The sequence below is a fragment of the Ictidomys tridecemlineatus genome, chromosome 3, assembly GCF_052094955.1.
Source record: "Ictidomys tridecemlineatus isolate mIctTri1 chromosome 3, mIctTri1.hap1, whole genome shotgun sequence".
NCBI lineage: Eukaryota > Metazoa > Chordata > Mammalia > Rodentia > Sciuridae > Ictidomys > Ictidomys tridecemlineatus.
In genome coordinates, this window is record NC_135479.1 from 157,537,856 (window position 1) to 157,650,961 (window position 113,106).

General features: G+C 35.6%; 2 protein-coding genes across 8 annotated transcripts; one reads left to right on the forward strand and one right to left on the reverse strand.

The window, feature by feature from the left end:
- Positions 1–2,402: 2,402 nt before the first annotated feature.
- On the reverse strand, positions 2,403–34,761 carry Trat1 (T cell receptor associated transmembrane adaptor 1). The gene is made up of 7 exons (XM_078041179.1): positions 34,710–34,761; positions 29,642–29,752; positions 23,472–23,486; positions 20,800–20,818; positions 11,059–11,120; positions 8,243–8,331; positions 2,403–3,565 (listed from the first exon to the last, which is right to left on the reverse strand). The coding sequence occupies exons 1-7, from the start codon at positions 34,759–34,761 to the stop codon at positions 3,284–3,286; spliced, it is 630 nt and encodes a 209-aa protein (XP_077897305.1). The 3' UTR covers positions 2,403–3,283.
- On the forward strand, positions 3,408–93,880 carry Retnlb (resistin like beta). Of its 7 annotated transcripts, none has more exons than XM_021733458.3 (12): positions 3,408–3,577; positions 58,936–59,079; positions 66,976–67,066; positions 78,268–78,408; positions 81,371–81,499; positions 84,669–84,778; positions 85,293–86,946; positions 87,513–88,138; positions 90,886–91,025; positions 91,698–91,840; positions 92,283–92,363; positions 93,124–93,880. In XM_021733458.3, the coding sequence occupies exons 9-12, from the start codon at positions 91,018–91,020 to the stop codon at positions 93,249–93,251; spliced, it is 360 nt and encodes a 119-aa protein (XP_021589133.2). In that variant the 5' UTR covers positions 3,408–3,577; positions 58,936–59,079; positions 66,976–67,066; positions 78,268–78,408; positions 81,371–81,499; positions 84,669–84,778; positions 85,293–86,946; positions 87,513–88,138; positions 90,886–91,017; the 3' UTR covers positions 93,252–93,880. The 7 variants fall into 7 exon arrangements, with proteins under 7 accessions (XP_021589133.2, XP_077900396.1, XP_077900393.1 ...); XM_078044270.1 differs by having other exon boundaries at positions 85,293–85,426; positions 86,140–86,946; positions 87,513–91,025; XM_078044267.1 differs by having other exon boundaries at positions 87,513–91,025.
- Positions 93,881–113,106: the final 19,226 nt, after the last annotated feature.

A 113,106-nucleotide genomic window follows, 5' to 3' on the forward strand; every position in this document is an offset into this window, starting at 1 on the left:
AGTAAAATTCAGACAAAATAAATGAAACAATAGAACTCAAGACACTGAACATCAAGTAATGTAGGACAATCAATGGTTCCTGAAAGATGGATAAAAAATGAGACCAATCCTCCCCTTGCCCTATTGTATTGCCTGCAGAAAGTTTGCAGGCCCTGGCACAGGTAAAGGGAAACTAGGTTTGCAGAACGGAGAAAATGGAGTCATAGGAGAAGAGAAGTCAAAAAACAAGAAGAGTACTATAGAGGAGAGTGCTTGCATAAAGAAGAAAACAAGATGTTTTCTTGTTTTGAGGGTCTCCCTCAAGCATTCAGTTTAATACTGAGTGTGTGCTAGTGATACTATCCAAACTTGGGGAAAGATCCATCTGAGAGAGAGAGAGAGAGAGAGAGAGAGAGAGAGAGAGAGAGAGAGAGAGAGAGGGAGGGAGGGAGGGAGGGAGGGAGGGAGGGAGGGAGAGAGAGAGAGAGAGAGAAATAGTGCCCATTACTCATAGAAGGCTGGGAATAGCATCTGTTTTTCAACAGCTGAAATGGAAAACCTTCTCATTCATTGGGGTTGGGGTTGGTACTAAGTACTAAAGAAGTTCTCATCTCAGTAGTAGATTTAACTAGGTCTACAAGCTGCTCTGGTCCTGTCAGAGTTTGAAAGCAAGACTCTGAAAGATCATTTGTGTCTAATTAATTCAACACTTTACAAAACAGAGTTCAAAAATATTTATAAGAATGCAAAATTAGCTGTCACTAAAGTAAAATTCACAATATATTCTGCCTAATAAAAAATGACATTTAAAGGAAGCAGAAAAATACAACTCATAATAGAAAATCAGTTGACTCAGACTGACAGAAATGATAGAATTTATATATAAAAAGATTAAAACAGTTATCATAACTATCCCATGTATTTAAGAAGTTAGAAGAAAGATTAAGTATTTTTTATAAAAGACTTGAAAGGTGAGGATGTGAGTCCCAAACTGAGTTTTCAAAGATAAAAACCAATTATATGAAATTACATAGATATATCTTATCCGAAACTATCACAGATTAGATATTTTACAAGAAAAGATTCATGAACTTGAAGAAACAGAAAGAAAAGCCATCCAAAATTAGAAAAAAGACTGAAATAAAATGAATACATCAGTGCAATATGGGATAATTTGCAAATAATGGACTAACCTGAAAAGGAAGGGGGTGGTTACAGAAAAAAATATTTAATGAACCACCTGTCACTTTTTTCTAAGTTTGATGTAAATTGTAAACACATATTTTGAAGATGCTCACCAAATTCCTGTGTAAGGCACATTAAAAAAAACCACCAAGGCATATTATAATCAAATTAGAACCAGTAATAAAAAAATCTTAAAACAAACACCAGCAAACAGTACATAAAACACAGAGGGGCAGAGACAAGTGTGATCATAGATTTTTCATCAGAAGCAATGCAAGTGAGAAGATAGCAGAGCAGCATCTGCAGATAAGTAAAAAAAATATATCATCAGCCAAAACATGAAATTTTTTTTAACTCAGAGAAAATATCTTTCAAAAATGAAAACAAATACTTTTTCAGATACACAAAAATTGGTGTACTTCATCACCTGATGTACAAAAAATATATTTGATCAAATTATGCTATGTGCATGGACAAATCTGGTATCATGAATATTATGTTATGAATAATTATAATGCAACAATTCAAATAAATCTATAAATAGTCCTTAAAGCTAAAAGATACTGATACTAAACAGAATCCCAAAACTGTAAAAAGGACTGAAGAGTTACAGAAATTCAAACAGCATGGATAAGTATGAAAACACTTTTTATTATTATATAATTTTTTAAGAAGATAATCAATCATTTAGAGGGAAAATCACAATATGTAAAATATAAAATCTGTAATACTGGCCAGAAAGAAAGAAATTGAAGTATCTTATTCTACAGTTCTATACCAAAGTGACACATCATTTGCACGTAGACTGGGATAAATTGAAGATGTTTATTATAAGCCTGTTAAATTCCCTTTTCTCAATGGGTAAAGATAACAGGAGGTTTTTGTTTTTTAAATAACTGTATAGAGGACAATTTAGGAGTATTTTTCAGAATTTTAATGGCATGAATAGTTTGATCCAACTCTTCACCCTTCATAAATCTATCTTACAGAGATTTGCAATATGAACACCTTTTAAATAAAGCAATTCCTCTGCAAGCATTTAATCTAATAAGAAATTAGACAATTACCCAGACATGTAGAGAAGATTCTCATTCTAATGTTATTTGTAAAAGAAAAAAAAATAAGCTAAATATCCTTCAAAATATTTAAATAAATTTGATTTAGCCATCAACAGAATACCTGCAGACATTAAAATTATGGTATATAACTATATTTTGATATAGTTAAATACAGCAGTGTGAATAAATCCACAATATATCCTTAAATGAAGAGAGTTTAAATAATATATATATACGTATAAAATAATCCTCTTTTTAGTGAAAAATAATAAAGAAACAAGTGATGTGTTTTCATGGGTATGCTCAATGATAAAATATCTAGAAGGATATATAGACAGTTTTCCATAGTAATTTTCTCTAGTTAGTGGAATTTCTAAATTTATTTTGGTATTAGTTTATTGTTGCAAGAAAGATACATTAATTTCCTAATAATTGTTAAACTAATGAAGCTATTCCATTTGGGAAAATACCTCTTAAGAGGATTATCCCACTTCTCTTACATATGAATTTTAATTTCTCCTACATCTTTCAATCAAAAATTTCTTCTAATTACAGAGTGTTTCACTTTGGTGAATGAGGAAAACTTTGTTCTTGTTCTTGTTGTTGTTGTTGAATTATTGGTTTTTATGATTCTTTTAACATGTTTCAGAACACATTTATGCTTTAAAACTTTTTTGTTTATTTCTCTCTTTGGTATTTTTGTAAAGTTTTGACTTTGCTATCAGGCTTAATTTGCAAGCTGAATTTTGTTGTACTTTTACTACTTAGGCAATTTTTAGGGGAATTCATATCACTAATTTTTATTTTACATTTGCATTTTATTTTTTCTCTATTTGTTCTTTTTAGATATACATGACAGTAGAGTGCATTTTGACATATTCTATGTACATGGACATATCACTAATTTTAATAGCACTACATTTAGTGCTTATGGATATAGTCTCTGAATAAGACGTAAACCACCATCCCATCAACAAATGATCAGACTGTCACTCTGACAGGTCATTCTGTGCTAGGTGGGGATCTTGTTTTCTTCAAAACCATCTCCAACAGGAGCATTATCATTGACTTGGATCATAATCTGCCTGGTTTATAGGTTCTCTCTTGGCACGAATCAGACCAAACAGTCTAATGGGGTCATCATGAATGTTTTCCTCTATTGCCTGGCTTTCTGGTGAGAAACTCTCTGCCAAGTTGGTCGTAGAAATGCTGGCACCCACTGCATGCAATTGCTTGTCTTTTTCCTCCTCTGACAAGTGAGCATTCTGTTTCTTGGGCTTCCTGCGCTTCCCCTTGAAGCTGTGATCAAGGGAGGCGTAGCACATCTGTGTTTCAGCAGGCACCTAAAGAGAACGGTACGTTGATTCTTCATTGTTAGTCTGTTCATTCACTTTCATAAATTCTGAAATTTGTATGTCTTATGAAAAACAAGTAACTTGGTTTTGGCTTCAGCTACCTAACCCATCAATTAGGATAACAGAACAAAAATCAATAACCAACTCAAGGCTTTTGAGTTGAAAAAGGTGCAAAGTTAACAACTATTCACCAAAAGAAAACTGTCTTTGATATTTTATGCACTCATACTTTTTATAAAAGCTGTCAAGTTTTGAAGAATGTTTCCATGAATGTTTTACTTGGATTTTTATTTCTTTCTTATGTCCACTTAAAGTGGACATAACTGTTTTAGATTGACGCTCACCAGTCCCTGTCTCCACCTTAACCTCAGGTGATTCTTACCCTTACGTTGTTCTTACCAAGTAAAAATACCTCAGTTTGTTGGGAATAATCATGGTAGAAAGGGATTAAACATATGGCAAGTTCTACTTTACATGTGCTTACAAGGTCATTTAATGGTACCCACAAAAGTCCCCATTTTTTCCCCTACACTTTAAGATTCATAAGTATCAAGATAACAACATCCATTTAAGTGACTGATAGTTGACAAAGAATTAAATTTCCCATCCTTCCCTGTTATTTCCTTCTTGTGTATCTGTGCCCAAATCCCCTTTGAGTTCATTTTAAGTTGGCCTTGGAGATGTCCATTCACATCTGAGATGTAAGACAGTCTAGTAATCTCTCTGGCCTAGAGCTAGGTCAGAACTATGACAAAAAGGATAAAATGCTAGAGCAACTTGGAGAAGCAACAAAGCTGAGGCCAGGACCTTTAATTTGGTGTTAGAAAACCTAGAATTGAATTTCAACACTACAATATGCTAATCATGGAACCTCAAGCAACTTTTAAAAAGTCAGTTTTAAAACCTCAGCTTTCTTGCCTTAAAAATAAAAGTAGTAATGTCTGCCTCACAGTTATCAGTTATGATCAGTAGATAAAGATGATATGTATGGAAGCTGTAATTATTGTCCAAAAGTACAATGATATCATAATTATTAGAAGTTCCAGACTAAAATTTAAGGATAGCCATTGAACCAACCAAAGATTTCTGTATTCAGGGTTTACTTGTAAGAATAGGCCAAAATTATATCTATTTGTGGATGCAGGAGTGAGGAAGTAACATTTGGATTAACAAATGTTAATTTTTGAGTAGATATCTTCCTATTTGTACTCATCTTCATGCTAAGAGTAGGATGTCTTATATTTTCTGTCAGGCAGAAGAGATGGTTCTGCTTACAAACTCTCTGGTTTCTTTGTAAAACTTTCTATTCTTAAAATAAATGATTTCTAAAAAAATAATTGCAACAATTGCCTAAGTGGTATCCTTGCTTTAATCTTTCCCTTCTGCCATTAATCCCATGTACTTTGTTTAAAGTATCTTTGTAAGGCACAACTTTCATTTTATCATCCCATCCCCCAAAATCTTAGCATAAAGACTAAAGTCTGAAATTCATATCCTGCCCTTTAAGGTTTTCTATTTCTATTCCCACTATGCCCCAACATAAATTCTGTATTCCAGGAAAACTGGACAATTTACAGTTTCCTGCCATACCTTGTACTGTTATCTGCTTTGTCTTTGCCCAGACAGAAAAGCTATCAGTGAAGTTTGAAAGATATTAGGTAACACAAAAGGATGCCTATCTTTTTTTTTGTCTATCTGTCACTTTGTTCTATTGTTCTTTCTTTGATAATTTTCTCCCTCTTCTTTTGGTAAAGTCTTCATATCTAGTTTTGGACAGGCTGTCAATTATAGCACTATACCGCGAGTTCAGCAAAAGACTAAGCATGTAACCAAGGCTGGACCAATCATCAGTTGCCTCCAATCTCACTAGCTATAGAGGGTAGCTCAGGATGGGCATGTGATTTCACCAGATCCAATTAGATAAAATTTTTCGGATTGATATATACATTCAAGGATTGAAAGATGTCTTTTTCCTAGGGTTTAGAAAAACAAATCTGAGCTTTCCAATTACTTGCTCACCCTCAGTCAAAGAGTCTGTTGATAGGAGAAGATAATGAAGCTAGTAATTTCATGAGGAGATATGGAGGTCACCTCCATATTTAATCATCTCAAAACCAAAATACACCCTTAGATCTCTTAGTCATAGAGAGCAATGGTATTCCTTTTATGCCAAAGTGGTTTGAATTTGACTTCTGCACTTCTAATAATTTCACATTTCAAATAATAAATGCATTTCAAATAATACATGTCTGGTCAACACTTGGTCAACTTTATCAAATGCTGTAGAGTTCATAGAATGTGAGTCCTGAGAAAGAACCAAAAATTATATATTTAATAATCACTTGAGGCTTCCATAAGTACTGTTTCAGTTGAGTGTATGGATGGATGACAGGGGTAAAGGAATGTGTATCTACAGAGAAAAATGGAAACAAAAGAGGATGTTAAGAGCCAGTTGAGAAATTAGAGAGAAAACTGGTTAAAACAAGTTTTGTTGTTCTGTTTTCATTTTAAATATTGAGAATATTTATGCATATTACTAGATAATTAGTGATAATTTATTTTTAAAATGTAAGATGGAGAAGAGTTAAGTACTTGCAGGTATAGAATCCTGAAAGAAAAATGAGAAATGGTCAAGAGCATAAGTATGAGTATTGAATTTGACAAGGAGAGAGGGTGCCTGACATAGGAAGGAAAGCAGAGGTTGGTTAGAGATGGACATGAAGGCAAAAGGAAAAAGCTCACACTTGTATCCCTCAAATTTTATATGATATGGGACTCCTGTGGATTCATTTTATTACTAGGTTTCCTGATCAACTCTTTCTAGTTATTGGAGATTGAGGTATTGGAATTATAATCTCTAAACCACATACATCACTTTCTAAGCTAAGAAGATTATTTACATTTTTTTCTAACAAAGAAATATTCTCCCTCAAGTTTTACAATATAAAATTGAAGACTTTTTATACTTCTGTGGTTGACCAAAGTAACAAAGCATGATAATGGCAAGCTGAGTAGATCATGATTTTTCTAATAAAATGGAATTGAACAAATATAAATATATTACTTCTAATGTGTGAAACTAAATTTGTAAGAAGAATGTGATAGAAAAGAGATTAATTTTGTGAGTGGTATATTTAAATATGCAATTTATAAAAGAGCACACTTAACAATGTTATATGGCTTTGTGTAATTTCCACTTGAGTGAAAACCAGATGTAGCTAAAAAATGCTAACTTATATAATTCCTGTGTCATAACTTCTATTCATAATTCTCAGTACTTTACAACCAAAGTCCTGCAAAATCCCTAAATTTCAGATGGGATGGTTATATTTTAATCTTCTATGAGAGGTGTCCTCTTATTATCATGGATTTAGCAGATCATATAATATCATACATATTTTATCTAAAAAATTATTTTACAATTATCTGAACATCAGATGATAGATTTGAAGCCTTTATATTTTTGCCCAACCTCATCACATCTTGATTTCTTAATAAAAATTTCAAGAAATCTGATTTCTTAGGGAATTCACATAAATAACAAAGAGAGAAATTCTACCTTAATGGGAAGTTTCTGAGATGTGACCCATTTGGGGGACAGAATGTTTTCCATTAGACAGGATAGGTTGGATTCTGTTTCCATCCTTAGTACCTAGGTGCCCCAGGACAAGATTTCCACCTTCACAAGCATTGGTAAAGTGGGAATAATAATGCTGCTTTTCTCATAGTCATCTAAAGAGATAGTACATATAAAGCACAGGATATCAGGCCTGACACCTAACAATTGCTTAGGAAATGCTTTCCTTTATGCTATTTCAAGGTAGTAAGGAGAAATTATATAATTGAAGAGAACTATTTTAACTGAAATTTATGGCACTTTGGGAGCAAGAAAGCTAAGACTTCTGAATGATTTTTAATAAGGGTTAGTGTGATGTTTGATGAGGTTGAACTGATTGTGGCAGGAAAAGGAGAAACTATATATTTTTCCTGAGTTTTTTTTCTGCTTAAGTTTCTGTCCTGCCTGTCCACACAAACTGTGTGTATATTTCACAATTTCATGCCATAAAGAGTACAGTCAGAGGGCTGAGGATGTAGCTCAGTTAGTAGAGTGCTTGCCTCCCATGCACAAGGCCCTGGGTTCAATCCCTGGCATCACACACACAAAAAAAAGTACAATCAGAGAATTATATTACAATGTACACTCATTTGCCTTTTAAAATAGAGGTATGCTGTTTCATATCCAGCTAAGTTATACTATAGCTTATGTTATTCTCTCTCTTTCTCATGGATTTCTGAGGTCTGATTCTTGTGAGTTTGTGTATATGTCAGCTTTTACATTTATCTTTGTGCTGCACATGAACTTTTTATTTTGAAAGGAAAATCATAATGCATTCTTTAGGAATAATCCAGCTTTTACCTTCAAATCTTGCCTTCGTATCTATACATAAGTTTGACTCTTTGAGTGTGCTTCAGATGTTGTTTACTTGCCTCTGATTGCTCTGTAGAGCTCAGGTCCCAGAACTTGATATTTGATTCATGCTACAAAATTTCCAGCAGGTTACTTTCAGCACATATCAGAATGCAATTCTCTTATGCTCTTGAAACATGCCCATGTGCTTTGACCTAGACTGAACTTGGTTTTTGGTACAGAAAAACAAAACTCACGTGTGCAGATGGAGCAGCTTCTTGCATATTATTTACAGGTCTCTCTGGTCGGGCTTTCATTTGTTCATAGCAATTTTCATTCATTTCTTCTGGAGAGTTGAAAAGATTGTGATGTACAACAGAAAAGAAATAAAGAATGTGAGCACAAATAAAAACACACTATTCAGGAGAACATCATGCTAAATGAAATAAACCAGACTCAGAAAAGCAAAGATCAAATGTTTTCTCTCATATGCAGAGGTAAGAATAAAGTAAGTGGAAAAGATGGGGACTTTGGATATCATAAAGATAAAGGGAAAATCAGTGAAGTGGAAGAAGGAGATTGAAAGGGAGGAAGGAGGGACAGAAAAGGGGAGAAAATGCAAAATGAATCTGACAAAATTATATTATGTATAATTATATCACAGTGAATTCTACCTTTGTGTATACCTATAAAGCTTCCATTAAAAATAAATAAATAAATGAAAGGAAAACCAGTAGAGTCGAGAAATGGGAAACAGAGGAGGGGAGAGAAAGGGGCGGGGGGCACCAGGGACTGAAATGGAGTAAATTAAATTTCATGCATGTATGATTTTGTCAAAATGAACCCAACTATTATGTATAACTATAATGCACTAGTGAAAGGAAAAATACATGACCAAAAAAACATTCAAATGTAAATAAGAAACCCCAAAGAATTATTAACAATCTTTTTGGTGGAGTTGCAAAGAGGTTAAGGAAACACAAACTGCTACCTGCAGATCAGATAGTAAAGTCTTTTCTTTTCTTTTTATTTATTTTTAATTTTTTTTTTTTGTACTAGGGATTGAACCCAGGGATGCTTAACCACTGAACCACATCCCCTACCTTTCTTTATTTTTTATTTTTTGAGACAGGGTCTCACTAAGTTGCTCAGGGCCTTGCCAAGTTGCTGACACTGTCTTTAAACTTGTGATCCTCCTGCCTCAGCCTCCAAAGCTGCTGGGATGACAGGTGTTCACCACCATGCCAGGCTGACAGTGAAGTCTTTTGCTTCACAGCATTAATAATGAGACAAATAAAAGTCCTTGGGATAAAAAATGTTTACCATTATAGGATATGACAGTCTCATCTTAAGCTACCATTTAGATGTTATAAAAACCCCATGTGTAAAGGATTACCTGTATTCCTTGTTACTTAGATATAATTGCAAATGATACATGGTAGCATAAAGTACAAGTTCATATATATATATATAATATATTAGTAATTACAATTTTATAATTCTACAAGTAAGAATTTTTATTCATAGTCATGACTCAAACATTCTGATTTTGAAAAGAAGCCTTACATTAAGATTTTTATCTCAATAGTCAGTGACAAGTTAGCACAGGCACAACCTAAAAGTCCAAGTCTGTACAATGCTGTTCCTATATATTTGGTACTTTTATTCAGTGTCTAAAAGCCAGCAGACTTGTACTTATTTCATCCTATGAGAATGAGTTTTTTTAATCAATCCATATCTTTCTTCTTCCAAATATGTCACTAGATACCCCCACTTAGGATGCACAGTTACCTAAAAAAATATATAGACTGTACCAATTTGCCCTCAGAGCAAAAAGATACATTACTATGGTAAAAGATACCTAATAATCTTTCAACCCTTTCTGAAAAAGCAACACAGACAAATAGTCCAGGGTTCTCAAAACATAGTCGATAAAAAAATCTGCATCAGAATCACCTGTGGTTAAATAGCAGATCATAAACCCAATCCAGTACACACTTAACTCAGATTCTGGGGAAATGACATCTGAGCTCACTTGTGTATGGAAATTACAGGTATGGCCAGTAGAATACATGAGAATTTAAATTCTCAAATATTACTAGTGGGCACAACAATTCTGCAAAGGGAGACAAGAGGGCAAATTATTTTTAAAAATGTATTTCTGAGAAATAGTTTCTGATTCCTTAGAATTCAGTGCTTAGAGGACACTTTGCAATTAAAGATATAATTAAGAAAATTCTTGGATCTGATAAAAACCTCACATTTCTAATTTTGGGAGGATTATATATTGTTTTGAATATAGATATTCAGCTACATCTAGTACATTACAGGAAATCTCTGTGTTTGGTCCTTAGAGATGAACAGGAGTTATAACCCCAGAGTCTTCTCTCTTGAATTGAGTGGAGATTGATAGGGAAAGGGCAGTAGCTTTTCTCACTAGTTCTGAGACTAGACCAAGGCTTTCTATTTCAAGGAATTAAGGGTGCTTTGTTTTTTAGGTGGTTATTCAAGGAATAAGGGATGCTGGTAACTGAAGAGCACTTTTTTTATATAAGAACAAAAATGTGTAAATCACCTAGTGATGATTTAACTGTTATTTCCTTATCTACCATCCATCCAGCCCCAAGTCCTCTATTTTAAAAGAACCAGTTAGAACCCAGGAATCCAGAGGAAGTATTTATTGTTCCATATTATTTACAGCAGATTTGCTTTTGTTTATAGAGCACAAAGCACTGTTTCTGTGAATCATTTTCTTTTCTAGAAATAACTTTATTTCATGAATTCTCTGTGTGTCAAAATGCATGGTAATAGGATCTTCCTGTATTCTCATAACTACTAGAGTGAAAGAAAGAGAATCTAGAAAGGTAGGATGATGATTTACTCTTAATATCAATGCAGTTTATAATATACACCATTGGAAGCATATCCTAAATGATATACTAAATATATTTGAATTTATCGTTACTCCAAGGATTTTTTAAATGTGATTGTGTTTGAAAAGTGAGTTTTGTCAAATTCTTTGTAGAATTATGTGGGTCTACTTATTGATAGGTTATGAAAGAATAAAACTTACCTGGGATCATGTTATCTAAATTACCGTAAATTGGTGTGTCTTCAATATAATATTCATCAACCCTATAACAGGGAAAAAATTTACATGATTAAAGTCCATTTTATGAATAATTCACTACTAACGTTCCTAACTTAGCCAAAGTCAGTACTGAGTTAAATACTGCATGTTCTTATTCAGCCTCAACCAACCAAGGTAAATGTGTTTATCTGTGAGTGAGCACATCCATGTATGAATGTATGCATGTAAATTTAAATAGTTGAGAATGAGATTTTCTTTTAGGGAATGATTATTTAGTATTCATTGTGTGTCAGGTGCTACTTGAAGTGCATTTCATTTTTTGTTCATTTTATTCTCACAAAAATTCCAAAAGATAAGAACTGTGTCCTTCCCATTTTACAGATAAGATATCCTAGGCACAGAGAGGTTATAGAACTTGTCCAAGGTCATAAGTCTAATAAATAGAAGAGTTGAGATTAGAACCTATCTGTACTAACTGTATAACCATACTGTCTAATGATATTCTTTCACCTTGAATATCACTCTTAATAGTCCTTTAAGATTATATTTACTAAGTATGTATTGCAGACTAATTAGATTAGCAGCTGTAATAAAATGATTGATTAGCTATTGCATCTAGATGCTAGGTTAAAAGTTTTACATACATCATGTTAAAAACCTATAGAAATTCTGCAAAGACAGTGTTATTATTCCCCACTTTATAGAAGAGAAGCCTGAGATTCAAATAAATGAATTTGTTTTTCTTAGTCCTATGTGTAATGTCATCAACAATGACCAATTATGAAAACGTTCCACTATGCCAGTGCTCATTCAATCCTCGGGACAATCCTACAATATGCATATATTTACTTTTATTGTACATATAAGGAAATTGAAACTCATAGTGGGTAGATAAATTTCTCAAAGACACACAGTAACTGGCAGTGCTAGGATAGCAATGCAAATTTGATCCTAAAGCCTGTTCTCTGTCCTCATCATGAGGAAGACTTGCAGAAGGTGGCACTACTAAACAGCTATAGGAAAACAGTCTAGGAAGTCATACCAGGACCATAGCTTTGTGCCCCTCTAGTCAAGAAAATTGACAAGAACACATGAGTATGTCAATATGTAAATCGATGGAAGTGTAACTGATGTGATTCTGCAAGCTGTATACGGGGTAAAATGGGAGTTCATAATCCACTTGAATCAAAATGTGAAATATGATATATCAAGAACTATGTAATGTTTTGAACAACCAACAATAAAAAATAAAAATAAATAAAAATAAAATAAAATAAAGCTCAATAAAAAGAACACATGACTATTTGTTCTTGTTCCTTGATTAAGTTTCCTGCCAGCCTCATGTGAGTGATGCTATTATTACAATAGACATCCTACTATTGTCATCAGACTGTCACTGTACCTATGACATCCTCCCATTGACAACACCCCTAGTAACCAGCTTTCACAATGGCAGGCTGGGAACAGAGGAACGTATCAGGTGGTGAAAGTGGCATTTCATAAAATAGTACCAAGCGCTTTAACTTGGAGATGACATGCCACTGAGAGCTGGAAGGAATTGCATCAAAAGAAAAAGGAACTCTTATCTCAAGGCCTGACACCTGCATTACTCCCCATGCTTCTGAAAGAAGACACAGTATGTATAAATTGTCAGTATCTTTAAAAAATAACAGTTCGAAGAATGCCTGCGTGAAATGGTTTCACAGTCCAGGTGCTAGCATGTCTTTCACTTAGCTTATAACAGAGGAACTCATCTGTAACCTTTCTTTCCAGCCAGTAATTCAACACATCTTAATATTAAGATACAGAGTGGTTTCTGCTCAGGTTTTTCAAATTTTTAATAAGATGACCCATCCATTTTCCTAGCCCATAACGATAGCAGACACAACCTGCAAATGATAAATCATGTCCAAAAAATGAATATTGTTTCATTCCCTATGAATGAAAATAAGATGTGATTTATAATGTGGTGCCCTATGTCTACAGGCAGGTCTCAAATGATTAATCATCTCAAATAAACTATTATTCAGGAGCAGTGCCTAACGAACAAATTTTAAAAATGTATTTTTACTTAGAAATGCCAACTAGCTCCAGCTTATTGCAGACATGTAAAAAACTTCAACATGTGTTTGGCAGTATTTTATGTGGCAGATTACAGTAATTGCTTTTTAAAATAAATTAATATATCAGCCCATAGCGGAGAAGCTAGTGTACCTCTGTCTGAGTTTGGGCCTGAGTTTGAGACTCTCCATTGCTCTGAGAATGACTCAAGTGGCCCTTTCGCCAATAAATACATTTACTCGCACACCAAAATTTAAAGATGAATTAATTATATCTTTTACTGTAGCCCAAATTTTGTGTTTTAACAGATTTTTCTCTTTATCTTGTTTTTTAAATTCTTATTTTTAATTTTGTTGTGAAATATCTTTTAATTAGTCAAATACTTTATGATCTATGGGGATTTAAATAATTCATTCAATTTTTTTTTTAAAAAAAAGATCATTACTTCTTTCTAAATGCCCTTGGGCTTCAATTCCTTAAGTTTTAACTCTCTTATTTATAAATCAAGATTATTAAACTAGTTAATCTCTATTCTTTTCAGTTCCAAAATTCTATTATATAAACATAGGCTTCCAAAATCCAAATAAAAATTAAAGACAATTCTACAAAACTAAATGAAATTGGGGCTGGGGATAGAGTTTATTTGGTAGAGTGCTTGCCTTGCATGCACAAGGCCCTGGGTTCAATCCCCAGCACCAAAAAAAAAAAAAAAACAAACAAACAAACAAAAAAAAAACAGTAAAATTGTTTTAAAGAACTGAGAAATTGTCAAATTGAGAAAAAAAAAGTGAGCTTAAGAATCTAGCAGAAAAAATGCTCACCATCTCTAGCAGTCAGAGAAATGCAAATCAAAACCACCTTAAGATACCATCTCATTCCAGTAAGATTGGCAGCCATTATGAAGTCAAACAACAACAAGTGCTGGCGAGGATGTGGGGAAAAGGGTACACTTGTACATTGCTGGTAGGACTGCAAATTGGTGCGGCCAATTTGGAAAGCAGTATGGAGATTCCTGGGAAAGCCGGGAATGGAATCACCATTTGACCCAGCTATTCCCCTTCTCAGACTATTCCCTGAAGACCTTAAAACAGAGTACTATAGGGATACTGCTACATCGATGTTCATAGCAGCACAATTCACAATGGCTAGACTGTGGAACCAACCTAGATGCCCTTCAATAGATGAATGGATAAAAAAAATGTGGCATTTATACACAATGGACTATTACTCAGCACTAAAAAACGACAAAATCATGGAATTTGCAGGGAAATGGATGGCATTAGAACAGATTATGCTAAGTGAAGCTAGCCAATCCCTAAAAAGCAAATGTCAAATGTCTTCTTTGATATAATGAGAGCAACTAAGAACAGAGCAGGGAGGAAGAGCATGAGAAAAAGATTAACATTAAACAGGGATGAGAGGTGGGAGGGAAAGGGAGAGAGAAGGGAAATTGCATGGAAATGGAAGGAGACCCTCATTGTTATACAAAATTACATATAAGAGGAAGTGAGGGGAAAGGGGAAAAAAACAAGGAGGAGAAATGAATTACAGTAGATGGGGTAGAGAGAGAAGATGGGAAGGGAGGGGAGGGGAGGGGGATAGTAGAGGATAGGAAAGGCAGCAGAATACAACAGACACTAGTATGGCAGTATGTAAAAACGTGGATGTGTAACCGATGTGATTCTGCAATCTGTATACGGGGGAAAAATGGGAGTTCCTAACCCACTTGAATCAAATGTACGAAATATGATATGTCAAGAGCTTTGTAATGTTTTGAACAATTAACAATAAAAAAAGAAAATTTAAAAAAAGAATCTATCAGAAATTTTGGCAAATATTAACTTGATTTTCTTGACAGACATTTCTTTGAATAGGCAGAGATGTAAGTTTGGGTTCTATTGGCATATGTTTTTGGGAGCCTTGGAGTAGGAAATCATTTATGGAATGAGTATGGGTAGGGAAGACATTCACTAGAGGAGTTCAGGAATGTTCTGTTATTTAAGGTCCAGGAACCATAGAAGAAAAAGGAGCTGCCAGAAAGAGAAGAGGAAAATCCAGAGGGCATAGGGTACAATGGCTCAAAATCCAGAAAAGCAAATGTTTCAAGAGAATGTTAGAGTGCCAGATGCTCCTGAGGGGTCCAGTAAGATGAGCTTCCAAACAATGGAATTCACTGATGTCCTTTGACAGGGGCTGTAGGTTAGAGAGGTCCAAAGACTGAATAGAGTAAATTCAAGACAGAAGAGGAAAAGAGGAGGAGGAACTAGAAAAATGTGTGACAGCACGGAGAAGGAAACTTCAAGGTTTATGTAAATGGTACCAAACAATGGAGAGGTATCTGTGGGACAATCTAGTATAGAGGGAGCATTTTCTATTTGTCTTAAGGTATGGACAATACAGTCATTTATTTATTGAGGGGAATGATACAAGAGGGAAAGAAAAAATATGGATGCAGGAGAGAAAAGGGGAGTTTAGAGTGATGTGTTCCTGAGCATGTGACTACTGAAGTTTTGTTTTTCCTGGCCGGAACTGTGCCATGGGTGTGTGCATCTTGAATTTAGAGTAAAAGGGCACCAGTGATGAAATCCTGATCCAGGAGAACAGTGTCAACTGCAGCAATGTTTTGTGTTGCTGGAGGTTGAGAAGTGAATCCCCTGTGAAGAGACCATTGGACTCTCAGCCTCCATATCTTATACTAAGTTTTCATTCTCTTGATTGGGATTCAAGTTCCTCTCCAAAATGGCCGATTCTTTGGAAGTCCTTCAAACAAAAAAAGAGCTTGCTAGTGCATTAGGGTACTTAGAAAAGAAGGGTCTCTTGCCAGATCTGTGGGGAAAGCAGACTAAAAAGAACTACCAGAATGAAGACTTATAAAGAGACCCTGGAGCAGTGATATGGAGCTGGGCAAAGGGACAAAGCAGAATAATATTTTTTAGAGCACCTAAGGACTTCTTAGGGATTTCCAAAAATACTTATGAATGGGGGGGGATCCAAGATGGCAGGCCAGAGGGAGGCGGCTTTCTGTGTTGCTCTGTGCCCTGGGAATACTGCTTCTCTGAGAGTGATTGAGCTGCTCCCTCTCAGGAACGACAGTACCAGTGCCCCCGTAGGGCTGCAGACTCCAGTCTATTCGCCCATGCAGGTCTCTCGGGTGCCTTAGCAGGACCACTAGCATCAGCACCAGTGCAAAATCCCCAGACGCCACTCCCATTCAGGACACTCAGCCACTCTCCACACACAGGAACTCCAGCTGCCACTCCCGTGTGGACCCCCATCTACCAACATGGGGCTCCCCTCGTCACCTCCATATTGGGACTTGGCAGCTACTGCCATAGTCCCCTATGCACATAGTAGCCTGCCTGCACCTGCGGACATCGCCAAGGCTCTGAAGACAGCCAACAGCTACAACTCTACGTGCCACAGAGCCCATCTCTGAACAGGTCGCACAATGCCATCAAGCAGCTCCCGCCCACCTGACCTGACACCCCTTCACTGAAAGCAGCTGCCTCCATCTTGGGTCACCAACATCTCCATCTTTAGTTGGGGCAACTACCAGTTTGGAACACGGGATAGCCAGGTACCCATAGTTTCTAACTCCTCCCTCTCCCCAGCATCTGCTAACCTGGCACCGTGATTGCCCAGTACAAAACTGCTGTCCTCAAAGGATGCACAGCAGTCAAAGGGCAATTCATAAGACCTCCAGAGAGCAAGGTCCCTTATTAGGAAGTGGAAAGGAGAGGGTAAATGAGACACATTTTAGAGACTAACATAGAGACCAGGAACTGTGAGGTCTACAGGCATGATGAGGAGATAAGACCAGGCGCCCACATCACAAAAGCAGGCCCCAAAGGAGATCCTTGAGGTGCAGCCTCCCATCGGGACCTGTGAGTGCCATACCCTACCTCCAGGTGCCCTGCACCCAAGTCAACCCTCACACTCTGGTAACCACCATCCTGAGGGCAGAGATACCAGCTAAGAACAGACAACTCCATCTATTGGATGAGAAGCGAAGCAAAAAAGATGCAGATCACCAACCCAAACAGTCCTTGTTTCTTCCTTCAAGTTTTTGTTTGTTTCCTTCTCCTTCTCTATTCTTCTGTCCTCACATTCCCAACATATGTGAAACCAAGTACTGTGCAAAGAAACTCTTAGCAAATACAAAAAAGTAAAGAGACTATCCTGCATTCTATCAGATCCTAATGGAATAAAATTAGAAATCAATGATAAAATTTAAAAAATTACTCCAATACATGGAGATTAAATAATATGCTACTGAATGAACAATGGGTTGCAGAAGACATCAAGGAGGAGATTTAAAAAATTTTAGAGGTGAATGAGAACACAGATACAACATATCGAAATCTCTGTGACAATATGAAAGCAGTTCTAAAAGGAAAGTTCATTTCATGGGATTCATTCCTTAAAAGAAGAAAAAGCCAACAAATAAATAACCTAACATTACATCTCAAAGCCCTAGAAAAAGAAGAACAAAGCAACATCAAAATTAGTAGAAGATAGGAAATAATTAAAATCAGAGCTGAAATCTATGAAATTGAAACAAGAAATAATTGAAAAAAACCAAAAAGTTGTTTCTTTGAAAAAATAAATAAAATTCATAAATCCTTAGCCATGCTAATGAAGAGAAGGAAAGAGAAAACTCAAACTGCTAACCTACATGATGAAAAAGTTAATATCACAACAGACACTACAAAAGTATAGAAGATAATTAGAAATTATTTTGAAAACTTATACTCCAATAAAATAGAAAATACCAAAGGCATTGACAAATTTTTAGAGTCATATGATTTGCACAAATTGAATCATGATTTAAACAGATCAATTTCAAGCAATGAAATAGAAGATGCCATCAGAAACCTACCAACCAAGAAAAGCCCAGGACCAGATAAATACACAGCCAAGTTCTACAAAACCTTTAAAGAAGAACTAATACCAATACTCTTCAATTTATTTCAGGAAATAGAAAAAGGGGGAGGACTTCCATACTCATTATATGAGGCCAATGTCACTCTGATTTCCAAACAAGTTAAAGACATATCAAAAAAAATTCAGGCCAATATCTCTAATGAACATAGATTCAAAAATTCTCAATAAAATTCTGGCAAATCAAATACAAAAACATATCAAAAAGATCATGCACCATGATCAAGTGGGATTCATCTGAGGAATACAAGGTTAGTTCAACATACAGAAATCAATAAATGTAATTTATCACATCAATAGACTTAAAGATAAGAATCATATGATCATCTCAATAGATGCAGAAAAAGCATTTGACAAAATACAGACCCCTTCATGTTCAAAAAACTATGAATTACAGGAACATTTCTCAACATTTAAAAGCTATCTATTCTAAGCCCCAGGCCAACATCATTCTAAATGGAGAAAAAAATGAAGGCATTCCCTCTAAAAACTGGAACAAGACAGGGATGCCTTCTTTCTCCACTTCTATTTAACATAGTTTTTGAAACACTGACCAGAGCAATTAGATAGATGAAAGAAATTAAAGGGATATGGATAGGAAAAGAAGAATTCAAATTAGCATTATTTGCTGACAACACAATTCTATACCTAGAAGACCCAAAATATTCCACCAGAAAACTTCTAGAACTAGTAAATGAATTCAGCAAAGTAGCAGGATACAAAATCAACACACATAAATCAAAGGCATTTCTGTATATCAGTGACAAAACCTCTGAAAGAGAAACAAGGAAAATTACCACATTTACAATAGCCATTGGCATTCCTCATGAAAATAGAAAGAGCAGTCATGAAATTCATCTGGAAAAATAAGAGGCCCAGAATAGCTAAAGCAATCCTTAGCAGGAAGAGTAAAGCAGGTGGCATCACTATACCAGACCTTAAACTATACTACAGGGCAATAGTAACAAAAACAGCATGGAATTGGAACCAAAATAGACTGGTAGACCAATGGTACAAAACAGAGGACACAGAGACTAACCCACATAATTATAGTCATCTTATATTAGACAAAGGCACCAAAAACATACATTGGAGAAAAGATAGCCTCCTCAACAAATGGTGCTGGGAAATCCATAGGCAACAAAATGAAATTAAGCCCCTATTTCTCACCATGCACAAAACTCAACTCAAAGTGGATCAAGGACCTAGGAATTAAACCAGAGACTCTGTATCTAATAGAAGAAAAAGTAGGCCTAAATCTCTATCTTGTCAGATTAGGCCCTGACTTCCTTAATAAGACTCCTATAGTTCAAGATTTAAAATCAAAAATAAATAAATGGGATGGATTCAAACTAAAAAGCTTCTTCTCAGCAAAAGAAACAATCAATGAGGTGCATAAAGAGCCTATGTTTGGGGAGCCAATTTTTACCACATGCACTTCAGATAGAGCACTAATCTCTAGGGTATATAAAGAACTCAAAAATATGTGTAATATGAATTGTAATGCATTCTGCTGTCATATATAACAAATTAAAATTCTAAAAAATGGGAAAAAAAGAAATTCGCACCGTTTTGCAAGAATAAGAATCATAAAGGTTTACTCTTGAAAAAAATCCTAAACAATTAAAATGGTTTTATACTATCTTCAGCTGGAAAACTTTTTATATTCTTTATCTTCTTACTTTATGGGTTGATATATTATCATCAATTTATCAAGTCGTTTCTATCATCATAAAATGTCCTCATTAGAACTGCAAAAAAATACTTATGAAGGGACTAGACTTCTGCAGTTACACACGGGTAAGGCTGGGGTTATGGTTATTTGTACATTAAAACAGGAGGCTGGAAAGCTCAGAGACACTTGAGCAGCAGTCAGAGAAGGGGCTCATTTGCATACCCCACTGGGAGTGTGTTATATCAGGAAAACACAATCCAGGAGTTCCACTGTCTTCAGCATTCTCAACCCAGAGAAGGGGTCAAGAAGACAGTGGAGACTAGTTATATTTAGGGCACTAAATATATTTGATGAGTGTATTTAGCACCGAGGGGAAATAAAAAGGGTCCCAACCTGCAGAGCTCTAACCATCCAGGAAATAGCCCTAAGGTTGAAGAGTAGCTGAGCAGAGATGTTTTGTAATGCTGGTGGGAACATGCCCCAAGCTTTCTGAGAGAAACTGAAAACTGAGGAGTCATGATAAACTTGAAGTAATTGTGATCCAGGACTGCTTTCCTAGAGTAGGCTGAACAAGCTGCAAATGGGTATGAGTAGTCTTAGATTTTAATTCTCAACCAATAAAAGTAGCACCTTTTTTTTTTCAACTAACCTCTGTAAAATTCACCAATGCTTATGTTTCCAAAACTACAAAACTACCATTCAGAGAATTTGATTAAAATTCAGAGTAGTCTGGATCCTAGACCCACGGTATTCCCACTACACTAACTTTCTTACACAAATAAAAAGCCAAGAATTGTGTAGAATCACAGTTAAAATGAAAACCAAAGTGGCCCCAGGGTAAATATCAGAAAGCGAGTATTTGACTTTCTGTTAGATTTCTGCTGTTCTTAAATTGATCATGTGTCTGACCTACAAGTACAGGAAGAGCAGGGATTTGGGGAAGCAGGACAATGAAGATGAGAGAAGAAAAACTTTTCCCCTTTTGGCCTAGCTTCCCACCTAGACAGATGCTGGGCAGGGGCAGGGAAGAAGCACAATGGGAATACCCAGTATGATGGGAGCTAACTACCTTCTTTCTTGCTATAAGCCACTTTGGAACTGAAAAGGCATAACTAATTCTAGACCTACCTTTAAAAGATGGTCTTGTTTCCACTTACTCTGTTTTAACATTTTTAATTTTAGTAGCTGTAGATTTTTTTTTTTCCCGGAGCTTTAAAGCTCCCATACAAAAGTGATTTTGTTTTCGAACTCCATAATCAAGAGAAATAGAGAAGTTATGAAGTTTATACCTGGACGCTGTGAATTAGCATGCTTTTCTATAGATAAACGTCTGCATTGCATATTCAGATTTTGCCTAAGTGGAGATTTATTACACAAGACAAGAGATGATTGAATCCTTGAAGGAAGGATCTGTGTCTTTTCATCTTTGTATTTCTATTGTTGCAGGACAGTTCTCCAGGTGGCCTTGAAACAATCAAGTTCTCCTCCTCTGTCATTTGTAATTATCAAGAACAAGTAAAAAATGTTCTAAAGAACAACCTCCAGGGATGAAGAGTAACTGGCTTCAGCAGAACAGACTCTAGTCCCCCATAGAGACAGGAGGTCCTTCATCATTAGCCCACCACAGCATTTTGCTCCAGGGTATAAAACCCAATGTGGAGCCAGCTCAGAAGGCTAAGGCAGGAAGCTCTTATTCAAACCCAGCCTCAGCAATTTAGCAAGGCCCTATGCAACTCAGTGAGACCCTGTCTCTAAAGGAAAAAATAAATAAATAAATAATTTGAAAAGGGCTGGAGATGTGGCTCAGTGGTTAAGTGCCCCTGGGTTCATTCCCTAGTACCAAAAATAACAAGGTGGGCTGCTTTCTGAGGTCTCTTAATTCCAGGGTAAGGGAGTCACAAGCAAATGAGATACTATTCCTGGACAATTTTCTCGAGCACTGAAAAACTAACTCACAATGATTTCTAGACTTTTGTTTTCCATTGCTTCATATTTGTGAGTAATAGATCTTCCACATGTAGCTCATTATGTGTGTTGTGTGTCTTGTCACACAAGACACAAGCAAGTAAAAACCACGCAGCCAAAGATGCAGCAGACTGAAGTGATAGAACTCTGTCTCCGGGTGGTTGCCATAGTGATGATCTTTGTTTTCCTCCATGTGGTGTGGATCTTCCCTTGGGTTTGGTCATTAGTGAGCTGGTTTTGCAATTGTCTAAAACAATGCTTATTGTTGAGTGAATATTTACGAAATGAATGAATGTTATAAAGAACCAGGCACTATGGGGCATGCCTGTAATCCCAGTTACTCAGAAGGCTGAAGCAGGAAGATCACAAGTTTGAGGTTAGCCTGGGCATCTTAGTGAAATTCTGATTCAAAATAAAAAGTAAAAAAGCCTGGGAACATAGATCAGTGGTAAAATAACCCTGAGTTCAATCCCCAGTACCACCACAAACAAACAATCAAAACCAGCTTCTTTTTCACATTTGCCCTGCAGGAAAGAGCCTGTTTGCATGGAGATGGGTATTTTATCAAATTTCCCTTCCAACTCCTCCCATTCTAATTCACAAACCATTCTTTAGTTAAATGATCTAGTCATAGATTTCTATCACACTGCATCTTAATTACCCTTCAGATGAAAATCAGTCACCAAGGAGATAGCCTCTACTACATGGTTATTAGGATTATTTTTGTCATATTTTTGGTAATAAACAAAAGAGTAATGAGCAAATCACTCCTGATATGAACTAATGACTTGAAAATTATCTCATGCTTTATAGGAACTCCAATGCAAAAAATAAATAGTCATAAAACTAAAAATTTTGTGTGTGAGTAGGTCTGCCTGCAGCCCAGATCTTCCATCTGTTAGACATTTTACATAGAGAACAACTAAAACCATTAGAACCCCAAAGGCTTATGATTTTTATGCTATGCAGTTAGAAAGTTCTCTGTTTTTCAAAGGCCTGTCAGTCCACCGTTTCAGAGCCTTGAAGAGGCCTTGAAGGCCTCTAAGAAATTCTCTTTATTTAGATTGTTTTTACTCCTATAATGGAATCTCCACTAAAATGACACATTAGGGTTAGAAATACTGTCTGAAAAATGAAATTTCTTTATTATGATTTATGCTATAAACATTTTTAAAAGTATTAAACTATACAAATTTCTCTGTAACTAGATCAATAAATATTAAAGGGAATAAATATTAAAGAATAACTGTAACTGGATGCTCTATTAGATAATTGATTCATTCCACTTACCTATTGATTCACATGACCCTTATAAACAAACAGCGTGCCACTAGGCTTATTGGTATATGAGATATTGCCAGATTTTTCTCTATTCCAGATTCTGAAGTGCAGCATAATTCTATATAAAATTCACCCATGCTTTTAAAATTTTAGTTGAATCATAATCTAGTATATCTGCTTTGGGAATTAATGAGAACTATAGATGCGAGGTTAGAGTTTCATTTCATTCTTCACTCGGCTGTTTGATTGACTCAGGATTTGTTAATAACTAGAGTGGATAATAATGTTAGAGCATCCAATCTTCAGATGAGAGTAAAAATAATTAAAATTCACTTTCATTTTACTTTAACCCAGGTGCAACATCCCTGAATCAAATCTATAAGCAATATAGCCTTTGTTACTTTCCCTCAATAATTGGGAATCATAAAAGATGATTCAATTTCAACATACCTGGGAATGAAGTCATCAGAGCATCTGTACATTTTATCTGAAAAATATCCAAAATATACAAATTAAAAGAAACTTTGGCATACATTTGCTAAATCTTCTACAGAGTGTTCTGAGGGGAGTTTAGCCTCCGTGTAATTTAACATATTTGATCATGCCATTCAGGCCACCACTAATTGAACTTGAGATGCTATGGTTTGAATATGGCTTGATTGTTCCCCGAGGGTCCATGTTTTAAATGCTTCTTCTTCAGAATGACAGTATTGGAAAGTGCTGTGGAACCTTTAAGAACTGGTGCCTGGGGTGAGGTGGGGGTCCTTGGACATTAAGTATATTACCCTCAGAAGGGATTAGGTATTTTCTCAGGAACTCCTAAGTAGTTCTCAGCAGAGGGTTAATATAATAGAAGTAAGACTGGTCACTCCCTCTCTGCCTTCTGGCTGGAGCAGCAATGACGTACTTCAACCCAGGCTCCTGCCATTGTTATCTGCAATGAGGTGATTTGATCAAGGGACAGCAATATAGAGCTTGCATTATGCTGTTTGCATTTTGAATCATCAAGACCATGAGCTAAACAAACCTGTTTTCTGTATAAAGTTAGCTGCCTCAGGCATTTCATTGTAGTGATTGAAGCTGACTAATACAAGAGATGAAGACATTCTGCTATTTGGGCCAATCAGATTCTATCATGGTAATATGAGATGATACAGAAGCCAGAGGCAAGGCCATTTTATGCAGAGGAAACACTAGGCAGAGAAAGCTGGAACTTCTATTCCTGCCTTCCTTGTGGCTCCTGTCCATTGTGGAACATGGACACATTTTCTGCCTTTGAATTCCATCAACACTTCTGCATCCTTTTGTTAGCTTTCTTCTTTGCCATATTGGTTTGAGTAGGCTTTTATTTGTTACCCCTCAAAAAATAATAATAATAATCCTAAGAGAAAGTCCTTTTATTATCTATCTATCTATCTATCTATTTTTAAAGTGTTAACATTTCTTGGCATCTGAACAACAACATAAAAGTGATGCTAAGAAAGTAGTTCCAATCATAAATCCTTCTTATCTACATGCAAATAGTGGTAAGTAAAGGTGACAGTTCTAGGGAGAAGACACTGGTGAAAAGGTGAAACTTAACCTCTAAAATTAATCAAAACAGTAAAATAGCTTCTAAAAGAAATAGTTTTCTTTAGTCTGAAAATACAAGACTGACCAGGAATATAATATTGGACAATGAAACCATAAAAACAATTATGTGCCAAATCTCAGGAAGTAACCCACTGTTGAACCTTGAAACTTGCACATCAAAGGTAAATAATTTCTAGTTAAATATATATTCAAAAGATATTGGAAATACAGTTTTAAGAAATTTATTTGGTGAAGGCAATCAATTCATAATGAATTGTTGGAGTATGTTAAGAAATATTCAGGGAACATTTTTGGTAATTAAGATCAATATTGTGATTTTCATTATCCATCCATCAATGAATTTTCTTTGATTTTGAACTAGATATATAGCATGATATTTATTATATTTTAATTTCTTATTTTTTAACCTGACATTAAATAAAAGCTAAACCCTTTCAGAAGCTATTCTATAAAAATAGAGACCAATATTATCTAAGTCTATGGCAATGACCCAGAGACAGCAGTAACTTTATCTTTTAGTTTTAATATAGGAAACACAGTGAGAGTAAAGAACTAGCAATAACATTTTCAAATAATTGAGTTAGTCACCAAGCATCTGTGAAGATTATTTTTAGCTAGATTTAGTGCAACAATGTTGTTATCCTTCAGAGGAGTTATATACTGGTAAGGTAATATTAGGGGAACAATATATGAAAACAGTCAAATTGCCAGATGAAATGAACATGTTACATTGTGATGCATTTGGAAGAATTCTGTGAAGGACCAAAGGAGGAAAGGTTTTGCACAGCATACATACTAAGCTGCTATGGAACTCAAAATAATGAATGTAACCCATTGGGACCTGTCAGAAATACACTTCTTCCAACCCACAGGAAATGCCCTACCATGAACTGCATATAATAGAGACAGTTATTTTCAACTACTTTCAGATTAGACTTGTGAATGTAAAAACACACAAATGCCAGTGAAAGCCAAAGGTGATCTGAAAGATGCTACACAATAGTTACAAGTTAATGAGCACCCAGCAAAATCAGGAAGCCTGAGAAATATAAATTAATATGTCAAATTATTAGAAGGATAATAATTATACAATAACCAACAATAATAACTAATTAGTTATTATGGACCATAAAATTGTAATGTGGAAAATAAAATATATATATATATATATATATATATAGTATGTGTTGATTCCTTTCTGTGAGAAAGAAATGTTCATACTCATGCCATAAATATTATTCAGATTTACCTATAATTAAAATGATGTACAATAACTTAGTAAAACTGTTGTCTGATGTATCATAGAACAAATTTAGGGTTAGGAATCAGAAGATACTGGATATGATACGATCTCAGCCAATACATTTGTTATGTGACAACATGCAAATTATTTAAAAATTCTGATTCTCAGCTTATTCACAAGGTAGGAATAAATCTACTCCTGTATCATGCAGTATATTTAAAAAACAAATGAAATGATTTCTGTGAAAAAAATTTTACAAAATGACAAAGTTACTTGTTCATGTTACATATTCTAAATACATACCACATAATAAGCCACAATTTAATTGTGTTCAGTTGAATTGGAACATTTCCTTATTAAATGAGCTAGCTGAAAATAGACTGATATTATTAAGATGGTATTTCAACATTGAAGTTAAAAATATTTAAAGGTCAAGTAAAGCTTGACCTGCAATAAAATTGTTGAAATCTCCACTTTGATAAGAAGACAGTCACCAGATGAACATTAATATGAAAGAATATATATATATATATATATATATATATATAATTTGAAAATAAAATGTGAATGAAAAATATTTGAAAATAAAATAATATCCTTGCTTAATAAGGATAGGGAAAAAAGATAAGTAGATAGTGGAGTAAGTAAAAGTATTTCCCCAAACTAATATTTTTAAAAGATAATATGGGCTCTCCAAGGAGAAGTACTTGAGTATGAATATTGGAAAGTATACTCATATAATGAGTCCCCTTGTGTCACCATGTAAAAGGGAAATATATCATAAGGAGTAAAAGGCACAAAAGGAGGAGGAGTCGGAAAAGGAGAAAGAGAAGGTGGAGGAGGTGGAGCAGGGGAGCAAAATCCACCACAAGAAAGTATGAGCAAAAAGCTTTGTGGGGAAAAGGGCACAGAGGTAGCTGTATAAAGAACACAATAGAATAATATGTGAGGCTTCTATGAGAGGAAAGGGGACTGAATCAATGTGAAGGAGAAGAAAATAAGTGATGGAACCATTATCCATCAAGATCAACTCCACTGAAGCAGCACACTGAGAGAGCTCAAGGACACCACATTCTGGGCTGTTCTTAGAATTTAAATGTGTAATCTGGAGTGTGGACCATCAATATTTGGATGATTTTAGTTTTACAGTCCTTCCTAAAGGAAAGTGAACAACTATAATCTCTTTAAATGGGAAGTAGTAATGGAAAATGGAGGGGTGACAGCTAAGTGTGGAGGTCAGCAAGCTCAGGCTTCTGAAAAGAGCTGGCTCTGGCATGAGAGCTGGTGAGTTTATTTAAAAATAGATGGTATGACTTAAAGGCTGCCTAGTCATTTCAATCATATTTAGCAAAATTACAGAGTGTCTGCTTTGTGATAAAGTGGTGAAGGGTGCAAGATGGTGTGTGAGAAGAGCTGGGTGAGTTTTCATGATCCTCTCCTGTGATTCAGATGCAGACTCTTGCGGTTGGGTACACAGAAGAGAGGATGAGAAGCAAACGTATTTGCTTTTATGTTTTCTTCTTTAAAAGGTACACCCTTCTAAGCACTATACACTACAACAAGAAACAATAGCTCATAGTTTAATCCCCACAATAGAATCTTTCTGATTAATTTTCCATGAGAAATGTGAAAAATGTGTATTATTTTCTAGAGAAGAGGAGATACACTGACAGGACTTTGATATATGTGCAAACCGTGCACTTGTTTATCCTTCTCGAAAGAATTGGAGAAGTAATGTTCCTTGGATTTAAAGAAGGAAAAAGCTAATGCATTCCTATCGGGAAAATGAATAAATATAATCCTCCTAAAAGAACAGGTTTGGACAAAGAATCACATAAAAATGAAAGATTTGTTTGGGGAGGAAAAGAGAACTCTATTTCAAAGCTTCTACCCAGCTGCTACAGAAAACATCAAGGAAAGGCTTATCTTGTCTATCTGATTGAATGTGCAGATATTATATTGTCACAAGGATGGAGATTTTCTTTTGTAAGCTATTTAATACACCAGCAAAACTTATTCACCCACTGTTTGCCAAGGTGGAGTCAGACCTTGCAAGTTTCTTAGCCACAAAGATTAGCACAGAAATGCAAACACAAAAAGTTGCATGAGGTCAGATGCAAGAGCATTGCATTTACAGACCAAGTTTTAGAAAAGCTGACTGAGAGGGCAGAATCTCTTGTCTATGCAGGACAAACAGGTCAGAGGGGAGTCTCCAGGGAGACCTGGGCTCGAGTTAGACATGTCAGTCCACTGATTATCTTGTCCCACAAAAATCTTAAAAGGATACCACCTGGATCAACAGAAAAATGAGGCACTAGCTTAGATGATGGCTCTCGTCATACTTACCACCTTAAATTACTTCACCTCTCTAGCTCTCAAATTGTCTTTCTCTAATTCAGGTAATATCATCATCTGCCTTCATAAAAGGTCTCAAATAAGAAATTAAACTATCCTTTACTACTTTTAGCTTGTATTTTTCTATAAAAGAAATAAACTTTGTAAAAAAAAAGTCTGATGATGAGTCATTTATACATCTGCCTTATAAAATGTGGTTGTTTGAAGATACATTTGTTTTTAACAATAATTATGGAAAGCTTGTAAGTGAAAAAGCATTGCTTGCCTGGCATTTCACCTTAGACACAGATCTGATGTATAGAGGTCCTAAAAGAATGTTAGGTTTCCAGGTGAGGACATTTCATCAACACAAAAGCATATGTACTGGTAGAAACATTCTTTGCACAGAGAATTAGAAAAATGAGGCACTTAACTCAGATTTTGCTATTGAATCAATGCATGACCTCACTATGTCACTTCATTTTCTAGTACCTCTAATCTTTTTTTAAAATCTGTATGACAATGCCTTCTCCATATTTCACATTATCATTTCCAGCACTTAAGAAGCTACTCCTGAGAGGGCCAAGGACACTCCCTGCAATGTGACCATTGCTCTCAATTGATTCAAGTTTTCTTGGACATATGTGTCTACCTTACCTTTGTTAGCTTAGTTTTATTTCTTTTCATCTGTTAGAAAACAATGCTTTTATCTTTTCTTGTCTTTATTTTTGGCCCATGTAGGATCTGTCCCTCAAAAGTTTCTTAGACCTAGAATATTGATATCTCCCAGAAATGGTTCAACTTTCATTCTTCCATCCCATGAATCCATGTACTCAGCATGCCTGTGTTGAATGCCTACAGCATGCTGTGCTAGTTACTGACCTTTACACTACTTTAATCATGGTATATGCAGGTAAAACACGTGGTTAAAACTGCTGTCCAGCCTGTTGAAAAAGAAGCACTGACAGTAGCAGATCCTCTTGGTCTGTTCTCCTAGTCCCTGGGATGGGCTGATTATAAGCCCATGGTTCAATCAATGCCCTTTCCACTTCTCTTCTGAAGCCACCTCACTCTGTGGATCTGCAGAGGGCCCGCTGACCTCGAGAGGATTTGAATAGGCTTGAACCTTAAAGAGATACTCTTCTCCTCTTCCTGTATCAGAGAGAATTTTTGTGGCCGCATTTTGATGAGTTGTCCAATTGGAAGGGAAAAAGTTTTTTACCAGGATAATCCCTTGCAAGTCTATACCCTAAGGCAAAGGTAAAGTTAAATTTAGTGGTTTTTTTTTCACATTTCTAATATGATTGCATTGTTAAATTAAGAAAACACTTGGAATTAAAAAAAATCAAATAGATTTTCTGCAGAGAAAATATTCTATTGGATGACATTTCATGAAATTGTCTACTTCTGTAGGCTTTCCACTGACTACACTCTCCATTCAAGCAGGTACCATATATGTCAAAATGTCTTACCTTGTCGTTGCTTTTCTACATAGTGAGAGATATTGAAGATCAACGAAATAACCAGAGCCAAACCCAAGAAGGCTAGAAGTCCCCAGAGAAAAAAGGGGCATTCAGAGTTTCCTGGAAACAAAAGGAAATACACCCATGATATAGTAGTTAACTCCTCATTTTTTTGATCTGGTTGGTCTCACAATGAAAATGGCTGCATTCATTTGTAATAAAGGAAAAGTCCTCCAACAAGAAATTAATCATCATTGACCGACCAAAAGCTTATTACAGATTTCAAAGTGGGTGTAGGCAGTAAGTCCTTGAATTCAGCATGGGCAAAAGGAAACAAATTTCCCAAATTCCTACTGTTGATGACATGGAAGATATTTTTAGACTGGCTGTTAAAAGGTGACTAGTGGTCACTGATTATAAAAGCCTTCATTCAAAAAAAGAATATCCTAATGATCAAGAATCATAATTTGCCATCTTTTCCCTTTCTCTAATATTCAGACAAAAATCATGTGTGCTTTCCCTGCTTACAGAAAACCACTGGTTCTCTTCCATCAAGCCTTGCAGTGTCGAACATCAGGTACTGAAAAACAACGATAATTCTGGAATCAAAGCAACTCAGGTCTGTTAGGACTGGCCCCAAGGAGCTCTCCTCAGACTATTTAGAACTCCATGAATGAACAGCAGGGAATTCATTAAGACACTCTTTCCCCTCTGTGAAGAGAAGCACAAACTCTCTTTGTTTCATTTCTGAGTTATGAAAGACATTTTATGGGATATTATGTAAGATGCACTTGATAGTTTATGACTATCTCTACACCTATATGAAGGACCGTCAGATGATTAACCTAATTTGACATATCTTAGTAGTCATATCCCTGTAGAGCCCACATCATTTGCTGACCCCAGAAAAGTAATTTGTAATTCTGCATTACAACATATATATTTATTCAACAAATATCAATGAGAAATCACTTCTGTAGCAAGAACTATGTCCTATACTAGGGATCAATGATTTAAAAATGAACAGAATGCTTATGCTCAAGAACCTCTACTTAAGTTGTGAATGTAGACGTTAAACACTTAATTAGAAATACAAGGTGAATATAGCTATAATAGAGATTACATTCCTCCATGGTCCCAAACCTTATGCTATGAGACATCTAAAATCAGAGCCCGTTTTAGACCTCTTCAAAGAAATGAAAATACTACCATGTTAAACCCAGTAAAGACTATACAAAGTCGTAACAGAGGGAAAATTAGTTTTGCTTCCCTACTCTTTTTAAAGTACAACAAAGACTTTCTAAACCAAAATAACTTTTATGCTGCTCAATACTCCTTATTTTCTGAATCTCACTCTTGACATTTGAATTGTGTACTTGAGTTGGCATCATTGATTTTTAAATGAGCATAGTTAGGCATATGAGTGATTAAATACAGAAAATGGGTATGCGTATTATGATATAAATATGTCTATACATATATGCATCTAATTTACATGTCACCTGTTTGTACATATGTACATTGTTTTCATTCAAATTTGTTCAAATCTCTTTTAATGCCTGAAAAATTGTCACCTGCTCAAACTTCCTCTTTAATTTAGTACCATGTTATTTCTATATGTTGGAAATATAATAATCTTTACTGAGAATTAAGCTATTCTATCTTTTATTCTGTGATGCCATTATGTGTGCTTTAAAATATTTTTTCAAGAATAACTAATAAATAGAAAAAAATAACTAATGATGATGATAAAATGTGTGGTTTTATTTCATTTAAGGGAATGTTTGCATTTCATAAATATAAGAAAATTTAAAGACTCAAAAAGTCTTTTTACCTCTGCAAGAGACCTGCCAATTCATTAATACCAGATTTTTCTGGAGAGAAGAGGCCAATTTATTTCTCATAAACATGACTTCATTAAGTATTTTTGAGGATTTGACAACACAATTAACTACATTAAACATACAGAAATTCTGGGTATTGCATGCTATTGTATGTATTTCTAGAATTATTTATTTGATTTTTTTACAGTTTTACCTATTTGTTTAAAAAAATTGCTCTGTGATAGTAAATTTTTAAAATTTCAGCAATGCCAATATAGAGTAACCTGGAAGATCTACCAAAACATAAATGGAGACTATTATACTAATTAGCCTTTCTTATTATAGTGTGTTTATGTTATTTTTAGTGGCTGCCTAGATTTTTTCAGTGTTGCTGTAATGTCTAGTCATTTCCCTAAATGGGCATTTCCCATTAAATGGGCATTCTAATTTTTAAAAACATTTTCTCTTACACACAATGCAGAAAACACCATTGAACATTTTTGTGGATATGTGAGCTTATTGTACAAGAGTTCCTGGGTGTGGAATTGCTGGGTCAAAGGGTACTTTGGGAATTATTAAGAAAGCTTTCAGAGAGAGATTGCTCCTCACCTGCTCATCCTGCCCCGACCTTCAGTCCCACCCCACATTGATGACTGTCATTTTCAGGTGGTTGATCCAACTATAACTATGCAGAGGAGGCCAGCTAGTGGTCTCGTTTCCCAGACAGGTCTGAGTTTCCCTCTTTCCTATCACAATACAGGGGTAAAGGGGGTGATTTCTGTCATTAAAGACCCTTGCTCTTTTCCTCTTCTTGCAAATGTCATTGAAGCACCCATAGTCTAGGTGTAGGTCTAAATCCTTCCCCCATGTTAAAGAAATCTGAGGGCACACACTACATATTCCATTGAATTATATTACAACTCTCATTTCAAATTATTCAGTCAAGTTCACCCTCTACGGTCTCTGTATCGGTGACACTTAACAAATTTTACTTGCTACAGAAAGGCCAAATGTATTACACACATCATTCGTGTTCGAAACAAAAAATAATTAGTAAATTAATAAGTCCAGATAAGCAAAAACAAAAAGATAAAACAGGCTTAACCATATTATCAAGAGACAATCAGTGTGAACACTTCGGTTACTATATAGACCCTTTAACAACAGCCTTGAACTGCAAGGTCCACTTGTACCTGGATATCATTTTTTGGAGATTTGCAACAATTAGAAAAAATTTACAGATGAACCCCATGGTCCAGATACTGGAAAAAAATTAGGAAAAAGATATGTCATAAATGTATAAAATATATGTAGGTGATAGTCTATTCTACCAACTGCTTCCATGAAATATATACACAACTCTATTACAAAGAGTTGAAATTTATTAAAACTTTATTCACTAAACATAGACTATCCATAGAGCCATTCTCAATTGAGAAAAAAGTAAGCAAACATAAAGATGAAATATTAAATCATAACTGCATGAAATTAATTATAGTAATACTATACTACTGTAATTATTTCATAGCCACCTCCAGTTACTATTGCTATGAGCTCAGTGTCTGCTTAAAATATCCCATGACACTAATCATCCCTGTATAAGAAATTTGTTCTTCTCGCCAGCAAATTGCAGATGGCAGTGAGCTTCTCACATATTTTTCACCATCAATATTACACATGATATTTTTAAAATGTCTTCATCAACTCTTTATGTTATTGCTCATGGTCAACAGCAAGCTATAAGTAGTTACATTCGGAGGAGCCAAAAGTTATATGCAAACTTTCAACTGAGTAAGGGGGTGCACCTAACCTCAGAGTTATACTTCCAAACCTATTTTTCTTTGTGTAGAAATTATTAAGAATGCAGACATAAGATTCCATTAAACCCTAGATTGTTATCTATTCCCCCCCCCAAATAATTTTACTATGTCTTTCTTTTCCTATGAACAAAATGTGCTTCCATTTCTTTGGGCAGCCTAATATTCCATTTTATGAATATTCCATAATTTATTTAAGCAATCTTTATCATTTAACACTTAAGTTGCTTCTTTTTTTTAGTTATAAACAAATTTCGACAAATGTTTTTATAGCTAAAATAGATACATAGCTTCATATTTCAGGTTAAAAAATTTTGAAGATGAATGTTTGGACCACAGTATATACTTAAATTAAAGAACTTTGATATCTTGATATCCAAGTTTTTAAAATACCATGGTATGTGGACTTGTTTAGGCCAGTCTGACCTTTGTTCCCATTAGGTCATGGGGCTTATGCTTATTTGCTCTTTCGGATGATCCATACCACATTAACCACCGCTCCTGACCAAGCTGTCTTCCTGTACACTATATCCCTATACTCCCCTCTCCAATGGACTCTGGAGAAAACTGTCCCTTTAAAAATTTTTCTGTGGATTGTGACATCGATTTTTTAGGAAAAGGTACCTGTTCCTACCTCTGCTTTAGACACAGAGGACATCACCTCTTTTATTCCTCATCAAAAACTATTTCCACAAAATGATACTTCAGATTTCCAGCATATCTTTGGGATTTACTTCACAAACTCCCAATTATATCCCATTATTATTATTATTCTGAAGCACTTGCAATTTTGAATAGATGTGTGCTTTCTACTTCATGTGCTTATATCTCTGTATATTCACTCCTTTGCCTAAAATGCCTTTCCTCTTAGTCATCTAAAACATAACTAGGCACCCTACAAGGTTACCTTCTCTTTGAAACTTTCCCTCAGTGCTGCCTGTCCTCTACCAGGTGACATCTCACAGACCCCTCTACATTTAAACAAATATTAAGGTAATAATTTTGTGTATCAATCAATTTCCCCTAGTAAACTGTGAACTCCGCAAAGGGAAGAAACTGCCTATTCATCTTTGTTTTCATGCCCCAATTTCCTCATTGGTAAAAAGAAAAAATAGTGATAATAATAGTGCCTGTTGTGGAACTAAGTGAAGTAAGATGTAATAAGATTTTTTAGAATAATGTTGCTCACTAGTAAGATGCTTAATAATCAATAACTTTGATTAATAACTTACTGGTAAGACTCCTACTATTGTATCTGCAACAAAGTCAACAAAATGTAACTGCTCACTACACATGTGTCAGCTCCCTGAAGAAATGAAGATGAAATAAAAAGGGGTAATGTAATGAGTAACGGCCAACAGAAAGGTTCTGACCAGATATGTTCTAGTCATATCTACAACCCAGAAAAGGAGTGTTTGAAGATTCCCTTCCACTTACCTCCAGCATTATTGAGAAGAAAAGATCTAACCCCAGCAGCTGGGAAATCCATGCTTGTGAATAGAAGAGTAACCTATTAAATCACTGTGGCTTTGGCAAAAGTACTTATCAACAATGCCTTAATTCTGTCTTCCCTGAATCTATATTTACCAAGAAAACTTAAGCTATTCATTTCTTTTCCAGGAAACTTGAAATAAGGAAGTTGGTGTTAACAGCTGGCCATCAGAATAGACTAGAAGAGGTGTCCATCACTATAAATGTAAACATTTATTTTCTTTTGAGAGTTTGCTTAGTGTCACTAAATTATGTGGGAAAAGCTATTTGGAAACTACTACTGGGCTCTGTGAGCTCTGTGAGAGAGCCCTGGGAAATACATGGCTGCATAAAACCAGGATGTCAATCACAAGAGTCAGCGTGAGCAGAAATACTCTTCTGACAGAATACACAATAATTTGAGAAGCATAAAATGGGCATATGTTTTCACTTTCTTCTCAATTTTTTACCTTAAGATCCAAAATGTTTACCTGTACTAGTTAAATTCTACCGTCCTACTAACAAGAATGTTGTCCTATATGCTAGTAACATGGATCTTTCTTCAGAAACCAGAGTAGCTTCCCAAATATTTACTCTGTCTTGCTATTGTCAGAGAAAGAAGGATTAAAGTACCAATTAAATCCCAATTATTTTTTGGCAGATGTCCATCTTTCTTTTTTAAATTTTAAATCTATCAATTAAGTAGGATAAGGATGATTATTGAGTATATATAGTATAGAATATCTTTCCTAAGAACACATATTACAACTAACTTATTATAAAGTTGAGCAGAACACTACATTGCTTAAAATTAAGCATTTAATTGATGTATTAATAATTTACCTTTGGCAATGTGGACTTGTAACTCTGCTTTGGAAATAATCCAGCATGGAAATGATATATCAAATCCCTACATCATATAATTTGGGAACATGCTCTTTTGCTTGTCATGTGTGAAAAGGATGTAGAATTGATTTTGGATAGTAATTTTGACCCTGCCTGAATGAAGCTATCTGAACATTCCCCCAAAAGGAAGTTAAATGGGCTTGCTTTGATGGCTTCCTATTCTACAACATGTTCCAGTTATGTTCCCAAAATTCCTTTAAGAGGAGGATATCAACACCACATCCATCTGTTAGATCACTAAAGCACACAATCTACCCCAAGGTGGCAACAGAGAGTTGAACTTCAGGTTGTATTCAGAAAATAGAAGCTAAAACTCTCTTTTGCTCTCTTTTACTCTTTTAATTTCCATATTATCTACCTTTGTTATCAGGGGGAAATAATATATGTTTTAAGAAAAAGAAGCAACCTAAGAAACTTGCCATAAAATTCATTAATTATAGTGTACTAAGGACTAGAAGGCATTGCTTAATATATCACTTGGTGTCTCAAGTTTAAGGACCCATGTGTCTCCTTAGGATCTGGTACATTTTTATGTTTAGATCCCATGTGAATATTTTAATTGATCACCATCTCTGACTTTACAGTTTTCCTTAAGTAAATCTCTAGTATTACATGACTCTCACTTTCATGGCCCAATTGTGTCCCTTTACCCTGACTCATTTGGTTATCTTTTACACTATTATTATCCATTTCTAACACCCCTCTTTCTAGGGGAGGAGAAAATAAATACATAGAAAATAATAACAAATCTTTAGCACTTATGATACTTGGGAAAAGTAATAAAATCAATCTCTTTTCTAGTTAGGGGTTTTTATCCATTTCCTAATTTATCTAGTATTTTGCATACTCTCAATAAATAGTTACAGTTTGGGTAAATAAAATATAGTCCAATATAAAAAGTCATACTTCAAGGATGTAAGCAGAAAGCCCTAATCTTATTTTTAAAATTACACTAAATCTAGCTATAAATCATCCTATCACTTGGAAAAAATTATATTTCAAATAGAAGTTTTAGTTTCTGTCTTCCACTAAAGGGAAGCTTGGAAAAGTCATAATAGTCCATTAATTGCTACAAGGAGATAATTTTGCTCTCAGTTACAAAGAAACAACTAAATCAATATCATAAACCTACATTTTACACTAAAAATTTTAGGAAATTTTTTAATAAATTTCATGGAATATGTCAACAATATTAAATCAAGAACTAGGACCACAGTGTGCAGTACTTAAGGATTGCATTTTTTCATTTATTGAAACAGCAAATCTGTTCCAAATAAGTAAATGGAGGCCTTTTAAAACCCACGCTAAATCATAATAGGCAGAGTGTGACTAGCCATGTGCAGAAGGTAGCATAGCAGGGTCTCCAGTTCTCCCTTGATTTTAGGAGTCCCTAGTTCTGTTTCCCAAGATTTTTTTTTTTCACTAGTAATGTGAACTGAGTTTTCAATGGAAGGATTTTCATTTATAAGCTTTGTATTTCATGACATTTTTGATACCTTCCACACATTTTTGATTACCAAAAATAAACACTCCAACTTTGAAGAACAAAACAATACACATAAAAACACACAAGAGCAGATATAGAGTAGCTAAATGGTGGACATTTTCAACAAGTCTGTAGAAATACACACACACACACTCCCTTGTCCTCTTATTCAAGAACTCTCCATATGTAGAATTAATGTCTCCCATAGCCTGTAGGAATCTACTTGGGATGGGACAGTGCCTCTGAAAACACTGTATGCACAAAGTACTTAAAACTTCTTGCCCCACAAGTGCAATCTTTAGATTATTTTTTTATTTAATTATTCATTAACTGTAGCTACTTTCAATTATATAGCTTTTATCAATTTCAAAAGAACATCCACACAATTTGAATTCAACAATTTACACTGTTAACAAGCCAAAGGCCTTGAAAAATTATTAGTAAGCAAATGACAGCTAGGAAAATCATGATTTAAGTTTCTACCTAGCTTTCAAATGCCAGGGGCTAATAGTTTGAGTCTTTTAAGCAACTAACACACTGTTTTTAAGGCAAGATTGGAAACCCACCAAGTTTAATGAATGTCTGTTAATGAACGGAGGATTTTTGAGATGTACGTGTGGGTTGTGGAGTAGGCTGTACTGGGGAGGGAAAAATAGCAAATACTGGCTTTGAAATGTCTTCCAACAGTACAAGAAAGAGAATGAGAGTAGTCAATTCACTAGCCGTATGACTGGTTGTGTGCCAATCACTGAAGCTCACTAAACTGACTATAAAACAGGAATTCATGTCTTCATCTGTGTGACATCAGGCCACCCCTTTCTAACACATCATGATTCTTCTCTGTCAGTACTTATGGAATTTAATTAAGAAAGTGTACACATGGGAGTGAGGTAGTGGGCAGATTTTAAGAGAGTGTGTTAAGATTTCTCCAGTGCTAGTGTCCTTGCTGCTTTCACAATTAAATTTTAATTGAGATTAGTAAACTTCAGAAATCCTGTTGGGCTTAAAGAGCTGCCAAAAGCCCTTTTGTCAATGAACTTTTCTTTATCTGTAGTTAGCTACTTCATTTTATATATGTACTTATTGTTTTCTTATTAGAGAAATACCTTGGAGAGACTCTGAAGGCAGCATGATTGCATGAAACCTTTAATCCCACAAAATACTTACCTACTATGTTTTAATGTTTCGAGTAAGTTCTGTTAATTTTATTTTACTTTTAATTTAGGAATGCCAAGAAATTTTAAATGTTTAAATGTTTAGAGAATTACACATTAATGAGATCTATTACCCACCAGCAATTTCTGCACACATTTCTCAGAGTCATGGCCTTCAAATGTCAATCTTTCCTGGATTGACTTTTCTTAACATCACAGCCAAATATGACTTAAATTACCTGGTGGAACTTTCTTTTTTGATCCATCTTTAGTTTAAGAACATCTGCATTTATGGCAGTATGTATAAATGTGGATGTGTAACCAATGTGATTCTGCAATCTGTACACGTGGTAAAAATGGGATTTCATAACCCACTTGAATCAAATGTATGAAATATGATATGTCAAAAGCATTGTAATGTTTTGAACAACCAAAAAGAAGAAGATTCGGAGTCTGTAGCTCAGTGGAGGAGCCCTTGCCTAACACATGTGAGGCACTGGGTTCGATCCTCAGCACCACATAAAAATAAATAAATAAAATAAAGGTATTGTGTCTATCTACATCTAAATATATACATGTGTGTGTATATATACATATATAGATGATGATTCATACATTAATCTTACTTAGTCTTTAAAAGAAAGGATTTGTTCTTCTCAAAGAGGTGATTGAGGCTTATGGAAAGAAAATTAGTAAACACAATGAGAATCCTATTTTAAAAACAATAATGTGTAAACTAAATTGTAAATCATTGTTTAAATTAAATTATCAATAACCAAACAGTTTTTTACCATTTGTTCAGCTAATGCTGATTTTTTTGTGTGAATGTAGAAGTATAGCATGAGTTGTGACAGCAGCAGGTTTATTGATGATGTAATAACTACAAAGAAAAGGAAAAAAGTTTGCATCTTTCATTTCAGACTCTTTTTTTTACTTAATTAAGGATAATTGTGTTTTTGTGTCTGTGTTCGAATGTATTTTTTATCTTGCTTATCTGAATTTGAAAAAGTCTGGTTTTTTCTTTCATATTATTTTGTTTTGGCTTTTAAGGTCTCTGAGGCATTCAGGGCAAATACTAAATTTGTATCTCTTCTGTGAAATTGTGAAAGGTATCAAATGACATGAAGGAGCTCCCTATCGCACCTGAAGGGACACTCTGAACTACAAAATACTATGGAGAAAACTTCATCATATTCCTTCTTCATTTAGAGTCGTTAGTCCTGGAAATAGTGAAAGGTCATGTTCAGCCTTTGGCCTTCTCACCCTCCCACGCTCCCCATCATCAGCTCATGGCAGTGACAGTACTACTGCTCTGTCAATTTCCTACGGTGCACTAGCAAATTGGAGCAATCACTTTTGTTCTTTGCTAAGCTAAGAAGGAGAAGGAGGAGAACTGTGAAAATCACATGCTAGCTATGTTCCCTGGGTGATTATCCAATCCATTGATTTTAAGATCCATCAAACAAAACACTGGGAAGCAAATTCACAGAAATTAAAACATATGATACCTTCACTCTGTGACTGCCCCTTATGCACAACAGTGAAGCAAAAGATACAATCAGACAATGCACAGATGATAAAATTATAAGCTGTGAAAAATCTATGCAGGGGCTGCAGTTGTGGCTTAGTGTAGAGCACTTGCCTAGCATGTTTGAGGCACTGGATTCAATCCTCAGCACCACATAAAAATAAATAAATAAAATAAAAGTATTGTGTCCATCTACAACTAAAACTATAGAAACTAAATCCATGCAATATATCCAATGTTCAACCTCATTATAATCAAAGTAATGCATATATTCAAAGTAATATAATGGTCTACCATGTCGTACTTACGAAAATTTTTAAATGAGACCAGCCTGTTAAGGAGGAACACTGCTAGGATAAGAGGGGATTTGCATGATCCTTGGAGAAGAAATTTGGCAATAATGAGACTTAAGATGCTCATAATCTCTTATTCAGTAATTCCAATTCTACTTATCTTTCCTTAAAAAAAAAATGTTCCTTAATATAGGAGAAACTATTGAGTTGGTCATTTTTCTGTCTTTTAAAATATTTAAGAACTGGATACAACATAAATGTCTAAACATAATTGAATGACAAGAAAATTGTAATTAACAAAATACATGTATCTTGTGAATTCATTTAAAATGATTAGGCTTATAATAAAAAGGAAGTAGTTAGGTTTGTTAGTGAAAAAAGCTGGATACATGATTTTATGCACATTATTATTTCAGTTATAAAATGCAAATTACATAGAATGTATAAAAATAAAAATTACAAGGAACTATACAACATAATATTGGTAGTTTTTAAGATGATGAAAAATATCTAAGATTTTTTAATTTCTTTTTTACAAATATATTTCACAATTTTCCAACTTTACATGGTAAGCAATTTTTTTCTCTTAAGCAAAAAGATGTTTGTTAAAGAAATGAAATGTACATAAAGACTGCAGAAGGAACGAAGGATCAAATCTACATTGATTCAAACTTTATGATGCATTGCACGAGAGACTGAATTTTCACTGACTGTTTTAAAATTGTCTCTCTGAATGTTGACAATTGAATTGATTACTAAGAAGACACTGTAGTGCCTGATTTCTAAAAAATTAGAATGTAGTTACTCCTCTCCTGCTTTATATCTAAACCAAAAAGTAATATGCATGCTCAAAATAAAATAGTTTCTTGAAAAATAACAAATACTTCAGATGGCATGATTATCAATGAATACTTATTGAACAGCTACAACAAACTTTTTATTATAAAACAGTGCCCACTGTGTTTTCATTCAAGAGACAATGGTCAATTTATACTCAATTTATGCTCAGTAATGTATTTCAAAATATTTTCTAACTATAATAAAGTTTAATGCACATTTTAAAAATAATTGTGCTAACTAGTTTACTTTCCAAATATTAAGAATCTTTTAGTGAGGACTTGGCAATTAAGTGAAATTTTGACATGAAAAGGAACAAAAGAATTGAAAATGCCACTTACCTGACATGCTTCTTTTTTTCAGAGAACTCCTGATGTAGCCATAAAGCAAATGGATGGATTAAAAATGCTCCCACAAACTTTTTTTTTCTAAGTAATGTTGATCGGTTATGTTAGAAGCAGCATGACACTAAAACTTATCTTTATCAGTGTCTCAGGTTATTTTTCTTCTCTTCTGTTTCTTAAAGTCTTTTGTGTGTACTTTGTTCAGTTACAAACAGGAAATGTGGTGATGGAGGCTTCTAGAGTTTAGATCTGAAACCACTAGACTTAATTGTTAAATAACGTGGGAAGAAAAAATCCCTCAGGCCTCTATACTCTGGTATTTGAATTTTTGTCAATACCTGAGTCTAATTTTAAAATGAATAAATAAATCAAAGTTTGAGTTAATCTAGGAGGACTCTTTCTTATCTCTGAAATCCAGGTATTTCCTCACAAGGGAATTCACATGAAAATAAAGTAAAGAATGCAAAACTAATGATGAATTGTAAGCAGCCCCAGGTGTGCTCAGCTATTTGTTCGGTTTTCTTTGAGACAATAATGGAGAAGAGAATTAAAACCTTTGAATATTTATTATGCACCATATGACTACTGTACAGTAACCCACTGGAAGACTAAGAGCCTGACTTATTTTCTGCTAGTCTCACATCAGCCAGCATAAATCTAAGTTGGAGCCACCTGTTAAACAAGCTCAACTGCCATCCCTGAGTCTCAATGTTACAATTTCTTAATTGTACAGTAGACATATGGTGCATTATTTCACTCAGTATGATATCCTCTAGTTTCATCTATGTTGCTATAAATAACAGGATTTCATTTCTTTTAGTGGCTGAAAAATATTACATTGTATACATATTACACTAATACCAAAAAAAAAAAAAAAACCAATAGCAAAGTCTTCTGCTTTCTCTTTGCTCCTTTATAGAAAACAACATTCTGGTAATGAATACGTGGTGCTTTTTCAGTCTTTGGAGGAGTTGGCTAAACACTAACAGATTTTACACTTTTCTCCAGAATATTCCCTGTGAATCACAGAATCGGTCTATAAAACTGAAAGAGATTCTGAGATTTCCTAATCTAATCTTCTTTTAAAAGCATTTTCAAAAATAATAGGCCTTTAAGAAACTCATAGAAAACAAATGCTTACAAAACAAATATATTGGCTGGGCACAGTGGTACATGCTTATAATCCCAGCAGCTCAGGAGGTTGAGGCAGGAAGATCACATGTTCCAAGCCAGCCTTAGCAATCTAGCAAGGCTGTAAGCAACCTAATGAGACCTTGTCTCAAAATAAAAAACAAAAAGGGATGGGGATGTGGCTCAGTGGTACAGTGCCCCTGGGTTTGAGGTTTGATCCTTGGTACAATATATATATTATATATATATATATATATATATATATATATATATATATATATATATATAGAGAGAGAGAGAGAGAGAGAGAGAGAGAGAGAGAGAGAGAGAGAGACTATATATCATTTTCACTTGTATTGATGCATATTAATGTTTAAAAGCTATATTCTGCAAAAAGGAAAACTAAATAATCTTTTTATTGGAGCCTTTTCTAGACTTATTTGGCCAGAGAACTTTGTTCAGCAGCCATCTATTAGCAGTGTAACAGGTTCAATGAAGCAGGCCTGAATGCTCACAGACCAAGACTTCAAGGGAAAAGTAGTCATGCAGGGACCAGAGGAAAACAAGAATCAGAAGTTGCCATCCTAGAATTAGGTGGAACACAGAGATGGAGATTGCTGAAGAGCTGAATTCCAAATATCCAGGCAGGTTTGGATAACTAGGACATAAGTTCAAAAGCAGAGGGTCTATTTGTATGGGGGCCTTGAGGAGTTGAGCTCTGATCCTAAAAGATGGTAACTGGAAAAGAGGGTATAAGCCCAAGGGGAGATTGTACAGGTTACCAAAGCAAGAATTTGTAACATGGGCGAAGAAGGTATCACTTATCACCTGGAACATGCAGAGGACACTGGAGAGAGAAAGGGTGTCAGGACCAGAAATTCAGGTGTAAGCATCCTGTTGTTAGAACACAACAGGAAGAATGGAGAAAGATGCTTACATTTTGCAGAGAATGGAGAAAGATGCTTACATTTTGGCTGGTTCATAAAGTGCAATTCCAGAAATAGTAACAGTGTTTAGTAGTTGGCCTTGAATGTAGAGAAGGTCAAACTCAGCCAAGAATGACACAGACAAAATGGTAGAATTCTATGGCTGGCCCAGGAGGTGTATCTCTCAGAACAGCCCAGCCAATGCAGACCCAGACCAAGCCCAGTGTCCCAGGGCTTCTCTGCCTAATGCTTGTGATTTTACATATACAAGTCTGTAAGGATCTGCAAAGACAAGAGCAGAATAGACAGGCAGAGACCAAGGAAGGGCGTGTCCTGCTTCAGTTCAATAAGGGAATTAACCTATTAGCTTTAAAAAGTTAATCAAGGTCTCCAAAACAGTAAAATTTAGTCTAAGAAATCCAAACCGCTTCGTGATGTCAATTATTATTATGTTTTTGAAAAGTGATCTTCATTACAATGTGCCCCCTTTCCATAGACATGTAATTAGGATATATAATAAGACTGTCTAAGGTCACACAGAAAGTCTGTGCCTCAGTATTAGACAGCTCCACAGATGTTTAAAATTTGCCAAGGGGGAGAAAAGATAGTTTTTAAATAAAATATAGATGTCTGAGCACATGGAGAATATAAAAAGGCTTATGGATATATGTTTGTTGTGGAATATATTAGTGAGTACATTCAGAGATTTGAATAATAGTTTCATGAGCCATGTTCAAATAATAAATAAACTAGAGGCCACTGTAGTACTTTTTAATGAGATGGGTTATTAAAATGAAGTTTAAAAGATAGCTAGACTAATGCTCTGACAAATGTGAATAGTTGAAAATAAAGGAAATTTGGCAGGAGGAGGTTTTAATGGGTACCTGTCAAGAAATTAGAATTTTAAAGTCAACAAAATTGAAGTTTTTGTTGCCAAAAGGAGATTAAAAACCTATCAACAAGGCAGCTGCCATTCAAAGTTCCACACTCAAAAAATGGGTCACAGAGTGTTAAAAGACACCCAGTTTTTCAAACCTCATTTTTTATGACCATCTATCGTTTTTATAATTATTCTTTATCAATGTAGTATATTTATGCTTTTATCTGTATGTGGTTCGAAGTGTTCCAAACTGTTAAGAGTACATATTACAATGTATTTATAGCTGTACTTTTTTGTTGCTTAAAGTGTTTACAATAACACATACTACTGTTATAATTGAATAAAAGATGTTCCCTTATTTTAAAGGCTGTTTAGAATACCTTCATTTTATGGAAATAGAACTTTTCTCTCTGTAATTTTTCTTCATTCTGATGAATCATTCTTTAATCATACTGAAGCTACTGCAAAGTAAGCAAACAACTTTTTGAGAAGAAGAAAGGGAGCAATCTCTGTTCTTCCAATTATTCTGTTTTAAAATGTGAAAATATTCAAAATTAGTGAATACACAATTGCATATGATTAGACTGTATTTATAATTCACATTTCCAGTAAGTCTAGACTAAGAACCTCCAGAAAAATATAATTATTCAGATGGAAAAGAAAAAAACAACTGAAAATCAATAGAAAATGCATGGACTTGGTAAAATATTCTTGGGTATTTTTTCTACATTTATTGTGCCTTACAGAAATAGAATTATTGGAAAATCAAACATTAAAATAAAAGAACAGATAACAAAAATTCAGAAGCAGTACAGAACATTTCTAATAGCAAATATAGTCTATTTTCCTACACATGAGAGGCATAAGCATCCATGTTTTCTGGAAAACAAAAATTTGGCCTATTATGCAGATTTCTATGAAATGCCCTAGAGGAAGGACTATCAATAAAGCTAAAGTATCGTAGGAAGTTTTGCTCTTATCTGAAATATAATTGGTTCAAACAAAGTAAATCAGTTTATTTACTGTAAGACTTCTCATAGCTTTAGTTGGCTAAATACTCAATTTCTGGAAAGGAATATAGACAGTGCAGCATTTCAAAAAAAATATTGCTTCAAAGTAACATCCCTTTATTTGTAAAGATTTTTGCAGGATTACTGTTGTTAAGTATGTATTTTAACACTAGATTAAACAAGTTTTTCTTCCTGTTGAACTAGCTCTTACTTCCTGGTCTCCTCCTACATGCAGGGCCTGGCATATTGGAGAGATACTACGACAATATCAAATTTACCACCTAAAAATGAAGTTGCATCATTAGAAATTATTTTCTTAAGATTATACTTCAAATGCCCTAGGGCAGGTAACAATTAGAAGTCTCAGAATAATTTACAGAGTGAATCTACTTCTAGTTGTTCATTCATGTAGCTGATTAAATTTTGATCAAAATCAGAGAGAATCTAGCTGGAGAACCACTAGAACTAGGAACACCATGGAGAACTGATGCACCACTCCGGGTCCTGGCTGGAAACAACACAAAGGGTCAAATAGGTGGTAGATGGAATTAAATGTAGGGGCTGTTTACAAAGGTGTGAGCAGCATGACAGAGCACAAGGGAGAGTGAAGCACTTCAGGTTAACCACAGAGGGAGCTGATGACCACCAGGCTTGACAGTTTCAGAGAAGTAACAGTGACTGGAACCCAGGGAGATCATAACTGTAAGAAGGGGCTGACGCCAGGTGTGGTTACTCACACCTGTAAATACCTGATACTTGTGGGTCTGAGGCAGGACCTAAATACTGTTTAACTGGTCTGCATAGAAGAACAAAATCAAGGGTAAAATTTAACTGCAGATTGTAATAAAAATGATGGACAGAAAGACATAGTAAACTACAAATGAAAATTTCCCAGAGCTTAACAAAAAGATATGAATCTTTAAAATGAAAAACCTCAGAGACAGAGAGATAATGAGGAAATAATAGGTGAGTGTGGTTGATGGGTAATATTTGAGGCAACTGAATTAAAAGTATATAAGAATATTTTTGTACTATTCTTGCAATTGTTTATAATGTCAAAACTCATGTCAAAACAAAAATTTGAAAATAAATGCAAATTACTTAGGATAGTCTGTTAAATGTGAAATGCTAATTAAGCATTTGGTATTGATGTTGTTAGTAATTCTCTCATAACAAAATCAGATCCTGGCATTACAAGAGAAGAAAACTATAAGCAAATTGTTTCTCATAAAAATAGAAAAAATTCCTAGCAAAACTTTAACAAGTAATCCAGTAATATATTAAAGGAATAATATATCATGACCAATGGGGTTTATTCCAGGAATACAAAAATGGCTTAGAATCCAAAATAGGTGATGCTAATTATCAGATTAACACACTAAAAATCAACAAGAAAACAAACAAAAACGTAATCATCTCATAGAGGCAGAAAAGGGATTTGGCAAAATATCAACATGTATCCTGACTTAAAAAATAAATAAACAAAAAAAGAAATAAGTGAAAATACATATTAAAATAAATAAACAAAACTGAGGAAAGTAGAAAAACAAGGGAACTTCCTCAAAATAATTAAGAGTACTTACAAAAAAAAAAAAACACAAACACCTTTCATTCAATTCACATCACCCTTAATCGTGAATGTTTCTAGCATTTCAACATTGAACATGATGCTAATTTGGCTTTAAATAGAGGTCAGGTATAGGTATATAGTTAGGTAAAGATTTTTTTATGTATATATGACAGCAAAATGTATTACAATTCTTATTACACATATAGAGCACAATTTTTCATATCTCTGGTTGTATACAAAGTATACTCACACCAGTTCATGTCTTCATAAATATACTTTGGATAATAATGTCCATCACATTCCACCATCATTTATAACCCCATGCCCCTTCCCTTTCCCTCCAACCCCTCTGCCCTATCTAGAGCTCATCTATTCCTCCCACGCTTCTGCTCCTTATCTCTTTATGAATCAGTCTCCTTATATCAAGGAAAACATTCAGTATTTGATTTTGGGGGATTGGCTAATTTCACTTAGCATTATCTTCTAACTCCATCCATTTACCTGCAAATGCCATGATTTTATTCTCTTTTATTGCTGACTGCTGAGAGCCATTGCCAAGTAGAAATGACGACCCAGGTCATTTGCAGTGACATTGCATGTAAGGTGACATTGCATGTAAGGTGACCTTGCTCAAGGACCAGGGCGGATCCGGATTTAGGGCGGATCAGGATTTAGGGCACTCCTTGGGTTTAGGGCGGTTCCAGGTTTAAGGTGTATTCTGCTGGGAATAGGGTGTATCCTGCTGCCTCAGGCACATCCGATCCTGAGTTCCCGTTGAGTTCTCGCTGGATTCAGAGAGTTTTGGGGATTCAGAGCCCGGTGGAGAGTGTGGATTTTGCCCAGAACGTGGATTTTGCCCAGAACCTGTGTGTAGAGTGCCGGTGTGAATTCGGGAATTAAGAGTTGTTGTTTGTATCTACAAGGTGTGTGGTGGCTCATGATTTTGTGCCCAGCGAGACTGCAGCAGCTGACTAATATTCCATTGTGTATATATGCCACATTTTAAAAAATCCATTAACCCATTGAAGGGCATCTAGGTTGGTTCCACAGTTTAGCAATTGTGGATTGTGCTACTATAAACATTGATGTGGCTGTGTCTCTGTAGTATGCTGTTTTTAAGTCCTTTGGGTATAGTCTGAGGAGAGGGATAGCTGAGTCAAATGGCAGTTCCATTCCCAATTTTCCAAGAATCTCCATACTGCTTTTCATATTGGCTGCACCAATTTGTAGTCCCACCAACAGTGTATGAGTGTACCTTTTCCCCCACATCTTCACCAACACTTATTGTTATTTGTATGCATAATAGCTGCCATTCTAACTGGAGTGAGATGAAATCTTAGAGTAGTTTTGATTTGCATTTCTCTGATTGCTAGTGATGATGAACATTCTTTCATATGTTTGTTGACTGATTGTATATCATCTTCTGAGAAGTGTCTGTTCAGGTCCTTGGCCCATTTATTGATTGGGTTATTTGTTTTTTCGGTGCTTAGCTTTTTGAGTTCTTTATATACCCTAGAGATTAGTGCTCTATCTGATGTGTGAGGGGTAAAGATTTTCTCCCAAGATGTAGGCTCTTTATTCACCTCACAGATTGTTTCTTTTGCTGAGAAGAAACTTTTTAGTTTGAGTTCATCCCATTTATTGATTCTTGATTGCAGAGAGAATAGTTAGGTTAAAAAAAAATACAGCTATCCTATCACGTTGAAGAAATACCATCAAATCCTCGGATACAGATATCTATCCACAGCCCTTTTTTATTTGAGACAAGTTTTCAAGTTTTTGCTCTGGCTGACCTCAAACTTGCAATCCTCTAGCCTCCACCTATCTAATAGCTGGTATAATAGGTATGAGCCGTGGCACCTGGCTGATTGTGCTTTTTCTCAAAATTATACAAATGTACTATTTTAAAAGTCAAAAGGAAGGAGGTACTCTGGTAGTGTAGCATAAAAAGATCATAGAATTCCCCTTTGTAGAAAATAATTATAAAACTAGGGGAGAAGAGGTTTTATTTTGTTTTGTTTATTTGTTCTAATCAGTTATACATGACAGCGAAATGATTTTCAAATCATTATATACAAATGGAGCACAAGTTTTCACTTCTCTGCTTATACATGAAGTAGGTTCACACCATTTGTGCAATCATACATGTACTTAGGGTAATGATGTCCATCTCATTCCATCATCTTACCTACCTCCCTCCCCTCTCCCCTCAGCTCCCTCCCCCTTGCCCAATCCAGAGTTCCTCCACTAGTTTCATGCCCCCCACCCCCATAATGGATTAGCATCCACTTATCAGAGAAAACATTCAGCCTTTGGTATTTGGGGATTGGCTTAGGAGAAGAGGTTTTTGTCTAAAACAACTCTCTGGAAATTGAGCAAAGCAAAACCACTGATAAATGTTTATTCTTTGAAAATTGCTGCAGCTTGGAGTAAGAATACACAGTCCATGGCCTTCTGATCTGCCCTACTCTAGCCCTCCTTCTGCTCTTTCTCCTTCACCCTTCATTGCTTTGTATATTTGATTTGAAGTCTGATGGGGGTAACTTATGAAAACCTACATGTTGCTGGTTAAAATTAGTTTTAATTCACAATAATGGGTAAATACTACAATTTTGCAAGTTCAAAGTGCCAGTCTGGTTTGGGAGGAATGGACCACTAGACACGAATGTAAAAGTAAGAGACAGAGTAGAGCTGACGTAAGTTCTCCACACACACATCCTTACCTGTTTGCTAAACTATGCCTGTTGTGGTAGGAATCCAACAGGGTCCATTGGAAGCTAAGGTAGACTTGAGAACAAGCTGAGAATGTGTTCTTCAGTCCACATACAGCTCAGTAGGATGTGGCTGGGGAAGTCAGAGGTAATCGAGATGCCAATCACTAAATTATACAGACATAGGGGTGGCACTAAAGAAGCAGGACTGAGTTTTTTAAAAGAGTTTTTTAAATCATTGGATTCACACTGTGGGGAACAGAGATTATGTAGCTAAGTCCAAGCAAGTTACTAAGCAAACAAACAAACAATAACAAGAATGGAGCCTTAGAAAAATAAAATAGAATTCAGAGGTATAAAAATATATTCCCCTCAAATTTTTGCTTTCACACACACATTATGTGGACATGCAAAGAAACAGAAGACTATGACCCATCATAGTGGGGGAGGGGACAGTTAGCAACCAACAGAAACCAACTCTGAGGAACCCAAATATTGAATTTAGCAGACAATTCAAAGCAGCTATATGAATATGTTGAAAAAATTAAAAGAAAATATATCCAAAGAATTTAACAATGTGAAATCAATGAGTTAACTAATGAAAGTCTCAACACAAAAAAAGAAACTATAGAAAAGAGTTGAATGGAAATTCCAAGAGAGTTGAAAGGAATAAGAACAAAAATAAAGATTCACAAAGTAAACTCAACAGCAGAGTTGAGATAGTAGAAGATTTGGTGATTTAAAAGATAAATCAATAGAAATTGCCTAATTCAATGAATAGGGACAAAAATGATTCAAAAGAAAAAAAATGGGACCTCAAAGAACTATGACACAATTTCAAAAATTCTAGCACATGTTTATTAGAGAGTCATGGAAGAGGGGAAAGAAAGGGGCAGAAAATAATTTCAAAATATAATCACTGAAAGCTTGCATTTTGGTTTAGTTCCAGACCTAATGAACTCAAAGAACATACACACAAAGGAAGAAGAGCGCAGGCACATCCTACTCAAACATCTAAGAGCCAAACAAAAGGGAACATCATGAAAGTGACAAGAATAAAACAGCTCATTGTATACATGGAAGCAACCATATGATCAATGGGTGACTTCTCACCCAAAACAATGCATGTCATAAGCCAGAGGAATGACAAAGTCAAAATGCTGAAAGAGAGAACCCAGTAAAACAAGGTTTTGATACCATGGGGAAAATATACCTAAAAAAAAAAAAGGTAAAATAAAAACATTCCCAGATTAACAAAAATTGAGAGAATTCATTGCTAGCAGACTTTAGTTACAAGGAAAAACACGGGAAGAGCTTCAGACTGATGAAAACACTATCAGATTGTATTTCAGATCTACTGGAAGAAATGGAGATCACAAAAAACTATGTAAGGGAAAAGACTCTGTCTATGTATGTTATGGTTTAGATACAAGGCATCCGCTAAAAGGTCCTAAGGTTCTGTGTTAATGCAGGAATATTTGGAGGTAAAATGATTAGATGACAACAAGTGTAACCTAATTGGTCCATCCTAGTTTGAATGAACTAACTATAGGGAGTTGGGATGTGGCTGGAAAGGATAGATCACTGAAGGTGTGCCCCAGAATGGTTTGCCTTTCCTGTGGCCCCTCCGTATCTCCTCTCTTACCCTCCTCTTTCTCTTTCTCTCTGCTTTCTGGCTTCTGCCAATGGTAAAGTGCTCTTCTGCCACATTCTTCTGCCATGCCTTATTATTGCATAAAATAAAAACAGAGAAATGGAAAGATGAAATAAAGTTTTACTGGTACAAATTTGCTATATTTCCCTGGAGTTAAGTTACTATTAGTATTAACCAAATCATGAAAGTTAGAGAGATGTTTTAATCTATCTTTAAAAAAAAAATCTTTAAAATTAGCCAAAATACTAACAGAGGAATGAAAACAGCATTCAGTAAGTACTTGTTAAAAACAAGACAGAAATGGAGAAATAAAAGAAAAAAAAAGAGAAATGAAATATACAGAAAACAAATAGCAAAAGGGCAGATACAGATTCAACCATATCAATAATTATGTTAAATGTAAATGGATTGAATATCCTAATCAAAAGGCAGAGGTAAAATGGATAAACAACCAAGACCTCACTATTTGTCTTCTATAGGCCCAAATAGGTAAGGGTAAAAACATCAAAAATGATATGCATGCATGCAGTGACAAAAGAGGTGGAATGACTATCTTAATATGAGATGAAATAGACTTCAAGACAAAGATATCACTTGAGAATAAATTTGTTAATATTTCCTAATTATAAAAAGCTGAATAAATCAGAAAGACACAATTACTAATATACATGCCTATAACATTTATAGCACCAAAAATGAAACAAAAACTGACAGAATTTAAAGAAAAATAGAAAATACAGTGGTCATAATTGGCGATTTAGGAGGTCTTATTCTCAGGAGTTAGTAGTCATAAAGAGAAAATCAGTAAGAAATGTAGTAGTCTTGAATAACACTATTAAATTCCAGGACCTACTTGACATTCAAAGAGTACTCCACATAGCAGCAGCAAAATACTCATTATTTTCAGGTGCACATAGAATAATCATCAGCATAGACTGCAAGGCAGTCCATAAAGAAAGATTTTTAAAATTAAAGGGATTAAAATAATAGTCTTTTAAAAATAATAATGACATTAAATTAGAAATCAATAACAAAAAGATTTTGGGAAAATCTCCGAATATTTTAAAGTTCAATGGCAGACTTCTAAATAAGAAGAAATCACAAGGGAAATTGCAAAATACTTTAAGCTAGAAGAAAGTGAAAATAGAAGATCAAAACTTATGGGACACAGCTCAAGCAATGCTTAGAGGGAAATATATCATGTCTCCACCATGCTGATTATAGAGCATGCACAATCAAAAGAAACGAAAATGAAAATGTGCAGACCATCTCAACTCAGGGCTCCTACATGTCTCTTCATTGGTCACACTGCTCTCCCAGCTGCTTGTAACTAGCCCCAATCCTCTGGGGGCAGCTGCATCTCATTAATGATAGTTATTCATTACTATGTCTCCACAACGAGGTGTGGTAGTTGTTCCTATATCTGCTCTTTAGCCAGATTCTTTTTGCATGTGCCTCTGCTCTAGTAAAATTCATAAAAATTCCTTCCAGTAACATTATCAATAGGATTGAATATTGGTGAAATCCTCAGGGTCTCCCAAGACTAACTGAAAAGCCAAAGAGACAACTGTTAGCTCTTTCTAAAAGTCTGGACAGACATTACTGGAAGGTTAATAATGAGCAGGTATTCAGATTATTAGTGATTTTCTTATTTAAACTTTTATTTCTTTTTGTAATGTTACAATGAGTGGGAATTAATTTTTTATTCTGAAAAATAAATTTACTTCCCCAAATAAATCTTTATAAACAAAACCAACTGTTTACTCAGTTGGGGAAATGAATAGTTGGTGCAGATGGCAAATATTTATCACACTTGCCAATGCTGAGTGACACAGAACTTCACTGGAATTTCCAGTCTCTAAAAGTTCCATTTTAACTTTAATAACTTTTAATTTCTTAAAAAATTTACTTTGAGATCCCAAATAAACTTGAAAACTAAAATAGATAGAGGAACATGTTTTGAGAACATTTAAGTTCCTATTCTAATTCTGAAGCCAGTGGATTCTCCAGAAGGAGACTCTGAGATGGATATCAGGCTGCAGGAGGTTGGATAAAGGGGTGCTATAGGGATCGACAGTTTTTATAAGCAAAGGAAAAGTAGGATTGGGCAGAGGGAGACCTCCAGTGCTGAACATGGGTAAAACAGCTCTGAAGAACAAGGAGTGAGGGGAGAGGGAATAAAAGATGGGAAGAGTGTGAAAGAAAAGAGAGGGACCAATATCCATGCTAGCGGCACTGGAAAAGGGTGTGTTCTTGGTAAGGTGATTCTCTTCCATTGAGGCAATCCCTGGAGGAAGCTGATAGCTTGAGACCTATTTTTAAGCAACCCATCTTTTAGCAACTGGGTAATCAGTCTTTTATTCCTGAAAGGGGGTCTGGATAGTACTTGCCAGTGTCCAGTACAATTTGAGAAATAACAAATGAGGTATACTCAGCTTGCCTGGTGTGGGGTCTTCAAAGCAGAGGCCATTATTTCCCTACCCAAGATCCAGCTACTCTCTGTGGTCACATTTGTTTGAAGCAATGATGTACCCAGCTCCACTGGAAGTGTCCAAACCAATTATCAGAATCCTATTCTCTGATTTTCTAGAGCCTTCCCTACCCTCTCACCCTTTGCTGTAGTTATATGTGGTCATATAACCTAATTCCAGACAATACAACCCAAGGATATGTTTGTAATAGGGATGCTGAAAAAAAATACTTTTTTTTTTCTTACTGAAAGGAGCAAATATAGATGGCAATCTCTTACCTATCCTGATTCCCTCGTCCTGATTCTTGAATACCCGTGGCTGCAGCAGACTTCTTGCAAACAAGGGAAAGGGTCAAGAGAAATTTTGATTTTGTTCTGACATTACTGAGCTATTAAATGAAGCAATAAACATAACTCTGGGGTTCTTACTCTTTAAGAAAATAAGCCCAAATGGTTTAGCTAGGTAAAATTTGGGATTCTGTTACTTTCAGCAAAGCATAATCCATACTGATTCTATAATTATAAATTGGGATGATAACTCATTAGAAGATTTTGCTAAAATATGTAATCTATATGTAGTGTTTATGGGTGTGTGTGTGTGTGTGTGTGTGTGTGTGTGTGCTTGTGTGTTTATCAAATTGTGGTGTGTTTTCAGTAAGTTCATAAGCACCAAAAGCTATACATTCATATTGCTTCATTTTATTAGTGGTGTTAGTGATTACCATTCAGATATTCTGCCATAAATAAACTGATTTAAACAAAGAGTGTGCTTCAGAAAAAAATATGCTTCTTAAATATATTTGACCAACAGACACTTTTTTCAACTTCACCTACTAACATGGAATGGAGTGGGAAACATTATTTAACATGTGTCCTAATTCATAGTTTATTAACTGATTATTTCTGAGATTGCTGAATCAGTGTTTCTAGGAGCATCCTGTTTAAATTGAATTTAATAAAAAACAACAAAATATTGCTACTCTTTTCTTATGCCAAAGAAAGATTAGTAGTTAAGCAAGCAAACTAAATCTGCAATATTGACACATTGAGCTGTGTTTTAGGATGTGGTCAAAACCCAACAGAGAAACAGGTATAGCAGTATGTTTGCAGCATTGTTTGCTGGTCACAAATAACATCCTGTGTCTCTCACACCAGTTATTTTTATCTGCAATCAAACCCCCTTTACTGCTATGCCAATTTGCTTATTGACAGTGCAGAAACAGAGACACAGAGTGGAAATGTCAACTTCCTACAATGAAGAAGGAGATCTATTCTGACAAAGAAAGTGATGGTTGTAGACACTTTAACAAAGTCCTGAGTTGCATTTTATATGTAGCTTCACAGCCTGGAATCTCTATATATCATGATCAGTTAAGAGAGGCTTTGGTATTTGCTTCAATCTTTCACCTGCTTCTTTAAAAATGTCGTTCATTTTTACTTGTAATTTTTTATTTAGGTATTCTCCATCAAGGTGATACAGGATGTCTCACAGAACTGTCAAAAACTTTCAGAAACTCAACTTTTGATGACATCTCTGGCTTCTACATCTTGATTATAGTGCTATCATTACTAGTTCAAAAGAAAGGTGGAGCCCATTTTGCTACTTGGGCATCTTTTGCCCATATTCAGAAGACACAGGGACCAATGCATTTAGGATGCCTCTCTGCTGCCCCCTCCAGGACAAACATCACCATTTCTTGTCTAGAGCACTGCAAATAGCTTCTTTGCTTCTTTTCTACATTGATGGGTTTTATGATCCTTTCCCCACATAACCTCCAGAATACATTAAAATTAAATCAGATCTAATAACTCCTTTGCTTAATGGGCTTACATTGCCCTAAAAATAAAATCCCAATTATTTACTATCCCTTAAGGCCCCATATGGTCTGGACCCTACACAGTATCCAATCTTAACACTTAATGCTTTTTCTTTTGCTCTGTACTCTAGAACAAGAGTTGGTGAACTAAATCCACCCTATCATTTGTTTTTGCAATTAAAATTTTATCATGATATAGCCACATTTATTGACTTATATACCATCTGTGGCTGCTTTTGTGCTATAATAGCAAATTAGAATAGTTGCAACAGAGAACACTTGGCCCACAAAGACTAAGCTATTAACACCAAGCCTCTTAGGACAAAAGTTGGCCAATCACTCCTTTAAAGCATCCTTTCCCCTTCGTAATTAAGATAAACTCTATTTCCTCTGGCCTTTGCATTTGTATATGCCTTCTTTTGTAACTTTGAATAAAGTAGGGAACATATTTTTCACAGTACTACACCTAGTTATATCTCACTGTTTTCTGTGATAGCATCTTAAAATAGAAATAGAAATTTTCTTGCTCAAGATTTTGTTTATTGTCTATTTTCTTCCATAGATTCTAAACTCCGGAAGTCAGGCCCCGATTTATCTTCTTCAGCACTGCTTCAGTGACATCTACCAAATATCATCAAGATCCAAAAAGTCCTCCTAAATTGCTCTTCCCTCCATGGTTGCCCAATACCTGGGAAGTGGCTGTATACAGTAAATACTTACCAAATATTTGTTGATTTAAAAAAATAATCATGATAGCCAATGACATTCAGTCGTTTAGCTTTATCTCTAATATGAATTTCCCATAGGAAACATAGTATTCTCCTTTAAAAACAACCTAGAATGCATGAGAGAATAACCAGTTCTATGACCACATCTCCTAGAGGTAGTCAAGTTGCTCATGGTATTCATTCATTCACACATTTATTCATTCGACAAATATTTATGGGATGCAATATCCAGAAGCATGGGGCAAGACATGACTTAACAGAATTGACCATTTATCAGAAGTGTGACTATTGTTTTCTTAACATAACTCAGAGATTTCTGAGATTTCTCAACTGACCACCCTACTCCCCCAGAACCAACTCAGCCAGACTTGCTACTAACCCCAAGATTTAAAAAGTCAGCATTGTTCTTACCAGCCCAAGTGGAAACTGCTCTGCAAATCAGCTAATCATGTTTAGATAGACTTAAGTATTCTGTAAGAAGAGATAAAGTAGCTGGCACTTCTAGCGATTGTGAGAGACTGGTCAACTACAGAGGGAGAAGCAGTCTAAGGAGGACTTTTTGTAGCTTGATGATATTGAGCTTAGATGTCACTCTGAAGTGGAGGGTTCTGGACAACGCAAACACTAGGGCTTTGTGAAGTTAGACAAAATATCTGAGAGCTAAGTATAGAGGTCCATTAAAAAGTGGAGAAAGAGCAAAGATATGATTTTCCTACCTTGCCTGTATACTATTCCTCTATCTACCATTCCAAACCATTTAATCAATTCTCTTATGTCTAGAACCATAACTTGGTGTGCCCTAGCCTATTTGTCTTTATAGCTCTCAGCTGCATAACTCAGAGACTTTCACATGGTATTCTATTAAAAATTTGTTGAAACACATGGCAGGTACAATTTGAGGGAGGGTATTTTCCTGATGATTTCATCTGTAATGAATGCAGTGAAAACATTTGCATGGCTTTTACCGGAATGAGAAGGAGTTTCATGCTGCTAATCATAGCAGACTAATATAATGACTTTTTGAAACTTTTCATTTTTCTATATTTAGATAATTTGCAATATCAGCATTGAGAGATGGACCTAAGCAGTTTGGGTGTTATAAGATGAAGCTGCCTGATAATTGCCATCTTGTTTAGAAATGGTAAATGATGGGTGTCAGGATGCTTAGCAAACTGTAATCTCATTAACGTGCCTTTGAAGTCAGTTTCACTACAAGCTGCAAGATGGATTTCCTGCGGGAAACCACCACTTTAACTCTAGCCCTCCTCCTCTTCCCACCTCTGGGTCTTACTTGGCATAATTTCCAAGGAAGCTCTGCAGATGAGCAACTTTTTTAAAATGACTATTTTTAAGTATCAATATTTCTAGAGAAAAGGGAAGAAGTAGAAAAAGGAGCATGTAAGTGTTACACATATGATTGGTATTTGTTTAGTTCTTACTGAAGTGCTTTGCATACATTACTACAATCCCTTTCTATTTAAGCCTGTTCTCACTATGGAGAGAATTAAGTTTATGTAAAAGATCTTTTGCCTACTTTCATTTTCATGCTAGCAGTCATTGAGTGTATAAAGAGCTTATAATCTCTCTGTTTTTCATAGAAGCAAAACTGGGTAGAAGATATCACAGCACAGGGATATCATTTTGCTCAGAAATCCAGATCCTCATAGGATACCAAAAAGCTGTCAGATTGAAGCACTTTAAACCCTATAGGCAAAAGAAAAGAGTAATAAATCACTTTGAGAATCGTGACCAAGGATAAATATTGGTATTTTACAGCTTGTTCAGGAACTGCCATGTATTTGAACATTTAATTAATTATGTCCAAAAGAAAAATGAGAATCTAGTTTTAGTCAGGTATGGAAATACAGATAAATCTATTTTTTTTAAATAGAACTATTAGCTCAGTGTCAACTGAAGTATTGTGTGGTTGAGAAGAAATCAACACTGCTTATCCCTTATAAGTAAAACATACAAATTCACTACCTAACAAAATCCCACATGGTGAAAGTCCAACTTATTTACTTACTCTGTTGTAATAAAAAAAAAAAAAAGCTGGATTTGTAGGAAAGGTAAGTGATGCAGAAATTTTGCATAAAGGCTTTAAAATTGCATTATTTGTATTTCTACCCTTTTAGGTAGAAATTATTTCTTATGCATTTGGATGAGTCTTCTCAATGTTTGAGGGGGCTCCATGAACACAGTGGGTGCTCAACTGTCTACTTAATAGCAGAATGGAATTAGTGCTAAATCAAGTTGGTAAGCCTAGACAGTTCTGTATTATACATTATTTAATTCACCATTAAATAATGTGAAGGACTTCATTTTTGTCATGCATTTTAAAAATTTTATGTTTCAGTTCATTTCTTCCATTTTCCCTTAGTACCTTTTTTAATATCAGATTTTCATCTAGGACACTACATTGCAATTAATAATCAAATTCTCTTAGACTTCTCTTAATTTTGAAAGTTTTTCTTTTTGTTTTTCCTTGTTTTTTGATGATCTTGGTAATTTCAAAGAGTTATGTTCCGGTATTTAAAAAAAAAATGTGCCTCTGTTGGGATTTGTCTGATTCGAATGGGGTGATATGTTTTGAGGAAGAAGACCACAAAGATAAAGTGTTATCAGATCATGTCAAAGGCATGGCCACATAGCCTACCCAGGGTGATGTTAACCTTGGTCACCTGGATTGAAGTAGTGCTTACCAATTTTCTCTACTGAAAATCAACTCTTTTATCTCCCTCTTTACAGTGTACGACTTGGAAGATGGCCACTATGCACAGCCCAGGCTTGAGAAGTCAGGAGTGATGCTCTGCCTTCTTCTTCTTTTTTTTTTATTTGTTCCTTTAGGTATACATGACAGTACAGTGTGTTTTGACATATTATATATACATGGTAGGTAACATTGTAATTAGGATCCCCTTTTTGCAGTTGTACATGATGTGGAGTTTCTCTGGTTGTAAAGTCATATATGAACATAGGAAAGTTATGTCCCACTCAGTCTACTGTCTTTCCTATTCCATCCTCCCTCCCTTTTCTTCATTCCCCTTTGCCTAATCCAAGGAACTTCTGTTCTGCACTCCCCCTAATTGAATGCTAGTATCCACCTATCAGAGGGAACATTTGGCCCTGGGTTTTTTGGGATTGACTTATTTCACTTCACATGATAGTCGCCGGTTCCATCTAAATTATTTGATACTGCATGGGTATTTGTCTCTTTTGCCCTATTCAGTTATTTAATAATTTACCTATGTAGTCATGGGCTCATGGATATTTATTTTATGCTTTGGATAATAATCCAATACTATTTTATTTTGTTGCTAAAACCATTTTTGTTTTGGCCAATTAGAACTTTTCCCATTGGCTCTTGATCTCTTTGACACACAACCCTCATTGTGTGTTTAGTATTTATTTCTTGGTTTTGCGCACACTTTATTTTCTGACATCACATTATGCTTCCAACTTGTCTTACATATTTCCTGCCCCAATCTCAGTCTGGGCCATTTTTTCAAGGAACCCTGGAAAATGTTCTTAGAAATCAAGATCTGAATGCTAGGTGTGCCATTTCTTCTGGGATGTCATTGCTTCTAGGTTCCAACAATGAACAGAGCAAGGAAATGTGTGTGTATATACTAACCCATGTATATATGCATATCTAAAAATATTTCTATGTGTATCTATCTAAGCCTATAGTAAACTGAACATATAGGTTCATACTATTTTCTCCATCTCCAGTTCATTACCATAGGGATGCGTTTACTCTCCTCCTCCCTTGCTTGTCTGTAAAATTCAAAAGTCAGTGAGAAACCTGACTTTTACCTTTCGCTATTTTTTTATTTAATTGTTCAATTCTAGTATACCCACTCAGTGGTTTCAGAATTGATAATCCATACCCCGTAGAGAAACAACATTATCAAATGTTGTGAAGTTTTATTGTAGTTGTTTGTTTGTTTTGACACTCATTTCCAAAGTTTTTAGGTCAGCACCTTATTCTCCTATGTCATTAAGTGAAATCATTTGAAACATTTGTAATACATTTAAATTATTTTGACACAGTCTATATTCTAAACTGGGATACTCAGGTATCATAAATTATTGAAAAATTTGCATACATAAGGTTTACTCTATGTGCTCTGAAATTCTATGAGGTTTGTTAAATGGCTAATGTGGTATATTCACCATTAGAGTATCATACAGAGGAGTTTATCATGCTAAAAAGTCTTCTGCACTTCAACTCTTCCCACTTCCAAACTCCCAAACACCACTGATCTGTTTATACCACTGATATGTCTTTATACTTTTGCTCTTCCAGCATGGCATACAATTGAAGTCATATAGTATGTAACTTTACCAGAGAGCCTTCTTTCACTTAGCAATGTGTAATTAAGACAATATGCTCACTAGTTTCTTTCTTTTCATTTCAGAGTAATAGTCCATTGTATAGACATACCACAGTTCGTTTAACCATTCACCAGTTGAAAGGCATCTTGATCACTTCCAGTTTGAGCTGAATTAAACTATTATAAACTTTCACATGCCAAAGTATTTAATTTTGGGAGCTCTATCACTTCTTTAAATTTCAAAGTTCAGTTATCCATCATTGCTATTTAGGTTTATAGATACATATAAGTACATAATATACTCAAACAATTGATTTAGGCAATTGATATCCAATTTTTTTCTTTCTTAAAAAAATATATATTTAATGTCATATATTTCCCTCTATACACTGCTTTTGTTATTTCCCCAAATTTTTGATTAATTATATTTTCATTTGATAAATTATAATTTTCTTTAATTCAATTAATTTCTAATTCCTTTTGAGACTTCTTCTTTGACCCACACTTTATTTAGAAGTTCATAATTTCATTTCCAAGTGTCTGGGGATTTCCTAATTATCTTCTTGTTATTATTCTCAACTTTTAATCCCATTGTAGACTAAGAATATATTTTGCATGATTTAAATTTTCTAAGATACTTTTTATTATCAAGAAAATAGTCTATCTTGATGAATGTTCATATACATTTGAGAATATTGATCCTCCTGTTATTGGGTGGAGTATTCCAAAAATGTCAATTAGATCAAATTTTTTGATAGGGCTAGTCAACTCGACTGAATGCTTATCAATTTTCTGCCTGCTTGATTTCTCAGTTTCTAAGAGAAGGATGTTGAAGACTCTGCCTATAATTGCACACTTGTCTTTTTATCCTGTCATTTCTGTCAACTTTTGCCTCATATTTTGATGCTCTATCGTCAGATGCATACATGTTTAGGGTTAGTATATTTTCTTAGAATTTCAACCCCTTTATTATTATGTGGTATCCATTTTCTCCCTGACAATTTTCCTAGTATGTTTTGACTAAAATTAGTATATCTACTCCAGCTTTCTTTTTATTGGCATTAGCATGATGTATCTTTCTCTACCCCTTTTCTATTAACCTATTAGTGTCTGTTTTATTTAAAACAATTTCTCTTCGATGAATAGTGTTTTATAGTCCACCTCAGCTGTCTCTTCTTTTAAATGGCATATTTAAGTCATTCCCATTTAAAGCAATTATTGGTATTTTTGAATTAATATCAACCAGTTTGAAATAGTTTTCAGTTGATTGCCAGAGGCTTCTTTTTCTGATTTCTCTGATTTCATTTGAACATTTTTTTTTCATTTGAGCATTTTATAAGACTCCAATTTATCTCTTCTCTTAGAATGTTAATATTTACTTTTCAAAAATAAAACTTTATTATTTATCCTGGGGTTTATAACATACATTTTATACTAATCTAAGTCCACCTTCCAGTAACTATTCCATTTTACTTATAGTGTAGGTGCATTATGATAGAGTGAGTATTCCTGATTTCTCCCTCATCCCCTGTGACATTCCTTTCATTCACTTATCCATATACTATCATCATGTAATACCTTACTATTATTGCTACTCTAAATAGTTACTTTTTAGAGAAAATAAAAAAATTTACCTAAATTTATTTTCCAAACTTTCCCCTTTAAAATGTAGATCCAAGTTTCTGATCTTTATCATTTTCCTTCTTCCTGAAGAAATATTTTAAGATTCACAGAATAAACATTGTTAACCATGAATTGCCTCAATTTTTATTTGTCTGAGAAATTATTCATTTGTCCTTCACTTGAAGCATAATCTCATTGAATATAAAATCTGAAGTTAAAGTTCAGAGACTTTTAAAAAATTTACTTTCTGGCTCCCTATCACATTATATGATCCCACTTTTTTGCACACATTCTCATTTGATACCATCTGCCATGATGTGATGCAGCCAGGTAGCCCTTGCCAGAGCCAGCTGCATAGTTGGATTTTCTGACTCCAAAATTGTGACTAAATAAACTACTTTTCTTTAAAATTTACTCAACCTCCAGTATTTCATTATAGTAACAAAAAACTCTTTTTTTCTTTACCTCTCAGTTTAGGAATTTTCTATTGGACTATCTTCAAATACACTGAGTCTTCTTTTAGCCATATCAAGATTTCTAAGATTTTCTATTGAAAGTCATATTCTTTTAGTGGGCATGTGTCTGTGTTGATTTTTCCTTAAAACTTCCACTTCTGTTTGTATTACTCATCTGTTCTTTAATATTTTCTATTTTTTCCAGTGAAGTCCTTAACATAGTCATCATAATTATTTTAAATTTTCTGTCTTGTAAATTCAGTACCTGTGTTATATATAAATCTGGTTCTAATAATTTGTTTCTTCAGACTTTTTTCTTAACTTCTGTTATATGTTGTTGAAAGTCAGATATGCTGTATTAAGTAATAGGAACTTAGCTCAGTAGGCCTCCAGAATCAGGATTTATGTTAATATTATTAGATTGTTGGTATCTTTGTCTAATATAAGATAATTGTAATTTTGTGGGTTAGTCTCTGTGTCCTCTATTCTGTACCATTAGTCTTCTAGTCTGTTTTGGTGCCAATACCATGCTATTTTTGTTACTATTGCTCTGTAGTATAGTTTAAGGTCTGGAAGTTGGCTCCATTTAATATTTTCTGGAGATACAGAAGACAGAAGCTTTAAGTTATCTATTTTTCTTATTTTTTGTCTCCCATCTTCACTTTGGGCATCATAAATACTCTTCCTCAAAGATAATTTGTGTTTTGCAAGTCTTTCAAAGGTTATCTATTTATACTTTCCTAGAATCCTGTTGATGTAGTATAAAGGTGTGTGCAGGGAGACATTCTTTAATCTGTCAATTAATTCATAGTCTTTTAGTGGGCCTCTGTCTCTGATCTGTGACTTTCACAAGTGATTCTTCTTGAATAGCATGCCCGCTCTCCTTGGAGAGGCAGAAGGGTAGGTGGAGTCAGTGTGCAGAACTGTCTGTCTACCATAGCTCTGGAATAGGCTTTAAATTTTTCCCATGAGAACTAGGCCTTTGTTAAGGAGATGTCTCTAAACAGGTACACTTCATGGTAATTACTCATTCTTTCTTTTTGCCAGAACCATAAGTTGTTGGACTTCTGGTTGTAAAGCTCACAAAGGGAGTACCCTCAAAAACTGAGGTACCTCGGAGTTACTCCCACACTACTCCACAGTCAGCCTTCAGCATTTCATTGAAACTACCATTTAAGTATTTCCACCAGTTTACACCTTTGTTGACTTCTATCCAAAGTAAACAAATCCTGCTGTGGCTCTTGGGATTTGCCTGCCTCTCCAGATTTCAGGGGGATTGTCCTGAAAAGTCAGTTTCCTGATGAGTCTAAAACAAGATGTTGATTTTCAGTTTTCCAACTTTTTGTTGTCAAGGGTGAGAGTGATGACCTCCAGGCTCTTTACATGTCAGAGCTAAAGTCTGAATTTAACTTTCATTAGTTGCCTTTTGCAGGTGAAAAGTTTCATACTTAAATCTCAAAAATTTCTGTGCTTTTCTTCTTGGCAATACATCAACTGCCACTGATTTAAATTTTTATCACTAGCAATAAAAAGGCCATAGAACCATTTTATATATCATACTTCATGTTTTGAATATATGGTACTTCCTTTACTTAGCTGAAAATATCTGGTTTTATGTCCATCAGCCACAAATCTTAATTATACAAATAAACATAAATTATATCAAACATACCTTTTAAATGTATGAATGTATTATTTCCTTGAGCAACATTTTTTACCATTTTATTGTGAAATATATGTTTAAAATACTATTCAAAGCACACACATACAATGTAGGGAATAATTATAAATTATTATCCCCATATAACCCACATTATGAAAGACAGCATTGCCATGTAGAAAACTCTAATATACTGTTAAATAGTAATGGAAATAGTGGTCACACTTTTCTTTTCAGTTGAGGAATTAGTTAATCTACCAAATAAAGTAATTAATGTAAGTATCAAAGTATATAATTTTTATGTTAAGGAAGCAGTTTCAGTTCTGATTTTGCTGAGTATTTTTTATCAGAAATAGATGTTCAATAATTTTCATTCACTTTCTTCATGTGTGGAGATACTTGAAAGATTTTTCTATTAGACCTATTAATTTGGTGAATTAAATTAGTTAATCCCCTAATGTTGAATGACCTTTGTGTGTTAACTTTATGAAGTTTTTACTGTATGCTATCAAGTATAAACCTAGGATTTGGCATTATACTTGTTTTATGAAAATAATTTTAAAGGATTTTTTTTCTTCTTTCTTTCTATGTCTGGGGACAATTTCAATAACTTTGAGATGATCTGGTCTTGGAAAGTTGGCACACTTCTTTCTGGGAAACTGCCTAGCACTACATATGAGTTAGATCTTCAAAAATTTCTCTATTTTGTCTAAGAAAATTGTTATGTTTAGGCATACTCTTTTCAGCAGGACAATTCTGGAAAATTGTGCTTTCCTAAGAATGTATCTATTTTGTCTGGATTTTTAAATGTATTTACACAAAATTCTGCAAAGCAGTACTTTTCATTTTTAAAATATACTCTGCTTTAATATTAAATTCCCCATGTCATTTTTGTGTGTGCATAATTATACTTATTCTCTCTCTCTCTTTCTCACCTTCTTTTTTTCTGAAGTTGGCTGGTCTATTCTAGTCGTTTTTTGTTTTTGTTTTTGTTTTAATATGTACTTTGATTTATTAGTTCTATTTTACAAAACTTTTACCTTATTAAACTTATGCTTCATTACTTATTGTTTGACATGCAATAGTTTATATTTTTCTAGTTTTGTAAATTTCTTTCTATCTTTATAAATAAATACATATGTATATATATGTAAGATTGTAATTTGTCCTTTAACTTCTGCTTTAATTGTATCTTAAAGATTTTTTATATGTAGGGCTTTTATTTTTATTTTTACAAATACTACAGTGTTGATTTATAATTCTTTTTTATCTTAGAATAGACTTTCAAAATTTCTATTTGGAAAAGGAGGGCATATTTTAGATATTTGTATTTATAATTTTCTCACTGTGCTGCACTCTAACAAGAGAATACTATTTGGTTTATTTCTCCTTATAGAAATTGTTTTCTATATCACTTAGTATGTGATCAATTTTTATTAATATTAGTGTGTGCTTGAGAAGAAAGTATAATCTTTACAATATTTAACTGGCTATGCCCCCAAGATTATTACTTATAGCTTTGATCAGACAGGCTAGTACCCACTGTCTGATTCTCCTTGCATCTTTTGTTTTGTCCCATGAAAGTCTTTTTTTAAAAATTTTAGTGTTGAGAATATGTATGCCAATCTGGCTTTCTTTCCTTTTGTACTACCTCCCTGTTTGCCCAGATTTTCACCTTTACTTTATGATCTAATTTTGTTTTTGTTTTTGTATTTTGTGCTAGATATCAAAACCAGGGGTGCTTAACCACTGAGCCATATAACTAGACTTTTCTTAAAATTTTGTATTTTGAGACAGGGTCTCACTAAGCTGCTCAGAACCTCAGTTAGTTGCTGAGGCTGGCTTTGAACCTCAGATTCTCCTGCCTCATCCTCCTGAACCAGTGGAATTACAGGCATGTGCCACCATGCCTGGCTGATCTAATGCTTGTACTGCAAAATATTTCAGAGTTAATTCTGGGTCAATTCTCCAGGGTATACAGTGAATCTTTTCATTAAGTAAATTCAGATCTTGTTTAATTAATAGTAAATGTTTTGCATTAAAGCTTTAAATATTTTGTTCCATAGTTTTATTTTTCTTTTTTATAATTTTGGTTATATGTATGGTAGATTTTTTGCCTATTATCTATATCAGTGATGATTATTTGATCTTTTTTACTTCTTTCTCTCATTTTGCTTTCATGGTGTTTTCATTTCTTCCTTTGATGTTCTGACTACTCTCTCTTTTGGACACCCTATAACTTAGCTTCTATTTCTGAGTAATCTTGTCTTTGTTCTTTATTTCTTTGCAGAATTCAGTCAACTGTCATTCCTTACTTCTTGAGTTACTTTTCCTTTAAAAACAAATTCTGGGTGTATTTTTCACATCTGCAAGTGCTTATTCAAGTATATTTAATTTAGATAATAGTATAGTGGTTTTACAAGAATTGTCTGTCTCTTTGTTATTCAGGAGAGAAATTTTAACCTACTAAAAGTCTAATGCTCATGATCTAGAATTTCCAAAGACCATTAAATTTATAATTGGAACAAATGGATTCATTTTCTACTTCCTTGGGCCTTTGGAGCAGAGCTTAAAAGGCTCATTCTAATAGTAAATTCCTTTCAAGCTCTTAGCTGCATGATATAACTCATATTTATTTTATTATATGAATTACTATTTTAAAATGAGAAAGAAGAAGACAACAGACTTTCTTGCATGTCTTCTTACTTACCAGGTAAAATGCTATTGTACTAAATGCATCAACTACAGGAAAGAACACCGTGAATTAAAGAGAGAGCCCACTGTGTACCAGGTCCAAGGTTTAGGTGAGTATTTTTCTTTGACTGATGTTGACTTAAGAAAACACATTCACATAAGTTGTGTATATACATGACAGTATTTATATCATTGCTTACAAAGAAGTTCAGCAAAACCATTCATGATGTAATGCCCCAAATTCTGAAGAACAAAATGTTCAGGCATGTGTAGAAATTTTAATTTATATACTTTTATTGAGAGATGTTCACTTGCTTGAGCCCTATAATGGACTAGCAGAGTTGCTAATTTCTGATGCATTGATGATTCTTTTTTAATTCTTCAGAGGATTCTTTTATTTTTATTTATTTATTTATTTATTTATTTATTTGGACTCAGATGCACTTGACCACATCCCCTGGTTCATTTTTATATTTATTTAGAGACAGGGTTTCATTAAATTACTTAGGGCCTTGCTAAGGTGCTGAGGCAGGTTTTGAACCAGAGAAATTTTTTTCAATGGATTTTTTAACCAGGAAAAAGAATCACTAATGGTAATATCCACCTTTATACAATACGGTAGAATGAACTTAGTCCCAAATAATCCATGTTCTCTGCTAGTAAGCATGTTACTCTTAAATGTTTTCTTAGTCTCATTTGTCTTATACCATTAAATATTCAGAGTGTATTCCTTCGGTTATGCATTGAAGTTTTATTCTGGAAAAAAAATATGGCAAATAAGCTAAACTTGTGTGAATATTTATCTTGAAAATGAAAAATAAATGTATACAATTTATACATATTTCCCATCTTCCCCTTTACTATGAGAGTTTTTCTTTTATTAATGAATAAAAAAACAGCATTTGGGGTTGGGGTTGTGGCTCAGCGATAGAGAGCCAGCCTAGCACATGTGAGGCCCTGGGTTTGATCCTCAATACCACATAAAAATAAATAAAATACAATAAAGATATTAAAAAAATTTTTAGAAAAAGAATAGCATTTAATACTCAGCTTAAAAACTCTGATCGGCAACTTTTTCTCACCAAGTACATGTATATCATTGTAGGGAAAATATCTTTTCTTTTTAAAATAAGTCATATGCAAGTCTTTTAAATTAATGATTTTTATTCCTTTGTAGACAATGCAGATTTGGAGGCCAAGTGTCCTGAGTAAAAATGAAGGAGCTCTTGCTACATTCATATTTAGTGGCCATGGGATTCTCCACTTTAGGAGTTCTGTTTCTTGTAGATTTGTCCCAAACTTTACTTACATATATATGTACCTATGTTCCATTTGATAGCATGCTCAATAAAACCATATAATTTTGAAAATCTCATCAGTTATATTACTATGAGGTATATTCTAAATTAACCTGACTTCAGATGTTTCTAGTACAAATGAAGTAAACAAAAAACCATAGAGTGACTAAATCGTTAGTGTCTTCCTTCTGCAATATAGTAAATAAAAAACTTAAACCTACTTCTCACTTATTCCAGTACAACCTTATCTATATTATCATGCTTCATTAGATTTTATCCTCTAACGTGAATTCTGCCTTTCAAAATGCCCCCAAAACTGAATGTAAAGAAAATATTAAGCAACTTTATTTTCTTATTTGACAGTGCACCTCCTATTATGATTACTAGGGTTTGTTACTATTTTTCCAGTTCAGTGATTTTATTAGCTAGAAAGTTATCAATCAAGAACCTTCTCATTTTTCATCTGGTTTTTTTTTTCTATTTCAAAGGTTTTACATTTTGAGTCACTTCCTGGGTCCTTCTTGAGTCTAAAGAAACAGGTGAGGGAGAAGGAATACTAAGAAAGAGTATTTATCATTGGTTTATCCCAAAATGATCTAAAGTAGAACTAAGGCTGTGGGCTGTGTACATTTGGGGGAAGCTCCAAAAGGAGAAGGGGTGAGGAAGGTTGGGAGAGTTGAACATGGGAAAGAGAACATTGGAGGAAGCAGATATTTGGGGATTAGGATATGGAGGGGAGGGTGATGGTAAAATAAGATCTCAAAAGGTATTTGCTCTGCTTTAAGAATCAACTCCATGCTCGAGTTGTAGCTCAGTGGTAAAGTGCTTGCATAGCACGTGTGAGGCATTGGGTTCAATTCTCAGCACTGCATATAAGTAAATAAATAAAATAAAGGTCTATCAGCAACTAAATATATATATATATATATATATATATATATATATATTTTTTTTTTTTTTTAAATAATCAACTCCTTGCTCAGTAAAATGGTAAGTTCAAGCCTCTATTTCTTCACAGAACATAAATTTAACAACTATATAAGTAACAAAATACTTTTATGAGGAGCTCAGAATCCAGTTAAGAATTTGCAATATCCCTAATGTATACCAAATGAGATGGGCCACACTGATGTGGTAAGGCCTATTTTGTTTTACCTGCATCCATTCATCCATCAGGGTAGAACAGCAGCTTGGTACCGAGATTTCAACTTCTCTGGGATAAAGGGTCTGAAAATGTGCAATATCCCTAGTGTTTCAGAAAATTCCTTAAGGGTCCAATTTCTGTCTAGCTTCCCATAGAACATGGGAAGAACTGGCATATCCTGGACACCTGGGATAGCTAGAGGAATGGGTACTTTCCTGTGACTGACACAGCTCTGTGAAGCTTGGAGAAAGGGAAAACCCCAGGTCTCTGCTGCAGGAGGGAAGAGGGAGCAGAATGTAACTCTAATGTTAGCTTCTCAGGGTGCTCCCCAAGAGGCTGGTTTCTGCCCTGCCTCGCAGAGTGATGAAAAACTGGCATATTCCAGATGCCTGAGGGGTAAAATTGAGGCCTCTTTTCTGGGAGGCAGAAAGAAAGTAGATTGTCTTCAGTGTCCCTAGCATTTCAGTATATCACATGAGGTGCCAGTGTCTATGCCATCTCACACAGAGTATTGATAGAACTAGCATAAATCATATATAAGACCTTAAGAAATTAAAGTATCCAATTTTTGCAAAATTGTAATGCATTAATTGTTTTGATTTTTCAAAGCAATGGAGTTTTTTATTTTGAATTTGGAAAACAATATATATATATATATATATATATATATATATATATATATATATATGCACACACACACACACACGTATGCAGGTAGGTAAGTAGGTGGATATGTGTATTTCTGGGTGTATTGAACTTTTTCACAATTCCAGGTTTTAAGGTTCTGAAAAACAAACTGATTCTACTAGGATTAAAATAGGAACTTCAACTTCTCATGAAAATACTCCATGAGAGAAGATGGGAGGGGAGGGGAGGGGGGATAGTAGAGGATAGGAAAGGTAACAGAATACAACAGTTACTAGTATGGCATTATGTAAAAATGTGGATGTGTAACTGATATGATTCTGCAATCTGTGTTTGGGGTAAAAATGGGAGTTCATAACTCACTTGAAGCTTATGTATGAAATATGATATGTCAAGAGCTTTGTAATGTTTTGAACAACCAATTAAAAAAAAAAAAAAAAGAAAGAAAATACTCCATCAGCAATTCCTGGCCTTGCAGGAGCAGTGTTGTGATATGGAGGAAAAAAACAACCCAACATTTCTACTGGGGATTAAGAGTGAGCCCTAAATTACCAGCACTTGGGGGAAAAAAAGCTCTTGTTGAGCTTTGAATATACCTTTGAATATACATTTTTCTTGCAGGTCTCAGTGTTAAGAGGCAGCGTCCTTATTGCCTAAAAAACCAAATGAAGACAGGCTTGGTGGCTGCAAAAGAAAAAAGAAAAAGAAAAGTAATTAAAGTCTCCTGAATTAAAAACAAAAAGAAATAAATGACAACAACACCAAAAAAAACTGAAAAACTTAAAAGCCCCAAATCTCTAACTGGGATGATTGGTAAAGTCCTTTTGGAGTCAAATCCAGTCTATAAAGAGAGTGAGGGAGATTTTTTTTTCTTTAAATGCATAGATTTCAATTAAAGCACTAGAAAACATAAATAATCAGGACAATACAACACAATCAAAAGAACAAAATAATTTCCAATAACTAACCCACCCTAAAGAAATGGAAATCTAGGCTGGGATTGTGGCTCAGTGGTAAAGCCCTTGCCTAACATGTGTGAAGCACTGGGTTCGATTCTCAGCACCACATAAAAATAAATAAACAAATAAAATAAAGATGTTGTGTCCATCTACAGCTAAAAATATATTTTAAAAAAGAGGTGGAGGAGAAGGAGAGGAAGGAAGGAAGGAAGGAAGGAAGGAAGGAAGGAAGGAAGGGAGGGAGGGAGGGAGGGAGGGAGGGAGGGAGGGAGGAAGATCTATGGACCAGTACTTTAGCTCAGTGTTAGAGTACCTAGCATAAGCCTGACAAAGAATTTAAACTAATCAGCTTAAGCTCAGCAAATTATAAGAGGACATAGGCAACTAAATTATATTAAGAAATATATATGAACAGAATGAGAATATTAAAAAAGACATAGTTAATGTTAAAAAAAATCAAATAGAAATTCTGGAACTCATATAAGCCTCAGGGTTACCACCAAGAAAACACCCATAATAGATAACCCCAAAAGTGAAAGGAATCAAAACACATCACCACCAAAATATCCACAGCTCACAAAGGAAGGCTGCAGAGAAGAGAAGCAGAACAAAAGAACTATAAAACAGACAGAAAATAATTAACATAAAAGCAACAGTAAATCTTACTTATATATCATGCAAAGAGTAACCAATCAGACAAAATAGACTTTAAGTCAAAAACTGTCACAAAAGATTTTCTATATTTTTTATATATATTTTTTAAAGAGAGAGAGAGAATTTTTAATATTTAGTTTTTAGTTTTCGGCAGACACAACATCTTTGTTTGTATGTGTTGCTGAGGATCTAACCCGGGCTGCACGCATGCCAGGTGAGCGCGCTACCACTTGAGCCACATCCGCAGCCCACAAAAGATTTCCTAAAAGGTCATTATATAACAATAAAAGGAAAAAGTTTATCATGATTATATAACAATTATAAATGTGTATATAATCAGAGCACCTAAACATATAAAGTGAGCACTGACAGACCTTCTAGAAGAAATAGAGACCAATACACTAACCGTGGAAGACTTCAATACACCTCTTTCAACAATGGCCAGACCATCCAGACAGAACCAATAATACAACAACAGATTTGAATGACACTATAGACCTGAAGCCAGAATTAGACACGCAGTCAGTATAGAGAGGGAAATTGAGTCAGGTCAAATCAAGGAGGCCAATTTGAGTCCCAGAAGTTGGAGATTGCCCATGAGGGATTAAAATGCTTTAAGAGCCCTTCCTCCACCCTATCAAGATAACCTACTAAGGTAACCTGTCCCAGGAACTGCCCCTCCCTACAGGGAGTTGTACAAGTCGCTAATTAATGTGTCCTGAGCTGCTTCATCCAGTCCTTCCCAGTCCATCTGCTTCTCACCTTTTGGCCATCCCACCAAGCATCTCCTGGGCCTACTCATATACACAGGAAGGAAAGATAAGGAGAAGAGAAAGGAGAACAAAGGAAGCCTAGGACATATAATAATGTAATATATAGGAAATACTTCTTGGGTTACCAGGATACCAGCTATAGCTTCCTTCTCCCTCCCAGGAGATGTCTATGTTACCCCTATTAAAAATAAACCTTGCCTTATATGCTTGCCTCAGCTTGCTTCTCTACTGTTATACTTCAACATGTGAGGAAGCAGGACTCATCAGAGATAACCAGCAGTATCAGACCAATGGACCTAACAGATGTACAGAACGTGCCACCAAACAATAGCAGAATATATTCTTCTCAGGCCTACCCAGAATATTCTGCAGAATAAATTCCATGTTAGGTTATAATACAAGTCCAGATAAATTTGAGAAGATTAAAACCATCATAGTGTCCTTCTTACTATGCTAGAATGAAATTAAAAATCCATAATACAAGAAAAATTGGATACCTCACAAATACATAGAAATTTAAAAATGTGCTCTTAAATAACAATTGCTTCAAAGGGGAAGTGAGAACTTAAGGAAATGGGAACAACTTACAGAAAATGGAAAAATGATATTGTAAAACTATGGAATGAAGCAAAAACAATAGTAAAGGGAAGTTGTTATCCATAAATGCATACATATACTGAGAAAAAGCAATAAAGCACCCTAAAAATAAAACTAATACACGTCAAGAAATTAGTAAAAGGATAAACTAAGCCGAAAGTTAGTAAAAGAAAATAATGATGATTAGAGTAGAAATAAGTAATATGGCTAATGGAAAGTGATAGGGGGAAAAAACATCAAAACTGTAAACAAATTCTATTCAGTTGTAGATAAAAAATCAACAAAGATTTTCAGTTGTGTTTCTACACACTAATGAAAAACCATCCCCAAAGGAAATTGAAAAAGCAATCTCATTGATAATAAAATCAACAATGATCAAATACTTAGGAATTATTTTACCCAGAGAGACTATTCACAGAAAAATGTAAGTCACTGATGAAAGAAATTAAGAAAGACATAAATGGAAACAGAGTCAATGCTCATGGACTGAAGACTTAATATTGTTCACATGTCAATACTACCCAGAGAAATCTACAGATTCAAAATCTCAATGACATTTTTCATAGAAATATAAAATTTTCTAAAATTCATATGAAACCATCCATAAATGACCCTGAAGAGCCAAAGCAATCTTAAGAGAGAACAAAACTGTCAGTGTCACGATTCCTGATTAAAAATATATTTCAAAGTTAGAGCAATGAAAATAATATGATACTGGCTTAAAAAATAGAACAATGGAACAGAATAGAGACCCCTCAAATAAACCCATGCAAAAATGGTCAACAGGTCTTTGATAAGGGTTTCCAGAATAGATAATTGGGGAAAGTCAGTCTTTTCAACAAATGGTGTTGCAAAAACTGGTTATCCACATGCAAAAAATAATAGAACTTGACCTTTACTTTATACCATACACAAAAACCAACTCAAAGTGGATTACATATTAAAACATAAGACCCATTCTAAACCTCCAAGAAGAAAACATGGGTTAAAATCTTCATGACACTGGGCTTATCAATGAATTAGATATGACCCAAGCAACAAAATCAAAATTAGGCCAGTGAAACTATGTCAAGTTAAAAGCTTTTATTCAGCAAATGAAATAACCAACAGAGGGAAAGGCAACCTACAGAGTGGGAGGAAATCTTTGCAAACCATGTATCTTATAAGGGACTAATATCCATAATATTACAAAGAATGCCTACATGGCAATAGCAAGAAACAAATAATCCCATTTAAAAATGGGTAAAGAACTTCTTCAAAGGAGAAATGCAAAGGTATACAAAGGTGTATAATTAGATGCTAATAGGCATATAAAGAGATGTTCTACATCAATATCAGGAAAATGAAAATAAAAACCATGATGAAATATCACCTTATACTTGTTAGGATGGCTGTCACCCAAAAAGCAAAAGATAAAAAGTGGTGTTAAGGCTTTGGAGAAAAGGAACCCTGGTACATTTTTGGTAGGAATGTAAAACGGCTCAGACACTATGAAACATTAAAATATGATCCAACATGATGATCTCACTTAAGAGTGAGATCACTTTCAGTTCCAAAGGAACTGAAATCAAATTTCAGATATCTGCACTCTCATGTTCACTGAAGCATTATTCATAATAGCCAAAATGTGGAGTTGGCATATGTGCAATGAGATTTTGTTTAACCTCTAAAAAGAAGGAAAATGTCCCATATATGACAACATGCATGAACCTTGAAGATATTATACTAAATGAAATAAATTGGTCACGGAAGAACTAACATTGCATGAGCCCACTTATATGAGCCATCTAAAACAGTCAAACTCATAGAAACAGAAAGTAAAATGGTGTTTGCTACAGGTCGGAGTTAGGAACGGGCAAGTAGTTATCATTCAACAGCTAACAAGTTTTACTTAGGCACTGTGAATAAGTTCTAGAGATCTTGTATATGATATGTTGCCTATAGGTAATAACACTGTATTGTGCTCCAGAAAATGTGCACAATACAGAATAAAGTAGATCTCCAATAAAAAAATTAAAAATGTAAATATAAAAATAATATAGTTTACCTTAGGTGCTCTACCGAGCAACAGATCAAATTATTAAATATGTTAAATTACATCTTAGCTGTCAAAACCAGATTATATGGGCTTCAGAATTAGAATGGTTTATGCCTGGTTGATTTTTAAATGTCACCTCAAGAGTGATTGGTTCATGCAATTATATTGCTTAGGGCTTTTTCACACAAGACTCACATTTTAGTTGCATTTGCATTTCCCAGGAAATAAATTTATGTTTTAAGATAAGAATATAAATCTCTTCTCTGCCTTTTAGATAGACTGGTGCTGCTTTACTATTTGGGTAGACCCATCATTTCCTCCCTGGTCAGATTGACAGCAGGCAACCCCAAAGGTTGTGACATGTTTGTCAGAACACTTAATGATTTTAGGTTATTCTGAATTTCTTTCATTTTGTTTACTTTTGTTGATTCTAATCTTACAAATGTGGCAAAAAGTCAAATGAATTTTTAAAAGGCAATGGTTTTTGCTATGAAAGCTTAAAACAGACACTGATTAATAAGGTAAGAAACTTGTAAAAGTTTTTTAAAACTGTGTAAAAATACAGGATCACTGAGAAATTAAATAATACCAGCTTGCTTATTCTTTTCTTGGACCACTTCTAGTCACATAAAAACACTTGCATAGGGCTGGGATATAGCTTAGTTGGTACAGTGCTTGCATAGCATGCACAAGGCCCTAGGTTCAACCCCTGGTATCACACACACACACACAAAAAGTTTGCATAATCTGGGCTCACAGCCATGGTAAACTTCTGTATTGATTGAAAATACAAATAGAATATACCTCTCCACCTCACAACATAAGAACATCAAAATTTTCATTTATTATATATAATTTGGCTTTCTTTTAAAAGAAAGGCTGGTTAACATGGAGAAGACCCTAGCCTGTTTGTTTTACTTGTGTATGTATGTAATAAAAACATTAAAGATCTCCAAAACTCTCAAATATGCCTGAGAATTCTGTAGGAGAATTTACCACAATTAATTCATGGTTTGCATATAACATTTGGGGGCCCCCATAGAAGTCTGTATATCAGTTAAGAATGGGAAATAATAAGGAACAAACTCATCCTGATGAGGTTATTTGGCTACATATGTCCTGATTCTTCAGCTGTCTTCCCTCATCAGATTGTTTCACTCTGGCTACAACAAACTACCAATTTCCTGCCTTTCCATTGAGTGCACAACACTCTCTTGCTTTTTTTTTGTAAATGCTGTACTCAGCCTAGAAAAACTGCTAGGCTGCCACCTTCCTGCTTCCCCTGATGATAATCTAAGACCCAACTCTGGTGCTACCATTCAGAAGGACCTTCCCAGAGAACCTTAGGATAAGTTTGTCACAAGTAGGCCCTCTCGAAAAAGGTACATTCATACATTGCTGGTGGAACTACAAATTGGTGCAGCCAATATGGAAAGCAGTATGGAGATTCCTTGGAAAATTGGGAATGGAACCACCATTTGACACAGCTGTCCTCAGTCTATACCCAAAGGACTTAAAAACAGCATACTATAGGGACATAGCCACATCAATGTTTATAGCAGCACAATTCACAATAGCTAAACTATGGAGCCAACCTAGATGCCCATCAGTGGATGAATGGATAAAAAAAATGTGGCAGATACACACAATGGAATTTTACTCAGCATTAAAAAAGAATAAAATCATGGCATTTGCAGGTAAATGGATAGCGTTGGAGAATATAATGCTAAGTGAAGTTAGCCAATCCCCAAAAAACAAATGCCGAATGTTTTCTCTGATATATGGAGACTGACTCATAGTGGGGTAGGGAGTGGGAGCATGGGAGGATTAGATGAATTCTAGATAGGGAAGAGGGGTGGGAGAGAAAGGGAGGGGGCAAGGAATTAACAAGGATGGTGGAATGTGATAGACATCATTATCCAAAGTACATATGTGAAGACATGAATTGGTGTCAGAATACTTTATATAACAACCAGAGATATGAAAACTTGTGCTGTATATGTGTAATAAGAATTGTAATCCAAAATAAAAAATTAAAAGAAATACCAAGTAGGGCTGGGGATGTGGCTCAAATGGTAGCGCGCTCGCCTGGCATGCGTGCGGCCCCGGTTCCATCCTCAGCACCACATACAAACAAAGATGTTGTGTCTGCCGAAAACTAAAAAATAAATAAATAAATAAATAAATAAATATTTTAAAAAATTCTCTAAAAAAAAAAAAAAGAAAGAAATACCAAGTAGGACCTCTCTGAATACTTCTTAAATGAGCCAATGAATTAGAATATGTATTTAGCTGTATATTTGCTATCTTGTTTTCCCTGTTCATTTTTCTCTTTTTTGTATCAGTTTAGTGGTAACACACTCTTCATAAAAATTCCCATCCGTCACTACCACGATATGGGGTAATCAAAGGTTTAAATGGGGTTCCCACATCCGAGAACTGATGTAGGCACTGAGCAACTGAAAGCTGAGAAGTATGTCTCCTCTTACTCACAGAGACTGCCTGCCTCTCAGAAACTCTTCTAAAGCCAGAGTGACAACCAAGACTAGCAAGTCCCAGAGACCACTCCTGCTGATGCCAGCTTCAGGGTGCTCTATTGAAAGGCCAGGATCAAAGATTAGCAAGCATACCGCACGGCCACCTGCTCTGTTTCCTCGTGGGCAGCATGCTGCTGAGCCCAGCTCTCTCTCAACTGCCACAGCACAGCTCCTTGGGAGTGGGTGTGGGCGGGTACACCTCAAACCACACTGGCATGTGAGGCCAAGGTTGTCTGTACCTCTGTGTCTGAATGGCTTATCTGGATGCTGTGTTTTAGTTGAAAGGGGGATAACACTTTGCTTTGCTGTTGGGTCTATATTTACTTTTTCCTAGACAACCTCAGTCTTTAAATAGCTTGAACCCATTACATTTTTCATTTGATTGCGTTTCTCACTGCTTTCTGTTGACATTTCCTCTGATGGGGAATGATAAAGTACTTCAGGTAATGCTGCTATTCTGAGAAGGAATTAAACCACCTCAGTGTAGATGGGCCTGCTGTTGGCTTAATGGGAAAGCCACTGAGCAGGCTGTGGCTTTTTCAGAATAAGCCTCACTTCTGCTTATAAGCCTTAACAGATGAGACAGAATCTTCTTATCACTATTCCTGCTTTATATTGATGAAGTGAGCTCCATCCTCGTTATCACACTATCTTTTCTTTTGACAGATATTCTTTGAGTACCTACAACCATCATGCAATGTGCTAAGTGTTAGAGATACAAAGATGGGAAAATGACAATTGCCCTTACACTCTACCAGAAACCAAAAGTGGAAACAACCACCTATAGTTCAAAGCACAATCAAACAAGTAAGTCTAGGACATAGGAATATGTAAAGTGCTGTGTTTACACTTCTGGGGGAGGAGGCACCACTGAGAAACTGGCATTTGAGGAAGGATTTTTTTAAAAAATAAATAAAGATGGAAGGAAAGGACTTTCTAGACAAGGGAACAAAGAATATGGCACCTAAATTTTACTTTTATTGCTCTTAAACAATTTGGGTTAACTGTTTTCAAAATTCCTTATGTAATTGTTATTGTTGTTATTTTATCATTTGAAATATCAACCTCTGTTAGAAGTGCTTTCTACTCTGTATTTATTTCAATCTTTTCCTTTTATTTCTATTCATCACTTAACTTTATGTATTTTTATATGATGTTAGTCTCTAAACATGTCTCAACCTTATCTTCTTGATGAATTGCATATTTTATAAAGATAAATTACTTGTCCTTGTCTTTATCTGGCTAGTGTTTTTGGTTCAAAAATTCCAACATTGTCTGATTTTGTAAATTACTTTCATTAAATAAAGTAGTTGAGTCTATAATATTGGACCCTAGCCTTTTGCCTGGACCTCAAGAAGAAATAAGATAATAAGCAATAAACTCAGTCTCTGACAAAATGGCTTTAATGATAGAGATTGTTGAAGATTTGAGTGAATAAGAACTAGGTAAACAGGGAAAGATGGTGAATGTGTAAATTCACATTAACTGAAACCAAATTCATGCCTCCACCTCTTCAAAAGTTAGGAAATATGAGGCCCTGTCGAGTTGAGCTTTAGTCCTAGACAAACCAGTAACACTTCCTGGATGCCCAGTCAGCTATAGGCTTCCCCCAGCAAAAGAATGAAATCATCCTGCTGCAGGACCACAGGTGGGAAAATGGGAAGGAAGACAGTTGGCCACAATTTCCTTTTGCTCTTTGCCTCTTTTTCATTTGGGTTAAACCTTGAGGGTGGGTTGGAGAGAACTGAAATAAACAGTGTAGTATTGAACCACCACACCAGCATTCTTTATTTTACTCTTGCTCAAAAGTCCTGGCGAGGAGGGCAGTGAGAAACCAAGAGAATGAGTCAGAGAGGTGTGGACAGGCCACAAACAAGAACTCCAATCAGAGGGACCCAGTAAAAGAGACTGAGAACTCCACAGAAGGCTACCTAGAGAATAAAGCAGCATTAAACGTCTGCCAGTCCTAGATCTGGATCTGGAGCTCTGGGAGTGATAGCATCTTGTATGTGAGAGGGATTTGTAATGGTGGTTCCAGATAGAAGACAGACAACTTTATTTCCCAAAGATAGCTGTAATAAAACTTGCTTTCCCACATATTCTCCCACAATCTTACCTGGCCCTTTCCATCAGTGTCCCTCCATTTGAATCTGGCCTGATCTTAATGACTTTAGTTAAAAGGAGGTGGTTGAAGTGATAGTATGCATTTTCAAGATTAGGTCATAAGAATCCTTGTAACTACCATACGCATCCTTAGAATATGTGCTCTTGAAAAACGCTTTTTATAAATCTGGCCATCATGTTGACCAAAGTCAAAGTTAATGGCATGTAGCACCTCGCCTCATGTCAGCTCCCAGCCAAATGCCAGAAATATGAGTGATCCTTCTGAAAAACCCAGATCAGTTGAGCCTTCAGATGCTACCAATTGATTACAAATATATTAGTAGCCCCAAGAGAGAACCTAGCTGAGCCCACCCAATATACTGAACCATGAGAGATAAGTAAAGGTAGTTTGCATTCCGACATAACCAAATTTAGTACTGAGTTTGTGGTCCCACAAATGAGGAAATTGTCACAAATTTAATCTACTTTTCTTCTTCCTTTCTGATATTACAGTTGCCAAAAATAAAAACGTTTGTTCTTTTTCTACCTCTTCATACCTTTGTTTCCTAGAAACTTAATTTCTGACATTCAGAGATTGTTTTCACTTTTTGTGGTTTCTAGTCAACTTTAGATTCATGCTCAATTTCTCTCTGCTTTTAGGAACTCATTGAAGAAAAATACCTGTTTCAATAAACTCTTGCATCATATAGCTTTGCAAAACTCAAGAACTGAATCCTATCAATTTACTTACTTTTCAACAGTACAAGAATGAAGAGGAGCAGTTAGATGGAATCAAAGTGATTATACCCTTAAATTTTACATCCCAAATATTAGGAAGAGAAAAAAAACAAATTATTTTATGTATATAAGCAAGTACTGGATTTTAGCATGATTTTTACAGAGAGATAAGAGATTAAAAATTTTAATTTTATAGACAGATTAAAATTTTTCAGGCAGCAAATATCCATAAAGGGCATTTTCCATTTTGTGTCAATCATGGATTTGTACAGATTCAGTTCATTCACATAATTTTTGGTAGCCTGTTATAACAGATAGGACACATGTCCAGATTGATGAGAAAGGATGTTTTTATTTTTCCTAACAGATGTATGGGTAAATTAAAATTTCCTCTCAGTTCTTTAAAAACTCATGCTGACAAAATGTTCAGAATCAGTTAGTGAGTTACATGATGGATATGTAGGATGTTTAAACAATAGATGGAAAAATTGAAATAGTTAGCTGATCTAAGATGTAATGTCAGAATAAGTGTTCTCATGAAGAAATGCAGGAAAAAGTTGGCAACCTTGACTTTCCAGGAAAAATTCTGTGCATAAAAATTATCTAAATCAATATATTGCTTTCTATCCAAGTCTACAATGCCTACTATTTTTGCCATAATAACAACAAACATAAAATTTAACCAGCTATAATGTGCAACCAGAGAAGTGGAAAATTCTGTGTACAATGACTCCAAGAGCTTTCTACTGTCATGTATAACTGACTAGAACTAATTTTTTAAAAAAACCCTTAATCATCTATTAGTAATGTTTCTATGTATACCATAAACAAACAAAGCATTTGTGGGCTTACTTTAATCAAGTGTGTTGTAGTAGTTGCCTCACTGGTCTTAGCTACTTGAAAATCCTTTCATTTTTTTTTTTTATAGCAACAAACAGAAGTTGGGCAGTTTTGAATGCTTCTTGAAGAAATGTGTTGATTGGTACTTAGGAACAGCAGTAGGAAGCACATGACTTTTGCAGCTATGAATTTGGATAAATCACAGAGACCTTTGAAAGTGAGTTTCCTTACTTGAAAAATGAGGATGAGGCCATATTTACTATGAAAAAATTAATGAATTGTAATCTCTTATTTATCTCTCTATAAAAACCATGCTAAAGTACATAGCATGCTTCAAACCTTGAACCTGAGATTCCTCTCACCCAGCTAGCTTAGGTGTCTCTCTATGCCCTTCCTCAGCACCTGATAACCTGCTCCTTCTTATCTGTTATTCTAATTGTCTAGTCACAGGTTCCTATCAGCTAGTATGTTCTTTGAGAATAGGAACTGTATCTTGTTTGTAGTTGTATCTTCAGTGCCTAGACATATCACATGGGCCAAACTAGTCTTTCAACAAATGTTCAGAACCAAGAAAGGATTTTTATAGAACCATTGCAAGAATTACATGTTCCATTTGTTTAAACTATGTGATAGTTACCTTCCTGGGAATCCATACACCCACATAAATGAGACTTATTTAAATACAATTGTATGATATACAAATACTACCTGTTTGCCACAAGGAACAATAAAACTTTTATTTTATAGTGAGGGTAGAGGGATGTTTTAGGTTTAAAAAGGCTAATTTGAGAACAAGATCTTCTAGAACAAGTTAAATTGTAGTGCAAGACTTCTGGCAACTATGTGTTGGGAATGTTCCAGCTCATCTTCTGAAAACTCTACTTGTATATAATTTTAAATCATGGAGAAGTTTGGACTAAACCCTCGAAGTGCTTCCTTTTTTCGCTGTTAGGTATTTGCCTAAGTGAGAGATGCAAAGACAGTGAAGTCTTCTCGGGGAAAGAGATAACAAAATATTTTTCTAAGAGAAGAGGCATGCTAACCTCCATGTTCAGATGTTGTTAATATTGATTTATTTTTAAAGCCATCAGAAAAATAAAAAACTGCCCCACAGCTGAAAGGATTTGAGCTCATTTGGAACTAATTTGGACACTTATTCAGTTTCTGAGGACATTGTTTACAGATGAGAGCTCCCCCCAACCCTCCATCTCTTTGTCAGTACCTATAATTCTGCACAATTGCATCTCTGGTTGAAATTTAGAGAATGCTACTTATTCAGCACAAATAGTTCATTATTTTATATTCTAAGAATTGAAATAGCAGTAAAAGGATGTTTATATCAGCAAATAAAACATTCTTCTAGTTTATTTTCTCATCCCAAGAGGTGCTATTCCCCTTTTGACATCCAAATTACCTGCTATTTTTGCTGTCCTGCTGTATTCAAAACAAATCTTTGTATATTTTTATTGAAGTGTCTCATTAAACTTTTATCACCATACATTGTGAAAAAAGATGTTTCATTCCAATATGCACTTTGAGTTCCTTGCCTGGATGCCCCATTTGATAGACAGCAACCATTAATTTTTGATAGAAGTAGATTTCCTTCAGCTTCTCCCCCGTAACAGTGTTAGGGGCTGAACTGTGTCCTTCTCAGAATCAACATGTTTTAACCCTTACTCCCAGTACCATAGTATAAGTATCTGGAAATACAGACTTTAAAATTAAGGTGATGAAAGTCTATTAGAGTGAACCCTAAGCCAATAAGATGAGTGACTTATAGGAAGATGAGGTTAGGACCCAGGTATCACACAGAGGGAAGACCATATGAAGACAGAGGGACAAGGAAGCCATGAAAAGCCTAAGCAAAAGATCTTAAATAATATCAGCCCTGCCACACCTTGCTCTGTCTTCTAATTTTCTATTGCTTAAGCTGCCCTGTCTGTGGCACTTTGCTATGGCAGCAGCCTAAGGAAATTAATACAACTGTGTATAAAGCTTCATTAAATAGAAACAGATGTCATTTCTGACCCAAAGTGAAGACCTAGAATGGAACTAAACAGCTGAACCCAAATTCAAAGAACAAATTTAAAACCTAGGAGCAGACTGAGAAGGATAGTCCATGAGCTCATCAATATTTTACCTTCTCCCATATGTGAGTGCTGTCCTTATATGAATGTAAATTGTTGCATTTTATCAATAATTTCTGAATAGAAAAAGAATGTGTTTGGTATGAGATTATTACTTGTTTCTGAGTTTGGGTATGATTTATTAAGTGTCTCAGCCTTAGAGACATACTACAGGAGATAACATGTTGTAGCTTCATCTTTCAAACCAAGTAACCACCTTCACAAAGCAGAAGAATTTGCTTCTTTATCCTAAATAAGCCAGTTAAACTCCAAAATCCTATTAACCAATGGCTGGTTTACAAAAATTTGGTTTGGAAGAGAATGATTATGCAACAATACAATTTATTAACAGATATAATAATTAACATTTACTAAATGTTATACATAAGCTACCATAATAATTTTGCACAAATTAATTCTTATCACTGTCCTTGAACTCTTACTTACTCAGACTGAGCACAGAGGGGATAACAAGGAAGACCCACTCCTGGCCTCATTTTGGGGCCAGCTGTGGTTCAAAGACCCCTTGATGCCCACACTGCATATTGGGTGTCTGCCACTCAGTCTTCCTTCACTCCAGGCCAGAAGTGCATCACAATGCCATGCTCACCCAGGCTTCCCTGTCCCTTGCTCTACTTCCTTTCCTCAAGTGTGGCCCACAATAAACATCTTTGTGTCTTTTATCCCATCTGAGCAGTTGCACCTCATAGGACCCAAACTACCACAAAATATTTGACTATTTTTCATATGCATAAAGATGCTGGTGTAATAAATGCAAGCAGGTTAACAGTATCACTGAATTCATAAGCAGTTTTTTTTTAATGTATTTCTGTGTCGAGTGTCTGCACTTCTTACAAGTGTCCTGCTATCACCCTCCTCCAGGATTATTGATCACTCCTAGGCTCTTCCAGAATGTGTTCTTGCTTCTTTCTAATCCATCCTCTACACAGTAGCTAGACCTTCAAAATGCAAATCTTCAACACACAAAATACTCCCTAACTATTTAAGTGAATGAATATGATCTGATAGAGTAGAATTCCAAGGCAATTTTATTCCTTCTCCCATCAACCTTGGAACCTGCATTTCTGGACTTACTCTTTCTCCATTCCTGGATGAAATCTCAGGCAGATCCTACATTTTTTGAGTGTTCTAGAAATAATATAATAAGCCATTAACTTGGCATGGAAAAAACCCAGTTCTGTCTAGTAGTTTCCTAATCAGTGGAGTTGTATTTAAGAGAGATGTTTCCCCTCACCCCAGGGTGACTGTTTTCTGATGGAAGTAGAACACCATGCTGTTCTACTTATCTTCACATCTTGTTAATGACACTTCTCCAGGGGAGACTCTTTCACCTAAATTCTTAACACATGGTAAGTATTTAGTTATTCTTGTGAATATTTATATAATATTTAATGTTTTTCTCTCCAACTATACCATAATCTCCACAAGAGCAGAGACTATGTGTTTTTGTTGGTGATCCAATACCTGACCCCTTAATAGTCACTTAATGAATATTTGTTTTGATAAATGAATATGAAAAATAATTAATGAGCACTGAAGAGTATGAAAGCTATCATGGAAGTGCAAGGATGTTAAAAAGGTATTCTTAAAATTTTTGGAATATCTATTTTAGTTTCTTAAGATTGTGACACCATGACCAAGAATGGGCTTTAAAATGTTATTTCCTCCCCAAAAGTAGAGATTTGGAGAAAGGATCTGGATAAAAAATAATGATAGCATGGACAGGGGAAATATCAGAAACGTCAGATGGAGGACTAGGGATGACGCTTGGTGGTAGAATACTTTGCTTGCATGTGGCAGGTCTTGGGTTCAAACTTCAGTACTTTAAAAAAATTTTGTCAGACACATTTCTCTTTTTCTCAGGAATCTTTTCACAGTTTCAGTGGAGAACCATCTCTCAGAAAGAAAACAAATGGAATGCTTATTAGGAAAATGAAAAAGAAACTGGAAATTAAATACCAAAAACTGCAAATCTGGAATGATCATTTTCCTCTGGGGTAAGCTAAATGACTGAAGAGAAAGCTCCACAAAGTATATAGTCTTCCCTTGCCTACAAGAGAAGATAGAAGTCTGGCTTTTAAATGGGAAATTCCCTCTGTTAATGCAGACAATTAAGTAACTTTTTTTCAAAATATTGTGCATGTCAAGCTCTTTAGCCAAAATTTGCAACTTTTGTTGTGTTAGACTTTCTTTCTTTGTTCCCAGCCTTGCTTTTACTCACTTTGTCTCAGAGTCTGCTCAACCCCTGATTGCTTGGGATCTTATTGTGGTCCAATTGCCATGCTTGGAACTTTACTTTAATAAATATATCTCTACAAAAGAAAGGGTTACAGCCATCCTCCAGCTTTTTAGATCTGGAACCACACATTGCCCAGACTTCCAACCCTAACACTAGACTTCCATGCCAGCCACCCAATGAAGAGCAGGTGGTCAAAGTTCCATGCAAAACAAGAGTGACAACCTCCCAAATATCCTGGGCTCTTGCCAGATTTGTGTAAGTACAGCCTATTATTTTTATGGCAGAGAACTCAGAATACCAACAAAAATTAGAGGCTGTCAGGACTAAGGAAAGCTCAGTCACCATGAAAACTTGTGCCAAACTTGATGCCAACAGAGAATGCCAAGGTCACGTGTCATTGTAGGCTTCAGTCAACTTCAGTGAGAGCAAGTGGTTTAAATTGTTCCTTACTTTTGTGTTGGAAATTCTTAGATCCAGAGAAGAAAGGCAGTAGGGAAAGGAAGAGACCTTCAAAGCAAAGATAACTCCTGGATTCTAATCTATGGACACAATTCCCAGGTCTGTGTATGCGACAAAAGATCATGGTCTATTTGATAACACGGCTTTGAAGTCTCATTCCCAGATCATGGCTTTTGGCCAGGGCTCAGCATGGGAGAGACAAAATAATAATAATGGAAACTGATTGCAGAGGAATATGTCAACAAGTGTAACACCCATGAGGAGTATGGTTGGAGGAGATGAACTGTGAAAAATTGAATATTGAAACTAGTAGTTGTTAGAATTCTTTTCCCCAAACCCGGCATGCTCCTGTTTAGTTTTATAATAAATATCAATTACCCAGTAGGAGAGAAGAGAGTCAACATCCATCACCAGACATCTGGTTTTGAAAACAACATTGTTGAGGAAGAATATGACATGTGAAACTGCATCTTCCACTCTCCAGCAGTCTTGCATCCAGAAAAAGGAATCACTTCGCTGTTTTATTGCAATTTTTATGGTATTGCATAAAACATTTTTGGCTACATGATTTACCTGACTTCACTCTTTTATGACCACAGAAATGTGAAATGTACCTAAAATCAGCCACACCCAACAGCTGAACTTAATAGACAAGTAGTACCACAATTAACCTTCTGTGACTACTGTCAAGAATATATATCTCATAAACATCATTATTAGACATTTTCCAACATTTTATTTGTTGGACAAATGAAGTCTCTCTTCAGCCACTCTGGAATGCAATCTCCTTTAAGAGATGTGTACCTGATTGAAGCCTTGGTGAGTAAGGGTCCTTTAAGCTTTTACAACAAATTGAAAGCATCTCCCCACCCCCTTGATGGTACAGAACTCTGCAGTCTTAATCAGGTTTTATACAACCCTTGAGCAGATTACAACATCATTCTGAAGGACATTTTACCGAGAGAACCAATAGCTAATTTCTATTCAAGAATGAATTAACCTCTGATTTGAATGATAATACAAATCTGGATTCCCAAATTTATATCTAACATTGCTTTCATTTATGAGGAAATAGCTAATGTATATGAGTCAACAAGGTTCATTTTGTTGAATATCAAAAATGATCAGCATGTAATGTCTCATCAGAGAGTTCCTCAACCCTAGCCTAAAACACAGCTTAGAAAGTTGTTTGTTTCTGGGTCTCATTTTTTTTTTTTTAATCTAGATGTACCGTGAGTTTTAAAAATCAAACTATCTTTAAATATAATTTATAAACATGTAATACTATTCTGTTCACTATAAAATAAATACAAATATAGAAAATGTTAGATAATGAAAAAATAAATGCAAATGAAAGATCTAATATTTACTTCTTATAACTCCAGGGATTGTCCTGCACACGTTTTGGAGTTCTACATTCCACACTGAAGACTTTTGTTCCCACACACAAGGGAAGTCATTACAAAACCATGCTGTGAAGTTACAGCTTAACCTCAGATGGATGACCCTGTCAACTCCATCCCCATCTGTTCTGCCTTTACCTTTCCAGTTGCCTAGGTTCAGATTCATGGTCCCCTTTTTGTAGTAACAACCCTATGCTTACAACTTTTTAAACTTTGTTTACATGTAAAATAAAATACAAAATAATCATTGGAGATTTGGATGAGGTAGGGAATAAAGAGTTAAAAGATAACTGCACATTTGGGTGTTTGGGAAAAGGGTGCACCTTTAGAAAGAAGGTAGCTCTAAGGAACAGAAGAATGTTTACAAAAAAAGACTACTTAGTTTATCTACAAATTATGGAAGAACAAAAACATTTCTTCTACTCTTTCTGTTTTGAACATTTATGAACATTTTTATGAACATTTTTCCAGGATTGCTGAGATTGAAGTCCTATAAACAGGATGTTCGATCCCAGGGCAATGTCCTTATATTATTAGCAGAGACTACCAAGGGTGAGCATGTTGGCAACATGTAAAGTACATCATTTTTAGAGAAATTTAAAGTAAAGGTAAGAATAAATAAATTCAATACCATTTTTATTATCACCATGCATGGCAATTCTAAATACTATCAAGAGTAAAATATTACTTTGCCCCAAATGTTGTTAATCTAAATTCTAAATAATTGTGGTGATTACTGTTGAGTTTTAGTCATATGTATTTAAAGCTTCTGATTAGCACATTTTATTATTCGTCCTTTGATAAACATTGTATTCTACATGGAAGTTAATTCAGAGAAATTTCAGTTAGCTAGGTGCCCCTGTATACTTACTCAGTTACCCACTTTCATTTCAAAAGTTAGTAACGACTCAAAATATTTCTCATATCCTGTGTTTCCAATCTCTATACTACAATATATTCCTGTATTTAAACAGCAGATTCTAAATAAATGTAGTCCAGTGACTGCAAAGACAAATTAACAGAAATTGAATCGCATTCATGTGACCATTATATATGATTACATGAATTTAATGTGTTAAAAATTAAAATTGAAACAGTGAGAACCAGGAGGTATGATGTTTTTCTTTGATAAGTACAAACTTCAGTTCACATGTAAAATATCATAATGAATTCCATTAATATTTTTAAGATTATTTTTTTCTCTGACAGTGTTTTTGTCTTAAAATCATAGGTGATTCTGAATCAAGAATAGTGATCTTAACTAATCATTATGTAATCACTACTGAAAATAATTTTGTTACATATAGGACGGGGGTGTTAAAAAGTGACCCCTTATGTGCCAAATATGCTGGACATGCCATTGACTAAAAATGTTCCCCAAAGGTGATGGTCCCATCCCTGTGGTCCAGGCTCATTATCACCTATTTGACTCTCCTACAGTCCTGTTCTCTTTCCTTGCCATTCCCAACACACTGTCTGGTCAATGTAATTCAATTCATGTACCTAAACCTATATTCTTGTAGTCATCCACTTTCAGACTATCACTTTCTTTACCTGATTCATAAATAATAAATAGAGGTTTCTTTTTTCCTGTTAGAGTATATTTTAGTAGGTCCAGTTGTGTACTGATGCTTCTTAAATTTATATCACTGACCCTTACCTATTCCGTGAACAGAAGATTTGTGTACCCAGTTCTTTATGCTACAACTGTATCTGGATGCCGAAGAGAAGAGGCAGATTAAATTGACATGATCAAATATGATTTAAGTTTCCCACCGTATCTACTCTCCCCCCAGAGAACTTCATTTCAGTGAATTCCATTATTTTTCAATGTGTTGCTCAAACACAAACACCTGGATATTTCATTTCTCTCTTTCTCCTACATCCACATCCAGTAAACCCTATAGAGGCTCAACCTTCTACACATAATCCAGTCTTCACTCCTTCCCCAACTCCTGCCTGAGACCTAGAAATCTGTAAAATCCTGCTACCGTCTGGTTTCCGGGCTTATCTGTTTACCATCCATAAACTCTTCCACCGTGGCCATTGTAAGCTTTTAAAATGATCGCCTGAACAAAATACTTCAATAATTTTGTGCCAAATTCACAAAACTCAAAGCCATGACACCAGTGCACAAGCTCTCTATAACCAAGTACAGGTGGTACCTCTGGCCTCTCCTGGCTCATCTGTCCCTTACCTAGGCTCCTCACACTTGATTTCTCCTCAGCCTGGGACACTTGTCCAGATTTCCCCAAGGCTTTCCCCTTCACTTCTTCAGGTCATGGATACCTCTTATGAGACGTCTTCCCTGAACACTCTACGCTACGTGGGAACACCACACCAACACACCCTACTGCCTTGCTTTGGTTGGTTTTCTCTCAGGGCATTTTTCAGTATCTGACATATTATACATCTACTTTGTTGTGTATTTTTAACCTCCCAAGTTAGAATGTAGTCTCAAGAGGGCAAGGATCTTGTCTGCATTGCCCACGGCTAGGTCAACCAAAGCTAGAATTGGTACAGAGAGGCTCTACAAATATTCACCCCATTAACCAATGAATTGTTTTACCCTACTTTTACACCAAAGTCCAGTCTCTGCTCTTTCTTGTTCACTCTCCCTCCTTCCCTTCCTCAACTCCTACTTGGTTGTTGAGAATGCCTGGCATCTCTGGGCCTCACTCTCATGTTTGCTTGACAGAACTTTGTAGAAAAAATTGCAGTTCATTAGCAGGCATCTCTAGGGCAGGAGGCAGAAAGCCTGGCCACATGAATAGAGTGGGCTTTTCCAGCTCTGATTGCCTCCAGTAATAGTCACCCCCAGCAGCTATTCTCTGCCTCTTCATTTTGTTTTTCTTTAAACCTCATTTATTCGCAGTGGCCACCTGCCCCAACCTGGATGATGAATTGGAGAACTTTTGCTTTTTGTGGTCACATATGACTCCTCATTCTCTCATTCACAATTCTAAAATGTAAAAAATTTCTGAAAGCCAAGAATGTTTTATCTAAACTTGATGCTAACTCACTTGTCAGGAAAACTTATGTGGCTCTTTATGACCATTATTTATTCCATGTTAATATTCACACATTTTATAAACAGATATATTAATGTGTTTGATTAACAGAGTGCTGCTATAGACTTTTCTTGCTGGTATAACATAAAATGCAGAATTTGCTCTGTCTAGCTTTCCAAAATCAGAACTCTTTTGAGTTGTGAAACATGTCTGGGCTCAGAGGTCTTAGACGATGGAGGTGGCTGAGTCTGACTCACTTTCCTAGCCACATGTGGTAGAAAGGGATATCCATATGACCCAGAACTAAAGACTAAAATGTAAGAGGGAATCTTTTTATCTTCTAGAAAAAAAGAATCCTGCTTCCAAAATGAAAAAGCCAAGCCTCAAATAGAATGGTTTTGCCTCAATTCTTGCTTTGTGCTCAGGGTCTGGACTGAGGATGTGGTACTTGCCACCTGTGTCTGTGAGGAGCCAAGATGAAAAGGTGAGTTGAATTTTGTTGCGGGGGGGGGGGGGGGGGGAAGGAGGAGAGAAAAAAATCAAACTAATAATAACAACCCTATCCCCAAAGGAGCCTGGAATCATGCCTCGTGTTCTTCTTAAGTAAATAGAAAACTCCCTTATTTTTCAGCCAAGGTTACTCAGTCTCTCTGTTAATGGCCCAGATGGGATATGACAGGTACAATATAACAATGTGTCTGAACAGGTGTCAAATAGGATCCTCACTCAGCAGACCACAAAGTAACCACTTCCTGATGAAGGACAGGCAACAGAAGACCCAGGTGCTAGCCTTATCAGTTTGCCAGTAAGTGAGGAGAGAGGAGAACAATAAGGCAGGAGCACACCCACTGGCAAAGAACCAGCACTGCAGCAGCAGTTGCTTATCATGAACACACTCAAGTTTATCACAATCCTGTGTCATGCTTATGTGGTAATGGTGCCAAAGTCAATACCACTGGGTATTAAAGCCTTGTTACTTGCCTAGTCCTTGCAAACCTTTTCTGAACTTTTTGGTGAGTGAGTCTGCACTGCCAAAATCCTCTCTGCTTCTCCAAAGAGCTTAAAGAGATCCAGTACTGGTAATGCTCTTCTTGGATCCTTGCTCCCTTGAGACTGTCCCTCAGCGATCTCAGCTTCTTTCCATTTTCCCTCGCAGCTCCAGGACACTGACTTCCTGCAAGATGAAGCATACTTCTTGCCTCCTCATCTTCATCTCCCTTCTTCAGCTGATGACTCCGGGGAGTTCTCAGTGTTCCTTAGACTCTGTAGTGAATAAAAGAATTCAGGAAGCTCTCAAAGGTACAGGGAACTGCCAGGAATTGGGAGAAATGGGAAGTTCACCCTTACTCATGCCTCCTGTTTTAAACTCTAATTTCACCCCTAGCGCATCCTAAGTCAGTCCTGGTCAGCCCACCAGAGCCCAATCTTTCTGCCCAGGGCTTCCTTAACTCTTCTACCCACTTTGGGCTCTTGACTCAAGTTTTCCTGATGATGATGAGGAGGAGGAGAAGAGGGATGGTTATAAAACGTTCAAATGTCATACATAGATTTATGTTGATTAGTTTAATTTCCACAGCCACTTTATGAGGTAAGTACAGCTATAACTTCCACTTTACAAATGAGGAAGCTAAACCTTAAAAGTTATGATTGTGGACACAGTGATACCTCCAAGGTAGAAGAAGATCTGGAAGGGGATTATGACAAAGCATCATGATGGGCAATATGTCTCTCTCCTACTCAGAGTATAAACCCTCCATCCCAACCAAGACATTCTCGTGTGTCAGCATCACAAGCTCAGGAAGACTGTCCTCCTGCCCCACTGGTGAGTAACACCATGTGGAAGACTTGAGGGTAACATGCCCCTGTTTTCCCTGCCCATCCCCTAATACATATACGTTCCCCAAGTTCAGGTTTGTGTTACCTTGAAGCCAAGCCATAATTTCTACTTCTCAGAGATAACTTCCCATCCCGTTTTCCTTAGGATGCTATTGAGAGATCTTGAGTTTCTATTACTCCCCACTGTTCTGCCCCCACACACCAGCCCATTCACGTCAACTGCCTTGTCATAGTGATAGGATTAGTTTCCCTCTAGTTCTATGTCTCTGTGTTGGTGGTGGTGATGGGGCATTCACAGAGGCAAATTTATCATCAGTTTAAAGAAACTGAGCTGGACGTGGTGGCACACGCCTGCAATCCCAGCAGCTTGGGAGGCTGAAGCAGGAGGATCACAATCACAAGGTCAAAGCCAGCCTCACCAAAAGCAAGGCACTAAGCAACTCAGTGAGACCCTGTCTCTAAATAAAACATAAAACAGAGCTGGGGATGAGGCTCAGTGGTTGAGTACCCCTGAGTTCAATCCCTGGTAACCTCAAGAAAAAAAAGAAAGAAACTGTTGTTGCTTCTGTAATTTAGGGATTTTTTTTTTAATTCTTAAAACAGACTGTCAACATTGACTGTAATTTAGCCCCCACAAAACCTCGATTTATCCCTGGGCTTCGCGGGGATAAAAGATGTTTACAAATGTGCCTTCCAGTTCTCAAGATCCCAGGGCTCTGATGTCGGTGTCTCCCATGTCCATGCAGGTATGGTCGTCACTGGTTGTGCTTGTGGTAATGCCTGTGGTTCCTGGGATGTACGGGGAACAACCACATGTCACTGCCAGTGTTCTAAGATAGGCTGGACCACTGCCCGTTGCTGCCATCTGGCCTGAGAAGAAGGAGGCCGAGAACCCAATTTTGTGATGATGTCTATAATGAAACTATGATTCCAACCAGGAAACATCATTCATTACAATACTGTTTCTTGAGCAGTAAGACCAACTTAAAAAAAAAAGAAAGAAAGAAAGAAAATAAAGACCAACGTGGTACTTCCCTGCATTTATGTCTTTGATGTTATTGACCTTAGCTTGGGATTCTTCTAGCCGGAAAATATTTTCAGTATCTCAGGAATTACATCTTAGTATGGCATGTAGGATCGGTGGTTAGGAAAGCTAAGGGAAGAACGGGGGAAATTAGACTGACATGCCTTCCCCTCCCTCATCATTTAATAAAAAATGTCAAGCATATTGCTTGCATGAGGCACAGAGAAGTGAAATAACATGCTCTTATGGAAAAATAGTGGGCTATAAGCTGAGGGCATAAAGAATTTCCAAAGTATAGGCAGGTAAGGGTAGCTTTAAAGAAATAGTTTCTAGATTTTCAGCATGAATTTGTACTCTTTCTTAAACTCAAGTACCCGAGATGTGCTTTGATCAAGGTGACTTCTTTCACCACTGCCTTTCTCCCAGGCCACAATAGAAGACTACAGCCCTCACTGAATCTTGCAGGAAGTAGAATTGTGTGCGGTGGCAGGCCACCAAAATCAGGCCATAGAAAATTTGTCTTGGGCTTTCTGAAAAAGAGTTTAGTACCTAAATAAAAACAGAGACTCAAAATTGCCCATGATTCTTGTTTCTTGGGTTATTTGTGTGAGGACATGATGTCTAGAGCTTTGTCAGCCATCTTGTGTCTGTGAAGTTAGTTCAACCATCTTGTGACCTTTTAGAGAGAACTATTAGAATGGTAAAACAGAAAAGAAGAAAGGAACCCAGGGCTGCAATTATATAATAACACCTCTGAACAATCTCTGGAATCATTTAAACATGTTTCTTAATAATGAATTTATAAACATCCTTATTTATTCATTTAACAAATATTTATTAAATTCTATCTATATCAGGCATTGGGATTCAGCAGGGGCCAAAATAGGTAATGATTACTACCTTTATAAAGTCTGCATTCTATTTCTAAGCCTTCTGGCTAGGAATTTTGTTGCTTTCCTCTGGATAGGATTAATCTAGGGCCATGTCATGTTATCTAAGCAGAGGACTACCAGGGCATACATTTTATACTTCGATTTTCCTGTTGAAGCAATAAATGAAAAGCCTATATTGAGAGATGTCATCAAACTTGATGATTCCTGGCAGGGTAGCTGCCAGGTTTGTGGGACTGTTGGGGAGAAAGAAAAAGTCAGGAACACTTCCCTAAGTAGAGTAGCAGAGCAAAGGCAACTAGAACTTCTTAAAGGATGCACTTGAGATTGTCCAAGCCTCCTCCTGAAGGCCTGAAGTCCTTCCCGCCTCCTTAGATCCCAAGTACTGCCAGAGTGTTTATGGAAGTTAACCATTACCAGCATCAGACACTGAACATGTAATGAACACTTAGCTCCCAACCTTTGCAGTCTACAATCATTTGTTTCAGGCTGACTGGTTCTAAAGGAAAAACATAAATCATCACTGATATACAACCTGATACCTTATCATCTATGATTTGTAGACAAGTTGACTTCAATTCTAGAATATTAAATTAACAATAAAAGATAATATTCCTAGTTACTGAATTTGTGGGGGCAAAAAAAGAAAGAAGGCAAAAAAATGGGACCACTCTCTAGTGCTCTTTCTCCTTCCCATAAGTCTAGTATAAATATTCATGATACTAGGCATACCTTCCCTATAGATGGAAACATAGTGGTTCAGAATACGGTTCCATGATAAGGCTCCCACCATAGAGATATGATTGGAAGAACTAGAAAAATATGATTGCCTTTTAGATTCTTATGGGAGGGTGGTATTGTGGTTTGGAAATGAGATGTCCCCCCAAAGCTCCAATGTTCATGCAGGAATATTCAGAGGTAAAATATTTAGATTATGAGAGCTGTAACCTAATCAGTCTAATCTAGATTGGAGTAATAAGTATTGTAGGCAGGTGGGGCAAGGAGGGAGGAGGTAGGTCACTGGGGGCATGTTCTGGAAGGGTTCATCTTCCCTGCAACTCCTTCTCCTTACTATCTCTGCTTCCTATCCACCATGAACAGAATAGTTTTACTCTTATCATGCCCTTCAACCACGATATTTTTGTTCATCTTGGGCCCAGAGCAATGAAGTTGGCTGACCATGGACTGGAACCATAGGCCCCCCCGCCCCAAACTTTTCCCCCTTTAACTTATTTTTGGCAAGTATTTTGGTTACTACAATGAAAATCTGACTAACACCAATGCAAGATCCCTGGTGGTATCGCAAGTCAGATGTTATAGTGTTGTTCTCTCATCTCCTATTCCTTTCCACCTCCCTTTTGCCATGCTATGATTATTACAGCAAAGTTCTTGCTCCTCACAACTCTTTAGGTTAAATTACTTATTTTGAAGGCTCAAGTGAAAAACAGATATAACAAATATCTATTTATTACTGTTCTTCTCATGTAAGCCAATAATCCATAAGGAAAAAAGGAATCACCCAAACACAGGCCAACAACTACTAATCTTTACAACCCACAACCTAAAAATACCATGACAATAGGACAACGGAGGAAAAATTTCAGAAACCTATACATTATTCAGTGATTTTTGCTAATTTAGTATTTTCACAATGAGGTTGGCCTATCCTCCTTTTACACTGCAAAAGTGATTTTCAACCAGAGAAATTACAAATATCCAGATATATTTATGGTTGTCATGCAAGACGGGGGAAATATATTGCCATCTAGTGAGTTTCAGCCACAGATGCTGAGAAATATCCTGCAATGCACAGGAGAGGCCATATGAGGAATCATCTTATATAAAATGTTGGTAGCCTAATACATTTACATTAAGAAACTCAGTGCTAGAGTATATGCTTCTATCAGGGGAGAGATGACCCTATTTCTCACTTAGAACACTTAGAACAAGTATTAACAAAGTGAAAAGTACTATCTTTCTAAAGACTTCTATTGATAGCTAATAATACCTATGTATCTCTGTTCCCTAATTCTTATAAGGGCTGCTTATAACCTGAACCCCAAACTTTACAAATAAATGATTTTAACACTTCTTCATCACATGCTAGCAATTAGAAGTACATTTCTTCCACAGGCTTAAACTGACCAATGCATAAGTACCTGGAAATATTTTGAGTGGCAGATTTACAGTTCTACAGAAGTCAAAAAACTATAAGAAAGAAAGGGATTTATGCTAGCAGCGCCCCATGTTTTATTTGTCTACATGACAATTATATTTACTTCCTTGTGTGCTCTCTGGGTGTCAGAAGGCAGAGCTTCTGTATATTTGTGCAGTAAAACATAATGGGACTATAATGGGAAACGTTGATAATCTAATAAACCATCATCAGACTCTTATTTTTAGTTGTCGTATACCCTATTTCTGAGATATTGTGCTATTTTAGCTAAATAAATCTCCTTTTATTTAGGTGCAAGGAATTATTGTTTTTTCTTCTGGAAAACCCATAGAGAGGAAATGTCAAACACATAATGTATAAGATAAGGAAATGTTAGTACTAAGACTTGGACATAATCTCTTAGAATACGGACTGGAGGTAGAAGAGAAGATCCTGGATGACGAACAGAAACTCCTGCATGGCTCTAAATAATCTGAAAAGACAACAGAAGGACTTCTACAACTCCACAGAAGCATTACTTACCTAAGCAATGAAGATCATTTGCATGAGCAGTGGTATAATGTGAGGGAATCTAAGAACACTCCCCTTTTTTTAAATGCCCTTGTCTTTTTTACCTCAAATAGTAACACTACATTAATTTGGAAAGCAAAAGGGACTAGAAATTTCTGAGCCTTCTAATTAAATACATATATTAAATATATTTAATAGGAAGGATCCCTCTCTGAGCTTTTCTGGACAGTGTGGTTTGTATAATGGGAGGAATCATAGAAGCTAAATTTTAAAAATTATCAAGGCAAAGTTTACAGTATTCACCATGTATATATTCAAAGCTCTGCCTCAGAGAGAAATAAGAGGGAAGTGGATCGCCTTCCATTTCCATGCGATTTCCCTTCTCACTCCCTTTCCCTCCCACCTCTCATCCCTGTTTAATGTAAATCTTCTTCTCAAGCTCTTCGTCCCTACCCTGTCCTTGTTTACTCCCCTTATATCAAAGGGGTCATTTGGTATTTGTTTTTTAAAGATTGACTAGCTTCACTTAGCATAATCTGCTCTAATGTAAAGTTGGGAGTTCATAACCCGCTTGAATCAAACTGTGAAATATGATGTATTAAGAACTATGTAATGTTTTGAATGACCAACAATAAAAAAAAAAAAAGAGGGAAGTGGAAGAAAAGTTGTTCCCTTCCTGGGAGAGGCCCCATAGCTGAGGGGAAAGTGCTATAAATAGTAGGGATGTGAGGATATGTCTGTAAGGGGTCAGGAGGGAAGGGTGGACCAGAAAGAGATGATGTTCAACCCCAGGACTACAAAGACCCCAGCATACAATTTTCCAATCCCAAAGAAAGAATTTGGAGGACTTAATGGAGAGGGCTTAAACATCTTATTATTCCTGTACTCCTCAGCAGTGGTGAGCCCTGTGAAACCGAGGGCCACTCTGGCCTACAAGCCAGGAATGTGTGGGATAGGTTGCATGCCCTCTGGGCAGATGGAATTCTTTAGATATTTTGTGAGTACATTGTGCTTTGATCACTGTGCTTTGATCCTCACCTGAAGACTGAAGACAAGGGAAGTGGCCCATTTCATTTCTTTATTTCCTTTGTTATCAACATTCTTTGGAGTCCTTCTCATTTCACTGCCTGGAACAAGTGTTGCTAGGCACTCACTAGTGTTTACCCCAATAGAAAAGGAGATTAAAGAGGACCTGAGACTGAATGTGCTTAGATTAAAAAAGGTAGGCTTTCTCCCATTGCATTCTGAAAACAATTTATTATAAGTGAGGTTTAGGGGCTTCATTAATCCCAGGAAGAAATTTGTGGGCTCTCATTGGCATATAGATGGTAGAAATTTTGCAGCCAAACAACAGGCTTCAAAAGGAAAGAACCTGGTGCAAAACTTAATTCCAAGCTTAACTTATATGCGCAATAAGGCTCATAAGTTTAAGGTAAATAAGGAAAAGTACAGCTATCTAGACAATTCAATAGTGAATATTGTCTGTTATTGATTTTTGTACACTTACATAGAAATATACACACGGGTTAAACTACATTGGGTGTGGTTTCCTCTAACTGGAATTATTACCCTAAGATTAAAACTTTTAAAAAAGAATAAAATATATCAGTCCTAATAACATAATAATAGCTGTGTACATTGTACATACACATATAATTTAGGAAGACATTAAAAATATTTATTGATATAATTTAAAAAAATATTTAATACATTTGTGTTCCCAGACATAACTAGTTCCTAGTTTTCCCAATATTTCCTCATCCATTGAATTGAAGAAATTTTTAATTTCCAAAAAGATACTGTTTTTTAAAATTGGGATTTTTCCAAAGGAGAGAATTTAAGCTGAATTTAAAAATATTTCCTCCATAAAGAAATTCATGGTCTGATTTACAGTTTACCAAAAGCCAATGTTCCATGTCTACACTGTGAAAAATCAAATAGATATTATTCACACTGTTTGAGACATTCTTCTTCCAATATTGTGATTTAGGCATCAGAGTTGTTACCTCCTAGATAATGTTTCCATTGCTTAAATACACATCTTACTTACACTGGGGAGAACTGGAGAATAGGTTAGACTCTGTAGAGTTTGGCACTGGCTGAGAAGAGTAGTGTGGCAGTTCCAAATAAGTTCACACCTTATGGCTGGAGAATAATCTTTGGTTACATATTGCCTCAGCTAAATAGCTAATTTCGTCACTGGAAAATTCTACCTTACACAAAACACAAGAGCACAAACCTAATTCAATCAAATTCTTTGTCATTTTATAAAAATGTTTTTTCCTCTGTTATCCAATAACTTATTCTTCATCAGGATGGCCTTTCCATCCATATTTCTATTAATATTCTGTTCAGAATTACTTAGTTTATAAGATGATTGAGGTAATTTCTAATGTAGTTTCTAAGTTGATCAACACTTTAATTTTCAGGGTTATGATTTCCACACATGAACTGGTTAGGCGAGGCACGTGCAGTTAGTCTATTACATTGAGAGAACCCCGAGTGGGGGAAAAAAACCAAAGAAATGCATGACAAGATACATCATAACTCTACTTCTGAAAACTGAAGTCAAAGAATAAATTCCTGAAAATAGGCAAGGAAAAATGACACATTACAAATAAGAAATGTCATTTTGAATGACAATGGATTTTTCATCTCAAACTAAGAGGTCATAGGAAGTTACACATTTTTCAAGTGCTGAAAGAAAAGAACTGTCAACTGAAATTTCCAAATCTAGAGAAACTATCCTTCTGGAATGAAGAGGAAATAAAGACACAAAGAATGGGTCACTAGCAGACACACCCTAAAGGAACTTCTTCAAACATAAAGAAAACAAACAAGCAATCAAAAAGTGAAGATATTTGAAGTATCAGGAAGAAGAAAAAAATGGAGAAAGCAAAAATTATTGGCAAATATAGTAGACTAAACTCTTCATAAACTTAATAAATCATATTTGATGACTGAATAAAAATTATAAGACCATCTGATACTTAATACAATTATATTTAAAAATAGAGGAGATGAAGGAGCTGGGGTTGTGGCTCAGTGGTAGAGAGCTTGCCTGGCATGTGTGAGGCTCTGGGTTCAATCCTCAGCAACACATATAATACAAATAAATAAAATAAAGATATTGTGTCTATCTACAACTAAAAAAAAGTATGTTAAAAAAACAGAGAAGATGAAGTCATATAAACAAAGGTAAGATTTCCACACTTAAAGTGGTAAATTGATATCAGAGAAGAGTGATACATCATACACACACACACACACACACACACACACACACACACACACACCAAGCAACCAATAAGAAACTATAGAAAATAATATACTCAAAAACACAATAGATAAATCCAGGTAGAATACTGAAAAATTTTGCTTAAATAACCAGCATGAAAAGAAAAATGAAGGGGTGAAAAATAGGGAAAAAAGGAAAGCAAATATTGAGATTGGCTAATACTGCTTTCCATGGCATTTCAGATAAAGCAGACTTCAGAACAAAGAAAATTACTAGAGACAAAAGATTATTATATAATACTTTCAAAAGATTAATCTCTCAGAAAGACACTAAACATGTATACAATGGACCTTCAAACCCTGAAGCAACGAATACAGGGATAATAAGAGAATAAAACTGTAAAGGAAATTTTCAAAACCTTAAATTCTACTCTATGCAAGAAATTTTCCTTTCTGAATATTACAAAAGTGTATCTGCCTTACTTTTTGTGGCCTCCTTTCTCAAGGCACATGTCCCCTTTTCTCAGAATAAAGATATAATGAAAAAGTATCAACAGAAGTTAAAAAAATAAAAATGTACTGCACTCCTAAGACTTGCTGGTTTTGGATTTATGACTTTGACTCTAATTGCCCCCAGGCTCCTTGTGATAGTTGTAAATTTGCCTGAGTAATAATCAATCCCATGATCATCCTATTTTCAAAATTCAGCCACTATAGTTTCTTTGAGCATTTGTTCCTAACATTACAGTAATTAAAGGGGAAATTCTTCATGAGTTCAAACTGAGAAACATGGAAGTGTCGGGAAGCAATATTGAGCCGCAGATATATAGTTCTGAAGGAATGACCAACCATAAAGTTAGAATAAATATCTCTTTACTTGGCATTTCCAGAATTTCATAAACTAAAGAATTACATGTTCACACTCACCTCTGACTTTACCTTCGTCTTTACTCTCAGAAGCCACAAGAATGACAATTGTTGAGCATCAACACAAGGAGGGTATTGCAAAGGCTTCATTCTTCTACTAGCCATTGCTGGGCCCTATCTCCAGTTGACACACTATTTATGCAATAATAAATGTCTTTTGCATTAAATAAATCTCTTCTTTTATTGAAATGATAGGTGGTGACTGTTATTTTTCCTCTTGGCAAACCCTTGAAAAGTAGAGGAGATGAAGGAGCTGGGATTGTGGCTCAGTGGTAGAGAGCTTGCCTTGCATGAGTGAGGCACTGGGTTCCATCCTCAGCAACACATATAATATAAATAAATAAAATAAAGATATTGTGTCTATCTACAACTAAAAAATATATATTAAAAAAAACAGAGAAGATGAAGTCATATAAACAGAGGTCCTTCATGGACTGTAGGGGCAAGTAGAGTAGGACACAATCCCTTAGGTGGTAAAAAGATACTGAAGAGGAATCTTTGCTTATGACTCAGTTCTTCTCTAAGGTTATTAGTTTATAAAGCCATACAAAGGCACGGTGGTACATGCCTGTAATCCCAGCTGCTTGGGAGGCTGGGGCAGGAAGATTGAGAGTTCAAAGCCAGCCTCAGCAAAAGCAAGGCACTAAGCAACTCAGTGAGACACTGTCTCTAAATAAAATACAAAATAGGGCTGGGGATGTGGCTCAGTGGTCAAGTGCCCTTGAGTTCAATCTGTGGTACCCCCCCACCCCTGCCCCCTACCAAAAAAGAAGAAGCTACAGGAAAACAATCCTGTACCTCCACAGTGACAACTCTTTCCTGAACAATGAAGATTTTAGTTACAAGACCCATGGTAGCCTTTGAGGAATTCTGAGAAAATTCTTTCTTCAAATGTTGTTCTACACTGTGGCTCAAATCCTACAATTAGCTTAATTTGAGTAGGTTTATAAAACTTTGAGTTCTCTAGTAAAAAAAAAAAAAACTTCTAGAAGTTTCTACTTTAAGCTTTATTGAACAATATTGCATGCATAATGGTAAGGGCAGTGAAAACTAAAGTGTACAAAGGCAAATTTTATTTATTTCAGTGTTTAACTGTGGTCAGCCATGAAGTCAAGCCCTGTAGGGAAACAGGAAAAGGAAGTAAGAATATGTTGACTACCAAGAGCTTCCTGGGACAGGGTACCCTAACTGAGGAGCAGATGATGGAAGGGGGGAAAAAGGGAGCATGGTTTTGTGAGAAAAGGGCTTGAGTATGGTGGGGGTCATCAGGACTCCAAAAGCTATTTGACACTTGCTTAAAAGTGCCTAGATTCTTCCACATGCAAGCAGAGGGGAATCATCTGTGGCTGCTCCAGGTGAAGCCTAAGTGAGTATACACAAAGCATGGAAAATGTTTAAAGAAGTTTATGATGTCTCTAGACAATACTGGGGCAGATTAAAAATAGGATCACCGATAGGGGAGAGACTTATGAAAGCTAAGGAAGACAGTGCAAAGGTTTAAAGTAAGTAATATAAATGGGGACACAAGAGAACCTGCGACACAGCAGCAGAAAATGAGAAAAATATGTTTTTAAACTAATCATTCAAACTGTGCCTAATAATCTCAGAATCCAAGTGTAAGGAACATGAAGCCTAGGGGGAAAGTGGTCATCTCTCAGCTTTGGGTTTTAAACTGGTATCTTTAAATCCACAGTGAGGCAATATTCTTGAGGTCAAGGATTTACTGAAAAAGGCAAGGGATTTTCTATAATCTAAACAATTGGCTTTACAAAATAAGGCAAAGAGCATAGAGATTTCCTTTAAAATCATCAGGCAGAAAAAAATGGAGGATACACTGTCTTGTAAGTCCTTACCTTCAGCAAGGAAAAGCCCTTTTTTTCTAAAAGAAGCTTAGGGGGACTCAGAGGCATATAACTACTTATGAGACTACCTGCATACCCATGAAGGGACTCAGACATACACCCACTCTCCTCCCCAGTCTGAGCCCCCACTTTTCAGAGCCAGAGGAGAAAGATGATTAACAATGGTAGTGAAAATCCTAAGTCAGTTGAGAGTAAATTACGTTTGGATTGGAGCGCCACTCCCGAAATTGCTTGGGAATTGAGGAACTTGCCTGAGGAGACACAGCTGGGAAGAATCATGGTTGGGAGACTGTGAAGTCTGAATCTAAAGCTAGTCTTTCCGTAGCCAGGTTGTCCTCCAGTGTGGACCTCCACTTTGGCTTCTGAGTGTTCTTTCTGACCCTTCTTTGCCTGTTGCAAACCACTCTGCTAATGTTGAGGTTCTCATCCCCAAAATCTTGTCTTGTCAAATACCCATCTCAAAAACTTTGACCAGTCCCCCAGTACCTACTGAACTTTGCAATGATGTGTTCCACAACTAATTCCAACCCACCCTTCCAAACTTATTTTCTAATTCTTCTATAAAGGTTCTTTACTCCATTCAAATATCCCTAATCCCTATAGTCTAATCCACTCTGTACTTCTTTTCTCCATGTATTTGTTCAAATCATTTCCCATCCTAAATACCATCCTGGTAATGCTTCCCATATCTCAGACCTGACTCCTGCCCACAGAAAGCTGTCAGTCCTTGAAGACCATAAGTAGATACTTCATCCTCCATTGAAGCTCTTTCTGAACAACCTTTGTCCACAATGACTATGATTTTCTCTTGCCTCCAATATGTGTCCATTGTAATTTCAGGTTGCTTCTTGTATTATTGGTTGTTTCCCTTATGTGTGAAATTATACCTTATTATTTAGATCTTGGACACTAAAGATGACCTGGCCACAGACTATGTTTATAGGGAGGCAACTTGCTAGTGGGAACATTGGACACATGTGGACACTGCTGGTAAAAATGATCTGCTCACTTTTCATCAGAATGACAGAGTAGTAAGCTTGAGAATGGCAAATGTTTTTTGTTACATATTTTTATGTAAATTTAATTTTTAAAAATGTTTTATTTGTTCTTTTTATACATGACAGTAGAATATATTTTGATATATCATATATACACATGAAATATAACTACCCATTTTTGTGGTTGTACATGATGTGGAGTTACTCTGGTCATGTATTCATACATGAACATAGGCAAGTCATATCTCATTCATTCTACTGTATTTTCCATCCCCATCTCTTCCCCCCACTTCCCCAACTCTGCCCGTATACCTCCCCCACTCTGCCAGCCTATTGTGAACAAGTCAGCATCCATGTATCAGAGAGAATATTTGGCCTTTGGTTTTTTGGAATTGGCTTATTTCATTTATCATGATAGTCTGCAGTTCCATCCACTTACTGGGGAATGCCATAATCTCATTCTTCTTTATGGCTGAATAATATTTCATTGTGTATGTATACCACAGTTTATTTATCCATTTATCTGTTAAAGGGCACATAGCTATTGTAAATTGAGCTGCTATGAACAGTGATTAGGTTGTGTCACTGCAGTATGATGATTTTCAGTCCTTTGGGTATATAATGAGAAGGGATAACTGGGTCAAATGGTGGTTCCATTCTAAGTTTTCTGAGAAATCTTCATACTGCTTTCCAGAGTGGTTGCACCAATTTTCAGTCCCCTCAACAGTGTATGGGAGTACCTTTCTCCCCACATTCTCACCAACATTTATTGTTTCTTGTATTCTTGATAATTACCATTCTGACTGGAGTAAGATGAAATCTCAGTGTAGTTTTAATTTGCATTTCTCCAACTGCTAGTGATGTTGAACATTTTTTCATATATTTGTTGACCGATTGTATTTCTTCTTCTGTGAAGTGTCTGTTCAGTTCCTTAGCCCTTTTGTTGATTTGGTTATTTTTTGGTGTTAAATTTTTTGAGTTCTTTATATATTCTGGAGATTAATGCTCTATCTGAGGTGCAGGTAGCAAAGATTTTTCTCCCATTCTGTAGGCTCTCCATGTTCTTTATTGTTTCCTTTGCTGAGAAGAAACTTTTTAGTTTGATACCATACCATTTACTGATTCTTGATTTTATTTCTTGCACTTCAGGGGTCTTGTGAGGAATTTGTTTCCTAAGCCAACATGATAGAAATTTGGGCCTACTTTTTCTTCTAGTAGGCACAGCGTCTCTGTTCTAATGCTTAGGTTCTTGATCCACTTTGAATTGAGTTTTGTGCAGGGTAAGAGTCTAATTTCATTTTGTTACATATGGATTTACAGTTATCCCAGCACCCTTTGTTATCTTTTCTCCAATGTATGTTTACCGTACCTTGAGAATGGCAAATATACTGGTACTTAGTATGGACCTGCCATGGACCTAAGGTATTATCTGTGAAAGTGTTACCCAGGAGGGATAGTCTTGGCCTTGTATCCACTTATAAGCAAACAAGAACCTCTACCTACTATCTACCAGTAACCCTCAACTCTCTCTCTCTTCTTTCCTATGCTAATGTCACATAAGGAAGGATACAGAGCAACTGCATGGGAATTACATTTCCCAAATGGGAAATAACCTTCTTTATTATGGATGTTACAAGTAATTGACTCTGGCCATGACTGAAATATCTCTGACACGTAGTTCCTATGGAGCTGTTTCTAATCAAGGGTTCCAAAAGGTTGGGGACTGACTGGTAGCAAAGACAGTTAATACTCATGTAGACTCAGAGAATGGAGGAGGGAATATATCGCATCTTAAAAAATGAGTAGGCTATGAAATTCATGTAATCCAGCCTTAGAACAATATAGCTTTTCATCCGTGAGTTAGCTAATTTGAATCTGTGTGTGTGGGGGGGTGAAATCTGCAAAACATAACCTTTCTCTTTTTGTTATCCAAAACATCAGAGGAATTAGATCACATCTGAGGTAGGAGATTATTGGTTTTAAAGGATCTGGGCTCATTGCATGGACATTTTATTGGCCCTCCTGTGCTCTAACCTCAAGAAAGTGGGCTGGTTCTTGAGTAGGAAAGAATGGGATCGTTTGAAATCTCATCAGTTTGTCCTAAAAGAATACAGTCAGAGAACATCCATGTGATGAGAGAGAAGCCTATAATCAGCAGAATAGGAATCTTTTGGCCTCTCTTGCTGCTTTTTGCCAATCACAAAAGGGGCTGAGGAAAACCAAAGAACCACCACGAGGGTTATAAGTGCCCTGACTTAGTTTCAACCTCCACCAAGTAGTCTTAATGATAATAAGTGACTTATAGTCTAGGGTGGATTGTATCTGATTAGAATGAGCATAGAAGTTTACTCAGTCTAAAAATGGATAAGAATTTGTTAGACACACTGTAGAGTGCACTTGGTCTTTCCACCGAAGGACTTCTTTATGATCTGTACCACTGTCAATCAATCCACAAGCCCTTTCACTTCAGAGGAGGAGTGATTGAGATGAGTGACACATAGAGCTGAGAAGGTTCCTTCTTTCAGACACAGTACAGAAAGTCCTTCTGAACAAGGGAGCTTGAAATGCTGCCTGGGCTCAGACATATCTAAATCATGTTCCTGAGTTTGTAAACCTCTATGTTGACCAGATATTGACCTAACATCTTAAATGCCCTGACTTAACAGGAATCAAATAGGTTGCCATGACACTGAAAAAAATTGGGGAAAAATGCATGATTGCCTGAATGACTTTCTTTAAGAGTATGATAGCTGTCAGTGCACCCACACCTAACATTTAGAGAAGGGTTCAGGGACCCACTATTTCATATAAACAGACAGCAAAAGCTCCCTTTTACATATGAAAAAAAAAGGAGAACAAACTGAAACATGATCAAAAAGGCCCTGGATGAAACATACAATTCAAGGAACTTTTACTCAAAAAATAAAGCATACATAACATGTTAATAGTGATATGTGAGAAATCAACCAAAAACAAAGGAGCAGCAAAACAAAATCCAAGTATTTGTACAAACATGTATGCATATAAATGCATAAAATAACATGATTAAAGGGGACTAGATTTGGAGTGTCATCAAGTGGGATTTCCACTACTTTTAGAATTTAATTCATTTAACAAAGTCATGGTTGAAGCATAGCATCTGGACACAGGCGGGCTGACTTCTAACCCTGCTTTTGCCATTTCTTACGTAAACAGATCATTGTATAATCGATGCTTCAGTCTCCTAATCTGTAAAGGAGGAATATAACAATACATAGGTCATAGGTCTGTTGTTGAGGTTTGAATCTGAAATGCCCTCTAAAGACTCAGGCTTTAAAGAGTTGGTCCCCAGTGCAGCAATGTTCAGAGGCGGGGCTTTCAGGAAGTGACGGGATCATGAGTGGGCTCTGACCTCACCGGTGGATTAGTACAATGATGGGTTCATAATTTGATGGAATTATTGGGAGGTGGTGGAAACTTCAGGAGGTGGGACCTAGCTGGAGGAAACAGTCACTGGGGGCATGTCCTTGAAGGGTATATTACGTCCCCCATCCCTTCTTCATTCTCTCTCTTTGCTCCCTATCACGAGAAGAGTAGACTCTTCTGCCACTGTCCCGCTTCCATAATGTTCTGCCTTACTTCAGGCCCAAGCAAATAGTGTCAGCTGACCATGAACTAAAACTTCTGAAACCAGAGGCCAAAACAAACTTTCCCTCCTTGACGTTGATTTTATCAAGTTTTTGTCACAGCAATATGAAGTTGACTAATATGGTTATTGAAAGAATTAAATGAATTAATGTGTATGAATATATGTAAATCAAGTAAATATAGGCTTTAATTGATGCACAATGAAAATACATTTTAATTTTCTGAGGTACAAATTCATGGCCTAGTACCTAATAGGTGCTCTATATTATTATTTATCCTCCTGAGATGACATCTCAAAAACATTGCTCTGTCATTGACATTAATCTTTCTTTCTTGTCTATACCAAATCACTGCTTTTTCTACTGCAAACAGTAGTGAATCTGGCAGAATCAGGCCATTATCAGAAGCAAAGAGACCAAATAAGAAGATGAGGAGCTGTGCCAGGGATCAGTCCATTTATCATCCTCAAAGAGATAAAGTAGACATTTGTGAAGCATTAACTTATGGGCCTAGAATTCTAAATCACATCACCTATAAATCTAAGCTGTTCTTGAGTGAGACTTATACCTGAGCGTGAAAGATGAAGAATAATGGTGTTATTTATCTGCTAAAGCCCCATGGATGGAAGAGATCCAAGAACTAACATTGATAACCAAGATTGCTGAAGAAGCACTGTCCACTCTAATTCTAGGTATTCTGTTGACAGTCTTGCAGAAAAATTCATACAGGAAATGAGAGTGCCATTGACAGGAAATTCTCTGGTCATAATTTGTTTTACCAGCTTTGGGTGTTTTTAGGGAATGGTAGTTCCTTCCTCCCCAGGGAGGAAAAGCCAATGTGATTAGCAGGATTTTTTTTAAACCCTTCATTGATAGGCTTTTAGTTTTGTTTTTCTCTTAAAGGAATTTAACATCCCATGAAGGTTCTATTGTGTTAGAAGGAAGTTGAATCAAGTTAGTTTTGGTCATGTTAGGGAAAAGAAAATGTGTTCCATTTTAGATCAAATTGTCTAGTTAGTGACTGAAGGGATGAGATAGTATTGTTTAATCATTTCCTCCTCTAAGAAGAAACATTATAGATTCTAATGATGTTAAAGGTAAAAACAGAAAAAAGTCACCAATGAAACTTGGTATATTATGTTCCCCATGAATCAAATTGAGTGCACACTAAATCACCTAGTGAGTATTAAAGGAACATTTTAGCAAAGAAAAAAGAAAAACAATTTCTTGTAAGATTCAAGATAAATTAACATTTACAACAAATACTCTCTCAATTCTGTGATTAAAAAGGATGTTATACAGGCAATGAGGGCACAAAAATTCTGAAACAAGGCAACTTTAAATGTGTCTGCTCTTTGGAATTTTTAAAAACAACTGACTAGGAGATTTTTAAGAGGTTTCATTATAGAAATTATAAGAAATGTAGCAGAGAGATTGACATAGGCTCAGCATCCTGCCAGCATTTATTGAAGTTTTACTCCTGGCCTCACCACGTTAGGTACTATGAATGGAAAGAGCAACAGAGTAAAACTTGCTTCTCTGAAAGCACTGAAAATCTACTTAGAGAGGTATGATCAGCCAAGGGCAGTTAGTGAAAGTAGATAATTAAGAGTATGTTCATCTTAAAAGTCATCATTTGGGATCAGATTTGAGGGCATACAGATTACGCAGACAGAGTGACAAGAAGAGAGAAGACCTGAGTTCTCTGCTTGGCTCTGCCACCAATTAGATTTTGGCTTTGAACAAGTTTCTTAAGCTCCCTCTTAGTTCAGTTCCCTGGGAAGAAGCATGAGCAAAACCTAGGAAAGCAAAGGCAGCCCTGCTATATGCCCTGCAACCCCACTTCTATTTTGATACATTGCAAAAGATTCATGGGTTACTGTATATGCCTTAAGATTTAGGAGAAAGTAGGTCTTTGTGGAGATGAACAGAATAAAATCCCGCTTTTCCATAGTTCACTGTCTGAGGGAAAAGAAAAACTTCTAACATTAAACACATATAAAGTGAATAATAATGTTGAATTGAGCATTATGTTATGATTAATGCTAGTTCATTTACCATGATCTCTCTTACTGAGGTACATACAAGGTTTTTATAGGGTGACTATAAAATGGAAAAATAGCTCCCTTGACAATAAGCATTCAAACTATTGGTAATTAAATGCAAATTGAAGTAACATTTCTATTATTGAAATGGCATGGATTAAAGAAATGGTATTATTTAGTGTTAATGTGGATGTGTAAGGAAATGGGTCCCTTCACATACCACTATCGGGAGTGGAGCTGAGTCTCCTTTTTCTAGAATGAAAATTAACAGTTTTAAAAGGTTCTTTAAAAGGCACATTCTTTAAACCGTAATTTCATTTCTAAAAATTTCTTCTGAGCAAACAATTGTACAAGAGTCCAAAATACATATAATACAACTTCTGTAACATTGTTTAAAATAGTGAAATTATAAGCCTAAATATCTATCAATAGATTAAATGAATGAAAAACAGAGACAAATATCATGCAACCACTACAAATAAGGTTTTTAGTGGTTAAAGCAACCTAGGTAACTCTATATGACAAAGCTTGGGATAATTTTAAATTTAGTTTCTTTGTCATCTGTTTCTGAAATTTTTAACGAACTATTGTGAGAATGTGAGACAATTTAAATAAGTGACTAATATAATGCCTCTGATAAAACTTGTGCTCAATAATCAGGGTCTCATAATATTTTTACCAATTAGTAGGATTTGCAAGCATGTGGGCCCAGGTCTCAACAGATGGATTTATATCTTCAATATGAGTGCCTCTATTACTCTTTTAAAACTGGGCTGAGGATATAGCTCAGTTGGTACAGTGCTTGCCTTGCATGAACAAGGCCCTGAGTTCAATCTCCAGCATCACACACACACACACACACAAAAAAAAAGTTTAAGATGTTTTTCATAAAATTTATAAAGTATTTTCCATTTATCAGTTAAAACACAAATGGTCCCTAAACTTTTGTTTCAAAGGAAAAAAGTATCTGTGTTCTCCTAAAAAAAAATTGGGGGAAGGGAGTACCAGGAATTGAACTTGGGGGAACTCAACCCCTGAGCCACATCCTCAACCTAATTTTTGTATTTTATTAGAGACAGGGTTTCACTGAGCTACAGGGTCTCACTGAGTTACTTAGCACCTTGATGTTGCTGAGGCTGGCTTTGAACTTTCAATCCTCCTGTCTCAGCCTCCTGAGTTGCTGGGATTACAGGCATGTGTCACCTTACCTGGCCCTCAACGATTTTTTGTTCCCCTTCCATGGGATTAATGGCAGGCAAACAAGAAAAAAAGACCCATTGCCTGGTGACCTAGAACTAACCACTTTCTTATCATTTTTTTTCATGTTTCTCTGCTCAAAATCATCACCACAAAAATCCTCTCTGGTCAATGTGAGGACTAAGAAGAAAACATCTAAATGTTAGAAAATGCATGGTATTTGAAAATTATTGGCAGTAATCTTAGAATTTTAATTAAGAATGCCAAAAACTATAAGTTTTAATGTAATGTGTGAGCCACATACAGAAATGAATTATCTTTTGTTAAGAGTTGACTCCAGTGATAATGGGTCATAGAACACCATCACTTTGCCTTGACCTGACTTTATTGAATAACTTAAAGACAAATTAACCAAGGATATAATTTCTTTAGCTATTAAGGATTATTAAGAAGGGTTGGCTATTTTCTCGATAAAGGTGTCAAATAATTTGTTTCCTCCCTACCTGCCAACTCTTTCCCTCTTTTTATTCAATTACCTCCCTTTCTCCTAACCCTTTTCTAGCCTTATCCTAAATTACCTTTCACTTGAAGCTTATACTTATTTCTTAGATTCATGTAAACAGGGTGAATTAACCATCAGTAATTCTTCACATTTTAATCAGCCTTAGTTCTTTTCTATGGAGCCTAAAAGTAGTCTATTATTATTTTTTCTATATAATAAAATATTAATAATTTAAAAACTATGGCTAAGCAAAATCAGGGGAAAAAAGAAAATCATGTATGATATACCATCCATAAAACCACAATTATGTCTTAGACTATCTCTATAGTGTGTTGTGCATATACAACAAATTTTAAGAAAAATTGCACCACAATATCATAGTTTTTTAACCTATTGCTTTTTTACATAATCATTATTCAAAAATTTCCCACGTTGTTGAAAATTTTAACATTTGAATGTAACAGAGATTATCTTTGGAAATGCTTCTTACAGGGGCTAGGGTTGTGGTTCAGTGGTAGAGCGCTTGCCTAGCACATGTGAGGCACTGGGTTTGATCCTCAGCACCACATAAAATAAATAAATTAATTAAATAAAGTTATAAAAAATTGATGAAAAATATATTTAAAAAATTCTGCTTACCACCCTGTTAACCAATGGGGTCCAGAGGAGAACCAATCAATCACAGCTCTACTCAAACACAAAAGCAAGCACAAGTCAGGCGAGTGTTAAGGAGTAGACGGGGTATTATAGAGACAAGTACTCTGGAGAGTAAACCAGGTCCAGAAGTTGGAAAGCCTCTCAAGGAAGTGACCTTACCTAGTAATAATAATGCAAGTATTTGAATGTTTAGAAAGACTTACACATTAACTGCTTATATTTGAGGTTCCTTACCTAGTTAGAATTAACAGGTATTCATATCTATTTTAATTCATGCTTTACAACTCCTATTAGCCAATTGTGTGTAGATAGCCTTGCTTTGCACCCTTTGCTAATCAAGAATATTTTCTTATCTCAAAAGTGTTTTCTAGGCTACTGTCCTGTAATAAAAATGATTTATATAGTAGTGCCTAAATATTTCTCTGGTCTGGACTCAACCACATAACTGTATGCTCAACATACTGCAGGCACATACCTGCATCCTGACTCCAGCTTTGCAAAAGGCACTGGGGAAAGCATCTACAGACTCTCTAAGCTTTCTTCCTCTGTAAAGTGAGGATCACTATTTCACTTTATAAATATGTTGTAAGGATGATATAATGATGCCTTCCTTAAATTTTACATGATTATTCACCCACTTGACTGAATATGGTGGGAAGAGACAGGGATGCAGACTTGGTATATCATGCAACTTCTCCAATGTTCCCAAAGTGACTGGCCATTTCCAGTCACTGATGCGATTTCCAGATTGTTCCTAGCACAAAGTGGAAATGTGGATACTGCCACCTAAAGAGGTTATAAGTTCCTCTCCTGCCAGGTTGCAGACTACTCCAGTCTGAAGGCTTTCTCTTCTTTCGTGGCTACCAAGGATGACCTCTGCTTCATGTTGTTACCCTTCTCTCTTTAGTTTTAACTCCTGCCTTTTTTTAATTTTATTTACTTTTTATTTATATACGGCAGTGGAATGCATTACAATTCTTATTACACATATTGAGCACAATTTTTCATATCTCTGGTTGTATACAAAGTAGACTCACACCAATTCGTGTCTTCATACATATACTTTGGATAATAATGA

Excerpts from the sequence above, each read along its gene's own strand:
- Trat1 (XM_078041179.1), bottom strand. The coding sequence starts at position 34,761 with ATGGATTTCCCAGCTGCTGGGGTTAGATCTTTTCTTCTCAATAATGCT. Across the intron at positions 29,753-34,709 it reads TCTTCTCAATAATGCTGGAG|GAAACTCTGAATGCCCCTTT; the intron begins GTAAGTGGAAGG and ends TTTTGTTTCCAG. Across the intron at positions 3,566-8,242 it reads AAGCTGCTCCATCTGCACAC|GTGCCTGCTGAAACACAGAT; the intron begins GTGAGTTTTGTT and ends CGTTCTCTTTAG.
- Retnlb (XM_005335582.4), top strand. The coding sequence starts at position 91,624 with ATGCTCTTCTTGGATCCTTGCTCCCTTGAGACTGTCCCTCAGCGATCT. Across the intron at positions 91,841-92,282 it reads AATTCAGGAAGCTCTCAAAG|AGTATAAACCCTCCATCCCA; the intron begins GTACAGGGAACT and ends TCTCCTACTCAG. Across the intron at positions 92,364-93,123 it reads ACTGTCCTCCTGCCCCACTG|GTATGGTCGTCACTGGTTGT; the intron begins GTGAGTAACACC and ends ATGTCCATGCAG.